General features: G+C 33.7%; 6 protein-coding genes and 1 non-coding gene across 10 annotated transcripts; 3 read left to right on the forward strand and 4 right to left on the reverse strand.

Moving 5' to 3' along the window:
- Positions 1-4505: 4505 nt before the first annotated feature.
- On the reverse strand, positions 4506-6012 carry LOC120090873 (disease resistance protein RGA2-like; the record flags this gene model as incomplete). The annotated part of the gene is made up of 1 exon (XM_039048572.1): positions 4506-6012. A coding segment is annotated over one exon (1425 nt), but the record flags the coding sequence as incomplete, so codon positions are not given.
- LOC120090112 (putative disease resistance protein RGA3) lies at positions 5894-7882 on the reverse strand. The gene is made up of 2 exons (XM_039047624.1): positions 7836-7882; positions 5894-7687 (listed from the first exon to the last, which is right to left on the reverse strand). The coding sequence occupies exon 2, from the start codon at positions 7291-7293 to the stop codon at positions 6013-6015; it is 1281 nt and encodes a 426-aa protein (XP_038903552.1). The 5' UTR covers positions 7294-7687; positions 7836-7882; the 3' UTR covers positions 5894-6012.
- A 25105-nt stretch (positions 7883-32987) lies between these two features.
- Positions 32988-33061, forward strand: TRNAN-GUU. The gene has a single exon. It is a non-coding gene; the product is annotated as a tRNA-Asn (tRNA).
- Positions 33062-37079: 4018 nt separating this feature from the next.
- Positions 37080-77111, forward strand: LOC120091084 (probable polyribonucleotide nucleotidyltransferase 1, chloroplastic). 4 transcript variants are annotated; one of them, XR_005485651.1, is made up of 25 exons: positions 37080-37485; positions 38192-38260; positions 41112-41218; positions 41310-41352; positions 43058-43141; positions 44516-44580; positions 45097-45253; positions 56543-56599; positions 57529-57642; positions 58057-58320; positions 59063-59137; positions 60394-60507; positions 62124-62216; positions 64083-64261; positions 64468-64651; positions 64768-64815; positions 64945-65017; positions 69867-69940; positions 70221-70328; positions 70412-70506; positions 73227-73290; positions 75209-75262; positions 75429-75470; positions 76100-76576; positions 76731-77111. XR_005485651.1 is itself a non-coding variant. In XM_039048915.1 (24 exons), exons 1-24 carry the CDS (start codon positions 37195-37197, stop codon positions 76415-76417), a joined length of 2772 nt encoding a protein of 923 aa, XP_038904843.1. In that variant the 5' UTR covers positions 37080-37194; the 3' UTR covers positions 76418-76577. The 4 variants fall into 4 exon arrangements, 1 of the variants encoding a protein (XP_038904843.1); XM_039048915.1 differs by lacking the exon at positions 76731-77111 and having other exon boundaries at positions 76100-76577; XR_005485652.1 differs by lacking the exon at positions 37080-37485 and having other exon boundaries at positions 38246-38260; positions 41112-41208.
- An 891-nt stretch (positions 77112-78002) lies between these two features.
- LOC120089769 (50S ribosomal protein L25) lies at positions 78003-80512 on the reverse strand. The gene is made up of 3 exons (XM_039047161.1): positions 79812-80512; positions 79228-79357; positions 78003-78560 (listed from the first exon to the last, which is right to left on the reverse strand). Exons 1-3 carry the CDS (start codon positions 80226-80228, stop codon positions 78337-78339), a joined length of 771 nt encoding a protein of 256 aa, XP_038903089.1. The 5' UTR covers positions 80229-80512; the 3' UTR covers positions 78003-78336.
- Positions 80513-81336: 824 nt separating this feature from the next.
- Positions 81337-85414, forward strand: LOC120091745. Its single transcript, XM_039049861.1, has 6 exons — positions 81337-82919; positions 82999-83148; positions 83226-83816; positions 83901-84206; positions 84288-84611; positions 84886-85414. Exons 2-4 carry the CDS (start codon positions 83005-83007, stop codon positions 83946-83948), a joined length of 783 nt encoding a protein of 260 aa, XP_038905789.1. The 5' UTR covers positions 81337-82919; positions 82999-83004; the 3' UTR covers positions 83949-84206; positions 84288-84611; positions 84886-85414.
- Positions 85415-86150: 736 nt separating this feature from the next.
- LOC120090874 lies at positions 86151-86846 on the reverse strand. The gene has a single exon (XM_039048573.1). The coding sequence runs from the start codon at positions 86844-86846 to the stop codon at positions 86151-86153; it is 696 nt and encodes a 231-aa protein (XP_038904501.1).
- Between the last annotated feature and the right edge of the window lie 21012 nt (positions 86847-107858).

Genomic DNA, 107858 nt, shown 5'->3' on the forward strand with positions numbered 1-107858 from the left:
CCTACTGACTGTATGACCCGCTAATCATCAGATGGGTTAGTTTCTGCCTACGTCCTCATCTTCCTATCAGGGCGGAGAAATTTACGTTAGAAGCATAGCCGACCACCACATGTTATTATATGTTTTCGGTCCCAATCATATGTTTTCAGAACATGTTGCATGTGATTGTGCATTTGGTCACTACCCTATGTGAGGACTACTTACTGGGTATATTATATACTCATCCTATTTTTACAAACTTTGTAGGTAAGGATACAGCGTAGGTGGCAGAACTGGGCGTCGCTTAAATGTCCAACCATCAAACTCACTATTATAGGTATATGCATTTTTGTATCACTACGCTAGTGTTTTATGGATCCTGGTGTTTTGTAAAATAAATTTTTTATATAGTTTTCTACCTAATTAATAAAATCTTAGATATGTTCTTTTGAGATTTTTGCCAAAACTCATCTCATGATAGAAATGTCTAAGTATGCATGTTGTAGTGGTCGGACCATAATATGTAAGGATCCGGTCGTTACACTTCTATCCTTAAGGAACAAGCTATACTATAGGGTAAAATGGTAATTTTCACCTGGCTGTAAACATGAACGACCTATGAAGGATCGACTTACTGATTATGGTTAAATCAAGTGCACATGAATATATGTATAGTGAGGAGAGTGCAACTACGGAGCTATTGTAGTATGTCTCGGTAGTTAATGAATAGTGATTAATTCGGTTTAAAGAGTTTAACCAATTAATCTCAAATCGTTAGTGCTCATGATCTGTAGGTTCATTTGGTCTCTCTACTAGCTCGTAAAAGGATTAAACCTTATAATAGCATGTTGGGAGAATTTGGAACATTCAAGCTCAAATTAGGGTTTGGATTATTATGTTTGATTTAATTAATGTTTAATTAATGAATTGAATATTTTGATTTTAGAGAATTGATAATATTTAAATATGATTTAAATATTTGATGAGATATTTCATTAATTTGATATTTGATATTAAATTAATTTAATTTAATTAGTTTAATTGTTTTTTTCGAAATTAATTTATTAAAATTTTGGATTTATGAAATTCAAAGTTATAAAATTAATTGGATTAATTTTGATTTTTGATTTTCAATTTATAAAATTAATTTAATTGGTTTTTGAAACAAAAAATTGAAATTAAAAAATAGAAAATTAATGGAAATGGGTTTATCCCACAAATTCCATTAATTTCAACACATCATGCCACTTTCTTAATGGTTTTTGAAGTGGCAACATCAAGTTCAATCCAATCTGCATGAATTGAAGCTTTATAATAAAGATTGAAGAACAAATTGAGGGTTCATGCAACCATTTTTCTGAGATTTAAAACCAGAAAAATCAGTTTCTTCTTCTTCTTCAATCTCTTTAAAAACCAACTCCAAATTCTCATCAATTTGAAGACCACACTTCAATCTAAGGTCTAAGGATAGTAGAGAAGACGTCGGTGGTAGTTTGCTGCTCACTTCAATCTAAGGTTTGAGGATAGTAGAAAAGATATCGGTAGTAGTTTGTTGCTGTGTTTAAAGAAGAAATTGGAGAAGAATCAAGCAATTAAGTGGAATCTACAAAGGTTGTATTTCATAAACCCTATTTTTGATTTTCTTATGAACATGCATGTTTTTCCTTTAAAATTAATGTAGTTAGAATGCTTAGTTCCGTAATTGCTTCTGTTTGTTGATTGTCAACTCCATCATTAACTACTTTTATCACTTCGATGAATTGATCAGAAAGACTTAAACAACAGATTTCATGCTCTCATCAAGCCAAAAAGTTCACAAATACAAACAAATTTGGAAGTAAATAGATGAAGAAATGATGAATGATTGAAAATAAGATTGAATTAAAGATAATAAGTGTTGATACAAACAATCTTAGTTCAACAAGATAGAATGGTGAATGAAAATCTAAGATAAAAGGAAGAAATCAAGCCGTAGAGTTCAATTTCTTGTCCTCTTTGGCTTGTTTTTAATGTTTGCTATGACCAACTTGGTGGAAGAGTTGAAGAAGATATCTCTTTCGAGCTTCTCTCCTACAGCACCTCTTGATCAACGGTGGAATGGTGGTCCTCCCTCCTACTTCTTGTTTGCAGACGACAGAGAACTCTAACTACAGACTGGCTTCTTATGAAAATTCTAAATGTCTAACCTCTTTACCTTTTATGTAGCTACCCTTTATATAGGCAATCTCTCAACAAGTTGGTGATGTGACTTCATTATTTTCCATACCCTGGGACAACCGTCTGTTACTTTTGATTTGCTCAGACGCCGTCAATTAGATGCCCATGCCTGCAAGTTGTGATTTAACATGAAATGCACAAGCCAAATGTATCCTTCATGCGTCGAATAGTCTTGGACACATACCCCTTGTATTGATCTGATCTGCAACACTTAGTAAATTTCTTTGATTCCTATGTTAAAGTGCGTTAGTGAAGGAGTTTTTTACTTAAAAGGATATATTTATATGAGTTTACTACATAAATGGAATTCCATGTGTTTTTCCTTTATAATGAGTGGGTTTACATCACTAAAGATTCTAATTGTTCCAACTTTGAGAGAACAATAACTTGTATTTCTACAAGTTATGAATATCACTGATAATTGATATCACCAATACACAAATATTACCGATATCCACCTAAGTTATATCACTGATTCACGTAGTTTGTCAGTGATGGAAACCCTGGCACCAATAGACTAAGTCTATTACTAATATCACATGTTAGAAGTTTATTGCTGTTAAATTTCATACTTTCAAAGTCCTACAAAAAAAAAGGGAGGGGGGGCTCATTCATGACATTTACATTTCTCATTTTGTTTCTAAAAAAAGTTCTAAAATTTTAGAAATTGAGAAAAATAGTTTCTTTCAGTTTCTTGCTTTGAAACCTAGCTTTCTCAATTCTATTTTTAATTTATTAATTTTTTTAATGGAAAAACAAAAGTAAGCAATAAAAAAAATTAACAATGAAAAAAATTGAAGATAGGAAATAAAAATTAACAACGAAAAAATAAAAGGAAGAGCAATAGAGAAGAGCAAACTTGGAAATTGAAAAAAAATAATTAAAAAGTGGTTGGTCAACATTTTTCATATATGCAATTATTTTTAAATGGTGATATATTAATAGATATTTTCTCTTATTTTCCTTCCTATTATAACTTTTCTTCGTGATATATCTTGACATTTAACAATGTTACACAAACTAGCTTTTTGGAGAATCTTTTTCTCTTGCAAACAAGCTTGGAAAGATAAAAGTGGCCAGTTAGAAGAATTTGAGAAAATTAGTTAATTAAAACCTCAAAGGTACACTAAATCTTACAAATATTGAGAAAGGGCAAAGTAAAAGGGAAGCTATGCGTGCAAAATTGGTGGAAAATCTACCATTATTGAATTTAAAATGGGAAGCAGTTTTGCCAAATGGTATTTTTTGTTGAAATTTTAGTTGACATACATTTCTTTATATGTAATAGATCTGAAGTGCTCCCTATGCTTGGACAATTGTTCAACTTAAACACACTTTACATTTCTTTGGAAATTTTCTCAATTAACCTAAAATCTTAAAACAACTCTGAAATGACCTCCTTTATAAAAACATTTTTAAAGAGTCAAATTACCCTTTTATCCATATAATACAAAAAAAAAAAATCAAATATCATAAGCTTGATCATAATTCTTTCGATACAACTATGTTTTTGTTTATTGACCACACATTTCATACGTTTTTCATGTTTTTTCCTACCATGCTTCTAAACAAAACAAAATGTAAAAGAACCTAGAATTTAAATGGTCCTACAAAATTTAAACTTAGATCAATTTGGCTTACGGACTATTAAAGTTATATACTTTTTTAAGTTTTTGTCTAGTTTATATTCATGGTTTGAAAGAATACGAAAACACATCTGAATAAACAAATGGTCATTTAATTAAAACAAAGTTATGTAACCGAAATATGACCAAAACATAATTACACATGGAAAGGTAACTATCACTACGAAAAATATTTAGGTGTATCATGTGCTATACCTATTTTTTACCAATTATTACAACAAAATAACTTTTTTTTGAAACATCATATTATTGTTGAATTGACAAGAATAAGCATGGGCCTTCCACATAATTTTTGGACAGAATCTATAAATACATGTGTCCTACTTAAAAATACAGTCCCTTTGAAGCGTGAGAATTTAGCATAATAGTAACCACATACCTATCAGGATAGAACTCCCTTTAAAGTATGAGAATTTAGCATAATATTAACGACATTCCTATTCAAGTATATACAAACCATCAAATAGATCTGTTGAAAGTCCTAGTCAGTTGTAAGATGAACTTAAAATGGAATTAAAAAAAAGAAATTCATTGTATGTCAAATATATTTTAAAAAATCAAAACCATGACTTCAACTTTTTTGTAATTGCAGGTGTAATAATCACATAGAAATCAGATAGTGGAATTTTTTTTTGTCATGTTTGCAAAAAAGCAAAACCTAGGAACACGCCCAATTTTTAATTTTTATTTATTAAAGTTGCAATTTGCCCTAAAAAAAAGAAGTAGAAGAAGAACACAAGGGGAACTACATTTTACAAACACACTTTGTTGGAAGATGGGAAAGTTTAGGCCCTTCCTGGTCGCCCTCCCCGACTAGAAGTTTTGGACATCTAAACACCAACAAGTCATCTAATTTGGTTAGGCATAACATGGCCTCTCTTGAAGGTAATTCTTTCAAATTTTTGCAATCAAGGAAACTCAATGTTCTCAAAGATGTAAGGTTTCCTAACCATTCTGGTAGAGCTTCAATGCTATCAAAATCTGCAATCATTAAAACTTCCAAGTTAGTGAGGTGCTGAAGTTGTTGGGGAAGTTGGGTTGCTGCATTATCACTTGACTCATAATTCTGCATGCGTCCACTTATTACCAATTCTTTCAAGTTAGTGAGGCCACCTAATCCCTCGGGCAATCTTTTCATTCCATTAATGTCTAAACGGTATAAGTTGTGCAAATTTTGTACATTTAGCATCAAATTAGGACACTGATGTATGCTCAAATACTCAATGGATTGGCAACTTTCTATCCCACCTGGCAATTTTGTCAATTTATCACATCCAAGAATACTAAAATTTTTAAGAGATCCAAAGAGATTTGGAGTGATCAATTCATCCCATTTCTCTAGATTCTTCATCCCATCAATATAAAATTTCTTCAATTGGGGAAAAGCAAAATAATTTCTTTGGTTGGAGTCAATGCCATAGAATTCATTCCCTATGCTTCTCAAACTGTCCAGTAAAGAAATTTCAAGTTTCTTTAAGTTGGGCAATTGACCAAGCATTGGAAGCACTTCACATCTTTTACAATTAAATAAATGTATGTCAACTAAATTTTCAACAAAAGTACTATTAGGCAAAACTTCCCCTCTAAAGCCACTAATATTCAATGATTGAAGATTTTTGTGGGGTTGAAGTCCTTCCAACACTTGTACCTTATTGTATTTGTCATATTCACCTTCTTTATAAAAGAAAGTCCAATGAAATAATAGATGATGTAAATTCTTCTTTTCAACCAATTTTGCAGCCCTAGCTTCCTCTTTACTTTGCACTTTCTCAAGATTTGTAAGATTTAGTGCACCTTTGAGGTTTTTCAAGGGTCCAAGTTCTTCTATTTTACAACCTTTCTCAATCCCAACTGCAAACTCAGATAATGTTTGAAGATGAATCAACTTGCCTATATGTGAAGGTATTTGTTGGATATCATGAATTCTGTAAAATTCTAAATGTCTCAAATTAATCAATTTTCTCAAATTCTTCGACAGACCACTTTTTATATTTTCGAGCTTCAGCGTTTGTAAATTATAAAGTAGAGGAATAGATTCTTGAAAAAGCTTGTTTACAGAACATTCTGAAATGTCAAGATATCTCAAGTGTATCAACTTGCCAATTGAAATCGACAAGTTATTAGTCCAAAACCTATCCAGGACTAAAACACGCAAACAAATAAAGTCTGCCTAAATCTTATTATGAATCTCTTCATCATCCCGAATTAATGTGCGCAAATTTCTTGTACTTTTTCCACTCCAATTATTAGGATTTGGTTCCATCTTTTGATGGTTTGAAAATGTACAAGCAATATCATGTATTAGATCATGCATCTTAAAGGTAACAATTCTCCCATTCACATTCTTATTGGCATCTTGAAATAAGGAGCGAGACAATAAATAGTTGAAGTACTCTTCTCCTATATCCTCCATTATCAAGTTCTCTCTTTCATGTTGGGGTTGAATAAATCCTTGTGCTATCCACATTCTAATTAATTCTTCTTTCTGAAAGTTATAATCTTGAGGAAAATTTGAGCAGTAAGTAAAACATTGCTTCAACGCAAGGAGTGGTAGAGAATCCACACTTAACTTTAATATGGACAAAACAAAATCTTTGTCCTCCTTTGAAATGTTTCTCGCAATGCTTTCAACTTTTGTCATCCAATTCTCATAATCTCCTCCAAAATCTTCTTCAAAATTTACTGCCCCTCCTAAAACTTTTGCAACGAGTGGTACACCACCCATTTTTCTAACCAACACATTTTTTACCATCTTTACCTTTGAACTCATTGACAGTTGATTTGCATTTGCACTTTTTTTGAACAACACCCAACATTGATCATCTGATAATTTCTTTAGATGATGAATGGAAATAGCCTTCACCATAGTTGCCACTTCTACACTCCTCGTTGTCACCATAATACTATTTCCAGATTTTCCAGCAATTTGTTTCAAACAACAACTCAAATCATCCCACAAACCTTGCTCTTTATCCCAAACATCGTCAAGCACAAGAAAGTATCTTTTACCTTTCATCTCCTCTCGTAGCCTCTTAAGTAAGGCCTCCTTAGAGTTCAAGCCACTATAGGTATTCATTAAGCCTTGAAAGATTTCTTCCAAAATCTTCATTACAATAAATGGTTTAGATACACAAACCCATATAGTTTTATCAAAATGTTGTTTTATGATATCATGATTGAAGATCATCTTGGCCAAAGTTGTTTTCCCAAGGCCACCCATTCCAACTATGGATATCACCGACATATCATGTTCATCGGTAGAGTCAATCACCAATTTCAGTATCTCTGAAACTTCATATTCCCTTCCTACAACTTCAAAATCAAGATTTGATGTTGTCTCTCGAATCTGCCTAAGAGCAACCTCTGTTTCCGTGGTCGATTCCTCACCAATTAATCCTAAAGGACTTGCCTCACAATAAAGTTTGTATACTGTTTCAGTAATGTTCTTCATTTTCTCGGCCAATCTATAACGAAACAGAAAGGGATTTTTGGATGGTGAGATGGAATCACGTACCTTTCTGAATTTCCAGTTTGTTCCACAGTTCGTCGAAGATGTTCATAAGCAAGCTCATCCAATAGATCATCAGCTTCATAGACAATATTTTGAAGATCTTCCACCCATAGTCTCACAGAGTTATGGTGAAATTTCTTTCTGTTAATGTCTGCTAAAATTGTTTCAGCTTTGAGTAACCATTTTGTCAATTGGGATAGCTCCTTCCCCAAACCCCATGCCAGAGCTAGACCAATATGCTCTGCTCCAAGTTTCACAATCTTCTTCAAAACTTCCTGAACAGCAAAAGTCCATAGGAATTCGGCCATGTTTCTCTCTGTTTTTGATCCCTCAACTGCAAATGATATGATGAACAAATTTAAAAGTCAAAGAGGATTTTAAAATGATGCATCAAAGGAAAGGAAGGTACATGGAAAAAACCAAATAAATAACGGTGCTGAAAAATGTATAAAAAAATTGGGAGTATTTGTGATTTTCATTACTATGGTTTTCGAAGAAATGAATAAATATTTTTTCCCCAATTGTACGAAAACTCTCGCCAACCAAAATTGATTAAAACCTGAATGCTTAAACATCAATCAGTGATTTAACCGAAGAAAAATTATTTTTAAAAGTCTGAAATTACAAATTTGGTCTCTATAATTAATTTGTGAATTTTTAAAAGTGAATAACATTATTATAGTTAATTAAACTTTTAATTTTATGCTTAATAGGTCTTTGAAATTTTATTTTTTGTTTCTAATAAGTTCTCGATCAATTTAACTTTTAAAAATTAATTGACCTATTAAATATAAATTTGAATATTATGTTTAATACAATCCTGAACTCATAATTTTGTATCTAATAGACATGAATTTTAAGAGATGTAATAGTTCAAAATCTAAATTTGTAATTTTAAAAGTTAAGACCAAATATTCACAAATTTTAATTTAACCTTATAAAAGTAAACTTAAAAAGGTACTTTTAATAATGAAAAGAAAAATTAAAAGGTTGTGTAGCTATCAATAGTTTGTTAGGCAGTCAATTTTATGATTTAAAAAGAAAGAAAAATTGTAATAAGTGACCAAATAGATTGATATGAGAGGAAAGGTCCCTCGAAAGATCCAAATTGAGGTCTGTGATTTGCATCTATGGCAAAATACTCGAATTTAATATGAGAGGAAGGTCCCTCGAAAGATCCAAATTGCTTCTGTTGGTGTGGAGGATAAGGATCGAAATCAAATTATACTTTTGAATTGATAAATTGTCAAAGATAGCAATCTCAAGCTTTCACTTTCAAAACTAACACACTTTGAAAATTCATTAAACTAATTTTTCTCAGTCCATTTCGGATGAGATCGACCATCGAGATTTAGTTAAAATCGTTTCCAACTTATTGATTTTTATGAATTTCTAAACTCTTGGATGAATTTATCAATAATCCAAATGGATCTCAAGTGATTGTATTTTGAGTTTTAAATGTTGGGTTAGATTTTCTGCAAAAAGAATGAAAATATGTAAGATATGAAAAATATATAAAATTTCCGTATTAATCTCAGGCAGATTATTATCGATATTCTATATATTTGAGTTTTCTTAATAAATTCTCGGACAGATTAACACCGAAATTCTACTGAAAATACTCAAGTTAAATAATATAATTAATTCTACTCAAGATAATCACTCTATGCAAACAAGAAGCTAAGTTTGGAATATCTAAAAAGAAGCTCTTTGTTGTTCAAGTGCAGTCTCATTCAACTGAACTTGTTTGTCTAAAAACCAACATAGTAAAAGAATGACAGAAAGCTACGTCTGAAGAATTTGAAGCTTTGTTACATCGGAAAACTTGGACTCTTACCTTTTTACCACCCGATAAAAAGGCCCATGGATATAAGTGGGTCTACAAAATAAAGAGAAACTTGATGTGAGTATTGTTCGGTATAAGGCGAGATTAATTACCAAAGGATATCATTAAGATGAAGGTGGGTCTACAACCTTATGATCAAGAAATCAACTGGTCGGATCATATTTTCCTTAGCAACTCAATATAAGTGGCAACTACATCAACTTGATGTCAAGAATGTCTTTTTCTCTGTAGAGAACTTCAAGATGAAGTTTACATTACAACCACAAAGTTTTGTGGATCCATTTCAACCAAATGTTGTTTGCAAGTTACTTAAATCTCTATATGGTCAAAACTAGACGTCAGCTCATACTTGGTTTGATTGTTTTACCTCCCATCTATTGACACTTGGTTTTGTAACATCTATAGCAGATTCTTCTCTCTCTATTCAGAGTGAAAGTGGTTCTTACTTATTTGCTTCTACACGTCGATGATATAATTGTTACTGGAAATGCTCCAAGTTATATTGATGGGCTTATCTCACAGTTGAAGCAACAGATTGAAATGACTGATTTTGGTCTCTTGCATTATTTCTTATATTATAAATATCTCAAAATAATAGAGGAATTTTTGTTCATCAAGCCAAGTATACAAGAGATGTTTCGCAACGTTTTGGTATGCTAAATGCAAAACACAGTACCACGCCATTAGCTTTAACTCATTTCTCTGATATTAGGCAGCCTTGTTTTGTTGATGATGCTCGAAATTACATGGTTTTGATTGGTAGCTCTTAATTATTAGGGAAATTGCATTGTGTGGCAAATATATTTTAAGGAACCAAAGCCATGACTTCAACTTTTTTGTAATTGCAGAGGTAGCAATCACATAACAATCACATAGAAATCAGATAGCAATCAATTTTTCAGGTGGAAGTTTTTTTACATGTTTGCAAAAAAACAAAACATAGGACATGCACCCAATTTTTAATTTTTTTTTATTTAAGTTGCAATTGCCCCTAATTATTAACATTTAGTAGACTCGATATTAGTTATGTTGTTAGCAAATTATCCCAATACATGCATACTCCACATGATTGCAAAACGAGTGCTTCGGTATCCAACTGGCACCATTGCTTTGGATTATTTTTCAAGAAGTTAGCAACTCCTTTGTTCATATGCTTATTCAAACTCCGATTGGACTGGTGATCCTATGGATAGGAGATCTACCTCTGGCTTTGTTATTTTTCTCATATCAAATCCAATTTCTTAGGGTGTTAAAAAGAAATCTGCAGTTTCTCCGAGTTCCATTGAAGCCAAATTATTGGGCTTTAGCTTCTATAGCTACTGAATTAAGTTGGCTTTGACAAGTTCTGAAAGATCTTTGTGTTTTTAGTTCTCAAATACAATGAGTCTAAATATATATATATAAAAAAAAAAAAAACACTCATTTATATCAAATAAACGGTGATGGGTTGAGCAGATTCGGTTGACGGCACGATGGGATGAGCAAATCCGATCAACAACGACAAGGAGAGAGATCTGTGACAGCCATGGCTGAAGAAGAGATGAAGATGGAGAGGGTTATGTATTATAAACCCCCATATGAAGATAGACTTTATTTTTTTCCTATTTTTTATATATACTGTGAATATCATAGGGGAGAGAGAAATATATATAACGTAGGTGAGGGCTAAAATGTAAATAGTCACTTATATTAGTGAAAACAGGGAGGCCAATAGGACTTTATTTTTTTATAAAAAAATGAAATGTTCAAGACATAAACGTACCTATTCTTTAAGCCTTCTATATAGAAATCCCTTAGGTTTTCTTCATCTAGGTCGTGCGGCCTTTGACAGTCTCTTTGGGCCAAGCTCAAACCAAGGTTGACTTGACCCCTACAACTACAAATTTTCTTCTAAAAGGTTAAATAAAAAATTCAATAAATAAAAGTAATAGTGTTTTAAATTTTAGGAAAAAATCCACATATAGAAAAAAATGTCAAACTATTTATAAAAATAGTAAAAAAAATATTGATAGACATTTATAGACTTCTATCAACATCTATCAGTGATAGACTTTTATTAGTTTCTATAAGTGATAGACACTAATAGACTTTATCCGCCTCTATCATTCTCTATCAAAGATGATTAAACTTTTGTTATTTTGTATAAATAATTTTTTTTATTTTTCTAATTTTAAAAATCACCCTTCATCCAATTTAATTTTTAGATAATAAAACTTAAAAGTCAAATTATTATTGAATGAAGCTTACTTTACAATAGTTTTAGTTGTGGGTGAGCTTTAGTCAAATCCTATATAAAATTGGAGCTGAACTAAGACGATGGGAAATGGGAAAAACCATTGCATCTTCCTCGTGAAAAAAATGTCCAAAAGTTGTGGACGATGCCTTGCTGGAGGACAGTTGACTAACCAACAATGAACAAAACTAAACCTTTTGTTTGTTACACAATATATTAAAAATTGAAGCCTTAAGATTTGTGTATCTATAGTAATTTTAAAAATCTACAAACTAAGCCTTTAGCATTAGGTTAAAAGAATTATGAATAGATCAATTACTTTTAAAATCTTCAAAATTTTGATAGACTTATTGAACATAACAAATTTTTTTTAAAGATATTGTAATTAAAGTGTGAGATGGGAGAATCGAACCTCAAATTTTAAGATTGATAATATAAACATTATGCCAACTACGCTCTTATTGGCAATTGAACGTAACAATTACCATTGGGGCAATGACTATAATGAAAGAATGTGAAAAGAAAACTATTCATTCTACTATTCTAAACACAGCACCTAAAATGGATTCAAATTTATTTGAAACCACTTTCACTCTCGTAGTTGGTTTAAGTAATTTGGTCTTTTCCATGCACCTTCCTTTCCACCGACACATCATTTTAATATCTTCTTAGACTTTTGAATTTTCTCTTCATCATATCATTTTAAAATCCTTTCGAAAAGTCATTTGATAAGAGAGTTTTCTGCATGAGAATTAGCACATACATCTAAAATTCATATTTGTTTAATAGTTTTCAACTCTATGCCTAAGAATAAATTACTCTCAAACATCCTCATTTTCCATAGACAATGGCTTTTATTTCCCTTCTAAAACGATGGGTTTTCTCTTTTTCCCTCTCCATTGGTTTTTAAATACATCATTTCATTTTAAATATAATTAATTAATTAATATTCATTTAATGAAATTAGTATAGATATTTATTTTAATAAATTAATAATAATATATTAAAATCTTTACTTAACTTATTTTTTACGATAAAAATTTATTAAATGACTTTTTTTATAAATTATTAATTAATTAACTAACAATGTCTTAAATATATTCAAATAGTATGCTAGATTAGTTTAAATTTAGTTAGTAAAAAAATCATTTCTCAAAAATAATAATGGATTACTTTATTATTTTTTAATATTCAAGCATTTATTTATTGAAATTAATTTTGATCCGATGTTTCATTATGAACATATAATCATTGTTGATTATTTATGATTAGTTAATTATTTATTGTGATTAATTTTTATTAATTTATTCATTATTAACCTAACATATTTATAAAACTTTTTTAATACTCTTTATTAATATATCATTTTTATTTCATTTTAACTTTTTATATAATTTATTGTTTACTAAAATATATTTTCTTAAATTATTTGATTAAAACTAAAATTACTAACATTGAACTTAATTAGTTATAAAAATTATTAATTATTATATTATAATTAATATGACGTTCATAAAATATATTAATTAATTAATTTTAATATAAATTACTCAATTTTCAATTTTTTATAACTAAAATTATTATTGATCCTTAATTAATTACTTTTTTATCAATTTCAATATATTTGTTATTTAATTAATTAATCTATTTCCATTATATAAGATTTTCATGCTTAATCTCATAAATTAAATACAATCTAACACGAGTAGGAATACTAATAACTAATTTAGTTTGAGAATAGAAAAATAAGGATAATTGTTTTAAATGACAAAATTGTTGAAAATATTTACAAATATAGTAAAATATCACAAATATTGGATGGATAATGGATGAGGTAGCGGGGAGACTTTTCTCTCCGCTGACTAAATGGAAATGGGAAATGCGTGTATATATATATATATAATATATAATATAATATAATGATAATGATAATGATAAAAAGTATAAACTCAAATTCTATAATTTTGTTTACATAATGTATGTTTTGTTTTCTTTTTATATTTATAATATGTGTGTCTATGTATATCTATATATGTTACTTATTTATTTATTTATATAAAAACATTTTACAAAAATCGTGACATAAAAAATCAATCATTTTCTAATTTTCATTTCAAATTTTTCATACTTTCATAGATTTTTAAGATGTTTTGATATTTAAGACTTTCTTACTTATGAGACAATGAATGTTTTAGTGTTTAAACGAAGTGCTAGACTATGATATTATAGTATTCAAATTTAACTTTTAGAAATTATATAATTAACTTATATTTTTGTACATATAATATTGTTATTTTTATTTAAAAAATTTATAGTATTTTTTAATAAAAATGTATTAGAAATAACTCATTTAATATATACAATTTTATTTGGTTGAGAATAAACATAAAAGATGTTAAAAATAAATAAATTAAAAAAAAACCAAAAATTTCTTTGGTGGGAACTCGATTCCCGCAAATTCTCTACGACGAACCCCCATCCTGATCTTCATAGAGAATTTCGCAAAAATGAAGAATGAAATAGGAGGCGGGGATGGCTTCTCCGTTCCACCGCACTCCATGGACATTTCTAGTGGGTAGAGCTGGGATTAAAAAAAAAGTATTATTTACCAACTATTATTAATGTAGTTTTACATTGTGCTTTTTTAATCATTCTATTTACTTTTATTTTTAAAAATAAAAAAACACTTGCATCCTGATTACTGCACTAAAAGAATCCATTTTGTTGATATGTAGATTATGTATAATTATAGTTATAATGAACATTTATACTGATTTGATTTGGTCTCCATAATATGTATTGAATCAACCAAATTATTCTTAATTAGGTTCATCAATTTGGTTTAGTTTTTTTACATTTGAATGAAAAAATCAAAATTCGAGGTTATTTATTATTTTTTGTTTCCTCTAAACACTCCTTGATTTAAAATAATAATAAATAAGAATATATAAAGAAATGTTATTTAACTAAAGTTATTGGAAGAACATTTATATTTCAAAATTCAACTATTTTTCTTTAATGTTCGTAGGTTGATTTATTAATAGTTCTTTAAACCTACAAATCTGCATAGTTTGATAGATAAAAGAGTACATCAATGACTTCATCAATTACATCAAATCATTTGATTACCTATAAAATAGAAAAAATATATGAATATATTATAATTAGTATTAACGGATTTAAAATAATTGTAATTTTTTTATTTCTATAGATGATCATTAATATTATATGATATATAATCTACCATCTATATTTCTAATCTATTAATAAAAGAGAAATGTTTGGATTTTGTAGTACCTCTTTTTAAAATCTTAAATTAAATTTACAAGAATGTCATACCATTAATTATTAATAATAAGTGTATTTGAATTATAAAAAAATCTCTAAACATTTGATATTTTAAATGCTGAGAAGATTTCTTCAATAATTTACTTTGATAAGTACAACAATTGCGGAGTTGGAAATCGTGTCTCTCACCTCTAAGATGAAAGGTTATAACGATATCGTTGAATTAAGTTCATTTTGACTTTTTTAATAAATATTAAATAATTAAATAAATTGTTGAAGGCATATCAATTTATTATCCATTAATTTAATAACTATAAGTGCCTTTTAGTGATTTAATAATTAATAATTAAATTTGTTAGTACTATTAAAAATGAATGCTATGCAGATAGAAAAATGGGTGAATTGGCATAAAAATGGCTAATTTTCCACTTTTTGTCTTCTTGTCTAGATTTCATAACCCAATTTTAAAATTTACAGAGGCGTTTAGGCCTCTATTTAAAGTTGTTGGGCGGGTGAGCTTTAACTATTTTAGTTGGAACTCAAATTCCACTTAATTCATAGATTATTTTGTTCAATTATATTAATTTCCCCCATTTTGCTTACTCTCATTATTGCTCAATTATCTTGCTCTGTTTCCTTCCATCTCTTCTCCTTAGGGTTTTACCATTGTTCCCGATTGGCGTCGTTCTTGATGAGTTTTGGAGCTTCCTCTTCTCCGCTCCTGCCGATCGACTACCATTGTGGTTCTCTTTGGTCAGATTTGAAGAAATTATTAGTAGATCTAGACTATGGTATGTTTGGTAGTCTAGATCTATGTTTTTCTCTAGATCCGTAACCCTTTTTCTCGGCTTCCTCTTTCATCTTACCTTTCTAAACGTCATTCTAGTTCCTCCTTTATCTTGTCGCTTCTTTCAATTCTCTTTGATCTCTTTGCTCCAAACGAGGGTTTCCCCTTGCTACTTCTTTCGATTCTCCAATCTTTTGTGTTGTCCCTCTTGTCTATCTAAGTTCGAAATCGTACAACCATATTGGAGCTTAGATCTTGCTTCGTAGAGTATGGAGATCCTCATTTAGAGCATGGTAGGCAATGGAGGATGGTGTTTGAATCTTGGTAGAGTTATCAAATCAAATGGTAAGTCTACTTTCTCTTCACCAGTCGATGATGAGTCATTGTAGTTTTTTTCTTTCTTTCTTTCTTTTCTTTTCTTTTCTTTTCTTTTCTTTTCTTTTTTTTTTTTTGACAAATGTAAGCTTATTTTTTACACATTTTTTCATCTTACTCAGATTATTTTGCTCTATGTTTGATTTCAGTGTTCTGTTCTTGGACTTTGATTGTCGGTCTCTAATAATTGTGTTGGGTTTTATGTCCTAAAATTGTTGGTTTGTAAACAATAAAACTTATTATGAAAATTCAATAAGTTTTTATTGAATATATGAATTGCTTATTTTGTTTTAGAAATAAATCCAATAAACTAAAAGATCCATGACTATTACATGAAAACTTGAACTTTCTGTAGCGACATAGAAGTGGATCAGGTTCAAGTAAATAGTCAAAATAATCTATAGTATATGAATGAGGTTGGGTACCTTATTCTGGTAACACTATTGGATGCGGCCCACTCCATAGTTGTTACAAGGAGCTGTAAATTGCTATAGACGATGTGATCCTAATTTGTACATGTTATGACATGAGGAGTGGGGGCGTCCTGTGCAATAAGTTTGTATAAGATCAGACCACGAAATCAGTCGCTCTTATTTTATTACATTGTTTACTATTTAAGACTGACTATTTCAAAGCGATGACCTAGGTGACTTGACCTTAATCTTAAGCTAACTATGAACTCCTGTTTATTCGGGATTATCCTTAGATTTGCATAGGTGAGGGTTGGCTCAATAACGCCGGCTCAATAAACCTCCATTTCAAGGGTAAGACCAAGTAGATAGCTGGGGACATATGGTGCAAGATGGATTCACTTCTACCCGCTTTCAGGGATAGCAGAGAGGTTGTTCCCTTAAATATTGATTCCGGGTCTTGAACAAGGGGCCCCACCCTCTCATTGGCTCGAGAAGGACTCAGTTTGTTGATCGGATCACAAACCAATTATTCATTAGAGAATCAATGGGACTTAAGGTATAATAGGTAATCTTGAGGGTAAAATAGACATTTGACCCAATCGTTATTATAAACAACCTGTGAAGGGTTAACTTACTGATCATGATTATATCGAGTGAACATAATACATCCATAGTGAGGGGAATGCAACTATGAGCTTTAGTGGATTGACTCGTTAGTTAACGATGGGGGTTAATTTGGAGTAAAAAGTTTAGTCAATTAATCTCGGATTGTTGGAGCCCATGATCTATAGGTCCACGAGGTCCCCCTACTAGCTCGTAAATGGATAAGCCTTAGAGTACCGTGGTAAGTTAATTTGAAACGTTCAAATTAGAATCAAGGGAATTAGTAATTATATGTGTTATAATTACGCTTTTAATTTTAGAATTAAACGAAATTGGAGAATTAATTAATATTTAAATATGATTTAAATATTAAATTCGTGAATAGGATTCATGAGGTGGAATCAGTGTAAAATTAATTTAATATTTGATATTAAATTAATTAGAATTAATTAAATTATTTAATTATTTATTTGTTAGTAATTTTATTAGAAAAATAATTTATGAAATTAATTTTAAATTAATAAATTTTTCAATTGTGAAATTAATATTTATTTTGGAAATCAATTTTAAACTGGATCAAAATTAGAAAAACACAAATTGGAAAAGATTGGAAAATATAAAATGAAAAATTGGATTTCTCCATTAACACAAACATAAGAAGCTCACTCATTTTCCCACCTTCTTCATGAGTCAATCTTCAAGCATGAGCTGCTCCTCATGTAGCAACCTATTTTGCATGATTGTCCTGTAATAAATAGAGAAGATTGAAGTGGAAATCGGGCATGCAAACTATTGCAATTCTTGAGTTTTTACTGAAAAGCTTTAGAGGTTGAAGAATGTGTTATTCAAGTTGCAGCAATGTGCTTCTTCTTCAAATTCCCTTCATTCAAGCTTATTTTGAGTCCTACAACTCAATCTAAGACTTCAAAAGAATAGTAGAGAAGACCTTGAGGTGGTTTACAAGAAGATTTGCAACTAAATTCAGTTTCAAGAGGTTCTACAAAGGTATGTCTTGAAACCCTCTTATTATTGTATGAGCATGCTTTATTTATAGCCAAAATTAATGAATTAGAATACTTATTGATCCTTGTTGCTTCTGCTACATACTGATATACTCCTACAATTGGTATCAAAGCATCATTTAAGCATTCAATTTGGTTTAATTTTGGCTTGGTGGATATTTTTTCATGAGATATATGAAAATGGTGCACTGATATGGTTTTCTGAGTTTTGGCATTTAAATTATCTTTGATTCCTTGGTTAAATTTATAATTGGCTCTTGTTTAATGAGCTTATATGTGTGCTCGAGAGTCTGTAATTTATTTGGAGTCATTAGAGTTAAAATTAAGTTGTAATTGAAGAAAAAAGTGAAGAAGGTCGAGTTGCAGAAACATGATCACAAGCCTTTGTCCAGGTAGCATTGTAATGTTGCCCTCAAGCGTCGCAATGCTGCTCATAGTTGAGCGAGGATCGAGTAGCCTGCAACGAGGAGCGAGGAGCGAGTTCAACTTCTAGCTATCAAGTAGCGAGTTTCAACGAAACCAACGAGCGAGCAACGTTGTTTTTTAACCGGTTTGACAAGTATTGAACCGCTAACCGAGTTTTAACCATCAAGGATTGACTGGTTTTCTTCAAACTGGATCCGATTTAGCTTCAAGAGGGTTTTGATTGGTCCGGTTCATCGTTCATGTGCGGTTCAAGTTGTTTGGGTTTGTTTTGGAGCAGTTCGAGCAGTCTAAAAGAGTTGTGGAGCTGTTTCTTGCTGGTTTTTGTAATGATTAGACTTTATTTGCTTGAAAATGCCAAAACTAAAACCATATCAGTATGTGTTTAATTATTTATACATGTGATATATGTTATAATTAAATAAATTTTGTATGTGCATACAATATGCCATATAGATTTAAAATTCCACTATAGAAAGCACGTTACATGCATTGAAAGTATATTATAAAGTGTTATAATATATAGTATGCATGTTTAGGGATTCTTTTATTTAATATAAATGTTATATTAAATATTGAATGTCTTTGATGTATGTTGTGGATGTTTAGTATGTCTAAAATTTTGTAAGTTGTTATAAAATTGGGTTAGACATTAAAAATCCATAACAAAGAATAGTTGCATGCTCATGTAGGTTAACCACTTGTTTTAATAGTTAAAATAGGTTGCTAAACTTATAAAATTCAAGTTACAAACTCAACCGGTGTATAATCCTGTCGAAGGTTTGAGGTATTTAAGTTGACGGTCTACGGAACACCTCCTACCTAGGGATTATGGCCGAATAATTGAGTGTTGTTAACCAGTTTTATGAGCAATACGTGAGCGATGTGAGGTTTTAAAATTGGTTTATCACCTAGACATATTAGGTTAAATCCAAATATAAATGTTATACTTGGATAAAAACCTAGACTTAGGTTATTCAATTAGCTTGAACAAGCTTAAGAAAATGTATACCCCGTTTTTAAGTTAGAACACTTCACTGGGAGTTTAATAACATATATGATATGTTATAAGAACACTTCAATAAAAATCAAATAATGTATATGATATGTTAGAACACTTCGATGGGAGATTAATAAATGTATATGATATGTTTATTTTTAGCTCTCACATCCCTAAGAGTTCATGATCGAAATTCATATGGTATTTTGTGTCACCCTGGGAGTGACCTCCATTCGAAGAATGTTTATATGAATCAAGATTTTGGTGAATGAGGGAAGTTGTTCACCTTAAAATCAAATATGATGTTTTGAAGGGGAAGCATGTTGTGAAGTAAAAGCAAGTTTGTATGTTATTTTTAAAGAGGATTACTTCTTTTTCTTGGGGTTATGATTAATCTGAGGCGGCTATGACACCTATAATTTTCCTCTGTGCTAAAGTACCCCAAGGAATGAGTAAGTTTCGGCACCATGTTAGGAGACGTTGCTCGTAGTTAATTTGATCGGTGCAAAATAGATGTCGTTAATTCTATCTTACCTAAACAAATGAAATTTATAATGCTCGAACAACTACTAAAACTAATATGTAATTAAAGTGGAAGTAGGAGGTCGATCCCAAAGGAACCTCTATTAATTGGCCGAGAATAACCTTTGAATTAAAAAAGATAGAAATATAGGGGGGAGGGGGAAGGGAGAAGGGAGGGGGTTTGTTTGTAAAGAAACTTAAAAATAATAATAATAATAACTAGAATAGAGATGAAAATAATTTGTAACTCAACTTACTATTTTTTAAAAGAGAATTGATAGAGATTCTTAGGAAATCTTGTTACTAGGTTTAATCCTATCATTGTTCTTAAACAATGACTTGAAAACTCAACATTCCATAATCCAATAAGGAAAGAACCTTAAAGACCCATATAGTTAATTAAAATGAATCATATCAATTAACCCTAATCTAAGTAAAAAACACTTCCGTATAGCATTTATCCGGTTCTTTTCTTAGATTGCTTTAAAGACATGGTTATCATGATTTTGACATTCAAGAAACACATTAGAGTACTTTTCAAGAATTATTGAATGAACGTTCAAAATTAAGAAATTCAAGAGTTAAATTGGGAAAAAGTCCTAATTAACACAAGAAAACTTAATTTTTGTAACCTATCTCATCATTATGCAATAGTACCAAGCAAGAATTACATTCAAGAAATGAAAAATCAATAGAATCAAAGCGTCAATTATCCTCCATTAGTTTCTATTTAAATTCAGTCCAAGAACATTCAAGAATGCTGACAATTCAAGAAAATATATAAAAGAACTCAAGAAATTAAACCTAGAATTAAGATTTACCAAGAAGTAGAATTACCTAGTCATGCGATTGAGAAGTCTTGAAAGAAATCTTTGAAGATATGATGAAATCCATGAAGCAATTCACTAGAGAGTTGTCAATTTTGTAAAAAATCTCTCAATACAAGAACAAATTTGTGAATTTTTCTCTCTAATTTCGGTCTAAACTCTCTTTATCAACAAAAATAATGAGTTTTTCTCTCCTGGTTGAAGTCTGAAGCAAAGCCTTTTTATTCTAAAGAAGGCCGCAGCGTTGCAATGCTGCCCTGAAGAAGTTCAATACTGCATTTGTAGGCGTGCATGCGTTTTTATTTTTTCATCAACTTCTGGAGTGTTGCAACCCTGCATAGAGCATTGGGACGCTTCTCTGTTTTGCAGCAAAATGGTGCATTTTGTCCTCTAACGTCAATCTAGCATTGAGCTTAGTGTTGTGGGGAGCATTGCAACGGTCCGAGCATTGTTGAAGTGTGTTCACTTGTTCCTTTTGAGGGGCGAAGTGGTAATTTGTCTTGGCACTTTTTCTCAAGTGATTCTTTGGTATCGTTTGGCTCGATTTAGCTCCAAATTCTTCAGAATAACCTCATTTGTATTGGGATTAGAATTTACCTATCAAAATAAACATTTTAAGCAAATAATTGAAGTAAAATTGAGGGAATTAGTATACAAAATATAGCTCTTTACAAGATCTATCAAAATACTGTCAACCTAGCTCTTGGTCGTCCCAAACAAGTTGAGAATTAAAGTATGCATACATTCAAGCAAAATATGAATTGTTTGATTGTTTAAAAAAGTTTCATTCATTTATTCAAAATTGGTTTATACAAGTTGGCACATTTTCATCTACACATTCAAATGGTCTATATATTCAAGTGTCTTACACAATGAATTGATTCTCATCTCTTTTCTCAACAATCAAGGAAGTAATGATATAAGCAAGCATTTAGAAATTTAAAGTTTTGTTAACAAAAAGCTAAAGCTTATTTTGAAAAGAAAATGTCTTTTTCTTGCAAAGTCATGAAAAAGAAAAGACTATCAAGTTTTAGTTTACTTAAAGGCTAAAACTAAAAGAAAGGAGACATCCAACTCTCAATTCCTTTTCGTCCTACACTGGCCCGGTTATCAGTTTAAGATATACCTAACTTGCATTGGAGAGAGACAATTCTAATACAAGAGTGCCTTTTTAAACTAACGCACACAAAATGTAATTGGCATTTCTTTTATCTAAAGGGATAACTTTCACACTCACACCGTCGGGAACCTATCGCTCTTTTCTCGCGGGCCCTAACTAAACATGATGAAGGTAGCTCTTTTCATCTCTATCCATGCACACACACGTTAGTGAAAGTTATGTTAATTTGGTAAGCTTGCTTTATTATTTTTATGCTGGCAACTCTTTTTTTTTTTTTTTAACACTAGGCCCTTTTTATGCCTCTTTATTTAGACTTGCTACTCTAACAAGATGGTTGTTCTTAAACCAAAGGTTGTCCTATTGAGATAACAAATAAAATTAAGTAGATATGACGTTTCCAAAAGTTTTAAGATTCTAAACAAATCTAAACAGCTAAGCATTCAATTTTTTTTTTATGAAATTAAAAGGAAAAGAAAATTTCTTTTAAAAAATGGGTTTCAAAATTTTGTTAGATTTTTTTTTTTTTTAAGAAGTCTAAAATTTTGTTTATATCCTTACTTGAAAGAGTGCGTCATCAAAATTTCATTAATAAGAATCGAGAGATTGTATAAAACAAATTATGCATAGAACAAAGTGAATGGGATTCATGTATGTGTTTTCATGCATTCAATCATTCTTGAATTTATTCATTCAAGGCAAAAATGGTCTTTTGGAGCATAAAGAATTCAATAGTCATGTTTTTCAAAGAATCAAAATAATGTAAACAAGATGAATTAAAGCCACAAATTTATTCAGATATGTCAGACCAGAGTCGCAAAATCTATGTAATTAGTCTAACTAATCAACAATCTATTAACCCGAGCTCGGATGTTCAAGGGTTCCAGACATACATTTACATGCAAAAATTTTCAACAAGGCTCATTTTTAAAGCTAATCAAAGAATACTAAAAAAAATGCAATGTCTTCACACCCAACTTAAAGATGGAACATTGTCCTCAATGTTTAGAATGAGCAAATGAGTTCAAGAAACAAAAAGTAAGGGATGTAGAGAGAAACTTCCCTAGTTTTTGTAGTTAATCATTTATTTGCTTGAAAGAGAATTTGTTGCTTTTATTTTGTTTTTCCTTGAGAGCATCTTTTTTTTTTCTTTTTTGTTTATTAACCTTGAAGATTTTTGTGTTTCTCAGGGAACATCAAAATTTTTTGTCTTTTTAAGTTCTTGCTTCTTGGGGTTTTTAGAACAACTTCCCAAGTTCTTACTCTTCTTTGGAGATGAGAGAGCTTTGGGCTTAATCCCTTTTACCTGTACACTGAAAACAGAGCAAAGATTAGAAACTTTGTTTTTGTTTTTGGTATTACAAACAAATTTTGAATTTGAATTATTAGTTGAAGGTTTTTCATTTATATAAATTTTGTTTTGAAAATTTGAATCTACTTTTAAAGTATTTATTTTTTGGCAAAATTTGTTGTTGAAGAATTATCATTATCATCTTTTGAAGAAGATTCATTCTTTTCACAAAATTGAAGTGATGAATTAGAAACATGTTTTTATCTGAATTATCATGGTTGCAAAAGTGAAGAGCAAAAGTGAAGAGATGCATGAGAAGAATCAAGGGTAATCAAATCAAAACCATAGTCAATGGAAGAAGCTATCAAACAATTAGAATTTTTGTACAACATGGAATCAACAATGTGATCAATTTCATCATATGTGTCTATGGAGCAAAGAGAATAATACTCCTCTAGAAATTTCATGGCGTCATATATATTAAAGGACTTTACCTCTCCGTCAAATTCTACTGATAAAAACTCTTTATCTACGTCAATTCTAGTTTTTACAGTTGTCATGAAGGGTCTACCAAGTAAAATATTAGAAGAAGAAGTAGAGTATGGTTCATCCATTTTCAAAATGTAAAAATCGACAGGAAAGATTTATTCTCCAACTCTCAACAAAACATCTTCTACTATACCTAGAGGTTGTATGTATGACCTATCAGCTAGTTGTATGTAAACATTCATTTTTTTGTAGGCCATTCAATTTAAGGTCTTCATAAACATGAAAAGGCATAACGTTTATTGAAGCACCTAAATCTAGCATAGCATGAGTAATAGTTCTATCTCCTATTTTACATGGCAAGGTATACATTCTCGGATCTCTACATTTTTTGGGCATATCCTTTTTTAATAAAGCAGAGACATTCTCGCTAACAGTTACTCTCTCCTCTACCTTCCCTTTTCTTTTCTTAGTACACAAGTCTTTCAAAAATTTAGTATACCTAGGTATTTGTTGAATAGCACTAAGCAAAGGGATGTTAATTTGTACACTTTTTAACATCTCAACAAGCTCTAAGTCAGTATCTTCTACCTTAGATCTTGCTAATCTACTAGGGAATAGTGCCTTAGGTACATACGGCTTTACTTTAGAAGGAGAGTAAACACATACCTCGGGAATAATAGGAGTTTCTTTTGGTTCATTTACCTTGCTCTCTTATTCTTTCATTACTTTTTCTTGCTTCATAGGAGAAGATTGAATTGGGTTTTCATCTTGAGAGGATGAGGGAATTTCCTTACCGCTTCTAAGAGTGAATGCGCTTAAATTTGCATGCTCTGGTTGAGCGGGGAGCTTTTTAGATGATTTACTCTCAAGCTTGCTTACCACAGTTGCAAGTTGCGTGATTTGTGTGCCCAAGTTTGAGAAGCCTTGTCTAGTCTTTTGTTGAAAAGATTTTGTTGAAGTTGTTTGGTTTCTTGTTGAAGTTGTATGTTGTCCTTTTACAAATTGTGGAGTTCCTGTTGAAATTTTAAAGAGTGCTCAGCAAAGGATTTCACTACATCCTCGAGGAACATACCTGAGAAGCTTGAAGAAGATTGATTTTGGTTCTCATATTGCCCTTGAAATCCCCATTTGAAATTGGGATGATCTCGCTACCCTTGGTTATAAGTTTTTCCGTGGGGATCATACTTCCTTTGGAAACCTCCTATTGCGTTCACTTGAGGTTGACCTTACGAGTAAGCTTCGGAAGCATGTCCAACCACACCACATGCTCCACACGTTTTAATTTGGGGGAGTCCTCCTTGAGCAACCTGAGTAACAAGGGAAACCAAATTAGATACTTAAGTTCTCAATGTTGGGGTTTGTGCCCTAAAGTCTCATGTCCAATAGTTTGTAAACAACTTTGTGCGAACACTTGTGATGTATAATATAAATGATATTTACTTCACTACTTGACTTTGCACATTTAGATGTTTTCCATTTTACCACAAACCAATAAACTTAAAATCCTTGGTTATCTGTATGTAACTTAAGCATGTATATGGTGACATACAAGTGGATTATGTCTTGCGTGATAACCAAAATGGTTTGTAGTATATGGATATAGGAGGGAAACTATATCCTGGTAACGCTAGGATGCGGCCCACTTTATGGAATGGTCACAAGTGTTGTGACTTGTTACAAATGATCTGATCCTGATCATTCATGTAGGGGACATGCGAAGGGGGGCGTTCTATACAAAGAGTTTGTATAAGACCTGACCACAAAGTATTAATGTTTCGTTATATAACACCGTTCATAACTGAGACTTCACTTCACTAGGATAACCATAGGTAACATGATCTCAATCCTGAGTGAGTTGGGAACTTCTGCCATTGAGGGTGGTCCTTTGATTTGCATGGGTACGAGTGACCAGAACGCCGACTCAAACTACCATTTTGGGGATTCGTCTTATTTGAGAGTTGGGAACTCAGCTACACAAGATGGAATTCACTCATTCTCCGAGGTAGGGGCAAGTAGATAGATATCTCCCTTAAGGGCTGATTCCAAGGCTTGAACGATATGGCGCCACCCACCTTCTCATGGCCCGGGAGGTGTTCACACATAGTAGGACTATGTTGTATTCTTCATTAGAGGTATGAGTGGTACTTAAGTAGGAAGATGTAATTACAGGGGCAAAACGGTAAATTGGCCTGTTGTAATTACAAGCATCTGTGAAGGGTCATCGTACTGATGATTGGTTATATCCAATGGACACAGAAATATATCTATGGCAAGAAGAGTTCAACTGTCGGTCTTTAGTAGAATATTTGGTAGTTAACGAATGGTGGATATCGTGATTAAAGAGTTTAGTCAGCTATTCATAAACCGTTGGAGCTTCGAGTCATAGGTCCATAAGGTCCTCTTGGTAGCTTGGATACAAGTTGAGAGTCATTTTTGGGTCAATTTGAAATGTTTAAATTGACAAGAGGGAGTTCGATTATATATGATATAATTGAATGAGTTAATTAAATATGATATAATCAACTTTATGTATGAGATACATTAATTTGGAGGAAATTGGATATAAATATGAATTATATCTAGTGGAAGAAAAAATATTATAATTAATATTTGATATTAATTTATAAGTTATGAATGTGATAAAATCACATTAATTGAACCGTTATAAAAGAAAATGGGAAGGCTCTTCTTTGTTTAAAATAACGGATGAGTGCATTATAAATAGCAGACGGTATGTTGATCTCGGAGTGCACGGATATTGTGAAAAAGATAGTATCATCGTTTAGAAAATCAGTGCCTATACGATAGGATTGCACGATCGCTTACATATACGATATTGTGATCACATACTAATTACACCGTCGCGCGCTATTATCTAAACGATCTTTACCTTTTTACTAAGCGATCGTTTAGCTCCTGGTATTTACTAAACGATCGTATAGACGATCGCTTAGTTTTTCCTACGCGATCATTTTAGACAATCGCTCACCCTTTTTCCTACACGATCGTATAGACGATCGTTTACCTTTCCTACACAATCGTTTAGATGATCGCTTACTACTACACGATCGTACACTTTACCTAAACGATCAAGCATGTTGCCTATGCGATAGACGACCACATCTCCCACTTGCTTGATCGTTGTGTACGGTCGTTCTTCCTCCTTCCCTCTACCAAATCCGAACAAACCCACACTTTGGATTCTCACTCCAAGAATACTGAGGGCTCTAAGTGGTGTTGTCTTCTCCGATTCCTTCTGTTCAAGTGGTGATTGTTCGAGGTAGACAATTGGGCTTCAAACTCAAGAAATCTTCATCTGATATAATTTCTTGATCCCTTTAGCATTATGAAAGTGTGTTCGGATGTATATGCGGTAATTCTGTCATAATGAATTGGAAAGATCCGTTTCCGCTCGTAGGTACTCCTGAATAAGAGTTCCTTCACTCAACTCACTAACCTCTTTAACCTGAACAACATCATATTCGAGAGTCCTTGATCCAAAATTTTTTGAATTCTCTGTCATGGTTGATATTAGCTCACTAGCTTTAGTGGGTGTTTTGTCAACTAGAGCTCCACCAGCGGCCGCATCAATGTTGCTCCTCTCAGATGGATGTAATCCTGAATAAAAATACTGGATAAGGTATTGGTTAGAAATTTGATGATGGGGAAAGGAAGCACGAAGTTGCTTATACCTTTCTCAATACTCATATAAGGACTCTCCTACCAATTGCTTTATAATATACATTTCTTTTCTAATATTATTAGCCTTAGATGCAGGAAAAAAATTTCTAAAAACCTTTTCTTAAGACCATTCCATGTGGAATCGATCCCGCTAGCAAGTAGTACAACCAATATTTGGCCACATCCTTCAAGGAGAAAGGAAAGGCCCTAAGATTAAGTTTTTCTTGCATTACTCCGTGTGGGCACATACCATCACATACCAAATGGAATTCTTTCATGTGTTTATGTAAATCCTCACCTGGATTACCTCGAAAAGTAGGTAAAAGATGAACTAAACTGGATTTCAATTCAAAAGGTTCCGTAGTCTCGGGATATACTATACATAAAAGGCGAAGCATGTTGTAAAGTAAAAGCAAGTTTGTATATTATTTTTTTAAGGGGATTACTCCTTTTTCTTGCGGTTATGATTAACCTGGGGCGGCTATGACACCCATAGTTTTCCTCTGTGCTAAATTACCCCAAGGAATGAATAAGCTTTGACACCTTGTTAGGAGATGTTGCTCGTAGTTAATTTAATCGGTGCAAAATAGATGTCATTAATTCTATCTTACCCAAGCAAATGAAATTTATAATGCTCGAATAAGTACTAAAACTAATATGTAGTTAAAGTGAAACTAGGAGGTCGATCCTAAGGGAACCTCTATTAATTGGACGATAATAACCTTTGAATTAAAAAAGATAGCAATTTGGGGGGGAAGAGGGGTTTGTTTGTAAAGAAACTTAAAAAAAAAAATTATTAANAAAAAAAAAAAAAAAAACTAGAATGAAGATGAAAATAATTTGTAACTCAACTTACTATTTTTTAAAAGATGGTTGATAGAAAAAGATTCTTGAAAAATCTTATTACTAGGTTTAATCCTATCATTGTTCTTGAACAATAACTTGAAAACTCAACATTCCATAATTCAATAAGGAAAGAATCTTAAAGACCCATATAACCAATTAACATGAATCATATCAATTAGCCCTAATCTAAGTAAAAAAAAAAGCATTTATCATGTTCTTTTCTTAGATTGCTTTAAAGATATGGTTATCATGATTATGACATTCAAGAAACACATTAGAGTAATTTTCAAGAATGATTGGATGAATGTTCTAAATTAAGAAATTCAAGAACTAAATTCAGAAAGAGTCCTAATTAACCAAAAAAAAAATTAATTAATTTTTATAACCAATCTCACTATTATGCAATATGCCAATCAAAGCGTCGATTATCCTCCATTAATTTATATTCAAATTCAGCCCAAGAACATTCAAGAATGCTGACAATTCAAGAAAATATACAAAAGAACTCAAGAAATTAAACCTAGAATTAATATTTCCCAGGAAATAGAATTACCTAGCCATGCGATTGAGAAGTCTTAAAAGAAATCTTTGAAGATATGATGAAATTCATGAAGCAATTCACTAAGGAATTGTCAATTTTGCAAGAAATCTCTCAATACAAGAACAAATTTGTGAAATTTTCTCTCTAATTTCGATCTAAACTCTCTCCATCAACAAAAATAATGAGTTTTTCTGTAACACCTCGCACATTTTATTTAATAATAATGTAATTTCAGTAACTTTATTATTTGAAAATTCAGTAATTGTCCTTAGTTGGAGGGTATTTTTGGAATTTTGGATTTCAAGTATAAGTACGAGAATTTAAGTGTTGACGTGAAAATTATTCAATTTTTGAAATTCGATTTGGAAATTAATGGCAGGAATTAATTTTCTTTTAAAAAGAAAGAAAATAAATAGTATAAAGTGGATTAAGGAAATGATTTAAATGTAATTATACTACTTCCTTTTTAGTAATTATTATTATTATTTTATAAAATAAAAAGAAGCCCATCCCCTCTCCGTCACGCACAAAATCTCTCTCTCCCTCTCAAATTTTTCTCCTGCCAGTCACGACTTCTCTCACCGCCACCTCTTTCACTGCCCAAACCCGACCTCGCCGCCATTCGCCCAGCAGGAGAGCCGCCATTTGAGTCGTCGCCGCTCCAGCCCCCTGACCACTGCACGCCACCTCCGACCCAGCCTCTTGACCGCCGCGTGCCGCACTGTCTTTCAGCAGCTTGACTCTTGGATTTTGGTAAGATCTATTTTGGTGGTTGGGTTTCTTAAAAGATTTTGGATGCCCACTAAGTTGGATTAAAGATTAAATTAGTCGCATTATTTTAATTTTAGATTTGAACTTGAGAAATCACAGCAGCAACTGTCCAACGGATTCAAGATCGTTCGGCAAGAGTGTTGGTAAGAGTCATAGTCCTTATTATTGGTTTGCGGGCATGCTTTAATTTCTGAATTAAGTTTGACTTAACCTTTGTATCTTTAAGGTTCCAAGTCGTCGTCCATTGGGATTTAAAATCTGTTAGCATAAGATTTTGGAGTTGAAATCTTGGGAGTGGTTGTTGATCAAGTTCTTTGGGTAAGTTTTTTAGTATTGTGGATCTGAGATTTCATAATTATTGTTGGACTGAAATTTAATGGTTGTATTCGTATGTTAGGGTCGTTAATTCAAACCGCGATCATCATTTGGTTGTCTAATTTTATCAGTGGAATTTCGATTAAGGTAAGTAATCTTACTACTAGAACTGCCCACGGGCCAGACTTTAGTTATATACTAGCACGATTATTGTATGTTATGGCAAATGTTAGCATGATAAATTATAGTATGATCTGAACCAAAGTATGTTATGGCACGAGATCTGAATTGTTTAAATATACGCATAGATACTTGAATGCTGGTATGAGATGGTATGTGTTTCCTATGATTGTATCTGATCTGATGATGTTGAGGCATACATGTATGTTGTAGAACTATGATGTTAATGTATACATGAATGTTGTAAAACATGTTGTTGAGGTATATATGTATGTGGTAGAGCCATGGTATCGAGGATTACATGTATGTCATAGATTCGTACGGTGATGATTTTGATGTTGAGATCGTGTGACTGTCCTTACTGATTAGTTAGATGCCCATTAGATTTTGTGTTTCCTTCAAGATTCACCAGTTTGTGTCTCCTTCGGGATTCACCAGTTTATGTCTCCTTCGGGATTCAGCAGAGGTAGTGGGCATACTTACTACAGTAAGATAGGACTCAGCCTCTTTCTTGTTTCAAGTGTATATGTGCCATAGGTGGGTATCTAGAGGACATAGATGCCCAGCCTGACCCAGTAGTGGGGTTACTTACTGAGTATTTTATACTCATTCTTTCTCTTGATGTTGTTTCAGGTAAAGGTAGAAATGCACCGTCGATGAACAAGCGGAATTCGTGATCAAGTCACTGGGACTAGTTTTTTTACGCTTCCGCATAATGAGATTTAAAGTTCTTTTCATACTTCTCTTATTATTAGTTTTGATGTTCGAAACTTATTAGTAAGAATTGTTTTTCATATTTATTTATTAACCTTTATGACTTATGGGTACCCTAATCTTGTTTTCAACATTTGCATTTAATAAAGAACTTTTGAACTCCCTTATCTATTTAGCATTTATTCCAACATAAAGGAGTGTCGTTTTAAGTGCCATGAATGCATGTATTTTAGTAACGACCTAACTTAAGTCCTAGGGGGTCGGGTCGTTACATTTTCTCTTATAGTTGAAGTCTGAATCGAAGCCTTTTTGTTCTGAAGAAGGTCGCAACGTTGCAACACTGCTCTGAAGAAGTCCAATGTTGCATTGCACAGGCACGCGCACGCGCGTTTTGATTTTTCTGCCAACTTCTAAAGCGTCGCAACACTGCGTAAGGTGTTGCGATACTACCCTGTTTTGCAGTAAAATGGTGCATGTTGTCCTCCAACGTCGAGCTAGCATTAAGCTTAGTGTTGTGGGGAGCGTTGCGACGCTCTGAGCATTGCAGAAGTGTTTTGACTTGTTCCTTTTGAGGGGCAAAGTGGTCATTTGTCTTAGCGCTTCTTCTTAAGTGATTCTTTAGTGTTGTTTAGCTCGATTTAGCTCCAAATTCTTCGAAATAACTCCATCTGTGTTGGGATTGGAATTTATCTATCAAAATAGAAATTTTATGCAAAGAATTGAAGTAAAATTGAGGGAATTAGTATACAAAGCATAGCTCTTTACAAGACCTATCATTGGATGTCTTTCACGTAACCTATGTGGACAAGCCAAAATAATGATGACGTGTTTAGATAAGGGGTTCCTCTTTCATGTAAAGTAAGAAAATTGAGAAAAACACAAGAAAAAGAATAAAAGTTTGGTTTCCTTAAGTGTGTCATTGCATTATTGAGTCTAGAAAGCTTAGCTCTTGAACCTTCGAGCCAAAGTAGAGGGAAAATGAATTGAGAGTCTTATAAGACCATTTTGGGTTTTACAGGTTTAACTAGTTAAGGCTTTGGACTCATTCATGCACGAATTGGTTTAGAATCGTTTTAAAAATGTGCTTTATTGATTGATTGTGATCTAATTTCATTTTTTATTGCAATATTATCCTTAGATACTGTTGGGACTAGAGTAACGACCCATGTGATTGAGCAAGCATATTTTTTAAGAACGTTACCTTGCTCGTGGAAGATTAAGAATTAAGTTGAGAGTATTTGATAGCACCAAATGTGTTATTTTCCTCTTCTTAGTTCTAGGTCGTTACCATGTTTAATGTGTTTATTTAATGATTTTATAGGTTTCGAGTATATTGGAGGTAGAATCAATCATTACGAGTTGTTCGAAGTTAATTTGGAGCAATTAGGAGCTAATTTGAACAACTAGGCTTCAAAAGGATGTGAAATGATGAAAATGCGCCTGGATGAAGCGTTGTGCAACGCTTCAAGACAGTGGCCTTCATAATGTTGAGAAACAAGGTAGCGTTGCAACGCTCCAAATTTTGACAGAGGCGCGCACAAGGCCTCGCAGCATACCAACATTGCGACTGTAGTTTATAAGTCTTCTCCTTGATTTAGGGCAACGGAATCACCCCATTCGGGCTTCCAGCCCTCTTTCCCTTTCTTCTCTCTTCCATTTTCTTATTTGGATGTTCATTTTGTAATTAATTGAGTAGATTCCGAGTTGTAGCTTCTCATCTTCCATGGGAAGAACTTTTCATTTACTCTTTTGTTAGAATTTCCTTAGCTCTTCGTTTTGATTGATAATTTCAACTCAAGAACGAATTCCCCAATTGTTTCACTTTCCTTCGTTGACAAGTTTCAAAATCTAGAGTTTATAATTTGATTACTTTAGTTTGTATTAAATTTTCTAGATCTAAAATTATCCAATAAATACCCACTTATCTTACTTTCAAAATCACAACAACATGTCCGTCTTCAATCTTCTCTTCTCTTACTTTCTCGTATTTATCTCTTTTGCTCTTTTAAGATGGAGGAGATAAGTTAGAAAATATTTGTTGCACGATATAAAAAAATAAATCTCTAAAATTTTAAAATTTTGTGTCTAATAAATCTCTAAACTTTTAATTTTTGAAAAAAACCTCTTTACTGTATACATGATTTTAAAATCTACCTGATAAAAGAATTGAAAACTTATAGTTAATATATTAAATACTTTAGGCACACGACACAAATCTAAAAAGTTTTGCATTTGTTTCTGCTGAGAGAAGTACAAATTGGGTTAAGATATTTTTAGTTTCATTTATGACATCTTTGGATTTATTTAGTCATTAATGAAATAATATTGGATTTATGTAGTCATCAAAATTGCTGGAATAGCTCAGTTGGTTAGAGCGTGTGGCTGTTAACCACAAGGTCGGAGGTTCAAGCCCTCCTTCTAGCGATTTCTATTGGTTTTTTGCATCATATTTTCTCTGTTTTGCTCTAATAGCCCAAGTCTACTGAACTTTTTACCTATTTTGCTCTGTATGTATCTGATGCTATAACTTTGTCCATTCCTTGTAAATCACAAGTTGACAATCAAGGTGGATTAAATTAAGCTTAGGGATAGAGACTAGATTATATAGAAGAAATTTCATGTTTTCTAAAAGTATCGAACAAAGAAAATAAGTATAGAACAAAGTTTTGTGTTAATGAGGTTAAGAAATAAGATGTTGAGGTAAATTGTCTAAATTCACTGTCAAAATCATTACATGTGACATGTTTATTGATGCGCGATGAGTTAATAAGAAAGCTATTTTCATACTAAATATAAGTTCATATAACTCTACTAAACAATATAAATCATAAGCAGATTAACAAGTAAAGAGAATTATACATAGAAAATTTGTAACAAGACTTTTAAAAACATGAAACATATACTCGAAAATCCCATCACCAGAATTGTACCCAAAGTTAGCCATGTTAGCATTGATCAAGAAGATAAAAATGCCATTTAACCAAAATTGCTAATGATACTATAATATATATAATAAATCTAAGTGTTTATGTGCTTTTAGACATTAATTGATTAAAAAACTCCTTTCAAGATTTGGACGAATTCGAAAACTCTTTCACTCCTATAAAGGCTTATTTGAGAAACGATTTTTTACTTATAAGATGAATGCTTTATAAAAGTCTTTAACTGACATTCTTGATTAACAATGTCTTGGTAAATTCAAGAGAATTGGAGACTGACAAAATTGACCAAGAAAATAAAACTTTCGTACTCTTAAATTTATGATTCATATAAGAATAATAAAGTTACATTGGAAGAGATTCAATAATTTAAGAAAACAATTTATCGTATAGGTAAAATGAAAGAGTTGAAACTTTAATTCCAAAAAGAAAGATCAATAAGGTTCTTTTAAGAAAACTTTTCAAGAGGGGATCCAAGAGTAATTGGAAAAGAAAATAATTACCAATCCAATTATTGTGGTTAAAGAGAGGCAATTGATTGAAAAACAAATTTTTTCCCTAAAGAAAATGCAAAGTCAAATAATAATAATAATAATAATTAAGCAAGTAAAATCATCAATAGGAGAAAATTACTCTCGTATGTTTTAGTCACTTCTATCCCATGTGTAAAATAAGAAGATTCTTCATAAACTCGAGATTGAGTTCTTGATTTGAGGTGTTTTTTTTTAATACAACTCCTATAAATGACAGTTTAACACTCATAGATAATGGAATAGAAATTTGGAGTACATAAAACATTAATGTTTGCAAGATAGTAGACATGAGGTTAGGTTTGAAACATAATCTCATTTCTTTATTGTTGTTTGACTCAATAGATTGTGAATATAGAAGATATGTTATAGCCCTCAACATCATTCTACCATCCCAACATTTGTGATCCCTCTCGTATTCCGAGCTTTTGCCATTAGTCGCTGGCACTCACAAGTCTCAACACCTCAATGACCCTTGCTTCGTTTAATCACTATCACAAGTCGAAAAATTACCACATCCTGGTTTGTAAATTGTAGCCAAATTCTCCCCAAAAATCGTAAATTAAATCGATTGGGAATTTAATTGACCAATAATTAAACCAAGCTTGATTAGTTTTCTATAAAATCAATTGATGTTTGATTCTTGAGTCGATCCAAACCAATAGAATGAATAGATGACCACCTCTAATTTTCACATACCATAAATCTGGATTTGATTTTATCACAACAATTTGATAATATCGTGCAACACAATATTTTTAAGGGGTCTTTTCAAAATTAATAAAAAGGCACAAACTATTTATAGTGGATAGCAAAATTTAAAAAAAACCCAAAAATGGTGGAAGAAAGCCCAACTCAAAAAGTGAAATACCGAAACTATCTTTGCCCACACAAAAAATCGTGACCTGATAACGATTAAATAGGACCATCCAAATTCGCCCAATGCCCGCATCCGCCGTCCACATCTTCTTCTTGCAACGACAACCGATGTTTGACTATCGTCCTCTATCTCGCCATTGCTGCTTTCGATTTTTTTTTCTCTCCTTCATCATTATCAACCGATCTCTATTGCTTATTTCGCCGCCTTTTCCTCTTGAACCAAATTCTACTTCATCTTCTTCTCTTGTTGTTACTTGCAATTTTTCAAGGTTACAATCTATCATTACATCCTTCAAGGTAATCATTCCCTTTTCTTTTCATTTAATTAATTCTTCTATTTAATCATACTTATTAAACATATTGAACCTAATTTTGTATAACTAGATGATAAGCAAAAAAATAGTCAAAGTTGATGGAAGCAAAGGCAAAAGAAAGAAAATAATGAAAGTTGAATCATTAATAGTTAGAGCAAAACCAAACAAATCTGACGAGAAGAAGAAGGTAAACTATCCATAAAACTTTAACATCAATACATACTTGTTGTGCATTATGTCAACTATCTATCTTAGGAACTTTAGCAAAAACTTTAACATCAATCCATCTATTATTGATAAATTTGAATTAAGATAGATTGAAATAGAGTTTTATATCTGTCTATCTTCTATTATTGTCTATTTCAGATAGACAGATATAGATTACAAATAGACAGAGATAAAATACTATCTCTATCTATCTCAAATAGACAATGATAAATATTGAACACTAATATCTACTTCTATAGTTTCGATATGGTTTGCCCTCTATATTTGTTTAGTTGAGTGGATCTATTCATAACCTTGAATCGAGAGAGACCGAGATGAGATAGACAATGATAAAACGCTATCTGATATATACACTATGTCTGTCTATCTCAGATAGACAGAGATTAAGCACTATCTCTGTCTATATCGACTCCTTTCGATCCAATCTTGTACTAATTTGGAACTTTCGACTAACTGGCTTCCAAAATAGCTTCGCAATGTTGTATGCAACAACTTGTTGGAATTGTAGAGCAAAAGTTAATAACTTGGTTTATGAATTGGTTCAAGAATATTTGTTGTCCTTTGAGTTTTTTTTTTTTATTATTATTATTTTTATTTGTATTATTATTGTTATTATTATTTTGCAGAATAAAGCATTAGAGTGAAGAGAATACTGTGAAATTTGAAGAAGAAGAACTGTTCTTCACTTGGCAATGCAACGTGAGACATTACAAGGCAATGGAAGGAGGAGTAGGAGGAAAATCGCTGTAGGAAATCAAGGGTAGTTTTGAAATTTTTTAAAAAGTATCCGTTGATATGATTTTTTGCCATGGTATGTAAATACTTTGTATTTTTTTTTTTCTATTTTTGACAATTTCCCTATTTATAAATGGTAAGCTATATACATACACACGTGTAAATTTTTTATCCAAAAATATCAATTCTTTTTTTATTATACTTGAGTCTATTTCAACACAAATTAGACGTTCTTCCAACTCTGCTCCCGATATATACTAATTATTACTACATATTTATTTGCACTGTTGCTATACACAGTCAATTGAAAAGATACTCTCACTATTATCATGATCACTTTCATCCTAATGACTAAATGATTTATTTTAAAATACAACCTAATTGAACTATCAAATTAAATGACTTTTGACTTGAAAATAATTATTTTCATCCCAAGTCTCATTATACTATACTTTGATTAGCCTCCCGCTTGAAAATAGATGCCAACAAATAGGATGAATAAACGAAAAAAAAAACCAATATTGGACAATGAAATTAAGCTCCATAAAAGATCTTAAAAAAAAAGGTATATCAACTACCATTTAACAAAGCTCAAGAACTATTACAATATTTGAAGTATATATACTAAATTTGATATAATCATTCTTAAAAAAATTTATATAATCAACCAACAAGAATAATAGTAATATTACAAAAATTTAAAGTCGAAGAACCAATATGTTAATTTAATGAAATTAACCTTGTTTTTTTCAAGCATTTTGAAAGGATTAAATATTCCCTCCAAAAATGTTGCATAAAAAAATCGAAAAGACAATTTTAGCGAGCCGTCAATTAGAGGGAGTGGATAAAATCCGTACACTCTTCATTTTCTCTCTTCCCCTTCTTCCCCGTCTGCTTCTCGAACACAAGGCAGCTGCAGCTGCAGATTAACAATGTTAGCAAATCCTTGCGGCCTCCATTTCCGACCATGCTATTCCCACACATCTGAATTCTCTAATTTTGGGACATCCAAATTCTCTTTATCTTCTTATTGCCCTCGCTTCCATGGTTCCGCGAAATCCAAGTTGTCTTCTCTTTCGCTTCTTCGCAGTAAGAAAAACGGTAAGGGATTGGTCACCAGGGCTCTTTCGGAGTCTGCAGTACCCGACTCGGTTGCGGCGAGGGATGTGGCACTGGGTTCTTTGCGGCCTTACTCTGTCAAAATTCCTGTTGGGGATAGACATGTAAGCCTGTGAAATTTTACCTTCCGCGACTTTGCTGTGTTGAATAGGAGTTTATGGAAGTTGGGTTAGGAAGAAATATTAGAGTATGATCTCCCGTAGGCTTTTTCTCGTGGTGAATGTAAGTATTGAGTTGTTTGGGTGGGTTAATTTGAATTGTTTTATTATTTAGACTGTATGGAACATATTCTAAATCACTGTATCTGTGTTGCCAAAAGGAAATTTTTGGTTGTTCAAGCATTGTGTAAGCCAGTTGCCTATTTAAAAAATAAGAAGAATGAATTCAAGTTAATGCCAGTTAGTGAGTGAGAGTTGTAGCTGAAATATATAAAATTCTGCCACCGGGTTATATGGAGCTGTAAAGCTAAATAAGCTCGAGAGAAGGTAGAACTGAGTGGAGGAAGAAGCTTATGCGTGTGAGAGAGAAACTTGAAAATTTGAGGGTGGGCGTGCGGGGTTCTTCTTCATTTTACTGTGAGCTCTATGTAATTTGCTTTGTTTGGTTAATATATGTGATGGAGGGAAGCCGGTCATTCCAATGGATGTGACCAACCTAGTAGAACCACTTAGCTTTTATTATACTTGCAGTCTGCTTTAGTATATTTGTCTGTATCCATGATTGTGCTCTTATCTTATTGTCTGAACGAGCATGTTCAACATATATGTGCGTCTTTACTGGAGCTTTTATTCTACATACTGATTCTTTCAGATTTTGGTTGAGACGGGCCATATTGGGAGACAAGCTAGCAGTGCTGTTACAGTAACTGATGGAGAAACTGTAAGATGCATTTTAAATTCGTATAATTCTTTTGCTTGTGAACGGAAAATTGAACTGGGGTTTGGCACCCATGCATACAAATGACGATACTGGCATACGTGAAATTTTTTTGCTTTAATGAAGTATCTGTCTTTTTCCCTCCCTTTAATTTTTATTTTTGTTTCTCCTTATGTTGGACTTTCATTGTGAAACATGAAAGAATTTATAAGGACAGACAAAAGGATATCCCACGCAAGCAGAGTCCAAGCTTACAGAAAGGGTCTATAGTCCAAAAGAACAACACCTACTAGACAATTACATGTTATGACAGAAACAATTGACAAGCAAAAAATCAAGCAGGAAGAAATTAACATACAGATTTACATGGTTCACTAATGATATGTTAGTTATATCCATGGGCAGGGTGAGAGATATTGTTTTATCATCTTGAGGAGCAATAGAGTACTAAATATAGAGATGTGTGCAGGTAAAGGTTTAGAGGGTTATATATAGCACCACTCTTAAATCCCACATAGAATAAGACCCAAAGCGAAAATTGAATAATAATCTCCATATATTATTTTATCAATGAATAGTCTTGTTTCCGTTTTAAAAAAAAATCTCCATATAACTTAGGTTTTCGGGCGTTGCCTTGAGCCCCCATGTTTGGTCATTTGAAGCACCAGATAACAAATTCAAAGGATTTTCAACTTTACAAAAGGGCTCAGGGGCCACCGTCTACAAGGAGGTATCAAACATTTTCCAAAGAATCTTCAAGACTGATCAACCGCTCTAAGAATCCTAGTGGTTCTTTCGAGCCATACACACCATAAAATCACAAACGAACAAACTTGCCAAATAAGTTTTCCTTTATCCTTAAAAGGAGGGATAACTTAACCTCTTCTATCTCAAACCTATGATCCTATTATGAACAAAATAAACCCCGAAGAAGTCCAAAAACTAGCCCCACATCAACTAAAATTGGCAGCTCCAGACCAAATCATCAATACCCTAACATTTTGTCTTTAATATCTATTATGGCGGGTACTAAGCCACAAATATTCCTTTTAATTTTAACTTTGGTTGAGCAGTCATGGTGTAGTTTTGTGCTTGAGCTCTCTCGAAATGGCGATGTCGCCTAAAGAAGAAGAATTGGCATGGATAAGAACTAGATGGATAAGTAATTGTTTGAGGAGAGGTTTGGTGGTACTTTGTTCGAGAGGATTTGAGAACTAGACGGATAACTCGCACATTGGCTGGATAGGAGGAAGATCATGGGCGTAAGAAACAATATCTCTATCGGTATGAGGCATTTTGGTTGAAACCAAAAGCAAACCCATGAGGGTTTGTCATCCATAAAAGGATTAAGTAAATACTAATTACTCAAGATAAAATAGTATAAATAGGGAGTTAGATAAATGAGGGATAGGCTTGAGTGGTAACAGTAAGTGGTAAGGAAATAATCTACACATTTAGAGATCCTTCCTTCCCGTAGTGAAATTCTTCTTTACTACATTAGTCACCTTTACTAAGAAAACATAGAAGAAGGTGGAGGAGAGAGTCAATGACAACAATAGTAGAGGCTTTGATAAATTGGAACCTCTTTTTTTATTTTTTGTAACAAGAAACGAAACCTTTCATTGATGAAATGAAAAGAAACTAATGTTCAAGAATACAAACTCTATGTGAGAGTGAAAGAAAGAAAGCAATAAAAAAAGCATAAAATTCAAGCTCGATAATGTGGGCTTGTAACTCAACTAAGGGCATCAGTGTGGTTGGAAGTGGGCTCAGCCCACCAGGAATGAGCCAAACAAAACAAACTAGTGAACCCAAAAGAAACTAAATTAAACCAAACACAATGCCAAAATCAGCCAAATAAAACTGCACTAAAAACTAAAACAAAAAAAATAACAACATGAAGTAGCATGAGGCACGATGCTTCCATTTGCACCATTAGTTTTTAATGCTTTCTTCTTTCCTTTCGATCTACTTAGATTTGCCTTCGTGCCCTTGCTCCTCATGGGCCTTTCCATGCATGCGATTTTGTTTTGGCTTTGGACTGCCTTTATTTGATATTTCCTAGTTTTTGCCTTCGCTTAGGTCAGATGTTTGTATCTGGTTCCAAGTCTTTTTGGGAAGTTTTCTTGTAGTTCATTCTTTTATCGATTATGGGGCCCCATTCTCCACCCCCTCTTTATTCTACTCACTTTGGAAGATGTATGTCCCAAGAAGGTCAAATTCTTTGCTTAGTTGGTCTCACATGAGAGATTAACACTATTGACATCTACTTACCTCATCCACCTGTAGTATTTTGTTGTTCTAGGGCCTTATCGATGCAACATTTTTAAGAGAGCATATTTTATGGGATTGCCAATTTGGAGGTGCAAGTACAATTTGGGGTAGCATTTTGGAGATATTTGGAGTGTAGCTCAGTAGTTGGCTCATGGTAGTTTGCATAGGGTCTTGGATGAAGGAGGCACTCTCCAAGATTTGGTTGACTCTTTGGCGTGCTACTTTTTTCCATTATTTGGGGGTTTTGGAATATTTGGCGCGACAGAAATAGGAGGGGTTTTAGTAATTTTGAGGTCTTGGGAGGAAATTTAAACTTTGGCCAGGTTCAATGCCTCTCTTTGGATTTATTAATTGAATTGGAACCTTCTTGTAATTTTATAGTTTGTTTGTCTTTAGTTTCTTTGCTCCTTTTGTTTTGGCCATTTCGTTTTCTATGTATCCCTTGTATATTCTCTTATTTTCGTCCCTTTCATTTAGAAAGAATTAGATTTTCCACACGCACAAGGAACTGATTTTATCTTTACTTCCTTCAAATTAGTTGATTAGGAGAAACTAACACATTTGAATTCTATATCTTCAGATTGTTTATACAACTGTTTGTTTGGCTGATACACCAAGTGAACCTTCAGATTTCTTTCCTCTTTCTGTTAATTATCAAGAACGTTTTTCTGCAGCAGGTCGGACTAGGTCTGCCTTGCACTCCTTCCTTCTTGTTTCCTATTGTTACATGTATTGTTTTCTAGTTTGATATATAACCTCATATATACCATTGGCTCAGTGGAGGATTCTTCAAACGAGAAGGAAGAGCAAGAGATCATGAGGTATTCTTTTTGCTGTATTTTTTTAATTTTTCCTGTTTTAAAAAAAAACATTGTTTCAAATAAGAACATAATATTCTAGCTTAAATTTCTTTGCGATGACTGACGAGGTTGGCGATGTAGATTAATCATGGGCTACATTAGAGCTATTTTAATCATGATAAGATGCAAATATATGAAGTAAATATTTTAGGCAAAAGGAGTTGCAAGAAAAAAGCTCAACAGGAGATTTGTGCCAGTGCATATTTGAACATTTTTAAACAAGAAACAAATTTTTTAGTGAGCAGTGAAAGATTACTTGATAATACCCGTTATACCAAATATATATATATTTTTAATAAGAAACAAATTTCATTGATGTATGAAATTTACAAAAAAGGCCAAAGGCCAAGCCAATGGAGTTACAAAAGAGATCTCCAATGGGTCAAGAGGGAAGAAAGGGTATACGATTTAAAAGAAGAATTGCATTTACACCAACTCACAGCATGAAAGATGATGAGTTCACGAAAATTAACAAAAGAGCTTACAATATTACATGCATGACAAACTCCCAAATGGAACTTACAAAAACCAACCCCAAGTTGTGTTAATTGTAGGAGTATGGTTGTATATTTTTATTTTTTAAAACGAAGAACCAACTTTCATTAAGAAAAAAATAGAAGAATACAAGAGTATCTAAAAAAACCAAGCTCCCCCACACCCACTGTGCAATCCACCGTCTACGTGCTATCAATTTACCCTTCTCTCAAATGGTTTGTTTTCGACTTAAGACTAAATTGATTCTTAGCTCGTTCTCAATATTTTTGCTCATTAACTTTCTTCTTTACTCATTTTCAACCCATTGTCATGGAGATTCTTTCGTTTATTTCTCCTAGGGCAATAAGTTAATTATTTTTTCAAAAAGGAAATGGAACTTTTGGTTGAAATAATAAAAAGAGATTAATGCTCAAAATACAATGAGACACACAAAACAAAACAAAAGGAAGAAATCAATGAATGCAAAACAAAATACATAATATCTAGGCTGGAAAAGCAAAAGCATTCCAATTTAGACTTAAATCTTGGACGGAGAAATTGGCATATTGCTTTGGTAGAGAACACCAAGTGGATGCAATATGCATTAATCCAAGCAATTTCAAAACGATCTAACCATGTGAAAGACTTTTCTCGAAAAACCCTTTGATTCATTTCGAACCATAATTCAACAAGTAAGGCTTTAACTGCGTTTGATTATAGCAACTGACCAATAGCAATAAGTCAACTAAGTTTGGTATTTCTTTGTTCAATTCATGGATATATTGTGCCACCTGCTGTGATTATGTCCCTTCCAAATTATTTTTTGCGTTTAATTGATAACTTCATTGCATAGGCTTTCCACCAATCTTGATCGCTGGCTAATATCTTGGTAGATTATGTATAACTTTTTGCTTGATTGATTGGACAGAATCTGTTCTTGAATAGTCACAAAAAAGAACAGCAATGATTTTGGGATAGTTAGGTCCTTGAGGCTCCCTCTTGGGCTCTGTGGTAGGCCTTTTTGTAACTACGAGTCTCTTCCATTTGTAACTATCCAGCCTTTGTAACCCTTTTTCTATTTGTTGGCTTCTTACATTGTAAATTTCATTTTGATCAATTGCTCTGTTTGTCATGAAGAAAAAAAACTATTTTCTTCTCATCATTCTGTTGTTATTATTATTATTTTTTTCAGGTTCTCATTTGTAGATTGATTGATAGGCCCATTCGTCCAACTATGCTCAAAGGTTTTTACCATGAAACGCAGATATTATCTTGGGTATGAGTTTAAGCTTAATGATACTATTAATTTTCATTTTTTCTTTATTTATGAAAAGAATTGGCTTTCATGGGAAAAATGAAAGAATATTTTAAATCACCAATCAACTCAAAAGCTTAAGTTGATGGGTTACGGTAAATTCAATTATATCAATACTTCAACATTCTCTCTCACTTGTGGCCTTAGAAATTTATAGAAATGCCAACTGGTGGATATCAAATATACACACACACACATAATATTCTTTATAAGAAACAACAAAAGTATCATTCAAAAAGGCCTAAAAACAATAGCCTAAAGGCTGGGATGAGAGAGCCCCCACCAAGGAACCACTTACAAAGAGCTTTCTAGTGAAGAAGAATCAAGGCTATAGGAATATCCCGAAAGAATTTAATTTACTATAGCTGTGACACCACCAAGAATTCCTTTTTTTTTTTTTTTGTTTCCTTTTCTTTATATAAATTATAAATAAGAAACAAATTTCAATGATGTATGAAATTTACAAAAGAAGGGCTCATGTCCGAAGTAATGGAGTTACAAAAGAATTCTCCAATTGGTCAAAAGAGAGGTGAGAGAGTAAGATCTAATGTCGTGCCTTTACACAAATTCATAGCATGGAAAATATTTTTATTTTATTTTATTTTTTGGAAAACGATACTTAACTTTTCATTTAGGATCATAAGAGTTTTCCTTATCTTGTAAAAGGCGGTTGTTTCGTTCCTCCCACGTAATCTACAAAAAAGCACGAATGAGATTCACTCATAGGATTCTCTTCTCATCACAATGGATAAAAATATTTAGGTTGATCTAAATAGTGACCAGAGATCTAAGCTTCTAATAGAGTTAATTCTAGCAACATGAGCTGACATATGTTGATAATCAATCTCATATGTTTGGGTAAACAATTTTATTGTTATTTTGATTTTATATCTCCCAACATTACCATTAATATTACATTTTATGATAACTACTTATCTATATTTCATTATTTTCTTGATAAGATTATTACTTTCCACTCCATCTCGAAGCATTTATCTTCTAATTTGGATCATCTAAAACATTTTGTATATTCCTTGGGAGAAACAAGTTAGCTGTCCTCGAAGAAAAGCTTTATGGATATTTAACCATATCTAATATGAGAAATAATCTGGAATGAGATATTTAGTGCAATTTCGAGCGCTTTTTCTCATAGTTATGCATTTCGAACTTTTTTATAACTTCCTCGGCTTTCTTTTATAATATGTTTATTTAATGAAATCATCTCTCATCTGAAGAAGAAGAAGAAAAAAGAAGCTATAGTGTAGTGTATCATATAGGTTTTTTTTTCCCCCCCCCCCATCAACAAGAACAATTGGCTTTTACATATTCTTACAGGTTTTGAGTTATGATGGTCTGCACACCCCTGATTGTTTGGCAATTACAGCAGCTGGAATAGCAGTGTAAGTCTGTCATCTTTTTGTTTTATCACCATCTTTTTAACTAGAACAAGAGACAAAACTTTTAACCGATGATATGAAAAGAACTAATACTCAAGGGATACAAACTCCACGAGGGAGTGAAAAACTAACATAAAAAAAACAAGTGAACATAAAATAACAGAAAAAGACATAAAAAAATATAACAAGACCCTATTAAGCAGCGATAAAGGCAGCCCAATTTAAGTTGATATCTTGAAGAGAGTAACCAAAGTGATGCATTGAGGCAAACTGATTCAAAGATGTTCGAATAAGTGCTATGTTTATCTTAAAAAATTTGCATGTTCCTTTCCATCCACATGCTAGAAAGGAGAGCTTTAACCACATTTATCCAAAGTAGATGAGACTTTAAAGAGAAAAGAGGACCCACAACTAACTGAAGAATATTGTTTTATCACTTTTTCTGCCGACATTTATGTTGCGCATACATTTTCATGTCAGTCTTCCCATTTCTAAATCATCACGGTTCAAAATGTACAGTGCGCTCTCAGAAGTTCCTAATTCAAAAGCAGTTGCTGGAGTTCGAATTGGTCTTGTCGGCGACAAGTTTATTGTTAATCCAACTACCAAAGAGATGGAAGATTCTGAGCTTGATTTAGTACTTGCTGGCACAGATAGTGCAATATTGATGATAGAGGCAAGTCCAATTTTTAAGCTTTCTGAAAGGGTGAATTTTGTGTTCCTACTCTTTGTGCTCCCTACATCCTTCAGTACAATTTACATTTCATACGGAATATTGTATTTACAAACAAATTTGATGCATGTGTGATCTTTATGTTTTATTTCTATTTTTTTTTCAATATGACATTATTCATCTATGAAAATTTCAAAGAATGGTAAATAAACTCCACTTGGTGTTCCAAGATTTTTTTAAGAAAGGACTTGTTAACGCGAGCCTGAATGAAACATACATATGTCTTATCACCAAAAAGATTGATGCTTGATCAATGGGTGACTACATACCCATAAGCCTTATATCTTGCCAATACAAGATCATTACTAGGGTCCTTTCAGAGTGATTCAAGAAAGTTCTGCTACACATTATTACTCATTATCAATCTGCTTTTGTGGAGGTCCGACAGATTCTTGATGCATCTTTGATTGTGACGAGATCATTGACGACTATGCCAGAAGAAAGAAACAGGGGATTGTGGTTAAGATTGATACTGAGAAGGCCTTTGATAAAGTCGACTGGGATTTCCTCGATCTTGTTCTTAAGGCAAAGGGCTACACTTGTCAAAAGTGGATTAGGGGTTGTATCTCTTCATCAAATTTCTCTATTTTGATTAATGGTTGCCCTAGAGGTAAGATTCGAGCGTCGCACAGTCTTAGGCAAGGTGATCCCTTGTCACCCTTTCCTTTTTGTCATCATTATGGATTGCTTTAGTAGAATGTTGATTGAGGCTAGTTCCAAAGGACTGATTAAAGGTTTTAGCATTGGGACTAGCTCTCTATAGGCCCATCTTCTCTTTGCCGATGACGCCATCCTTTTTATAGATTTTTTTTTGAACAAGAAACAAACCACTTCATTAAGATAATGAAAGATGTTACAAGTAAAAAGAAGGAAACAAACATAAAGTGCAAAACAATCCAATACACTAAAAAGCGCAAAAAGGATTAGCAAATGCACCAGGACATCTCAACTAGGTTGACACCTCCCTAGCATTCTCATCATCTCCTAGAAGGACTAGAAACCATAGCTAAGTACAAAATGAAGAGGACCTTGCATATGACAAGGCTTACAACCGAAGGATAAACTGAAAATTAAACTGAAAAATAATAACGAGCACTATGCTGTTACAAAATCAAGAGAACGGGAAAATGAAGGCATTCCAATTGAGGTTGATGTCTTGTAAAGAGAAGTCTTGAAAAGCTTTGGAAAGAGAGCACCAAGAGGAGGCATTGATATGGGTGATATCAAATTTAAAGGAGCTAGTAGAAGCTTTGTCTTGAAACACTTTTTGATTCCTTTCAAACCAAATTTCTGATAATAAAGCTTTAACTGCGTTGGTCTAAAGTAATCTTGGCTTCTTCTTTAAATATGGGCCGATCAAGAGTTGAAGCACATTAGCCTTAAAATCATTATCAAGAACCTAGCTGACATTAAAGCACTTAAAAAGAGATGTCCAACAATTTTCTACAAAAACACACTGAAAGAACAAGTGTAAGAGAGATTCTGAGTTTACCCAACAAAGATAGCAAATCTATGGAGAAATATAGTGAGTAGGTAACTTCCTTTGGAGGATATCTGCACTGTTAAGTGAGCCATTCAACATGATCCAAATCAGTATATTTACCCTTCTAGGACTCTTGGACTTCCATAAGGCTGATTCTAGTAGCTGACCAATTGGGGAGGAGAATGATAGATGCTTTACAAGAGACTTGACCAAGAAACACCCACTTGGTTCTAAAGACCACCGTCTTTTATCAGGAATCGAATTAAGTTTCGGTGATAGAGTTTTCCAGTCAGGAGTTGGAAGTTTTCTGCCTCTTCATCCTTTAACAGTCTTCTAAAATGAAAAGTCCAAGAGGTTGAAATCTCATCCCAATAATCTTGTAATTAACCTTCGGGTTTGGTGGAGATGGAGAAGAGATTAGGGAATGAGATTTTTAGAGGAACCAAATCCAACCAAGGATCACTCCAAAAGCTTATCTTTTCACCGTTACCAACTTTGAAGGCTGCCAAGGAATCCACTTTTAACCAAAATCTTGAAATATTAATCCATGGGCTTCTAAGGCTGCTGGAAAATTTACCATTGGTATGCCAACCAAACTTACTTCTTCCTTGAATGCCGATAATTACTTTCCTCCAAAGTGAGTTTTCCTCAATGATGAACCTCCACCCCCATTTTGCTAGAAGGCTCTGATTTCTGAGTTTCAAGCACCCAATGCCGAGACCACCATCTTCTTGGGATCGTGAAACTATGCTCCATTTAACCAAATGATTTATTTTGTTTTCGGAATGCCCTTCCCAAAAAAAATTCCTCAATGTTCTTTCTAGAGTTCGAATCACCTTTTCTGGCATCTGAAAAAGTGACATATAGTAAGTTGGTATATGAGAAAGAACCGACTTACATAGGGTGGCGCGACCTCCTCTTGAAAGGTTGTATCTCTTCCATTTGTCCAATTTGCTTTGGACTTTGTCAATCACTGGTTGCCAAAAAGCTAGTTGTTTAGGGTAGCCCCTTAGAGGAAGGCCAAGGTACATAAATGGGAGATAGACAGCCTTGCAATTTAGGATGACAGCTTTTGATTGTAACTTGAAATGGTCTATATTGATGCCACATAAAGATGATTTTTCCTAATTGACCTTTAACCCCGAACACCACTCAAATAATTCAAGTATTTTCTTTAGGTTGCTAAGCTTTTTTTTGTCATCTTGGCAAAAAATTAGAGTATCATCCGCAAATTGCAAAAGAGAAACAAGAATTCTGTCTTTGCCAACAATAAAGCCTTCAAACTTGCCTTTTTCTTGAAGCTGGGATAGTAGTGCATTTAAGACTTCACTGACTAGTAGAAATAAGAAAGGAGAAATAGGGTCACCTTGCCTTATTCCTCTTGAAGCTTGAATTCTACCACGAGGTCTTTCATTTATGAAAATTGAGAATTTTGTGTTAGAAATACAGCCCATCATTCACATAATTCATCTTAAGTCAAAATTCTTTTCAACCAGGATTTTTTCAAGAAACTCCCAATCAACCCGATCAAAGGCCTTTTCTAAATCAAGTTTTAAAATCCACCATTTTTTCCCCTTGGAACAGTAGTCTTCAACCACTTCATTTGCAATAAGAATTGGGTCTAATATTTGTCTTCCTTCAATAAAAGCACTTTGTGAAGCCTCTATTATACTTGGCATTATCTTTTTCAATCTTTCCACGAACACTTTAGCTACTAATTTGTAAGACAAAGTAGTTAGGCTTATTGGCCTGAAATCACATACCCGAGCAGCATCCTTTTTCTTCTGAATGAGGCTGATGAAGTTTTCTTTTATACATGAATTTAACTTTCCATTGTTGTCGAAATCTTCAAAAAGTTCTAGGAATTTATCCTTGAAGAAATCCCAAAATTTGAGAAGGAATTCAGCCGTAAAACCATCCGGTCCAGGGGCCTTATTTTTACCTAACAGGTTTAGGGCAAATTTCATCTCTACTAAAGAGAACCTTGCTGTCAGCTTTGCATTATCAGCAGTAGACACTTTGGACCATTTCAGGTTGAAAGGGACTGTTCTTTGACCTGGAAACTTGTTGTATAGAATGGAGTAGAAATCTAAGATGAGGTCTTCAATCTCTTTGAAAGAATTGGTTGCTACTCCTTGATCATTTCTGAGCTCAGAAATTAGATTCCTTTTTTTTTTTGCATCCAGAAATCTGTGGAAGAATTTTGTATTTTCATCCCTTAAACTTAGCCAATTCAGCTTGCTTTTTTGTCTTAGATTTCTTTCGTCTGTTCTATAAAGGGAAGAAAGTTCAGCCATCAACGCATTTCTCAAACTTCTGTTTGAATCTGTTAAACCATGAGCTTCTACTTGTTGATCAATTTCCTCTAATTTTCTTAATAACACTCCCTCACTTGATTTTCTTGCTGTCTCAAAATCTACATGCCAAGCTTTAAGGGCTGTTTTAACTTTTCTTAGCTTCATAAAGATGACAAATCCAGCCCAACCTTGCTAAACACCCATTGACAAAGTATCTTTAAGAATTTTATAGCTTTCTACTATAGATAACCAACTGTTACAAAATCTGAAGGGAGATAGCCCCCATTCAAACGATCCGGCTTCAAGAAGAATTGGAAAATGGTTTGAACATGTTCTTGCCAATCTTACTACTCTAGTATTTGCAAAGGTATCATCCTAAGTATTTGAGACCAAAAATCTGTCAAGAAGTGAAGAAGAAGTTGGAAGACCTTCTATTGACCAAGTAAAATGGCCATTACCAAGGGGGATTTCCAATAATTTTGTTGAATCTATAAATTTATTAAACTTCTTCATCCCTTTTGTTAATCTCCCTGTTGGATTTCTTTCTTGAATCCTTCTTTGAAATCTCCTCCAATACACCAAGACTCACAACAATACCCTGAAAGTGAATATAATTCCTGCCAAATATGATTTCTTTCTTTGTAATCCGTAGGACCATAAACATTTGTGACCCAACTTGTTTTCTTGCATAATGTAATGCACTTAATTGGTAATGAATGGCCTCCCTTAAGAACTTCTATCACAGTGATCTTGCTTTCATCCCACATGGTTAACAAGCCTCCTGAATGACCTTGTGCTTCCACATACTCCCACCCTATGTCTTTGGAACTCCAAATTTCTTTTATAAATCTGATGTCAAAAGATTTTTTCTTGGTTTTTTGGATCATGATCAAATCCGGGTTGACTTTTCTGACACATCGTTTTACTACCAATCTTTTGGAGGCATCACCCATGCCTCTAGTATTCCATGAAATGATTTTCATGGTGTGTTCTTGTAATTAACCCAAGATCAATCCACAATCCTCTACCAATGAAATCAGATTGCTGGGAATATCTCCTTTATCGATGGGCTTAATGCAAGAATTGATGATACTAACTGTATTAAGTTTTTCTTCAGGTTGAAACAAACAGTGCAAGTCTTGTTGCTGCTCATAAGCAAGGTACTCTTCTTCTTGGAGGAAGTCAGGGACTAGATTGCCACTCTCATCATTACTAATACTGAGCAGGGAGTCTTCATCTGAGTCATAGCCTTTGAAATCTTCGGTTGGAGGATCAGATAAGCCTCTTATAAAGGCTACTTGTGAGTCTCGGACTTTGAAATTTTGAAAGGAGAAGGAGTAGGGATGAGAGGGAGAAGATACTGACTTGGAAGAAGTGCCGGAGGGTAGTTGTACCTTGATGCAACAATTCTCTAATATGTCTACATTCAACAAAGAAGTCCAGCCGTTTTGGAAGGAGGTTTTCTTTCTTATGAAGTGTTTTCGAAAAGGTTTTAAAATGGAATCATTGCTTGTATTTTTTGGATTAATTTCGAGTAAGGGAGAGGATGAGGAAATGCCACCTAATGAATCTTTTCGTAATGATTCGTAGGTGTGAATGGGAGTGGCAGAAAGTGATGATTGACCTTCTGTATGGGCGGGAAAATCACCTGACACCTTGGAGGCCAAAATACTACCGCACGGAGGGGCTGCGGCTTTCAGATGGACTTTTTGGTTGTCCATTATTAAAAATTCTCCTTGCTTTAATGAAATAGATTGTTGGACTTCCTCGGAATATAAATTTAAATTGGCGGCTGCTGGGATTCTGAGAGAGGAGATTAAGTGGGCCATTGGTAGTGTAGAAACCGTTGGACTTCCTTTGGAATGAGTTGGATTTTCTAGAGGTTCTCGCCTCAATAAATGAACCTCCTTCTCTCCTCTTAATGACTCCTCTTCTTTTTCTTTCTTTTTGTTCACACTAAACCGGTTAGGGGAAATTCCGGATTGGTCTTCACCAATATTAGCTTCCGGTGGGCTGGCTTCTCTTCCATCCATCTGAAAAGCCACCGAAGTCAACTTTTTTGATGGGGAAGTTCCTTGAATCTCCTTTTCCAGTTGTTTGATACCTTTCATCGCAGTTTGGGACAAAATTTCCTTTGAAAACAGGGGATTTCTGGAGAAGTTCAAATGATTGTCTGCTGTCTTGAGGAAGGACCATTGCTCAGCCTCATTTGAATTACATAATCTTTCATCTATCAATACTTGATTAAATCTAGCCTTGTTTACCGGATTTGAGAGATTCTTTTCACTAAAAAACATCTTGGCCTTCTTTGGAGGGTTTAGGAATTCAATATCACCAAAATGTAGGAAGATGCTTCCCCTGTTTTCATCTGAGATTTCTAGAGTTGCTGATAGAAACCCACATAAATTTTTCTTAACATGAATTCTAGCTTCTACCACATTTAGAAGGTTTAAAGTTTCTATGGCAATGGCTTCTAATCCACCAAAATATGCACCAATTGCTTCGAATATTTGCTTGCACCAAAATTCTAATGGTAGATTTTTAATTGAAATCCAACCTCCATATCCTTTAACTACCCTTGGCCGACTGTGTAAGTTGGTGTTCCACCTTTCAAGCTTTAGGTGAAGATGTCCTATTTTTTGCCACACACCCGGATGCTCAATCAAATCTTCCAAATTCCCCTTTTCCAGCTTTAATAAGGCTGATTCCGCTGAAAGAGGATTGATGAAAATTTTTGAATTGGACCACTGCCTTAGTACCTCTGAAACTTCCGTCCATTCATTGAATTCACAAAAATGGCTGACTATCCACAATTTACTAAAATCTTCTTTGAGGACATCTTGGTATTTTTGAACCCAAAAATTAGTTTTGCTCTGTTTTTTGGTGCTCTGAAGGGGCAGGGGACTCTGTTTGAAAAAACAGACTTAACCATAGACTTTCTTCCCCTTACTATGTCTGCATATGAGTTTGGGACTAAGAGGGGGTTTTTTGTCACCAGTTCAGCTTTAAAGAGAGACAAAGCATCATTTAACAAGGTAAGGAAAGAATGCCAACTTGAATTAAGAGTTCCTGATGGAACATGAATGAAGAATCATCCTCTAACTGCAGGCCACACTACACATCTTAAAAACCAATTTGAATAGACTCTGATCTTAGAAATCTTGGTTACACCAGAAGCATCTTGATCGCTTTTGACAAAGAAGCTGGATGTTGGAAGTTTCGAAAGGGTTGAGATGTTTTCCACAAAGCAAAGTAGCTGCGATTTTGACAAGGAGATTTTCTTTTTGGCTTCCACATCTTATATGATTATTGAACCAGCTTGGAAGAGGGCACAGAAATGGCTGTCCTTGATTCTACAACTAATAACTTTGATGGCTAAATTAGGCTTGGAAGGGAGGGCTGTCTCTTATACACATCTAGATGTGTATAAGAGACAGAGAGATAGATGAGCCAAGAGTCACAGGGGAGGGCTGAGGTTGGTGGGAATAGGCAAAGCTTGGTCGGAGATGGGGAGAGGGCGCAAAGTTAGGTTTGTCTCTTATACACATCTAGATGTGTATAAGAGAGAGTCACAGGGGAGGGCTGAGGTTGGTGAGAATAGGCAAAGCTTGGTCGGAGATGGGGAGAGGGCGCAAAGTTAGGTTGGAGTGGGGTTCGGAGGGAGGGAAGGGGAGAGAGGAGAGAGCATTTTTTTTTTTTTCCGAGGTCCTTCCTGTGTAGTAATAGTACCCCATGCGATCCTTTTTATAGATAAAAATGATGAAACTATTGATAACGTCTTCGGCCTTATCAAATCATTTGAGAGGGCCTCAGGTCTTAATATAAATCACAACAAGACCAAAATTATGGGTATTTGTTCTACCACTAGTGACTTGGAACCAATTGCTAATAGATATAATTGCAAATTGAGTCATTGGCCTTGCTCCTATCTTGGACTTTTGTTATTTGGTAGGCCAAATCGGTCTCCGTTTGGAATCTTATTATTGAGAAGATTGAGAAAAAACTTCATACTTAGAATCATAATCAGATTCCAAAGGGTGGTCGTCCCACACCCCCTGAAAGCCACATTATCAAATCTCCTCACTTACTACATGTCTTAATAGAAAATGCCCTCTACTGTGGTCAACACTAGGGAGAACTTATACAAAAATTTCCTGTGGAAAGGAGGTTCATCACAACAAGGATCACTTCTTGTTAGTTAGGATAAAGTCACCGGGACTCAAGCACAAGAGGACCTTGGATTACAAAGTTTGATTGATGAAAACCATGCTCTTCTTGCTAAATGGGTTTGGAGATATTATCATGAGGATGGGGCATTATGGAAATAGATTATCGACACTAAATATGGGGTGACTCCTCTTAAGTCATGGCCCAACACCAACTTCCCTAATTATATTAGAAGTCCTTGGAGTACCATCTTGGAGTACATCAATCTTATAAAAGAAAAAGTTACTATTAAAGTGGGAGATGGGAAAAACACTTCTTTTTGGTATCACAGATAGATTAGAGATTCTTCTCTTCCCCGGTTGTTCTATTTGTCTACACAAAAATGGTCTTCCATTCATGATTTGTTGGATGCTAGATAGGGATGGTCTCTTTATTATAGGAGAAACCTCAAGGATGAGGAGATTGAAGAGTGAATTGATCTTATGAGCAGTCTAAATGGTGTCCACCTTTCCAGTATCCTAGTGTCCACCTTTCCACCACCAAGGATACATGGATTTGGCAACTAGGCACCGAAGGCACTTTCTCCACAAAATCCCTTTCCCGTGCATTGGGAATAGATTCAGAGACCTTTGCTCATCCCTTTCATGAAGCCATTTGGGATGATTTTACCAAAAAGGGGTTAGATTCTTCCTATAGGAAGTTAGTCACAATGCCATTGATACATGTGACAGGTTATAGCGGCAGCTCCCCCACATGGCCCTCTCTTTCCACTGCTACCTCATATGCAATTCTGGGCACGATTCATCTAGTCACCTTTTCATCAACTGTCACTTTGCGGAGAGGTTTTGGAAGGAGATCTTCTCCACTTTTGGATGGTACACTGCCTTTCCTAAGGACATTGTCAGTGCCCTCTCTCATACACACTCACTGGACATCCCTTTACCAAACAAAAGAAGATCATATGGATGCATTTGATTTGTGCTTTCTTATGGATTACATAGAAGGAGAGAAACGAGTGCCTTTTCAATGATAGGGAAGCTCTTTTGATTGCTATTTGGACCTTTTATCTTTCATGCTATGAGTTAGTGTAAATGTACATCTTTCTTTAATTCACACCCTTTCTTCTCGATTAACCAATTGGAGACTTCTTTTGTAACTCCTTTGGCTTGGGCTTTGGCCTCCTTTTTGTAAATTTCATACACCAATGAAATTTGTTTCTCATAAAAAAAAAAAAAGACTGATTAAATAGGAGTATGATGATGATAATCTCTAGGGAGGAGGCTAGGTCTAATGCCTAGTAGTTGATTGGTGATTTGACATGGTATTCGATAAGAAGGTATGGTGTTCAAACCCCTTGGAGTGTCGTTTCCTTCTCCATTAATACCGATTTTCGTTTCTACAAATTTTCAAGCTCACTAGTGAGGGGAGTTTTGAAGTATTGATATAATTAAATTTATTGTGTCGCATTAGCTTAAACTTTTGTGTTTAAGTGGTGATTTAACACTCCACTATTTTGTGGGGTATGTGGCTTGAGAGGAATAGGACGGATGTTTGTCAAGAGTCTTTGGTGGAAGTGTGAGAAGTTTAATGGCTTTTCATGGGTGTCCGTGAATCAAATTTCTTGTAATTTGTTGGGTTTATTCTTTTGGACTGAAGTCCGTACTTGGAGGTTGTGTGTGTGTTTTGTTTGTTTGTTTTTTTCTTTTTTTCTTTTTGTTTTTTTTTTAATTTAAAGAAAAGGAAACAAAATGAAAAGAGGCTAATGCTCAAAATACAAGAAAACGAAACAAAACAGGAACTTGCCATGTATGCTTAAAGTAATACAAAGACCAATACATATAATTAAATTGGGAAAAAAAGTATAGTCCCGGTTAAGCATAAGACATGGAAAATTTTGCGAATAGAATGGAGAGAGACACCAAGAAGAAGAAGATTAAACTCTGGCAACTTCAAATCGAACAGGCTAAGGTTGATGCTTGTCTTGAAGAAACAATGGAACCTTGGAAAAGCAACACTCAAAAGAAAAGATATTGAATCCCTTCAGCAACCACCAATCAAATAGAACAAAATGAGGGAGATAAATAGTGCTATGGAAGCTTCCACAGGCCTTAATAGAGAAAAATATCATTTGAATAAGAGGGAACCAAAAGCTTGAGGGAAGAAGTAACGGAAAACAATCTTGAAGGCCATCAAACTTTAGCTATACAGAACAAGGGGAATAATCACTTTTTACCCTCTTAGAAAATCAATAGATGTTTTTCTTTTGATATTCGTGAGTGTCTGGACTAGTTTACGCGCACCTCGACTTATCTCACAGGACAACCCGCCTGACGTTATAACATTTGGGTGTCGAGAAAACTCATAGGAAATTAATTCCTAGGTAGGTAGCCACCATAGATTGAGCCCTTGACCTCTTAGCCATTTATTGAGACTATATCTCCTTTTTTACCACTAGGCCAACCCATGATGGTTTAAAATCAATAGATTTTGAAAAACCATCTCTTCATCATCCTTTATAAACCAACTAAAAAGAGAGAGAATGCAACTCAAAGCAGCTTCCAATGCCATGCATAAACAAAACAAGGGAATCAACTTGCCAAGTTTGCTTATTGCCAACTTGCACTAAAAGAAGCTTTTTTGAAGAAAATGTCCAAAAATTCGCCAAAATAATAATTCGATTTGTTCTCGGAGGTAGTTGAAGAATCCTTTTGCGAGCTCTTTTTTATGCCTTCTTGTACATTCTTTCATTTTACTTAATGAAAGCTTAGTTTCTTATTAAAAATAACGAAGTAAATAAATGAATATATATATGTATATGTAACAACAACAACAAACCAAACCAAATATAGGTGTATGATCTTTGATAATTTTTGGAGCTCTTGTACAAAGGAGTTTTGAAATTATCCTCCCTTTTCGAAACGGAAACTGAACTTTTCATTGATATAATGAAAAGATATAAAAATCTCAAATTATAATAAGTCCAAACCAATAACCAAAATAGAACAGAACAAAGGATCTGAGACGAATTGAGATATCTCAACTAGATTGACACATCCATAGCGTTGACATCATGCCCAATACAAAATACAACCAGAATAGACAAAACAAATTTGAAATTATCCCCCCTTCAAATTTCTCCAAAATAGACCTTTTGAAGTCTCATTTTAGAGTTTTTCCTTTATATCTTTCTTATGAATAAACTATTTTATGTGCTGTGACTTCGGAGTTTGCATTTGTGTTTCCATTTAGCTCAGAATAACAAATGTTATTAAAATATCCTTGCAGGGGTATTGTAATTTTCTACCAGAAGAGATGTTGCTCCAAGCTGTAGAAATTGGGCAGGTTGTTTACTTAATTTAAGTATGTCACTTATTACTGATGTATTTTAAGTTAACTTTTACATTTGTTTAGAATTTGTATGCACACGTGGGGTATTTCTTCTTATTTATTCAATTTGGTGGAATGCGTTATGCAGTCAAACTGTCAAAGTTCCCCACTTTTCTGTCAAGAATTTCCTCAAGTATTGGATTTTATTTGTCCATCGGCCTCTTCTTGCTTTATTAGATTTGATTGTTTGAATGTTTTTCTTTTTCTTCTCTCTCTGTATTCTCTAACAACTATACATGTCAATTGGAGTTTGGTTATAACTTCTGACAACATTCCTCTTGTAAATTCATTCATATGAATGAAGCTGTCTCTATCTAAAAGATTAAAAAAAAAACACTTTTTGGTGCACTATGGAGCACATTTCTTACACTTTCGCCAAGCCTATGATTGTTTTTAACTTATCATAATGTCCTCAAATCAGTTTGATTGTGAACTATTAGTAAACAAGCGTATTCATGTTCTGGTTACACTCCAGTAACTTGGCTCATAAGTTGTTATCTTAGGGTTGGATATTCATCCAAGCTTACATCTATGATTCAAATCATTAAGAGTTCTTTTGTTAATTAAAAGAAGTTCTAAAAAAAAGGAATGTATATGTGGAAGATTTTATCCTGATTTATATTTGATCTTTTGCATGACATTGAGCTTTTGTTGAACTTGTGCACTCAGCTTTTTGGACTGGGATAATGTCATAATGACTATATATGTGTTGTCGTATAAGTGGAAGAATTTGTATGACATTATGATATTTTTATCTTTGACCAGCTGCAGTTAATTTTAAAATGTTACACATTAGTCACCATCTTCCTAAGTTCTGCTTCTCTATGTTGAGGTAGTTTATCTAGTTACCTAAAATAATGATACAAACTCTTTCTTGACATCAGAATGCTGTAACAGCAATTTGCAAAGAGGTGGATTCTTTAGTTAGAGAGCGTGGGAAACCAAAAATGCTCGATGCCATTAAGCTTCCTCCTCCTCAGCTGTATGAACATGTTGAAGTAAGTATTTTGTTTTTCTCTCTCACTGAATAAGGTATCGGCAATCTTCTTTTCCCTCCTAAAAAAATTATGTTCATTGTGTATATTGCATATGGGTTTGAGAGAGTGATACTACTGCTAATAACTTGGTAGTTTTAGGGAATTTTCATGTTAATGATAATTTCCACGACTGTAACTTTCTTCCACAAAAAAAAAAAAAAAAAAGAAAGAAAAAAACACCACGTGATGGTAATGTTACAGTCTGTCAATACAGACCATGTCTGCTTCCAATATTGGAGCTTCCGTGTCTCAAGCCCTCAGAATCTGTGACTTCTAATTTATTATGATTTTAAATGGAAGACATAACATCCGTTTGTTTTGTACAATTCCCTTTATTCATATGCTTGGATGATTGCTAAAATAATATTTTTGTAGGAAATTGCTGGAAATGAGTTAGAAAAAGTTCTGCAAATTAGAAACAAAATTCCCCGACGAAAGGCTCTCTCATCATTAGAAGAAAAAGTTATTACCATATTGACAGAAGAAGGTTACGTCAGTTTAGATGCCACTTCAGGGGGTCTTGAACCCATACCTGATTTGGTGGAGGATGAAGATGAGGATGATGAAGTAGTGGTGGATGGTGAAGTTGATGAAGGTGATGTCCATATTAAACCAACTATACGCAAGCCTATTCCAACAGTAATCCTCATCTCCTTTTACTCTAATTATATTTGGCTGTTTGGATTGTATTTTGTGATTTCTTTTAGTTTTCTCCTGCTCTAACAGTAATCCAATATGATATATGTGTTAGAAACTAAGGTAGTATAGGCTACCTTTGTCCCACATCGGTCAGAATGGGATGACTAATGTGGTACTTAAGTGTCTTGGCTCTCTCACCTCAACAATTGGTTTTTGGGATGTAGTTCTTAAGGTGTTTAAGTACCTAATAATATGATAATAAAAAAAACCATTATTGCCCCAATTATATTTCTAATCCCAGATCACGCTATGCATCAATGAGTATATTAGTAAAATGCTTGCGTGAGGAGTGAATTGGCCCAAACCTCAAATATAAAGCAAATTTGAAAAATGTTTTTCTATATGTGAACCGAGGTCATGAATCTAAAGCTTTTTCCAGCCACCTATGTAGGATATGACATATTAGCTTTTTTAGGGTAATTTCAACTATCTATTTCTATAAGTACATTTTAAGTTTCTACTTTATAAATATAAAAACGTATTTTGGATAATTTTTTTTTTAAATATTGAAATCCAAATTTAATGAATTTTACACCTCATACAGCAGAATAAAACTTGATTACTTCCAGTAACTGTTTCATATAGTTGCCCTATTTCGAAAGAATTATCTTTTGTTATTTGCATTCTTTCGTCATATGGTATGTAGTTTTCTTTAACACCATATCATTCTATTTTTTTCTAGCTCTTTTCTGAGGTAGACGTAAAGTTAGTATTTAAAGAAGTGACATCCAAGTTTCTCCGGAGACGGATTGTAGAGGTATGATTGCTCTATATTCTATGTTTTCCACAATGTGATCTTCCTCCCTCGTCTCTAGCACATGCCTTGTGAATAGAAGGGTGAGGCTTTAGTGGATAAGATTACATCTAATTTTATAGCCAATATAAATATGTGGATTTGCTTTTATACAAAATATTCTGGTTGAGGTTGCCATTAGTTCCACATTCTCAATCATAGAATTCATGCATATCTTGTTGCCATAACTGTGTGAAAAGTACAGCGTCACCAAAGCTAGCTGTCATTCTGATTGAAAATTCAAAGAGTATTGCAGATTTTTTTAGATCAGAAAAAATTGCCTTAGCATTGTCCCTGATTTTTTGTGTTGGGCCCAAGAGAGTTTTTTTCTCCAATGCAAGTATGTATTGAAATAATTAACCATGTCATCATCAGGCTGTTATTGAAATTTTGGGTCATGAGTGGTTGGTTGCTCTGTACTGCCAAGTAGGTACTGATCTTCATTTTCCATTGATGATTTTTTTAGATCAGAAAAAATTGCCTTAGCATTGTCCCTGATTTTTTGTGTTGGGCCCAAGAGAGTTTTTTTCTCCAATGCAAGTATGTATTGAAATAATTAACCATGTCATCATCAGGCTGTTATTGAAATTTTGGGTCATGAGTGGTTGGTTGCTCTGTATTGCCAAGTAGATACTGATCTTCATTTTCCATTGATGAAGTGTAGTGTAACCATTGTAGACGGTTCTTTTCAGTTTTCATTCAATCGGTGGCCTGCAATTTGGACAATAGTGTTGCAATGTAGAGTGAATGTATAGAATTTGCTGACTTTGAATCATCTCCCTTGTTTGTTAAGATACTTTTCATAATGGTGGCTTTTATACAATTGTGATGCTCTTTAGATAAAAGGTCTAGTTTCTTGTTAAAAACAATATCTCCGTACTCTAACGAAAATCATTTGTTTCTTATCAAAAGGTGATTTTGTAGCTCGAAGAATGTAGTTTGATCAATTCATTAACTAAAACTATTTCCATGTCAATCGACATGAGTTTGCTTAATGGTTAATAAGGGTCAATGTAGCTCAAGACATAGTGGTCATCACACATCCTAGGGTTTAATATTCTTCAAGTTTCTTCATCCACAAAATGTAGTAGGGTTAGATGGTTGTCCTATGAGAACTTTTTAGGTGTGTGCAAATAAGCCCAAACACTGACATATATTAAGGGAAAAGAAAGCTAGTCTTATGGCATTGTTTTCATATTCTCTCTGCCCGTTACTGCTAGGGTGGAAGAAGAAGTGATGGGAGGACACCGGTTGAGATACGTCCAATTAACTCAAAATGTGGGTTACTTCCTCGGGCACATGGCAGCACACTTTTCACTCGTGGTGAAACTCAGGTTGTGACGATCATTATTGCATGTGTGTTACCTTACCTATTTCGATATTATACTGTGCTTATCTAGTAGCAGATTGCCGTGAATGTACACACCTATGTGTAACTAACAAACCAATATAAGGTCGTTTTTGTAACTTTGGATTTGCTTCCTCTTGTTGCGTGATTTTTACACCATGTAAACTTGCAAGTATAGGGTGTTTATATTTAATACAGTGAATGGGTTTGAGTAATCGTCAACAGGATTGGGTTATTAATTTAGTTAAGTATCAAAGCTACTTCTACCTTATTTTATTTAGAGAATCTAATAGCTAAAATTGATTTTAATTTAAACTACTCCTATGGAGACAACAATTATAGAGATGTCTTAGATTTCATTGCCTTCGACAATAAACTCAATCAATCAACAGATGACTTTTCATCATTTTTCTCTCTTGAAGAAGAAAAAAAAAAAAATTACTCCATTCAAGAAATATATTTAAATTGGCATGCTTTTAACTTTCGAGGAGAAAAAAAGAAGATTACTTTTATCATGCAACAAACATAAGCCAAGAAGATACTATTGTCATTGACTTCCTCTCCCGAGTTCGGTTAATCCTCCCACTAGTTTGTAAAATCAACCTCTCGGTCCATTTCCTACATACAAGCAAGGCATTATAGATAATTTGTTAATTACTCCTAAAATTATCCTTAATCTTTCTCATCTGTCACTACAAGTGGACCTTTCCTGTCTATCACTACAGGAACTCTGTTCTCCACTTAGTAAAGTAATCAACAACATTTATTATAAAATTTCCACTCATGCAAGAATCTACGAACAGTCATGTATTTGCTATTCTAATCAAAATGTTACTCTCTTGAGCTAAAAATTAAATAAAATAATCAATTAATCTTTGATCAAAAGACTTTAAGTACACAAACACATGAAGTCTCTTAATTAAATCAAGAAAAAAAATCCAAACATTGCATCAAAATTCTAAAAACAGAGTTCTACTCAAATCACCATAAAACTCAAACTCCATACAAGTAAGAAATCTACTAGAAAAAAGAAAGACTTGTGCCACACTCATTCCTGACGTGAAGTTCGCAATCCCGAGCTTTGATTTCCTTCCTCAGCTCACAAGAATGTCTTCCTAACCTCAAAATCATGTAGAAACTGATGGGGGCTGTTTTCTCTCTAAATGAGCTCTGGTTGGAATGAAGAGGAGATGCCTTGTTTATAGTAGTTTAATCCTTGACCCATTCGGTTTAGGAATCATTATCAATGTAGGAATCCAAAATCAAAATTACATTAGAATTTTATTTTTATTTTTTATTTTTTGAAAGGATATGATACGTTTCATCAAGAGAATGTAAAGAGACTAATGCTCAAAATACAAGGCTTCAAAGTTCAAAGACAAATCAAGAAATAAACTGACAAATACAACTGAAAAACTAGGGATTATTTTATCTTCCTTTTGAATGAAGAAATAATGTCTATATATATGAAATGAAAAGATGTTAAGTGCAAGTAATTCTTGCTCGGGCCCCTGGTATGGCATGACTATTCTAGTAGGCAGACAAATGTTGAGATGTAGTAGCATTAAATTTTCAATACTTATATGCTCCTTTTTTATTCAGTCACTTGCAGTGGTTACGCTCGGGGATAGGCAAATGGCACAAAGAGTGGACAACCTTGTTGATGTAGATGAGTTGAAAAGGTTCTACCTTCAGGTTGCTTAATTCTTTTTTTTTTTTTTTTTTATCTTCTTCTTCTTCTATAGGTTTTAAGTTTTCAATTTATGCATTAGTGATGAAACTTTTACATCTATATGACTTTCAATGCTTTCCTTTTCTTTGTCTGTGATCTCTAGACAGTTCGGGGATATATAGATGTATATATAGAGAAATATAGCTTCGCTAATGTAATCAAATTACGAAAGGGACGAACCTCCTAGGCTGATGGAGGTTATGAAATTCTCCTCTTATTAGCAGATGTATCATCATCATCATATATGGATGTTAAGTGAAATAATATGTTTGTAGTGGGTGGGTATAAACCCTCTATACTACGTTTCCATGTTTATATCATTTGTCCCCTATGGGAAATTGTTTTTGGTTAATGTCCTNTTTTTTTTTTTTTTTTTTTGGTTGGTTTATGTCATCCATTGTTTTATAGGGAAACAATAGATGCCATGAATCTCTCATCTTTGTTTGGGACTTGAGCTTTGACTAGGGAGAAGAGACGTTCGTCATTGAAGCCTAAACCATATTGAGAGCTTTTCCGGTAGCTAGTTCTTTCATTGCTTGCAGGACCCTTCTATCTCTAGGGAGTTTGTTTTTCTTCTATGTGGAAGGTGAAAATTCCAAAGAAGGTTAATTCTTCATTTGGCATGTTATTAACAGAAGAATTAATGTTAAATTGTTTTTTTTAGAAAAGTAATTATAAATTTATGCTGAATTGGTTTACCATATCCATCTTTGATGCTACAACATGGACCTCACTTGAAAACCACCACAATATTTTAAAGGAAAAGAAAAAAGTGAAAGAGACAACACTAATAACGAGAAACATAAGCATCACTCCTCAAGCATCAAACCCATTTCCATTCAAGAGTCTATAGGGAGTTAATGTTAAATTGTTGATATAATATTAAATTTACTCTCACCCATCAGCTTAACCTTTTATGTCAATTGCTGATTTAACATGATATCAAAGCAGGAGGTTCAAGAAATCTTATGTTCAAACCCCTACAATGTTATTTCTTCCTCAACTAATGTTCATTTCCACTTATTGAGTCTTCTACAAATTTCCAAACCCACAAGTGAGAGAGGTGTTAAATTATTGATATAATATTAAATTTACATTCACCCATCAACTTAAGCTTTCAATAAAGTTTTCTTCTTTAGTATGGTTGTTTTGATGTGAGATGATTGAGGAGTACAAGGAGTCTTCTCCATCTGTCGTTTTGGGAAGGGTCGTGGCAAGTCAGGGTGTGTGCATTGTCGTGGGGTCTTTGGGGGAAAGGAACGATAAAACCTTTAGAGAAGTTGAGGGAGGACCTAGTGATGTTTAGTCTCTTGTGAGATTCTATTTTCCTCTTTGGACGTTGGGAACTTTTTTTTTTTTTAAAAAAAATTAATCATTAGGTCTTATTTTTCTTGATTGATTCTCTTTCTTTGTGGGGGTTTTCTTTTGTATGCTTGGTTTTTGTATGCCCTTGTATTTTATTCTTTCATTTTTTTTCTTAATGGAAGTTTGGTTTCCCATAGAAAAAATGTAATGAAATTACAGAAGGGTGGAAAACCTCCCAGGCTAAAGGAGGTTGTGAAAATCCCCTCCAATTTGCACATATATCACTAAGAATAATTTTATAAGGATATATCTAGCTTGGACCAAGTAGCAGCTGTATGAAAAATAAGGTAAAATAAATAATCATATATTTTCCCTCTCCACAAAAGAATCCCCTCCAATTTTAGTTGTGCGCATTTATTATGGAAAATTGCATTATGGTATTCGTTTTTAAATACCTCGCTAAGATGGTGTCGAGTCCTGATAATGTACGGTTATCGTTACTAATAACTGGTGTTCATATTCAGTACTCATTTCCCCCATCGTGTGTTGGAGAAGCTGGGCGTATTGGTGCACCTAGTCGAAGGGAAATTGGTCACGGTATGCTTGCAGAGAGAGCACTGGAACCATCTTTACCTTCTGAAGATGATTTTCCATACACCATTCGTGTTGAGAGTACAATCACCGAAAGCAATGGCTCCTCAAGGTTAGTTGATTCATATGTTTTTATGCTGTCAAACTTTTTTCTCTCTCTCTCTTCATTCTTTCTTTCTTTTTTCTTTTTTTTTTTAAAAAAATGTTTAATGCTTTCAAAACATCTAAACTATGGGATCTTTGTTCATTGTCAATAATTTTGAAAACTCTTTTAAACATTTATTCACTTTTTAATATTTGCTGGTTTTTTCATGATAGCATGGCATCTGTTTGTGGGGGTTCATTGGCTTTGCAAGATGCTGGAGTTCCAATTAAGTGTCCAATTGCTGGTATAGCAATGGGGTTGGTTCTTGATACAAAAGAATTTGGGGGAGATGGAACTCCACTTATTCTGTCTGACATAACAGGATCTGAGGATGCTTCCGGAGATATGGATTTTAAGGTATTATTTTAAAGCTTTAATTGATTTTTTATTCAAATAAGATTCAGATACCTACAAAGTTATTGGAACTGTGGCTATTAACTCCAAGTATTATGCATAAAATTGGTGTTTTACAGTTAGCTGGTAACGAAATGGGCATAACAGCATTTCAGATGGACATAAAGGTATGCTATTCGTAGATATCTCCCAGTTTCTTACAGATTTGGTAATAATTATCTCATTTTCTATAAATATGTTTACTTGATATGCTTCAAAAGTGCTCGCTAAGATAAGAATCTGTCTCGATATGATAGGTGGGAGGCATTACTATACCCATTATGAGAGAGGCGCTCCTGCAAGCAAAGGAGGGGCGTAAGCATATTCTTGGTTAGTAAAACTGCTTTCATACTCCTTTTTTAGAATTTGTTTATGATCGTGAATTTGTTTCTTAGAGAGAAATTTAATTAGTTGGAAGTGTGTCTATATTCTTTACTTTCTATCAAAGAGAAATTTTGGCAGTTAGCGAAAGTGGGTTTTCCTTGATAGAGAAGACTAACTTTAAGATTTTCGGGTTTGCAAGATTTACCTCTAATTTCAACGTTAAATATACCCTGTATGTTGGTTATTGCTTTTACTCTTCAGTAATGCAAATACTAGTACACAATAGTGTTAAGCACAAGGCACACTCTAAGACAACAAGTCTTCTGATTGAATCGAGGTGAGAGGCAAACAAAAGGGAGGTGCACATTAGTAAATAAATAAGAAGTAACGAACATTATTTGAACTAGCATTTGAATGATATCTGATAATATTGTAGTGATTTTGGAATATCCTAGTGACTTCTGTTTCCTCTTTCATTAGGAAGATCCACTAGAGTCTAGTATGATCATCACCAAAGGATACAACCATTTAGTTCTTGTAATGTTTTATGAATACTTGATGGTAGTCATAAAACTTATAAACCAAGAATTTTTCTTTTTCCTTTTCTTTTTTTTAAAGGAAACATACCAAGACCTTACTGTACTGTTTTCTACCTTCTTAATTTTGCAATTAGAACCGGTAGCAGCCTTCTAGGACATAATGTTTGCCCTTCCCACAAATAAACATGAGTACAGGCTCTGACTATTATTAGTAACGATGGCTATTCACCTTGTGACTTGTAATGGCAGCACAAAGGAGTTTGAAAAACCAATTAGGTTCTGAGGAGACGAACAAGGGATACTTGGTATAGAAGTCATAGAACTAGGAGAGGTATTCATCGAAATGAGCGGCATTACTATGCCACTCAGTCATTGTCATTAACATGAAGGTTATTATCAGAGGAGGTTAACATTGGCCAATCAAAAGATTTACTGCCAATCTTTCAAGGTGACCCAGGTGCATGCCTATGGCAAGAAGTGAATTATTTAATAATCTTTTATTTTTTTGAAAAGGAAACAAAACTTTTTATTGATATAATGAAAAGAGGCTAATGCTCAAAGTACAAAAAGACATAAATACATAATAGTTTATACAAACTAGAAGACAAGAGGATCAGCATACGTACTTGGATATCTCAACGAGGTTGACACATCTTTAGCGTCGTCATCATATCCCAATATTGAAGTAATTTAAATAGACAATTCTTAACTTAAGAAGATACATAATAAAGTACAAACTGAAAGCATGAACCAAATAAGATAAGATAAAAAGATGACTCTAATGTAGGAAGATGAAAACTCTCCAATTTAAATAGATATCTTGCACTGAAAAGCTTGAAAATGGCTTGGAAAGAGAGCACCAGGTAGATGCATTAAGCCTTGCAACTTCAAATCGGTTAATCCACTCTAAGGATTTTTCATGAAAGACCCGTTGGTTCCTTTTAAACCAAATTTCAGCAAGCATTGCCTTCACCGTATTGATCCAAAGTAAGTAAGCTTGCGTCTTCAACTTAGGACCTCTCAGAATCTGGACAACCTTCTCCTTGAAACAGCCACTGAACACCCAGTGAATCTGAAAAATATCAAATAATTTCTGCCAACATGCTGAGGAGAATCTACAATCAAAATATAAATGCTGAAGATCTTCACTTGCAGCTTGACAAAGAGGGCAAAGATGGGGATAAACAGTGAATGGCATCTTCCTTTGAAGAAGAGCCATTTAACTTTCCAAAGATCATCACCCAAATAAGAATATTAATTCTTTTTGGGCTGCTAGTCTTCCACACGCTTTTATATAATTCTTTATTGATGGACTCCGAGGCAGCCAAGAATTTTGACAATGATTTTACTGAATATCTTCCTGAAGAATTCAATTTCCAAATGCGAGAATCATCACAAGCTTCTACTTTTTTTTCGAACCAAGCTTTGGATAAGCTGCTGAAATTCAATAATTTCGGAATCTTTTAACAATCTCCTGAAGGAAATATCCCATGACAAAGTTTCAACATCCCAATGATCAAAAACCGATCCATTAGGCAGTGAAGCAATTCTAAAAAGCTAAGGAAATTGTGAGCATAACATAAAGTTGTCAACCCAAGTGTCTTGCCAAGAAGAAATTATTTTCCCATTACCCAATTTGAAAACACGAAGGGCTTCCACTTGCAACCAAGCTTTAGAGATACATATCCATGGGCTTCGAAGACTCATGCCAAACTTTCCAGCCGTATGCCAGGAGAATTGATCCTTACCACGAATTCTATGGACCACTCTACACCATAAGGAATCAGATTCATGATGTAATCTCCAACCCCATTTTGCCAAAAGAGCTAGATTCCAAAATTTAAAGCCACCAAAACCGAGACCACCATCCATTAGAGATTTTGACACCAACTCCCATTTAGCAAGTTGATTGATTTTGCTCCCTTTATGACCTTTCCAGAAAAAGTTCATAATTCTTTCAATTGTTGCAATAACCTTGGCTGGCATGAGGAATGGAGACATATAGGGAGCGTTTGGGGTAAAGAGTTGGTTATTATAGTCCTAGATTATTATAGTTGTGTTATAATAGTTTGCGTTTGGGGTGTAGATCATTTTAGCTTGAGTTATAATGGTATGTGTTTGAGGTGTAAACTATTTTAGGTTGAGAAGAAAATAGTAAACATTGTAGCAAAGAATAAAAAAATGATGAATGTAAAATAGTAAAAATTGTAGCAAATAGTAAATAATGTAGCAAATGGGGTTTTGAAATAGTGGATTGTAGCTAATTCAGGAATACAAAATAGTATTTACTGTAGCAAGAGATTGTTATTATAGTCTTAGGATAGTCCTTGCCTCAAACACACCCATAGTATGTAGCAAGATTTTCTAAAACAACTTTGCATAAAGTTAATCTTCCACCACGAAATAAATTAAAACGCTTCCAACGATCAAGATTTTTCTGGATTTTATCAATAACGGGTTGCCAGAAAGTAACTTTCTTGGGATAGCCTTCCAAGGGAAGACCAAGATAAAGAAAGGGAAGCGATTCAACCTTGCAATGTAGACGAGTGGAGGTGGACAGCAGCTTATCATCATCAATATTTATACCACATAATGCTGATTTCTCCCAGTTCACCTTTTGGGCCAAACACCTTTTGGGTCAGTAATTTCGATGAGAGCATTCAGCATATTATCATCATATTTGCAGAAAATAAGTGTATCATCAGCGAATTGAAGGGTAGAGACATGTACCTTATCCTTTCCTACCACAAAACCTTCGAAGACACCCTTCTCATAAATTATGTTGACAAGTGCATATAAAACTTCACTAACAAGCAGAAACAAGAATCGGGGAATTGGATCCCCTTGCCTTATTCCTCCCGAACCTTGAATTCTCCCTCTTGGTCTTCCATTGATGAATACTGAAAAATTTGGATTATGAATGCACCCATTAATCCAAGAGATCCATTTAGAACTAAAACATTTAAGCATGAGAACTTCCTCAAGAAAGTTCCAATCCACTCTATCAAAGGCCTTTTCAAGATCAAGCTTAAGAATCCACCACTTTTTTTTCTTGGAGCGATACTCTACAATTTCATTAGCCACAAGAACCGGATCGGTTATTTGTCTCCCTCCAATGAATGCACTTTGAGAAGAAGAGACTATGGTAGGCATCACCTTGTTTATTCTTTCGGCTAGCACCTTTGTAATAATCTTATAAACTGATGTTGTAAGGCTGATTGGTCGAAAATCTTTGGCAAAAGCTGCAGATTCTTTTTTCTGAATTAAACAAATGAAGTTTTCCTTGATGCAAGCATTCAATTTCCCATTTTTAAAGAATTCAGCTAACAAATCATGAAAATCAGCCTGCATAATCTTCAACAACTTGATGAAAAACTCTGCTGTATAGCCGTCTGGACCAGGCACTTTATTTTTCCAAGGGCTTTCAATGCCAATAAAATTTTCCTCATCTGAAAAGCAGGCAGAAAGTTGTGAATTTTGGGATGCTGAAACTTGAGAAAGACAAATGTTAAAAGGGATGGCACGGATACCTGAATTTTGTTGATATGAGGTAGAAAAAAAGGATGACACTTCATACTTAATATCGCTAAAAGAAGTTAAGGATAGTCCCTGGCTGGAGCCTGGTCCAGTAATTAGATTTCTTCTTCTTTTGGCAGCTAAACCTTGTGAAATAAAACTGGTATTTTCATCTCCCAACCATCAATTCCCCTTTAACTGCTGCCCGAATATCAACATCCAGTGAAGACCAGTCAGAACCTTCAGCTTTTGAGTCAAGAAATTGGAGTTCAATACTTTTTACCATATACTTAAATGCAAATCTCTATCTTTTTCAATTATGTAACTCAGGTGAATTGTTTTACCAATACTTTTTTACGCCTTGCACGTTGCCCATGCAAGCTTATTACATGGTAGCATTTGTATTTATGAGAAGTATTAACTGTAGATTCTCATACATACAAACATGTCCTATATACATCCTGAGTTAAATAGGCTAGGTCGTAAATTGGGCTATAACATAAATGGAGAAATTAGGCCACTGTCAAAAGACATTAAAGGTAAAAAGAATAAATAAATAAAAGATGAATGTAAGCGCTCTGCCAGTAGATCGTATTGATCAACAAGGGTAATGGGCATGAGATGAATAGAGAAAAGTACCCCTTGCATTCTTGACTGACTCTCAACATGTTCTAATAGATTTTAGTTTTGTGTGGCCTTCTAATCATCAATTTATGGGGATTGATGACATTGGTAAGTAAAGTTCTGTGATTTTCTTTAAGTTTTATGATTTTACCTATAGTATGTTTTTCAACTGGCAGCTGAAATGTTGAATTCATCTCCTCCTCCTTCAAAAAGGCTTTCACCATATGCCCCATTGATTCACGTCATGAAGGTTTGTCAATGCCCATCTCAAATTGTTGAATTTCCTTCCCATCTTTTGTAATATTGATTGTGTATTATGTATATATTTATTATTTATATTTGTTATATTTCCCATATTGATTGATGGTATTTCTTCTATATAAGAAGATTGTGTATTTGTTTTAGAATGGTAGGAAGGATACAAATTTTTTTTCCTCTTTCCAAAGTTCAAGTGGAATGTTTTCGATTGGCCTAATATATTGATAATAAAACTTGAAATTTACTGCTCTCATTTTCTGATTTTCTGATAGGTTCAACCTGAAAAAATAAATCTAATCATTGGTACTGGTGGAAAAAAGGTGAAGAGCATTATAGAGGAAACAGGAGTTGAGGCTATTGACACTCGAGATGATGGGATAGTATGTTCACCGGAATTTTATTAGCCAACTTGGCCAGCTGTGACTCTTTTAACTGCAATTTTGATATTTTTTTGCTTTTGTAGGTTAAAATTACTGCAAAGGATTTGACAAGCTTGGAAAAATCTAAAGCTATTATTAGCAATCTGACAATGGTTCCAACTATTGGTGATATTTATAGGTAATTACTTCTCCAAATAATTTTTTACATCGTTTTCCTTTCGAGGAAGGTGCCATATGGAAGGAAGGACTTCTAGTTGGGATGGTTTACTTCAGTTGACTTAGGCTACACATGATTTCATTTTATCTTGCAGTACAGGACTAGTTTCGGTGTAGCCCAAACAATGAGAAATATCTCTATGAAGTCTAATGAAGGGAGTTTATTATGATAAAAAAGAGTTCACTACAAATGGTTAACAAACTAAGTGTTTCTAATTATGCCGTTTTATGATTTTGTTACTGTTTAATGGTTTCTTCTTGTATCACTAGGCATTTGTCTCGTTTCATTTTTCTAATGATAGGCTTCGACCTAGTATTTATAAACTAGCAATTGAGTCTTCTTTTATTAACTTATTACATAGAACAGAATTCCAAAAGTATTTAGTCTATAAAAATAGGTTTTCTCTTATTTTGTGTAACAACAAATTTAAATTATTAAAAATTCAAAAAGATAAGTACTCCTGTTTATGGGCATGAGAGTTCTTTGCAGTGGGAGGCCTATTTATGGAAGTTACTCATATTTAGTATGCGGAAAACATGCCTATTTTCAGCATCCATTATAAATCAGTGTTATAGCTTGGTGGTCTATGTTGAACCTCTTCCTTCTTGGATCAGAATTTTCTCAAAATTCTTTCGGAATCCCTTATTGGTCAGTGTCAACATTAGTGGCCAAGAGGCGGGTAATGTGGCTGCTCATTTGGGTTGTAGAAAGTTGGGATTGCCTTTCTCATATCTGGTAATGTGATCGTATCAAGTATCAAGTCAAGACCAAGAAGGCATAAGGAGGAGGTAAAATAATCCCAGATGTGCATCACATAACCATGGGTTCTTAGACTTCACTATAGTCCACGGTATCGTTTGGGCATCCCCTTTGGTGGGAACTATCAGGCCTGTAGTTTTTGGGATGTTGTGGTTGGTAAGTTTAAAGTAAAGTTAGACCAATAGAATCATAAGCTTTCTAAGGAATGTAGATTGAGGGTGGCCAAAACAGTTACTTGCCTATTTGGTTCAGGCAGGATCTGTGAGATTAGTCGAGGTGTACATAAACTAACTCGAATGATATTATAAAAAAAAAAAAAAAAAGAAAGAAAAAAAGAAAAAAAGGCAACTTACCAATTTAATACTTCTCTGTTCTTCGTCTTCCCTCTTTATCCTCTAATCAAAGTCTTAAATCAACAATTGACCCAAAAGCTTAAGCTAGTGGGTAAAGACAAATTTAATTATATCATCTAACACTCTCCCTCACTTGAAATATGAAGAAGAGCCAAACAAGTAGAAATGAATATTAATTTGGAGGGGGGGAACACAACGTTGTAGGGGCTTGAACATAGGATCTCCCTGGATCACCTGTTCTGATACCATCTTAAATCACTAATCGACTCAAAAGGTTAAACTAGTGGGTAAAGAAAAATTTAGTTATATCATCTAACATAGAGTCCTCAAGCTCGCCAAGATATTTGATTAGAGACTTTATTTGGAATGGAGTGTATAATCCAGAATCTAACTTGGTGAGCTAGAAGTGGACCTCTCTTCCCCTCATTCTGGGGGCCTTGGGGACCTGGGGTTGGTTCGTTCAAGCAAAAAGGAACAATGGCCTCCTACTGAAATTGTTATGGAGATTGATGTAGGAGGATTTGGCTTTGTGGAGGAGAGTTACTGTCTCCATTTAAAGGATTGGGCGATGGGTTGTGCCACCAATTCCATCAAAGGTTGAGGTTCAATGTCGTGAAAGGTAATGCCGCCTTCTTTCATTTTCTAGAGTTCAAAGTTGAGAACAGGAAGAGAACCCACCTCTTGGCCCTGCTTTCAACGTTATCTCCTGATATTTGTACACTCTAATCTGAAAGGGGGCTATTTCATGTTGATGGGTGAATAATCAGCTGGTTTGGGATTTGAATGTAAGAGAAAGGTTGTTCAATAGGGAGCTGGGAGCTAAGTAGGCCTCATTGAGAAGTATGTTTCCTTTTCAAAAAGAAAATAGGCCTTAGTGAGAAAATAGAATTCATTCAATTGGCAAGACCCACGGCAAGGCGTTTTAGACCTTTGATTCTTCAAGAAAGTTCTCGAATCAAGTTTTCTTAAGCTTATGGCTAGCCTTCGAAGTCGTGTTCCCCTTTAGCTAAGTGCTTTTTTTTTTTTTCTTTCCCTTTATTTTTCTTTTTTTTAAGTCAACAAATGTAATGTCAAGATTGGAACCCCTTAGTCAAGTTTGAAATGCTTTAACCAGTTTAGCTTATGCTCTAGTTGGCTCCATTTAGTTAAGCCTTTCCAGAGGTTTAAGGTTCCAAAAACAAGTGAATACATTTCAAATGTATAAAATAAAATGTTGATGTCATAGTAAAATACCCAAATGATTATGAAGTTAACATAACTTTGATTTATTTACTTATCTGTTCATTTTGTTAAAAATATACAAATACATGAAGATGAGTTCTACAAAAATGTGATAATTTTGGATTTGAGAGCTGACGAAAATTTTATAAAGATAAAATTGGAAATGATATGCTCCCCTGGAACACTGCTTCTGCAGATAAGATCTGTTGTTTTTCAAAGGTCTTATATACAGGGCTTCATCCTAATAAAGATACCATATGCTGCATTGCCCTCAATAACATTTGCTAGTTTCTTCAAACAAAACTATTGGAGTATGACCTCAGACTTTCTCGTTCTTTTTCCTTCCAGGAACTGTGAGATCAAGACGATTGCTGCTTATGGTGTATTTGTCGAGATAGCACCTGGACGAGAGGTATAATGGCATATGCCTGGCAGAAACTTAAAATTGTTTTAACATTTATGTATGTATGGCAGAGACTTCTATGATATAGGGTAACAAGTAGTAATTTCCCCATTTTTAGTTTGAGTTTATTAGTTTGATAGAATCCAAACAACTAAAATATACTGCAATATAAAAGATAAAAGAACTACAAGATGTAAAGACTTGACTTTTCGAGATTTCTAACCGGGGTCATTACTACAAGTATGTAGTTTCAAAACCAAAACTAGATGACCATTAAACTTAAAATAAAATTTTATAAATAAGTAAAACATTGTCAAGACCATTTGATAAAAAAAAACCAAGACAAATCTTCAGTTCGTAATCCTTAAAACTTTAGTTAAAATTAAATATTTAAATTTAATACTAAACCTCAATAGTTCTCATTAAAACATTCAAAACATCTTGAAAATGTAACACTAAGAGGATGTATTTCTATTAGTCCCATGCACCATCAACAAATCTCCTCATCAAGCTTCTGATACGTTTTTTCCCCTACCTGAAAAACATTTTTAAAAAAGGTATTTAAAATACTTAGTGTGAAACCTCAATACAGAGGCTAGACTATGCAATCATGTGTAAATATGAGTGGAAAACTTCATACTAGTGGGACCTAAACATTTTTCATTATTGGCTCATTTTGTTTCCATTCCTCTGGATGTGCATCGCTTTCATTAACATCATGCCTTGTGTACTGTAAACTACTTTTCATATACACAGAACCCATTGGGTATGCATCACTTTCATACACCTCAGGCCTTTCTAGGTATATCGGGATGTGCACCACTTTCGTACACAGTTATGTTTACACCACTTTCATGTATACATAACCCACTGGGCATGCGTCACTTTCATACACATAGGTGTGTCTAGGTATGTATCACTTTCGTACATATCAACCTTAAAACATCACTTTCACGCACTAGTGTCCTTGGACATCCACCACTTTTGTGCAGTCAAAATAATGTGGGAAGGAAAGGAGATCGCAAATCAAATTCATAATTTCATGTAACATACACACATACTTAAGGCCCCACATAAAATCACATAATCACTGGTCATGCTAAGCGTATAACTCATCATGGCAAACATTCATAGTTTCAAAATAAATGACATTAAAACATGTTACATCAACATAAATTGCACTAAATATTTTGGCCTATTAATTGATATTTGGACCCTCTCTCTCTTAATTTTTGTTACTCAAGCATAAACCAACTGAATCAATCCATATCTTCACCCCTTCACAGTCACTCTATTTATAACAAATCGCCATAAGTTCTCCAGCTAATTACTAATCCACCCTAATAATATTCCTGAAAGCATTTCTATCACTATCGTTTAAGTAAAATTGCCATGTGTCATTCTAGTCTTGTTCAATATCTCAAAAATACAATACTCAATTTAAACTAGTATCGTATTTTGGTTCAGCCCACCTTACATAAATGTAATATCTTGTCTTAGACCTATATCAAATTTACCACCTCAGAGTTTTCTAATTCTTAGCTTCAATGGTAATGGTATGAATTTTTTTTAAAAGGATACTACACTTTTCATTAATGCAAAGAGACTAATGCTCCAAAATACAAAGAACAAAAGAAACAAGAAAGTAAGTAAATAACAAAAAATAAAACACAGAAAGTAATGTCCAGTAACAAGGTCAAATAAGAAAGAAAGATTTAAAAATCTTTTTCTCCTTGTTTTTAAAACTAGCACTTTGTTTAAAACATCCTGGTAGTCGCTATTTTAAATCAAACATAATTGCTAACTTTAAAAGCCTTATCTTGAATTTCCTTTCATGTGGTGTTTTGGTTTCCTTAATTTCTGTAAAACCATTTTGTGCAACCCTAGATAGCCCCTTGACTTGTGCCTATTGTAAGTTTTCCTATAGGGACTTTGCCATATTAGTGAGTTGAGCTCAGATTGGTTGGCAAAGGCAGAAGATGTAAGTATATTTTTTTCTTTTCTTCCTTTGTTTCTTTTTCTTTTCCTTTTTTTTTTTTTTTTTTTGGTTCGACCCTTTTGTAAATGGTATTTCAGTCAAAGTTTTGAAGAAACCAATAAACCGTTCCTTTTTTACTCTCTAGATAAAAAAGCTTTTTCTGTGGCAGGCTTTTAAAGTTGGAGACAAAATTGACGTCAAACTCATTGAGGTTAGATTATATGCCCTTGTTGTCTTGAGATTGTATGAATATTGATTGGTTGTAAGTTATAAACTCTTATGGGCTCCCACTAGTTTTAATTATTCAAAAGTTTCACTGATGTAGTAGAATTGGAGATAATCTTGTAATTTTTCTTTTCGAGTGTCTTAATCGTTAGCTGTTAGTTGGGTTTTGTTGTTAATTGGTTTCGGTAGTCGGATTAGTTTCTATGCTACTCTGTTGTTTCATCGGAATTGTCTTTTAGTTTATACGGAGTTGACTTCCTCTATGAATAGTTTCTTAGGAGGATTAGAGGGAGAATAGTTGTGGTAACTTTTAGATAAAGAGCCTAATCGTGAAGCTAGAAACAAACTTTACCAACTAAATTGACAATATTCCTAACTTCTGCAATTGCGTATAACCTTATTTTATAGGCTTTATGATTTACTTGCTGCAGAGTACCTCTCGTCAACTTACTTCTCTTGCAGCTTTCAGTATTTGACATCTGCTATTAGAAACATTAAGAAAGACATACAAGGGAGAATGAAAGTAGTCATCGAGAATGTCCATAATCCGATCCCACCTTTGAAGTAAATGTTAAATAATATTTTACCTATTAAGTTATTTTCACAATAATACAGGTAAATGAAAAGGGCCAGCTCCGCCTTAGCCGTCGTGCATTGCTTCCAGATGCTGATCAGGATTCCAGTTCAAAGGAGAATACAGGCAACCCTTCTAGAAACAAGACTGCAACACAGAAGGGCACTGATAAAGGTACACCTAAGAAAGCTGGTAAGGAGAACATGGAACAAACTAATGTACAGAAAGGAGGTGCTGCACCAATAGGTAATTCATTGGAGGATGCTGCAAAACTTCAGAAGAAATTTATACGAAAAGGAGTAACTGCAACGAAAGAAAGACCTATGAGCAAAGAACAGACAAAAAGCACAAGCAGTTGAGTAGTTAGTAGTGTCTTCAATTCAACACCAAACTTCAGTGAATGAAAAGGATGAATTCAGATTCGTTTATTATGTGTTATACACCAACTGTATATTAGCGTTCATTCTGCAGCAAGAGGATTAGTGATACAAGTGCCTCACAACTTGAAGATTACCAAGGTAAATCCTCTCGTCCTATGTATGTTTCTTCCTTACTACACGTGCTGCCAAATTTCTAGTTGTACAATTGTAAATCTTACATATGGTCCACAACTTTGTTGTGTAGTTCATACTGTTTCTCAAAACTTATTTGGCTGATTGAAAATTTTATCAGGAAAAGGAAAATTGTGGTTTTTCCCCCTGAATCTTTGATACAAATGTTCAGAAAGGCAACTGAGCACGAGCATAACATCGAAAAGCAGGAAAAAAATCGTCCCAGAACTCCCATTTTTTTTGGTCCCAAGTGCAGGGGAGATATTTGTTCATATGAAGATCACTCCCATGTCAGAGCTCTCTTAATGGAATACATGTGACCACTGGAAATGAATCCCTTGTGTTCTTGCAGGTTCTGATTTGTTTTTTTTAATATTCGAATTTATTAGGATGTATTCTATTTTCTTTATAAGTCAGCATGTTTATGAAAATTTTGATAACATATTAAATATTCAATTCATACTTCAATTAAATTATTGGCAAACAAAACTTATTTCGATAATTTTCGTGGATCTTGACTTTGACTATAAAAAAGGAAGAAAGAATCAATTTTTGTATGGTAGATGAAAATGTCATGGAAATGTAGATCAAATATCAATCAAATATTGATGTCAATCGATATTTAAAAAAAAATAAAAAAATTAACAAGCCATTCAGAATTTTAAATTAAATTTAAATACTTTATTAATAATACTAAATCTACAATTGTGATAATTTTTTTATATATGTTTTATATTTCAATTTTTTTATTATTGACATGTTCCGACCAACTCTTATGTCAAATGTTGAATCCATAGACAAAAATGTTAATAGATAAAAAAAAAAAAGAGAGAATAAAATCAAGAGTTGCTTAATTGTCATTTAAAACAATTACCCTAAAATCAAATAAATAAACTAAAACTATATTTGTCTTAGACTAAGTCTCAATACCAAAGGGAGCATACTAACATATAATGTGCAAGGGATTAATAAGTCGGTTTTAATTCTCTACCCTTATGTTACAATTTGTACTCAACAAAAAAGAATCTTATTTTTAAGGATCAAATTAATTAACTTCTAAAATGATAGGGATTAAATTAAAACGACTAATTTAAATTAACACCAAAGTGCTAAAATGATATTAAGTAGATCAGCTTTATAAAAATTATTAACATTAACGAACCAGATTGGAAAACGTAAAATCCAAATAGTAAGCATGAACATTATTTTAATCCATCACCAACCGTATTCCATTTTCCTTAAAACAGTGTCCATAAATACAAACCAAAACCTGTTAGCAATTTTCTGTTTGTTTCTAAGAAACAAGACATCTCTCAAATTTTTTTCCAAATTTTCCATTGCACCCTGAATAACATTATACAAGGGCCAAGGCAAGGAGAAAAGATGTATAACATGCTCACATATGCTTCTTCCAATTATAAACTGAACACTCCCTTTAAAAAATGAGAGAATATTTTGGTACTCAGCAGAGTTCAAGCATTCCATGAACAGAGAGAGATCAAATAAAGGCTAATGAACCATCAAAAAACAATGTGCTTTCCAAGCAACTGCTAAAATATTGGGAGAAAAATTGTAAATTAAAGGCTATCAAAATCTGGAGGGTTTTATTTAGATTTCTTTGGCTGGTCAGAAAATCCAGGCTCCCATAATCTTACAAACAGGCTCGCCGTCCTTAACGAAAGATGCTTTCATGCCGAGTCCACTAAGAGATTGGTATTTCAGTGGACCTATTTCGATTTCTTTTGTTGATCAGATGCTCTGGCTCCCGCAATCTTACAAACAGGCTCGTCCTTTGACTGAAGAAGCTTTAACGCAGGATGAACTTTGAGGTCACCCATAACCAACTTTTGGCCAACATCCAACTCACTCAGATCGACATCGATGTATGGAGGAACAATATCGGCAGGGCAAAGGTATTTAACAGTCCTCTTAATTGTATTCAAATAAGATCCTGTAGAATTTGTGAAACATTAGAAAAAATGGTCTAAAAATATAATTGTTCCCTTTTGAAACTACATACCAGGATCGCATCCTGTGATATTTTATAGGTCACACAACATTTTTAAGTAGATCAGAAACTTCTCAAGAAGTACTAATGAAGAGTAAAAGCTAAAGGGAATACAAAAATTACAATCAATGCTTTCTTTTCAGGAACGGTTTTATTCTTCTTTGAAAAGATTTAAGTACATTGCAGAAACAGAGACTAGATCCTTTCAACTCAATCTAACAGAAAACAAACCTGACGTTCCAAATCTACTTCTAGCTATTCTGGAAATGTTAACACATTTAGATCCATATCCCCATCTAGCTTGAGAATTCAAGAATCCCAAGCCAATGATAGTCTCAATGCAAACTCCACCAACCCAAAAACTATTATATCTACAGATCTTCCAAATATATCTCACTTTTTACACTATTACTACATAATATTTGCAGAATCTACAGAAAATCAAATAAAAGAAACTTAATCTTGTAGTAGTACTATTGAGACTTGAGATTATAAAATACTTGCATAATTTATTATGTGCAAAAGATGGCCATATATAACCATGAGTACATGACAGTAAGTAACCAAAATAGTTAACAAATGAGTTAAAATAACTAACTCTAATACGTACCTTTCCGCAATCCAGGACATACATCTTCCCCTCTGAACACAAGTGGTACATCAACTTTTAATAAAGCATGTGAAGGTGCCCTTATGAAAGTAACGTTAAGTGGTGCATCTGTTCCCGAATGAAGATGAATCTGAAAAAACATGAATGATGCGAGTTCAGAATGGCTATTATCTAACTCAAATATATATTATCAAAAGGTCTTATGATAACTTGTAGTCAAAACTAAACTAAACCCTTAATTAAAACATAGAGATGAAACATAATGATCATGACATTAGAGATTTGAAAGTAGGGGCATAATTCTCTCAGCTCAAAGCAAAAGGATAAAATAGATGGGTTCCTCATTTAAGCATATGAAATATCTTATGGTGCAAAGATTTGAGTCCCAAAGTACAAAACATAAACTTTCTCCCCTCAATTCAGGTCTTCCACTCATGAAACAATCAGCCTTATTTCAATCCTTAACGTAAATCACCTCCCAAACTCAGAAAGTTGGAAATATCATATAACTTCCTAAAAGACATCGTATCTAAGATGGGAAGAAAACTAGTCCTTCCTACAAACAGGATAATAGAATAGAGTACCTTCCGAGGTAAAACCCGAACCTTCTCGACAATATCCCCGGACTCGAACTCGGACCGAACCTCAAGATCGAAAAGCCTGGAGAGGAAGAAGGAGCGACCGAGATGATTAACAAGCTTCCTAATCTGATTAGTTCGTACAGATATGAGACGCTTATTACCGCCATGCTGGCCGTCCTCTTGCTCGAATACGATACTTGGAGTACGGCCAACCTTGCGCTCTTTAGCAGAAATGTTCTTGCCGGAGATGGAGCGAGGAATGGCGAGGATTGTCTCGGCGTATTTGGGATCTGGCTTTGGGAAACCCTCCAAGTACGAAAGTGGAGGTTCGGAATAGGAATCAAGGACGGGGGCGGTGGCGGCGGAGGAGAACCGCCGGAGGACTCGGGAGAGAGTGGGGGAGTGGTAGAAGCGTAGCATTGGGCGGGGAAGGATGATCGGAATGGGTTAAGGGAGGGTTTTAGTTCAGAATTTTAAAGGGGTATTTGACCAGTTTTGCTCAATTCATACAAGCTGCCTCCGGTAAGGATTCCGGCGGAAGGAAGCCGGAGAGGTTGAAGGGACGGAAATTTGGCCGCCGGCTGCCGCTGCCGCTGCCTGTCGCCGTCGCCGTCGCCGTCGTTGGAGTAAAAGGAGAGCTAGAGTTAAAGGTGAGGCGGCTGGAATTAAGTGACTGAACCTGACGGGTTAACATGTATTTCTATTTTTCCTTTTCTTTTTTCTTTTTCCTTTTTTTTTTGTTTTTTTGTGGGCTGGACTAATAGGTCTTTTCCATTTCGGTTTAATTTTCAGTTGGGTCCAAGTTTAGTGAGATTATTGCACTGTTGACCCAAATTTGAAATATGACAATAGAATTTGTCCCACTTTTTAAAATTTAATTTTTTTTTTTGACATTTTACTTGTGGCATGATTGCCAAAAATTACTGAAATAACTTTATTGTATAAGTATGTTGGACTCTTATACTCTTAACTCTTGCTATTCTCACTCATTTCTCATTCACTTCGAATCTCGTAACTTTGGTTATTCACTTTCTCTTAATAAAAAGAGTGAGAAGAAGGAGCAAAGAGTGAGAATAAGGAATAAAGAGGGAGAGCAAAGAAGAAATAGTAAGAGCGAATTGTAAGAGAAAATAGAGAGTACAGTGTGGAAAAACCTAAACCTTAAGGAGTGAGAATAGCAAGAGCGAAGAGCGAGAGTGAAATCCCAACTCATACACAATGTTCCGTTTTGACAATTTCACATTGATATGATAGTAAGTAGAAGGTCAAAAAATATATTTCTTAAAAATTGTATCAAATTTCATTGGGACCTTTTAAAGTGGATTTTTGTTCATAAACTTTTTATATTTAATCTTACTCTCTAAATTTTCGAAAGGTTTACTTTAGTTTCTAAATATTCAAATAATAATAATAATAATAATAATAATAAGTATGTTAGGTTTTTGTGTTATATTAGTGTTTCTTCTAAACTTCATTTGCCTAATACTTATCTTTAATCTTTAATCTTTGTGGCTCGAGATCACGTTTTTATATATTAACATGTACTACACACTAGATCAGGAGAAATTTGTACGTATGACCCATTTTTTGGGCCCAAAATATCAAATGACACATTTTTAAAAAATAATGTCAATTGACCCTCTGCTGACATCATCACCATACCAAATTACGTAAATTGCCCTCACCTCTTTGTATTCTTACCCTTTTACTAAAAACCAACCAAAACTAAAAACTCTTCAAATTTTTCAAGCGTAATGGCTTCGTATCGCTTATAAACTTTGGATGGTTTCGCTGTGTTTTAAAATCCATCATTTGGGCTTGAAACGATTCCACTGCCATCGACAAAATCGAATATGATCGGTAAATGATTTCAATCTGTGCTTGAAAATGTCTTAAATTGATCGGTAATGGGGCTTTATGGGTCATTCTGGGTTTAGAAATACTGTGAACTTATGATTTTTTTTGCTTGTTTTTTTGGTTTTTGATGTGTTCTGTGGTTGAAGATGGGTAAAAAGAGAGAATGTGAGTGAGATAAGTAAGAGTGAAATCGGCGAGAGCGATACTAGAGAGAGCAACACTGGAGAGGGTGGGTTATTTTGGGGTTTAGAAATACTGTGAGCCTATAGTTTTTTATTTATTTTTTATTTTTTTCGATGTGTTTTGTGGTTGAAGACGAGTAAAAAGAAAGAATGTGAGCGAGATAAGTGAGAGTTACTAGAGAGAGCGATATCAGAGAGAGCGATACCAGCGAGAGCAATACCAAAGAGTGTGATACCAGATAGAACAATACTAGAGAGAATGATGCCACGAGACTTAAACGAAATGTTTTTTACATTTTTTTTTCTAAAGGAGTTTACTGATTGAATCTTTATTTCATGCATGAGTGATTTAAGATGTCAACATGTTTTAGAATACTTATAGTCGACCGACCTGGTCAAGTAACGAGCTTGGCCCACATTACTAATGCAAACAAGACTGTGACGGAGAAGCTTACCCCAAGACAGTTAGAGATGTTCAAGAGAATAGTTTTTGGGCGATTTGTAGACGTTGACATGGTGTTCAATAGCCCAATTATCCATCATATGTTGTTGAGAGACTGTGAAAAGCACGAGAGCTAACTTGATCTCATTCTCTATTGGTGGAAAGGTCGTCACTTTTTCAAAGGATGATTTTTTGTTGATGACTGGTTTGTGGCGATCCTCTATGCAAGTTGATCAGAATGAGTAGTCCTCATATGAACTTGTAATCAAGTATTGCGGTAATCGAGTGACGAAGGACACCTTACATGTCCGTTTACTAGAAGAAAAATACAAGGAGTTAGAATTTGAAAATGATGAGGATGTTGTGAAGATCACATTAGTCTACTATACGGAGGTTGCAATGATGGGAAAGAACAAGTAGAAAAATGTAGTGGACCTTAAACGTTTTAAGGACGTTCAAAATATAGAGTACTACAACAGTCTAGACTGGGGTACCATTATTTGGGAAAGGACACTCGATGCCCTAAAGACTGCATTGAATGATAAGAGTAGTTTATACAAGACGAAGGTAAAAGGAAATAAAAATTACGTCGTGAAGTACTCTTTGCGTGGATTTCCACAAGCGTTCCAGGTAAATTTGCTTAACATAATAATCGTGTTGTTTGATTTAACATTACTATTGTTCTTAATATATGTTAAATTTTATTTAGATATAGATGTACGAGATCCTAGCAGCATCAATAGCTGGGAACATTGCGGAGCGAAGGAGCAAGGTGGCTTTGCCTCGCATATTACGATGGTCATGCTCCCACTCAGTATGCTTCAAAGTACTCGAGAGAGACATATTCGAGTCTAACAATGTATGTTTACTCTATGCATAATATGTTTATTTGGTTGTTAAATTGACACTAACCATTTTACTGGGTTGTTAATGCAGACAAAGGTTAAAGAGGGTCTTGTCATGACCGACACTGAGAGGGAGTTTTGGGATACCCCATTGGACAGACAACCTATATTCGATCTAGGTGCCAATGATGATAGTGCTGAAAGTGGCAGTAGGTCGAGTAGTGGGGGTAGTTTTGAAAGCGACGGTAATGATCATCGTGGAGATAACAATGATGAATGTGGAAGGGTGGAGGGAGGGGATGAACACGAGCATTATGAGCACGAGGATGCTGAATGTGGAAGGGTGGAGGGAGGGACATACACACCTAGTGATGATATGTTCCATGATGTGGCGGGGGACGTACGTGATGAGGATGAGTTGAACCCACCTGATGTTCATCTTGCGGATTCCCATAGAGAGCGATGTATGGACGAAGAATGTCTTGAGTGTGCTGCCCACAAGGAGGGAGCCAATCCCAACAATTCTATTTATTCATACCTGCAAACCATTGAAAGCTCACTATCGAGGTTGGATGGTCGTATATCAAGTTTAGATAGTCGTGTATCCAAGATCGAGGAAAACATGACAGACATGAAAGGACAATTATCGGCCATCCTGTCACTGTTGCAGTCTATGTGCAAGGTTTGCATTTACTATCATTTTATGTCTTTACGTGTTTAGTTTTTACGTGTTTGTGAACTCATCATTTTAGTTTATTAATTGAAGGGTTCCATGGTGATTGAGGAGACACAAGGTCACCCATCCCATATATAGGTGACGATGTCACGATGTCGTTCATCCCATCTCGGGATCCCGATACCACTGATGTGTCTGCCTCTGATACTTCCATCCCTCCCTGTAGAGCCTCAAAATACCACTTCACTTACTTCTATCCCCCCTCTAGATCCCGATACCACAACATCACCCACTGATGTCCAACCTATAGAGGCCGACATGTCTAACTTACTCACTATGCCACATACAGAGGCCGACACTTTTGGTATTGTTACGACCACGGAAGGAGTTACATTGGTGAGTAATTTATTGATCAGTAATCTTTGTTTATATTTTTGTATTTCTTGATGAGTAATTTTTTGTTATTTGTTTATGTAGGAATCTCGAAGAACTACTCGTAAGAGGAAAGATGTTGATAAATATACACCTTTAGCTCAAATAAAGAAGAAAAGTGTGGATTCTGGGGTACACCTTCCATTTGAAAAGGTTAAGTATCCTCTCCTGGGTGTGCCTATGTCACCATTCAAAGCGATTGTCAGGTACAACATAGCACATGACGTTCCACTTAATATCTTTATAGAAATGATGGGCTGGATCACAGATGAGAATACCAATAACGAGGTTCGAGAGAATTCCTTTAAGCTACTATCGAAGCATTTGTTCAAGAAATTGATTGAATCGAGTTCGTGGGTTGAGTGCGATGTAAGTTTCCTAGTTTTGACTTCTTTACAGTTGGATATTTTGTACTTTGACTGACATAGTAATTTTTTGTGCAGATCATAAATACTTTATTTCATTTTATGAAAGAAAAATTTTATACCCGTCCTAACATGTGCATGCACAAGTTCACCATCTTACCAATTGGAGTAACGATAAATTTTGATATATTTTGTTGTGCAGAGTCATTTTACTATAGTATATTTCGTTACTTAACTTCTCATTTTATTTAGCAGACTCACCTTAATGCTCGTGACAGGGTATTTAAACGAATAAAGAATAAGACGAGACTGGAGGCTGCCCTAGTATGGGAGGATGAAGACACGTACAAGGACTACGTCACCGGTAAATTCGATGTCAAATGGGCAGATGTGGATTTTTTGTATACGCAATGAATATCAGTGAGCGTTGGATGGTCCTTACAATGGACATTAACAGAGGCCATATATTCGTGTTTTATTCACTTCTGTCATACACACCAATGACGAAGTTGGGGACTTTGCTGGAGCCATTGACTGTCACAGTACCATCCTTACTTCACTACTGTGACATGGATCGTTCAAAGCCGGACCTATCCATATCCCGTTGGAAAATCACCCGACCTATGAATGCCGATATTCAACACGGGTCACTTGATTGTGGCATCTTTGCAATAAAATTACTAGAATATTTGGTGACTGGTGCTGATCCTTCCGTAATCGCTCAGGAGAAAATGAGTGAATATAGGATGTAGTTAGAGTGTCAATTGTGGGCGAACACTCCATATTTTTTATGTGTATAAAACATGTATTTTTTATGTATGTAAAACATGTATAAAACAATTTTATCAAAGTTCAAAGTTCAATATTATACATTTTATCAAAATATTTATAATTGAGCTATTTCTCTTTTCATTATATCAATGGTATATAAAACATTATTCAAAGTTCAAGGTTCAAAGTTCAAACATTGAGAGAGTGAGATTGAGAGAGAGAGAGTGAGATTTTGAGAGAGAGCAAGATTGAGAGAGCGAGATGTTGAGAGAGAGCGAGATTGAGAGAGGGAGACTTTGAGAGAGAAGGAGATTTGGAGAGCGAGACTTTTTAGGAGAGCAACACTTATGGAGATTGAGAGAGCGAGCTTGTGAAGAAATGGTTGTGTAATGCTCTATTAAATCCTCGATACTCGATAAATTTCTGCTTGATACTCGATGGAAATTTCCTTCTATACTCAACGAGTTTCTATTTTTTGCTCGATATTAATCTTTACTCGAAGCAACTTGAAGATGAAAAACTTCTTACTTGATGCTACTCGATAAAAGAAAATTGATATGTGATTCAACTGGATACTCTAAAATCGATATGATTTGATAACAAGATTGTGTTTTCGTGATTTGAAAAAAGATTCATTTTCTTTCTCACTTGAAGATTGCTTACAACTTGTTTTTGTTTATAGAAAAAATAGAAAGTATGAAAAACTCTTCTTAGGGGCCTGATCAATGGTATTTATAACATATACCAATAGATCGTTGCAAGATAAAGTTAATTATAAACTAAACTGGATGAGAGGTATTTGAGTCACAGTTTCTACCATTTCAGTACGTCGCACGGTTGTGAGTGGTTTGCTACAATTTTGGTGGTTATGCCCATAATTCCCACACCGATCACATTTCATTTGTTTGCAAAATTCTCCTCTGGATGGTATTCTTCTCACTCTCCATCGTCCGACTTGTGCCACAAACGTTGGAGGAAGGATAGTCTTTTCTACATATCTAGGAGCTCTTTTCCATTCAGATATGTGCCCGAGTGGATTTATAGGCTCCGCATATGCAGTCATTAGGGAGTCCACTGTATAAAATCGACTGCAAAGACTCCAAATGGGTATGTTTCGTTCCTTGGTAGCCACAATTGCATGCGAACACAGGATACCAACTGAGTCGAATTCCTTACATGTGCATTCCTTCGTGTGAAGATTCACAATATCGTCCAATCTATTATCTCGCACGTGGACCTGATAACAATCAATAGGCTCAACTCGATATCGTCTGCCCTTATCGGCCTCACTTACCAATCGGGTTTCACAATAGTCAGAGTGCAATGTCATTTGAGATGCCCAGTAATTCCTCCGTTTGTAGAACCACAATTGAAGCATTCCTCTAACCTGTTCAATCAAGCATACTATGGGCAATAGCCGATACTCTTTAGTTAACAAATTGAAATACTCTGCACTATTGGACGTCATGTTTTCATATCTTTGTTCTATTTAGTAAACTCGTGCCCACCTTTGAAGATCGATGTCTTCCAGATATTTCGTGACAGCACCATCTCAAAAACTATGGTGTTCGTCCCATTTTGTTTGAAACTTTGTCATGCGAAATGCCCTTATTGCATCTCTAAATATCCCAACAACCGTACTATCCTTAAAGTTTGTAATAAGATTCTATTCTATGTGCCACATGCACAATCCATGAAACACTGTGGAAAAAAATGCATGAATAGCATTGCTGATAGATACCATCCGATAAGACATAAACACCAAATTATCGGGTTCTCTGATACTGCATTTCAATTTTGACATAAACTATTTCATGATCGATCGATTTCATTGTCCACTATTACATATGTTAATGGGTATAATTGATTGTTCCCGTCCATAGAAACTGCAACCACATGACCCCTTTGTACTTTCCTTTCAAGTGCGACCCATCAACAATTATCACAGGATGATAGCTTGCGAAACCTCTAATACAAGGCTCTAATGCTATAAACATATACTTGAAATGCACATCATCTTTAAGTTCAATCTCAAACACTGTACCCATATTCTTTATTTTTAATGCTTCTTCATAAGCATGTAGTATGGAGTATGAATATTCTGGAGTACCTCTAGTGAGATCATATATGGCTTCTTTTGCACATCACGCTTTATCATAACTTATGTTCATACCATAATCTCTCATCATATCCTCAACAATATGATAAGGTTTATAAATACGTCATATTCCTGTAAACTTATCTTTCATCAACTGACCAACAACAGTAGCAGTTACTTGCCTATGATTGTGATTAGGAATTCCGATGAAACATGTGCGCGAACTACAGTACTTTGTGATTTTGAATATATCGGACTTTTCCATTTTCATTGTACGAAGGCTCCACTTACAAGTCTCCCCAATACATTTGACAGCGAACAAAGATTTGGTTGACTTCCTGACCCTAAATTCAAAATTTTTGTTGATGGACAAAATAGATAATCACATTTTCAAGTCTTTTTACTAAAAAATAGTTGACCAACTTCCTTTGTCCTAGATGAAGAGGTACCAGGCATAATCAACTCTCCCCTATGATTTGAAGACATAGATGGTGGAGCTACTGAAACTGCTGTAGAACAACGCACATCTCTATGATCACGATCCATTTCATTCAATCCTGTTGTTGCTCATTAACATCCACTGAAGGACCACAACGTTGCTCTGGATGACTACAATCCATATAATCAAGTTTAGATGATCTCTCATTACCAACAACTGAAGTACCGCCCAATTCCGTATCACCATAATTCATTGAATTCAATTCTGCTGGATTATTGCGGTTGTTGTCTAGTGATAATGTTGGTAGACAATGGAATATCATCATCTTTCCGACGAAACTAATATGATTCCTTGTATTGTTTGTCCACAGTCATATAATCATAACTCACATTTACAAACCTCATTATAATATTTTCGTTCTGATTTGATTTTAGCGTTATAGATAACTGAAGTTTACTAAGCTTTTCTCAGAAAAGAAGGAAGCGAACATCATCATCATTCCTTATGTATTGTGGAGGGGCTTCATATTCAAGCTTATATTTAACTCTCATTATAAGATCAAACTCTTTGTAAATGTGAGATTTAAGTTCTTCATACTTCAATGTAACAAACATAATGATTCCTGTCAACTCTCCTCCAATATACGAACGTTCATTCTCATCCCAATCACCTCTATATCGAATAAGTAGACACTTTTCTGTCATCCTACAAAGCAAGAGAATATTTGTCATTAAGTTGTACAAGTGATAACGGGCAGAAATGCACGTTATTACAACGCAAAGTTATAAAACAATGCAGGATTGCAATGATAAAAATATACAATATTGCGTCCAAAAGCATTAAGTTCACAACATTGCGATCGCATACATCCATCAAATTAAAACAACTAACTTATGTATTTTTGTGCAGAAAATGCGTTGACGCATGGTGGAAATGCGATCTAAAGAAATTAACGTCTGAGCGCATTAAGAGATTACGTTGACGCAAGGCTATGCGATCATTTGCGCTTGCGAATATCTGCTCAAGAAGGTGGCCGCATAGAGCCGACGCATCATGGTTGGCGCGTCTGGTTGAAAAGCGTAATAAATCATGATGGGACAGAAAGTTGATGACGGTCGATTCCGAATTAAGTTGACAAACCATTAACGACCTACTGTAGCAAGTACACTCAACTTTTCGATGACAAATATTCGGTGCACCAGACAGAGAATTAATGTCATCCCATCAGTGCAATCATAAGAGAGAAGAAACATTTCACCCCGAAGCTCTATAAATACCGAAGGCCACCTTCAGTGAAGGAGTTTGTTCAGTTAGATAATTTTCCCTATAGATAGAAGTAGCCTTGTTCATAGTTTTCTTTTACTTAGAAGGCAGAAGTGATGAAGGGAGATTATACCGAGAGATCGTTTCGGTGAACTTGGAAGAGTTCCGGAAGCATCGAAACCACAGAGAGGGCCGACTCTTGTAGAAGCAAGAACATCTTTTGGGCGGAATAGAGATAACACAGTGTAAAAGCCTTGAGAAGCAAGGAATTGCTACCAGGCTCTCTATCCTTATTTCCATTGTCACTTTGTACTTTGAACTTATTTATAGAAATGAAAATTGCATCTTTATATCTGTTCACTCTCTGTACATTACGCATGAGTAATTAAATCTGTCGAATGGGTTGAGAAGCACTTAACTAGCATAATCTAGGATCTTCATTCTATGCCATTATCTTATATTATGTATGTGTCATTCGTCCATTAAAGATACTCGAGAGGGTAGTCTAAGGATAGTATCTAGGCTTGGAAAAGTCGAATTAGAATCTAGGCTCGGGAGAGTCAGATTAGAAACGCATAATCAAGAGATAGAAGCTTAAGAATAAGTTCTGTTTGCTATTAAAGCATCGTATGCACCCTAGAGATAGGTTATGATTGTATGCGGTCACCTTGTCCTTGTGTGCATCTTGCGTCATCGCATAGGCAAGAAATAAAGGCATAGGAATAAGCTCTATAGACATTATCGCATTCATCGCATTCGTCCTAAAATTAGGAGCCATCGCATTTAAATTGGAAAATGAGTTGCGGTCGCATGAGTGTAGCATGATCGCATAGCTTGAACGCATTTTCGGGAAATGCTTGCTAAAGACCTTCTCAACCTGTTCCTTCGCATACTCAGTGTATCTGTCGCATAATTACTCTTTTCTCAAATCCGCTGCATACTTTTATACTGTAAATAACAAACCAACCAACTCCTTGATTTATTGTTATCACAAAGTGATCTAAAAATTACCACCGCATATTGTTTTCCTTAGTCCCTGAGTTCGACCCTGGGCTTACCAGGCAACTCAGTAGAATTTATACTTGGATCTTACTGAGAAAACTTGCCTACTCAATGCATTTTCCATCAACGCAAGTCCTACCATATTTGATCGCATAAAATTAACGCATCAACAAGCAATTGAAGTATACTCTCGCTCTCTTTTAATTTCGCTCCCTCTCCTAATCTCGCTCTCTCTTAATCATGCTCCCTCTCTTAATCTCGCTCTCTCTTAATTTCACTCTCTCTCAATCTCATTCTCTCTTAAACCTGTTCCATTCTAAAAAAGCCTCGTCTTGATAATCTCCGTTCGAAAAAACTCTGTTCAACAAAACATCGTCGAAAACCAGAGAAGTAATCACAGTTGAAATGAAGTTTAGAGTTTAAAGAAATCACCATTGTATTGTGTTTAGGTATTATTGATTTGAGGCTTTAGTCGTGAAAATTGACAAATCATTCGTACACTGACGATCAATCACATCAAACTAGGGAATTTCAAGCGAGAGCGAGAGTGTTTAACTAGACGAGAGTGAGACTTATAATGTATGGCACTTGTGAAGGAAATTTACGTAATTTGGTATGATGATGATGTCAACAGATGATCAATTGTTATTATTTTTTAAAAATGAGTCATTTGACACTTTAGGCCCAGAAAATGGGTCATTCGTACAAATTTCCCCTAGATCAGATACGAGAAGTTGTGTCGTATTGTAGTATTAATTTAAAGGCAATGATCAACCTAATTATTTTCGAGTTAGTGAAATTAAAATAGACATTTTAAAAGTTCAAAGATAAATATGGAAAAAAACTTGAAAATAAAAATATAGACCATTTTGGTAATCATTTAGGTACCATTTGGAAACCATTTGTTTTTTGTTTTTGTTTTTGTTTTTGAAGATTAAGTCCATGGACACTACTCCTACCTCCAAATTTCTCTTTTGTTATCTACTCTTCACTAATGGTTTAAAAAATCAACTCAAATTTTGAGAACTAAAAAAGTAACTTTTAAAAAATTATTTTCGTTTTTGAAATTTGGTTAAAAATTCAACCATTGTACTTAAGAAAAGTGCAAATCATGTAAGAAATGTGGATGAAAGAGACTTAATTTTAAAAAACAAAAACAAAAAACCAAATGATTATCAAACGAAGTCTTAATTTTTTTTTTCTCTAAAAATAAGCGTATATACATTACTTCCACCTCTAAATTTTTTTTATTTGTTATCTACTTCTTACTAACGGTGTAACAAATGAAAAAAATGATTTTTTAAAAAAATCTTTATATATATATATGTATTATTTTATCTTTCTTTTTAAATTAAAATATTTTCTTTATCTCGTAGGATTTATTAAATAAATGATAAAAAATATTTATTAATTTTTTAAAAAAAGCCTTTAAGATTTAAAGTAGGTTTTTTTTTTAAAAAAAAAACCAAAGACCATGTAAAGCCCTAACTCTATTTTTAAAAAGCAAAGAAAAAAGAGAAGTGTTGGATTTTTTCTCCCAAGGAAAGGAAAAAAAGTAGGAAGTTTTGCTTTCAATTTGGCTATTGTAGTTTTTGGTAAAGAGGATTATGGGTTCTAAATTCTTTTGTTAATTGGAATTGAACAATTTTTAATCTTTTCTTTATAAAGTTTTATTGTGGTTCCGCCTATTTTTCTCAATCAAATTTTCTTCTTCTAAGGTTCTTAATAACGATTTGAAGTGTTGAAAAGTGTGGCTTTTTCTAGAATTTGCAGCTTTAAATTTTCTGCAATTTAGGGACTGTTTTAGCATTCAAATTGGATCTTTTTCCACAAAAAGTTTACCAGACAATTTCAACATTAAATGTTAACTTTAGTTCTTAGTTTTGTTTTTAAAATGTTGTTTTTATTCGGCTTTACAGCCATTTAAATGGATTTTATAAATCTGATTTTTGGGTTTATAAGTGTCAGTTCTTTAATTAAATGTTTGTAATCTTGGGAGAAATTTTTTCCAGAAAACAGAAAATTTTCAGAATTAAGTTTTCCCTAATTTATGAATGTTTTAAGGGTTTTGAAAAGTTGTTGGATTGGAAAATTAAGTGGTAAGTGTGGAGCATAACTCTACTTTTTTTTGGTATGCTTTTTTAACGTTTAAGATTAAATCTAGAATTTTCAGTGCTGTTTTTTTGAGTTCAAAAGTCCTATTTTCCAAAACTCATTATGCAAAAAATAAAAATAAAAATAATAATAATAAAATAAAAAAAGAGAAGAATAATGGTAGATAAGACAGGTTATCTTAGGATTAGTTTTAGACCCGTTAAGACATGATGTTGGTTTCTAATTAGTAAGTTTGGATATGTTTAGGCTTTTAGAAGATTGACATTCAAACGTTTGAATTTCAGGTTTTGGATTGAGATCGTGGGATTGGTAACTGAGATAAGTAGTTTCTACATCATTTCCAAAATATAAATTTTGATTGTTGCGGTTTGATGAATTTTGAAATATATTTGAAAGCACGTTTGAACCTTTGAAATTGTTTGCATGCTTTAAATTATTTTTTAGAAAATATGTTTTATGTGATTTACGATTTGATTGAAAGTATTTTTCTTGATGGTTTTATGTCATGACCATCATTAAAACAAAAGTCATGTGCGTCAAGAAACACCAAATTTGTAGTAGTGCTTTCATATATGCTACTTCTATTAGAAGGTTTTAGTTAGTACCTGCATAATTGAATTTTGTATTGAAGGTTTCTACTCCTTCTGGGAGTGTGCTAAAAATTGATAGAGTAGTTAAGGCTTATCAGTTAGGTATTGTTGATAGAAAACTAGTTGCTGATTTGATACTTCTTGATATGATTGACGTTGATGCAATTTTGGGGATGAATTAGTTGTCTATGAATAAGAATGGATGTTAAGGGTACCTAGCTAGTGTACTTGACATTAAGAAGACGGGTAAGCCAATTGAGGAAATACCTGTAGTGTGTGATTTCATTGATGTGTTCCCAGAGGATCTATGAGGTTTTCCCCCTAATAGGAAGATTGAATTCTCTATCGATTTAGTGCCAGGGATTGTTCACTTGTTTACAACACTCTATAGAATGACCCCTGTTAAACTTCGAGAGCTTAAGGAACAAATTTAGGAGCTATTGGACAAGGGTTTTATTCGTCCAAGTATTTTCCCTTAGGGTGCTTCAGTTCTCTTTGTGAAAAAGAAGGATGGTTCCTTGCATTTATGTATCGATTATAGGGAACTTAACCGTGTGACTATAAACAACAAGTACCCACTCCCTTGAATCGAGGATTTGTTTGCCTAGCTTTAAGGTGCTAGTGTTTCTCGAAGATTGATTTGAGGTCAGGGTACCACTAGCTAAAAAATAAAGATTGTGATATTCAGAAGATTGCTTCCAGGACCCGATATGGTCACTACAAGTTCTTGGTAATACCTTTTGGATTAACTAATACTCCAGCTGCTTTTCTAGATTTGATGAATAAAGTATTCAACATTTCTTAGATAAATTTGTTATTGTCTTTATAGATGAAATCTTAATCTATTCCAAGACAAAGCTACAACATGAGTTGCACATGAGAAAGACATTAGAGGTGTTAAGGGAAAAGAAGTTGTATACAAAGTTTAAAAAGTGCGAGTTTTGGTTGAAAAGTATTGCCTTTTTTGGTGTGGTGTCTAAGATTTAAAGTTTCTTGGGTTTAGCTGGATACTATAGGAGGTTCGTAGAATGCTTCTCCAAGATTTCTGCTCTTTTGACTCAGTTGACAAGAAAGAATGTTCATTTTCAGTGGCCAGATGACTGTGAAAGGAGTTTTCGAGAGTGAAGAGGAGACTTGTTCCTGCTCCAATTTTAACAATTCCTATTGGAGACTCAGGTTTTGTGATCTATAGCGATGCCTCGAGTAGTGGCTTGGGTTGTGTACTCATACAGAATGGTAAGGTTATTGCTTATGCTTCACGACAACTTAAGAATCATGAACGAAATTATCCTACTCATGACTTGGAGTTGACCGTGGTTGTGTTTGCTTTGAAAATTCGGAGGCATTACTTATATGGCGCTCGGTGTGATATTTTTACAAACCATAAGAGTTAAAAATATTTCTTCATACAAAAGGAATTGAATATGGGACAACGACGTTGGTTAGAGTTGGTGAAAGACTATGACTGTATTATTAGTCACCATCTGGGTAAGGTCAATGTCGTAGCTGATGCTTTGAGTAGAAAATCATCCTATTCAGCATATTTACTCACAACTCAAAAGCATTTGATAGAAGATTTTGAGAAATTGGAAATTGGCATGACTTTAAAGAATATGACGTTCGTGTTGGTTAGTTTGGTGGTAGAATCGTCATTAATTAGCAAGATAAAGCCAGGTCAACTTTTGGATCCAACTTTGAATAGAATTGTAGATGATGTTAACATGGGTAAGTAGATTGAGTTCTCAGTGAAGAGTGATGGAGTTTTGTGGTTGGGCAGTCGTCTTTGTGTTCCTAATGACCCAAATATGGTGAGGAAATTATGACAAAAGCACACAACACTCCGTATTCAATCCACCTTGCAAAGCATAAAGAAGTACCAAGACCCACGTAAAAGTTATTGGTGGGTAAGGATGACATTAGATGTTGATAGTTTTGTTAGCAAGTGTCTAACATTCCAACAGGTGAAGATTGAACACCAGAGACCGCTAGAGACTTTTTAACCTATGGATATACCTGAGTGGAAGTGGGAAAATGTCTCGATGGACTTTGTGAATGGTTTGCCTAAGACACAGTTAGGATTTGAGACTGTGTGGGTTATTGTTGACCAATTAACGAATGTGACTCACTTTTTATCGGGAAGTTTATCTTTAAAGTAAAAAAAATGGGCTCAAATTTACATTAAAGAGATTGTTTGACTTCATGGTATACTTGTATCTATAGTGTCAGATTGAGAACCTAAGTTTACATCTAAATTTTTGAAAAGTTTGCACAAGACTTTAGGCCCAAAACTTGATTTCAGTACTGCATTCCACCCATAAACAAATGGACAAATTGAGAGGACGATTCAAATAGTGGAACACATGCTTCGAGCTTGTGCCTTGGACTTTTAAGGATGTTGGGAAAAGCATTTACATCTGTTGAGTTCTCTTATAATAATAGTTACCAATCATCTATTGGAATGACATCTTTTGAGGCTTTTTATGGGCGTGAATGCAGGTCACCAGTTAGTTGGAATGAAGTGGTTGAAGGGAAACTTCTAAGATAAAAGTTAGTACAAAAAACTTTGAAGCCATTGGCTTAATCAAACAGAGGATGAAAACAGCTCGAAGTCGATATAAGAGTTATGCTGATAATAGAAGGAAGGAACTGAACTTTAAGGTTGGAAACAAAGTGGTTTCTGTATGCTTCACCATTGAAGGGAATTTTGAGGTTTGGAAAGAAAGGGAATCTTAGCCCAAGTATATTGGACCATTTGAGATCTTGGACAAAGTGGATGTGGTGGCATACCGTTTGGCGTTACCGCGGCGCTTGAGATCATATCCATAATACTTTCCATGTTTCTATGCTTCGAAATTATGTTACGGATGCCTCCCACGTGTTGAGCTATGAACTGTTGAAAGTTAAGAAAGACTTAACTTATGGGGAGTTTCCAATTTGAATTTTGGACCACTAAGATCGAGTTTAACGCAATAAAACTATTCCCCTTGTGGAAGTTTTACGGAGGAACCAATCTTCGAAGCTACTTGGGATATAGAGAAGGACATGGGAGAGATATCTAGAACTTTTTGCTTAGTCTTAGTAAGGTATGTAAGTTTCAAGGATGAAATTCTGATTAGGTGGGGTGTTTGTAACAAAAGAAAAAATATTTTTTTGAAGAAAATCTTTATATATATTATTTTATCTTTTCTTTTAATTTAAAATATTTTCTTTATCTTGTAAGATTTATTAAATAAAAGGATGAAAGAATCTTTCAATTTATTTATTTAGTTAATTTTTTTTTTAAAACTTTAGGGTTTTAAAGTAAGATTTCTTTATAGAGACTACCCTAACTCTATTTTTAAAAAGCTTCAGACGGTAAAGAAAAGAGAGAAGAAATGTTGGATTTTTCCTCCCAAGAAAAGAAAAGAAAAAAAAACGTCGTAAGTTTTGCATTCAATTTGACTATTGAAGTTTTTGCTAAAGGAGATTATGGATTCTAAATTATTTTGTTAATTGGAATTAAACAATTTTTAATCTTTTCTCTAAAAAGTTTTATTGTGATTCCGCCTACTTTTTGAATCTTTTTGCACAAAAAAAAGTTTACCAAACGATTTCAACATTAAATGTTAACTTTAGTTCTTAGTTTTGCTTTGAAAAGGTTGTTTTTGCACTGTTTTCCAGTAGTTTAAATGGGTTTTATAAATATGATTTTTGGGTTTAAAATTGTCGATTCTTTAATTAAATGTTTGTAATATTGGGAGAATTTTTATGGAAAACATAAAATTTTCAGAATTAATTTTTACCTAATTTATAAATGTCTTAAGGGTTTAGAAAAGTTGTTGGATTGGAAAATCAAGTGGTAAATGTGAAACATTAACTCTACCGCTTTTTGTATATGTTTTTAAGGTTTTAAGAGGATTAAACCCAAAATTTTCAGTGCTTTTTTTAGGGGGTTTATAAGTCCTATTTTTCAAAACTTATTATACATCATTTTTTCTAAGTGAGAAAAATAATGGGTAGATAAGGTTGGTTATGTTAGGATTAGTTTTAGACCCGTTAAGACATGACGTTGGTTTCTAGTTAGTAAGTTTAGATATGTTTAGGCTTTTAGAAAGTTGACATTCAAGCGTTTGAACTTGGAATTTTGGAGTTAGATCGTGGGATTGGTAATTGGAGTAAGTAGTTTCCACATCCTTTCTAACATATAAATTTTGACTGTTGTGGTTTGACAAATTTTGAAATATGTTTGAAAACTCGTTTGAGCCATTGCATGCTTTAAATGACTTTTTTTAGAAAGCATATCTGATGTGATATGAGATTTGACAAAAAATACTTCTTACACTTTTAGTTGATTTTATAAAATAAAAGTATGTAACTATTTTTATAATTGAAAATATTTTGATTGATTTTGAATTGAAAGTATTACTGTTTGGTTTTGGTTGCTTCTGAAAAGTTCTAAAAGTTTTGAATGATTTGATTTAACAAAGTTTACGACTGGAATTGGTATTTAAAACTACCTGTCGTGTTCCAAATGTTTGTGGCTAATATGATTGGGGCTATCTGGATATGTCAGTTTTGTGTTTTGGGGACTGTATGGTAATTTGTTGTAGCTAATTTGGAATTGACGATTTCTGTTCTGACTAAAGCTTATTTGTGAGAAGGTACAATTTTGTGGTTTGGCATTCATCGGAATGAAGATTGATGTGTGTGTTGCACTCACATGGCCTTACACTTAAATAATTTCTATTCTGATTGGTTGCTAACCAATATTTTTGTGACAAATTCTGCTGTCGATTGATATTCGATGTTACTTATTGGTATACCTACACATAACCATTTTTTGCTGGGCTTGATTATATATCTTTCCTATTCTATATTTGAAAGTTATGAATGACTGAAAGTTGTTTGATTTGAAAAATATGGATTGATTGAAAATTCTGTTCGATTAAAAGTATTGACCAATTGAAAGTCTGTATGTGAAAATATTGAAAGATTTGTGTTTTAGAAATGTATGAATGTTTTGTTTATTAAAATTCTGAAAGCTTACTTGAATGTTTAGGTTTTATTTAAAGACTATTTGAAAGTACTGCAAGACTTTGATTGAAAAATTGGAAAAAAAAAATTGTTTGTTTGAAAGTTTAAATTTTCATGTTTCAATGCATTTTGTTTTTTTATAAAAAAATATATAGTGAACTTGATGTGGAAGTTGCTTATTGTAGGCCCATTTGGGATTTTTTTTGAAATCCTAAAAAGCTATTTTAGAAGAATCTTAACCGCCTAGATTGGTTGGTAAAACAACTAATTTATTAATATGCCCATAATCACTTTTAAAATTGTTTTAACGTGTAAAAGTTATTTAATAAAGCTTTTAGAGTTTAGCTTTCCTAAAAATTCGGTATCTTCCTTTACTCATCTCAAATTTTCATTTTATTAATTTATTTTCTCACATCTATTCTAAATTGTAATTGGTTCAAATTCTTATAACAATTATTTTAAAAGAAATTATTTCATAATTTTTTTAATTAAGCAAAAATAGTTGCAATTCAAATCATATATATTTTGAAATAATTAAAGAACTAAATTACACTAATTTAATATTAATTTACCAAACATCTTAACTAGGTTTTTACTAATTTAGAATTAAAATTTACCAAACGCTCTTTTGCTTCTACCTACAACTGATCTTTCTAGAAGCATAGCTACCAGCAATTATTTTAAAAGTTACAGCAATCCCAAATGAAACTTGAGTATTTTTGTACTCATCTTTGTTTTTCAAAATATTTTTCAAATAAAAGTGCAAGTGATGGTTTTGACTGTGAATGAAGAATTAGCATTCTGGCATTGCACATGGAGCTAACTCATGACTTAGGAGTATAGACTACTGCTGGATCTCTTATAGTCATAATTGTTATTAGTTATTAATCTTAGTGATTTTTAATTATTTCTTCTTCAGACATTGATAAAGTACTTTAAGTTTATTTGTTGAATTTTGGCTTGTGGTCTCAAGCCATAGCATTTAGTTGTTAATGAGATTCTTTCCTCTAATTTTGGTTATGTTTTTCGCATTTTTGGTAATAGCTATATTGGAAAATACGGACGGTTACAAATGGTTTAAAAAATCAAGTCAAATTTTGAAAACTAAGAAAAGTAGTTTTTAAAAAGTAGTTTTTGTTTTTGGAATCTGGCTAATTATTTACTATTGTAGTTAAGAAAGATGCAAATCTTTGTAAGAAATAGGGAGAAAATAGGCCTAATTTTTAAAAATCGAAAACAAAAAATGAAATTATTATCAAACGGAGTCATAGTTATTTTCTAAAACTCCAAGGACTAAATAGACATTTTTTAAATTCTAAGGACAACAATAGAGGAAACCTAAAAAAGTTAAAGTTTATTTAGCATGCAATTCAAATTTTGTTCTTTCTTTTCAAACTCATCGAATCAAATGGATTTTTTAATTGTCTAATTGAAAAGTATGAGTTTAAATCTCAAAGTGTTTGCTACGAATTTGTGCTTTAACCTCAAAATTCAAACTTGTTTACATGTGCTTTAGCATGTTGATATCTGCAATTATGTACTTCATATTAACATTGGTACACAAAATATACTATTGTACTTCAAATTGAAATGGGTATACAATCATGTAGTGGTTTGATCGCGAATCTTGTTTATAATATGTGTATAGATTGAGTCCTTAATTTGTAAAAAGATTTGGTAGGGTTTGACTCTTAATTAAATTTAAGAAAAAGAGCTATCGAGTAGTTTGGTTCTCTCAAGAGCCCTTAATTATAGTAACATACTCGAGAATGAATCTTAGGGGGCGTTTGGTGCATGATAAAAGCAAAGAGTTGAGTTAGTAATTATTATTTGGAGAGTTAAATTATCTGGGGAGTTAAATTATCTGTGTTTGTTTGCAGAGTTGAATTGAGTTGGTAATTATTATCTGTGTTTATTGTGCAGAGTTGAGTTGTGTTTGAGTGCAAAGTTGAGTTGAGTTGAGTTGGAGTATCTGATGCAGTTTTTTGTGAATGAGATTAGTTCTATTTTTCTTCTGTTTTTTTTTTATTTATTATTTCATTTTTTTTAGTTTTATGCTTTGATATTGTTGATTAATTTTCAAATATACACGTATTTTCTCAAATCATTTATGACATAAACTGGACAATCTCAATTTTTTTTTCTCAATTTGTAGAATATAATAGATTAGTTTTCATATATTCTTTTCAAAAACAGTAATAATTCTAATTCTCTTCAATCGGTAAAACATACTAACAAAATACATTTTATATTGCTGCTCAATTAATTGGTTTATTGTATATTGTATGTATATATATTGAAGGTAATTATCGCAATTACTAATGAATTGGTATATTGTATGTATATTTATTGAATCTTACTAACTTAATATTATTATTTTACATATCATAAAATTTATTTTTATATAATATGGATAGTGTATTTGGAATTGAAATTGTACATTGGATAATTACCTTTCATTTGATTATGATGGTGAGAGTGCGATGTAGTACAATAACATTTTTTAGAAGATCACAAAATAATATGAACCGACCGAACATGTGGTCATTTCAAAAAAAAAACACAAAAAATTCACAAAATATATGTTTTTTGGGTTGAAATATTAGGTGGTCAGTCTAGTGGGTCCGAATAAGTAGGCGTGTATAGTACCATAGTCGTTTGTCTTCTGGTACAACTAGGAAGAGGTATGTTTTTTGTATGTCCGTGCCAATGATATCAATCAGATCATATCTATCATTCTCAGTGAGCCCTTCAATACCAAATATGGCCTGAAATACCTCATTCCGACGCCAAAATTCCATCTCATATTTCTTGGCTTGCCACGCAACGAGTCTTCCCATGTGCGTTGACTGCATATCAGCAGTTGACCGCATGATCTTAATCATTTCATTTTGGAAGGTGAGTAGTTTCCTCTTACTCCCTCTAGATGTCTCTGCTGATACGGTCGCTCTGCCAGTGGAAATATCTGGTACATTTGCTCTCTCCATGGACATATCTCCTTGGTCTTCTTCCATTGCATCCTCAGGCAGTTGGGTTTGTTCATTATCAGGGGTAGGGTTTTCTTGTGACCCTAGTTGAATCTCGTCTTCCATTTCCTGAAACAAATTTGACACCATCACCATTGGTGGCTCACAATAGTGTCTGATTGCTCTATCCTTCCCAAACAAACTTGATAGTTCATCATAATGGGGGAATGGTTTGTTCCACAAACCCTTCGCATTAAGATGACTCTACATTTGTATGTGGGAGCGATATTAGAAATTATACAAAACAGGTTCGGTGTACATTGTTTAATATTTTAAAAAACTTACTCGAACCCAGACGTCGAATATCTCTCTTTCTACCTGAACGCACTTAAACTCCTCGTTCCATTTGAACCCTGATTTATTTAACATCTCTATTACTGCTGAATATTGTTTCTTCAGACTTCTAATATTACATTCGATAGTGTTATAGTTTAGGCCACACCCCGAAAACTTCTCATCCATTATGCGTTCCAAGTGTTGTAAATATCCCAGCTGAAAGGTCCCATTGTCAGACTTCCAACCGAACTCCACCAAAGAGGTTAGGCCATTAACCAATCCAGCATCCTCGACTTTTGTCCACGTATGTTTCGATTGTTTTCCACGCCTACCGTTCTAATTCATCCATGCATACATCGTAAAGACATTACTGAAAATTAAACAGCTTTGTGCGACATGTTATAAAATAAAAAACTAAAACCATGGATTGAAATAGTCGAATTAAAAATGTTCACGAGATAAATGAAGCATAGGGATATTGCTCAATAGATAGATAATATGTCTTTCTTAAAAAAAATATAATCATGATCTTTGCCATTAAGAAAATATTTCGGCAGTCAAATCATCTCTAAATTTTGTCCATTCGTCTGAGATCTCAATATATTCAATATTCTCTCCCTCCGTAACAGTAGACGCATGATTCTCGTACAACGAATCATCAAGTGAAGCACCGATCCCCATCTCCCTTGTGATTAAGTTGTGAATCAGCCAATATGTAGTTATCGTTCGACATTGGACTTGTACCGGGTAGAAGGATTTGCCCTTAAGAATTGCCCATCGGCCCTTCAAAAGTCTGAATGCTCACTCAATAATATTTCTTGTTGACGAATGCTTTATGTTGAAAAATTCTCTCGGTGTTGTTAGTGTGTTGCCTGCTCCATGCCTATCTGAGAGGTGGTAGCACTCCCTTCTATATGGAGCCAAAAATACTTCAGCATTAGGGTAGCCAACATCGCACAAATAGTAGTACCCTATACTGTTTTCGGGATTGTAATACATGTCTATTTAATGGAGTAACTGAATGTTGCTTATGTAGTGATTTTTATACCTTTGGAACCTTCAATCCATGCAATCGTGCAATTGCATCCCTTAGACCCTAGAGTCAGCGACCGAACCCTCCCAGCCTGGCATAACGAAGATGAATTCTCCATTTTGGTCACACAATGCAAGAACATTTGTGGCGATTCCCCCTTCCCCGTTCTATATCGTGGTTGATCTATGACACTGATATTCACTTTCACGTACGTGTCGTCCAATGCCCCCAGGAAATTCTGTTCTAATTGTTTAATCATGACAGTTTGATAAGATGTCAGCACAATTTATTTCAGATGCATTTATAGAACGGTACTGGAACTTTTTCTACCTTAAACCATTTCCATCGTCCATCGGTACATACACTTATAGCTGGTTCGGGGGTTTTCAACAACACTATGTGTAGTTGTATTACTACTCTAAGAACTACATTGAAATATCTCGAAACCGTCTCGCCAGATCTCGAAAAATGTGTTCGTACTACTTTATTCTTCACATCATGCGCAAGAATATGTAGGAACATTGCCACCATCTCTTCAATACCAACACATCTACCTGGCTCCAAATATCCCGTCGTTCTAATCATGTTGCATAAAATCATGAACGCCCTTGTATCCATCCGTACTCTCACGACATGCCAAGTCACTCTCGTAAATGAGGGGAAAGAATGTCAATTGCCGAATGCAGTGTCTAATATTCGCTAGTTGTTGTTCTATTCTTATATTACTGTTGCCAAAGTGAAGAATAATTGTCTTTGAGACTCAGTAATACTTGTTATGATTTTAAACAACTCCTGAACAGTCTCCATCTTACTAGGGAAATGGGGGAAGTATGTAGATCTTAAAAAGATGATTATGCTTATAATCAGTGAACTTCGGTTTAGTTACAAAATGACAAGTTGTGACAACATAGTACTTCACTCATATCCGACTATCTCAAGCCAAGTATACATTATGATCATCTAAAAAACGAAGCATATTACAATTGCAATAATTATACTACATTGTCCTACACCCTGATCACTAACTTGTCCAATGTGTGTTATACTGTAAGACTTATACGCGTGCTCTGCTACATCGAATGTTTCATAGGACTTGTATAATGCCCCTTGTACCCATTGACTTGTCCATGACATTCGTGTCAGGATAGGTAAATCTCTGGGATAAGACCAACGAAAACGACATAGAATTTGTGTTTTCCTATCTACCTATAATTTCAGGACATGGGTAGTCAATACCAATAATCAACGTTGAAATGAATGGTTTTCTTGGGAGTTAGGATGTAGAGGTTATGATATAAAGGCCCCCTCGTACAATCCATTACTACCTATAAAAAATGAAAGTGTGCAACTAGATATGGTAGTTGATACATTATAAATGTCTCTAACGTAATAGAGACTAAGTATTATAGTACTTTACATATTTGGATTTTCATGTGCCTAATTAATTTTCAAATTTCATTGTAAGAACCTTTTCATTTTATTTAACTTAAAAAGTATATAAGTAAAAAAATCATTATAAATAAAAGTATAATTATTTCACTATTTCAAATGTTTATTGCACTATAAATAAAATTATACTTTCAAACTTATAAACTTATTTCAATTGGTACATTTTTAACTTATTTCACTATTAATAGAACTTTTATTTCACTAATAATAAAAGTATAGTTATTTCACTATTAATAAATATTACGTTTGTACATTTGAATCGTTTAGTGCACTATAAATACAAATATAGTTTCAAACTTATAAAACTATTTTAGTTTGTACATTTTAAACTTACTTCACTATTAATAAAACTTTTATTTCACTATTAATAAAAGTATACTTATTTGACTATTAATAAATAATATATTTTTGTACATTTCAAACTTTTATTTCACCATTTATAAAAATATAGTTTGAAACTTATAAACTTATAAACTTATGGAATTTATTTTGAAACTTAATAACTTATAAACTTGTAAAGAAAAAAAAAAGACTTCTCATAAGTGTATTATTTAATACTTCTTAGACTTATTTTAAAAATCACTCAAAACATATAATTATGTTTAGATTAATAAAGTGAACAATTAGAATTAATGCTGGATAAATATTTGAAAATATCATAATTAATTAACAAAGTTATAAGTTGTAATGGAGGTAATTAACAAAGTTCTAAGTTCAAATTCTTTTGTTTGTGAAAATGTAGGGATTTCAGTATCAAAATTATAAGTTTGATACCATGTTCATAATTTAATATACTTTGATAATGGAAGATGTAAATGAATATAATTTTGATAAAACTTATGATTGAAATGAATTCATTTGATAGAAGATGTAAGTTGATACAAACCAAAATTTAACAATACAATAATATTTTTCTAATAACTTTGAGTTCGACATAGTCTTCTTCAAGAAACAGAGGGGAAAAAAAATCTCACATTCTCATAAGGGAGAAAATGTTGAAAAATGTCCGATATACAAGTCCAAAATACATAATAATGATACATTTGAAGTAAACAGTCCTCAACAAGTAGAAGAAAGAAAAAATAGATAGTAACGAAGATCATTTCGAACTTACTTACAAACCTCAAACTATTTACGAAAGGAATGTTCGATTAGTGTTGGCCCTACACAGAAGAAAAAGAAGTTCAGTTAGACCATAGTGATAATGAATGTTAATACGATTCAAGAAGAAAAAAGAATAGACAGTAACGAAGATCATACCTTTGTTTATGTTCGGAGTGAGCGATGGTGAAGACAGTCCACAACTAGGGGGCAGAATAATCGGTTGACGGCCTAACAAAGACAAGAAAATGTTAGCGACATATCTTAATTCGATTATAAAAAAAGAAGGAAGCATACCTTATATGGATGAAATAAGTTGAGGTTAGAGGTGGAAGAAGGAAACAAAGTATATTGCAATAGCCAAACAACACATACTAGAATGGAAAATTGATTTAAGAGAAAGTTGAAATAAAAAGGAAGGTTGAAGGACTTACCAACACAGTTTACAAAGGAGTCTATGGAGAAGTCTAAAAAAATATGAACACAGATTGAGATATAAGTAGAGCATACAATAAATAGAGTTGGTGAGGAAGGTTAGGTAAACTTAAGTGCACCTAACTCAATAAATTCAAATAGTAAACCCATATTAAAGACAGTCAAGTAAAAAAAATAATAATTAAGTAATGGTCAGTCACTATTAATTTGGTGGTTGGGCTAAAAAAGACATAAATACAACATAATATATCATGTGAATCAGAAGGTCTCTGGATTTCAAAAAGCCATTTGATTGGAACAAATCCAACTCCAAGAAACAAAAAAAAAAAAAAAAAAAAACAGTTTCAACAATTTCAAAATTGAAGTCAATTTTAAATATACAAAAATTAAATTCCGTCATGAATGATGAAAATAAATTTAATGGAATGAAGCATACATTCACTCAGAAAAATTAGGTTGAAAGGAAATAAAACTGAAACATAATCATACTCAAAAGATAAGGAAAAACACATTCAAAGGAAATAAACAAAAAAATTCATTCAAAAGATATAGGAAATATAGAGATGCATGTCCTTTTTTTAATCTAAAATAATAGTTTGAAATCATCATTGCCTCTAGGGGAAAAAATAAGAAACATGCATGTTCTGCCGGGGATTTGACCTCCACTAAGCCTCTAATAACACAGTCTGCATCGCTATCAGGAGTTAACTTACCTCCAATTTACATGGAAAAAGCATAAGAAAAACAGCAAGGGAAAGACCACATGATTTAATATTGAAGCAGCCAAGAAAAAATCTGGATAAAAATGTATAGAAAATAGTCAGGATAGCAGATTAGAATAGTAGATAGTAGTTGTTAGTGGAAGGAAAATATTATAAAAATTATAGAGGTTTCGCAAGGAAGAAAATCAAACATGGAAGGAAGAACACCAAACATGCAAGGAAGAAAATCAAACATGCATGAGGAAGAACAAAGACAGATTTAATAACATATAAATTGATAAAAAAAAAAAAAAAAACTCATTCAAGCAAGTGGAACAATAGACAGTAGGAAGATAAAAATCATCAAGGTTTACTTTGGACAGTTCGGAATCAGAATTGCAAAATAGAACATTCAATAGTCTCGAATCAGAAAATCAAACAACGAAGGAAGAATATCAAACATGCAAGGAGGAATATTAAACATGCAAGGAGGAATATTAAACATGCATGAGGAAAAACAGAGATGGATTTAATAACATATAAATTGATAAAAAAAAACTCATTCAAGTAAGTGGAACAGTAGACAGTAGGAAGATAAAAATCATCAAGGTTTGATTTGGACAGTCCGGAATCGGAATCGCAAAATAGAACATTAAATAGTCCTAAACCAGAAAATCAAACAACGAAGGAAAAACATCAAACATGCAAGGAAGAATATCAAACATGGATGAGGAATAACAGAGACAGATCTAATAACATATAAATAGATAAAAAAAAAATTCAAGGTTTTCCTATGGACAACAAGAATTGGAGTAAAAAATTAATATCAAACATGCATGAGGAAATCGAGATGGATTTAACACTAATCGTCAGCGTAAAACAAGGTAATAGCAAAAAAAAAAAAAAAAAATAGATTTGAACAAATAAAACCAAGATCTACTATAAAATAAAAAAACCAAAATATCGTTAGATCTACAATAAAATCGTTCGAAATTGGAGAATAGATATATAGAGAAGCCAAAAAACCCAATCGAGATCAGAGAAACGAAGAGACATACAAAGAAACAATATATATATATATATATATATAAACAAAGGAACCAAAGTAGAGAACGAAGAGATGAAAAGAAATATAACCCATTCCAACCGGAGAAACGAAGAGACATACAACACATTCCAGCCGGAGGGAGAACAAAGAGACCAGACAAAAAAGAGAAACCAAACAGCAGAAGGAGGGAGAAAATGAGAAGAGAGAGAGAGAATGGTGATTAACTACGCGTGACAGAAGATAAAGAGAGAGGAGGCTGAATAATGCACCTGCAAATGGGGCGTGAAATGAAGGAAGTAAATGAGGGGATAAAATGGTGGCTTTCCAATCTTTCGGTTTTAAGTTTCATGACCATCAAACACCGGGTGGGCTTCCAACTCAAGCCCACCATCATCCTTAGGGAATGGAGTAGAAACCACTACAAACCTTATTAATTATCTCTCTAAATCAATTATTGCATCTTCCACCTCTATCCAGGGACACAAAGTATGTGGATGACATCCCAAATTTTCAGGTAGTTTAAATTTAATTATATTGAAATATTTGGGCATTATTTTGAATTTTTTAGATTAAATTGGAATATTGTGCGAGGATAATTTAATTTAAAATTTTCCTTCAAGGAAGGATTTGAGAATTTAAATTTAACTTAAGGAGAATTTGGATTTATTTCAAATTTTAATTCAATTCGTGAAATCAAATTAAATTTGAAAGATTTAGAAATTGTTTATAATTCGGAGAAGATAATTAATTTATAACAATTTTATAAGATAATTGATTTAAATTTATTTCCCAAAAGGATTTGAGAGTTTTATTTTAAAAAGATTTAGAATTTGGAATCAGAAAAGGAAGAGGAAAAGAGGGTTTGTTTATTATATATATATATATATATAT

This window comes from Benincasa hispida, chromosome 11, assembly GCF_009727055.1.
Source record: "Benincasa hispida cultivar B227 chromosome 11, ASM972705v1, whole genome shotgun sequence".
NCBI classification, from domain to species: Eukaryota; Viridiplantae; Streptophyta; class Magnoliopsida; order Cucurbitales; family Cucurbitaceae; genus Benincasa; species Benincasa hispida.

Coding starts and splice junctions, on each gene's coding strand:
- LOC120091745 (XM_039049861.1), top strand. CDS start 83,005: ATGTACGAGATCCTAGCAGCATCAATAGCTGGGAACATTGCGGAGCGA. Junction 83,149..83,225: donor ACATATTCGAGTCTAACAAT/GTATGTTTACTC, acceptor TTGTTAATGCAG/ACAAAGGTTAAAGAGGGTCT. Junction 83,817..83,900: donor TGTTGCAGTCTATGTGCAAG/GTTTGCATTTAC, acceptor TATTAATTGAAG/GGTTCCATGGTGATTGAGGA.
- LOC120090874 (XM_039048573.1), bottom strand. CDS start 86,846: ATGACGTCCAATAGTGCAGAGTATTTCAATTTGTTAACTAAAGAGTAT.
- LOC120090112 (XM_039047624.1), bottom strand. CDS start 7,293: ATGAAGAACATTACTGAAACAGTATACAAACTTTATTGTGAGGCAAGT.
- LOC120091084 (XM_039048915.1), top strand. CDS start 37,195: ATGTTAGCAAATCCTTGCGGCCTCCATTTCCGACCATGCTATTCCCAC. Junction 38,261..41,111: donor CAGTAACTGATGGAGAAACT/GTAAGATGCATT, acceptor CTATATCTTCAG/ATTGTTTATACAACTGTTTG. Junction 75,263..75,428: donor GGTTGGCAAAGGCAGAAGAT/GTAAGTATATTT, acceptor TTTCTGTGGCAG/GCTTTTAAAGTTGGAGACAA.
- LOC120089769 (XM_039047161.1), bottom strand. CDS start 80,228: ATGCTACGCTTCTACCACTCCCCCACTCTCTCCCGAGTCCTCCGGCGG. Junction 79,358..79,811: donor TTCGGGTTTTACCTCGGAAG/GTACTCTATTCT, acceptor ATGTTTTTTCAG/ATTCATCTTCATTCGGGAAC. Junction 78,561..79,227: donor ATGTCCTGGATTGCGGAAAG/GTACGTATTAGA, acceptor CAAATTCTACAG/GATCTTATTTGAATACAATT.